The sequence below is a fragment of the Mirounga leonina genome, unplaced genomic scaffold, assembly GCF_011800145.1.
Source record: "Mirounga leonina isolate KUSES-001 unplaced genomic scaffold, KU_Mleo_1.0 Mir_104, whole genome shotgun sequence".
Taxonomy (NCBI): domain Eukaryota; kingdom Metazoa; phylum Chordata; class Mammalia; order Carnivora; family Phocidae; genus Mirounga; species Mirounga leonina.
The window spans coordinates 7,388,130-7,532,308 of NW_023270231.1; the positions used below are offsets into that span (position 1 = coordinate 7,388,130).

The 144,179-nt window shown below is 36.0% G+C and overlaps 1 protein-coding gene and 1 non-coding gene across 6 annotated transcripts; both read left to right on the forward strand.

Annotated features, from left to right (window-relative positions):
- Positions 1 to 5,135: 5,135 nt before the first annotated feature.
- GABRG2 (gamma-aminobutyric acid type A receptor subunit gamma2) lies at positions 5,136 to 107,710 on the forward strand. Of its 5 annotated transcripts, none has more exons than XM_035013764.1 (10): positions 5,160 to 5,271; positions 33,336 to 33,487; positions 35,007 to 35,074; positions 37,520 to 37,740; positions 40,803 to 40,885; positions 43,670 to 43,807; positions 91,321 to 91,473; positions 103,365 to 103,570; positions 105,464 to 105,487; positions 106,815 to 107,710. In XM_035013764.1, the coding sequence occupies exons 1-10, from the start codon at positions 5,165 to 5,167 to the stop codon at positions 107,088 to 107,090; spliced, it is 1,428 nt and encodes a 475-aa protein (XP_034869655.1). In that variant the 5' UTR covers positions 5,160 to 5,164; the 3' UTR covers positions 107,091 to 107,710. The 5 variants fall into 5 exon arrangements, with proteins under 5 accessions (XP_034869662.1, XP_034869655.1, XP_034869669.1 ...); XM_035013778.1 differs by having other exon boundaries at positions 5,165 to 5,271; positions 91,324 to 91,473; XM_035013780.1 differs by having other exon boundaries at positions 5,165 to 5,271; positions 33,345 to 33,487.
- An 8,460-nt stretch (positions 107,711 to 116,170) lies between these two features.
- LOC118017662 lies at positions 116,171 to 116,277 on the forward strand. Its single transcript, XR_004681204.1, has one exon. It is a non-coding gene; the product is annotated as a U6 spliceosomal RNA (small nuclear RNA).
- The last annotated feature ends 27,902 nt before the right edge of the window (positions 116,278 to 144,179 follow it).

Below are 144,179 nucleotides of genomic sequence, written 5' to 3' on the forward strand. Positions count from 1 at the left end.
TTACAATATTTGCATTTAAAAGTCAGATCTCTTTTAAAGGAAATACAATAAAATATGTGGGTTTTTTTTCTTCAAATATTAACCATCTTCGATGTTCTCCATCTGTATAGATCTGGATTTCCATATGGTATCACTTTCCCTCAGCCTAAACAATTTATTATTTCTATCTCAGCTCTGCTGGTGACAAATTCTCTCAGCCTTCATTTATTTGAAAATGTCTTTTTCTTTTTTTTCAATTTTGAAAGATCCATTTACTAGATATAGAATTCGATGTATGCATTTTCTTTCAGCCCTTTAAAGATGTCACCCACTGTTTCCTGGCCCTGATTGTTTTGATCAGTCAACCATCATTGCATTGCTAGTCTCTAGCAATTAATGTGTTTCATTGTTCTCTGAATATTTTTAAAGTTTTCATTTAATCTTTAGTTTTTAGATGTGTGACTAGAAAGTTCCCAGGAGTAGTTTTCATTATGTTTACCCTGATTGGGGTCCACTGAGCTTCTTGGATCTAATGTAATATTTTTCACCAATTGTGGGAAATTTTTTGGCCATTATTACTTTAAATATGTTTTTGCTTTATTCTCTCTTTCTTCTCCTTCTACACAACTTTATTAGGCTTGATATTGTCACACAGGTTTTTAGTAGCACTTTTAAATTTTTTCAACACTTTTCTATGATTTTTATGTTAGATAATTTTTATTGATTTATCTTCAAGTCTACTGATTATTTCTTCTGCTATCCTGCATTTGCCAATCTGTTATTAAAACTCATACATAAACTTTCCTTGCAGTCATTATAAATTTCAGTTCTAGAATTTTCCATTTTTAAAAAGTTTCCATTTCGGGCGCCTGGGTGGCTCAGTTGTTAAGCGTCTGCCTTCGGCTCAGGTCATGATCCCAGGGTCCTGGGATCGAGTCCCACATCAGGTTCCCTCCTCGGCGGGAAGCCTGCTCTCCCTCTCCCACTCCCGGGGCTTGTGTTCCTGCTCTCGCTATCTGTCTCTGTCAAATAAATAAATAAAATCTTAAAAAAAGTTTCCATTTCTTTGCTGAGAGTCTCTATACTCATTGACCACATAAACATCATAACCATGTTTTCCTTTAAGTCACTGAACTATTTAAAAGAGTTGACTGAATAGCCCTTATTTGCTAATTGCATCTCAGGTTTTGTTGGTTTATATTGAATGCTATTTTTTAAAAATATGTGTCCTATTATCCTGTGCTTTGTGTGTCTTACTTTTTTTTTTGCCATGTATCAAAGAATTTTACCATGTATCCACACAATTTATATATTTTGACATTCTGATTTTTAAAAATCCTCTAAAGAATGTTGATTTTTGTTTTATTAGAAGTTATTAGCAAATGACCTTCATCTGGTGCAGGATTAGTTTATACTGTTTTCAGGTTAGTTTCAGTTTTGTCCTTAGTTTAGAGCAAATACTTAGTCCTAGAATAGGAAGGGTTTTGTTACTTCTAGGGTTTTTAAGGAAAGTGTGAAGTATTTATTATGATCCTCTAACTTGGTGGATTCAGACTCCAAACTCGGTGTCCCCTGCAGTGATTGGAAGCTGAAATACTGGTTCAGCTTTTCCAGTCTTTAAGTTTTTGCTTTTCTCCAGGCTTCTTGGCATCTTTTCCCCCTTTTACCCAAAAACAAACATCTAAGGGAAATTTGCATACAGATTTGGAGTCTTACCTCCCTTTGTTGTTGCTGTTTTTCTGTGATTTCTGCCCTCAGTTTGAGAGGTTCTGGCAGCCCCACACCCTCCTTTTAAATCTCAAACCAGTAAATTGCTGCGTTTGGATTCTAGCCATCCAGTCCCTCTGGAATGGAGGGTTTTCCTGGAATGTGGGACTTCCCATGCTAACACCAGGCAAGTTCATGGCAAATAGGGAAAAATTGGTCATCCTTTAATTGCCCTCAGTGGAAAAGCCACATAACCTTAGATCTCCTCCAATTCAGTTTCATCTTTCTGTGGCCAAATGTTCAACACTTTCTGCTTGTTTGGGGTAGCTTTCTAGTACTTAACACAATTGTTTATTTTATATTTTGTCTACCACTTAAAATTATTATATGCAGGATGGCTAGCCAATTTCATCATTATCAGAACTAGAACTTAAGTAATATGTTTTATTTCTCCAAATGATAAGAGATTTGGTATCAACAACCAAACTGGTCCAACTTTTGACCTCATAATTCACTTTTGAGCATAGTAATAATATAATAATAGTAATAATAAAATATGTCAAATTAAAAATAAAAATAAAACTTTATTCAGAAAAAAACTGTAAAACTCCAGCATTCTTGGATGACAGGATGCAGGTGGTAGTTTTTCCTTTGTTTTACATTAATTTTTAAATTTTAATATAAATATATGTCTGTGAATACATATATAATTTACTGTGAAAATATAAGCATCCTACTTATCACATAATGGTTATTTAAATATGCATTATAAACATACTTTCTTAAGTATGTAACTAAAAGGTAATTAAAAGATTTAAATTTTTTTTAAAAAGAGAAAAAAAAATTAGTGGATAAGGTGTCTTGCAATTAACAATGAATTCAATATGTATTGCAAAATCTTAAAAAATACATTAAAATAATTTTCTTCAGAGCACACACTAGATAGGAAAGGTCCACAGAGGCAAACTGAAGTCTAACCAGGAATATTGCAGGTAAAATTGTACCCAAATACTATAAAAAGTAAAATTTCTCTATGGATTCTCTTAATATGCTGAGAGGTAGCCCATTATTAAAATGGATTAGAATTTATGGAGATCATTGTGAGACGGATAAGGGATCAGTATATGAATTACTGCTTTGTGAATGTGATAGCATTCGCTCTTTCAGGTTAATATGCTTGTTACTAAACTTGGGGAAAAAAACTTACGTTGCAAAATTGGAAATTTTCTGTATGGTAGAAGACAGAATTGTCACATGAACTTTTTACGTGGTATGAAACAATATTCGTAACCTAATGGCCTGCCTGTGTTTCGTGTGTCCTCCTTTGTGTTTTAAAAATTAGGATTTCTCATAATTTTATTCCCATATCCTCTGGCAGCTCTAACTGGAAGGGGGCAGTGCCAACTCCATTCCGATGGGGTGTAGTTACTCATCAAGTGTGTATGGTTTCCACCACTTTGCTGATTCAGAAACAGCCCTTTTCTTTCATTTATCTCCCTGGCTTGGTTTTGGTAGGCATTGGGCCTTGGCTTACAAAAATACGATATAATATCTTCACTAAAAACAAAAATACAGCTATTAACAACCCAGCATCTTTTTGTAAATAAATGTAAATATGAGGAGGGCCAAAGTTCCTCACAGCGCAGCAAGGAACAGGAGAATTACAAAGAGAGGGATTTACATTTGTTCTCCCTCTATTTTAATCACAATAGAAAGAAGTCAATTGCTGACTGTGAATAGTGTTGTTTTGATTGGCTTTTGTTCAAATGACATAAAGTAAGGCAGATTTCTAAAGGTGTGGAATCCTCTAAAGGATTCCAGGTGTGTCTGTTAGGCCTTTTGTGCTTCATTGTCAGTCTCCTCAACTTCTGTCATTGGCAGGAGCTGCTAGTAATTCTTCTGTCCTTGGACAGTTTTTAGGGTTGAGGATGGAGTGTGGACCTACTCGTTTCATGTTCTATTCATAGGCCTCCTGGACTCCATACTCAAGTTCCCTACCTGGAAGACTTTCCTCCTGTAGAAAAGGCGCAGGTTTTGAAATGAATCCCTGCTATATACCAGCAGGGGGTCTGATTTGTCCTCTTTACCTGTATTTCTCCATGTACATCTTTGCTGTGGTCTGGACTCTACAGAAAACTTGAAACACTCTTTCACTTTCTTCTTTATGATGATGAGTAAATGGGGTTTCCTCTGTGGCAGATGAACTAGGATGGCACAGAGGGATATCTCCCATGTATCAGTATCCATGGTAACATTCCAAGCAAGAAGGAAGCATGCTAACACGACTCATCCACCCCACAAATTTTCAGGATTGTCACCAAGCAGAACGAAAAAAGTCATCCCCACACAGCAAATAGAAATCTCCTTATATTGTTAAATGTCCTCTCAACCTTCCCCCTTTGTCCAAGTCTCTTCAAAAAGCAGCCCCTATTTTGTGGTCTGTATTCTCTATGCAAGCAGCTGTGTCAATGCAGTTATATTCTTCAACCTTCAAGTAGTTTGTGTCTTTATATTTTCACTGGGGATGGGGAACAGAAAAGGGAGGAGTGAATCCGGGGGAGCATGGAATTTTTTCATGTCTTTTAATTCTATCCATGTTTTCTCCCTTCATTCAAATTGAAAATTCACCAAATCTGTTTCCCTACAGGATGTTACAGAGAAACAGCCATTCCTCCCCCACTGTCTGCCCCTCCTCCCGCTACAGTGTAACCATGATTTCTAAGACTGCATGATTTTAATAAGGATTCTTGGCAGATCTGATGAGACAAACCTTCTGTCATTGGTGATACAGTTTACTGGCTTGTTAAGGCATCTCTTGTCCGCATGAAAGTCAGTCCTTCCATGCTTGTGTGTGCAGTAAGGAGTTTAAAGGCGCTGGGAAGACACCACGCATGTGTTAATTCGTGCTGCAGCAGCGAGCATCTCTTCCACTTTGATCTCATAGTTAATCTGCGTGATAGTTAATCGCACAGAGACTCTTTGATCTTTTTTAAATTTCTTTTAAACACACACACACACACACAACCCTATCCCAGCCTTCGCACGCTAAAAGGAAAAAAAAAAAAAAATCAAAACAGAGCAAACAAATAAACAGACCTAAAATGATGGACCTGGGGGAGTATGTGTGAGTGTGAGGGGCATGAGTATGTGTAGAGTGTGCGCGCATCTTTCTCCCTTATTTGTATCGGTGTGCGTCTCTCTCTGTACCCTCCCCCTGCCTCAAATACATTATTCCCCTAGACTTGGAAGCCGCTCCCAGAGCTGACGCTTTGATGGTATCTGCAAGCGTTTGTGCTGATCTTATTTCTGCCCCCTGAATATTAATTCCCAAAGCTGGTGGCAATACAGTTCCCCAGTGACGGGACCTACTAGAGGCAGGTGGGGGGAGCCACCATCAGATCATAAGCATAATAATAATACAAAGGGGAGGGATTCTTCTGCAACCAAGAGATTAGAGGCAGAGGAGGAAAAAAAAGCGATGAGTTCGACAAATATATGGAGCACAGGAAGCTCAGACTACTCGACTCCTGTATTTTCACAGAAAATGACGGTGTGGATTCTGCTCCTGCTATCGCTCTACCCCGGGTAAGATGTGTTGTTTTCAGCGTTGTTTTGTTCCAGAGGGGTGGGGGAGGGGGTGGGGATGTAGAACTAGGGAGACCACCCAGATTTTAAACACTGTTCTAGGATATGGGGTTATAATTTAAGGAAATGTGAAAATATAGGGTAGAAAATAGAGGGATGAAAGAGGAAGGTCACTTTCGTTTATTTATTAATTTATTGGATTTTATTTGTTTTGTTTTAGAGTAGAAAAGCTAACGTCATAAAGACTTTGTGTTTGGGGAGTAGCATTTTGATAATACTGCAATCTGATGTCGAGGTGGGCTGTGCTGATACAAGCCGGCATTTGAGGCCATGTTGGAGGCGTTTTGGGTGGGGGTCTGGAGGAGATAACTGCAAATGGGATCCTGGAGAACATCCAGGAGATGTGTGTGTGTGTGTGTGTGTGTGTGTATGGGATGGAGGGGTTCTGTTCCTGTACACCAAAGTATTGCTTGCTCCTGCACCTGGGCATTCTTAAAATCAGTCAGCCAGATTTTCTATTCAGCCCCATTGACCTGGCAGGAGATTCCCTGATGGGCAAACATGGTTCAGCACCAGGGACAGCAGTCCCAGTTAGGGCCAAAAGGAAAGAGGTTTATCTAACCCCATAGGGAAATCTAATTCTATACAGGACATCGTATAGTACAGACAGAAGGCCAAAGGAGCCAAGGAGCACTAATGACCTCTGGGAGCCCTGTTCTGATTTCTCTACCCCCTCCTTGAAGATGGGAGGGGGCATGGGATGGAGAATGTAGTTGATGAAAGCATAGAGGATATATGACTAGAAAAGACTTGGTCTTGCTGCAATGTTGAAAAAAATAAGCTGAACCAGGTGAATGTTAAGCCAAAATTGTCAAGTTATGCATTGATGCCTTAAAGCCTTGCTGAACTATATGGAAACGATGGGAAGGGGGGAGATGAATTCCCCAAAACCCTGAGCCAGTGTGTGCTCTGAAGTGTTTTGCTCCTAAATTTTCTTGAACTTCATTGCACCAAAAGTATCAGTGAATATTCCTCCACCTATAGGTCATTATTTATCTACACACCCAAACAGCCCCTGGCACCACACATATACATTCCCTCAGGATGTCCAGCCAGGACCAAAGGCAAGTTAGAGGTTCACTATTTACATTTCATGCTTTCTTCTAGGTCATTTTAAAATAAACTCTAAGAATTACTCTCATACCCCTTCCCCCCCAAAAAAAAAAGAAAAAAAGAAGAGAAAAAACTAGCTATAGAAAAAATCAAGCCATTGCCCTAAGGTTTTCATGGGAGTTGACATTCTTATGTAGTATTTGTAACAAAAGGAGATAAAAGGGATAGGGGTTAAACTATTATTAAAAAATTTCTAGTTAACTTCTCTGGTCCTCCATTCTCTAGGGTAGGTAATGGGAGATGCAGATTTCTGATTAAGAAGAGATCCAGGGAAAACAAGGTGTGAAAACTTTTTTTTTTTTTTGGAGTTTCTAAGCAGACAGGGTCTGCTTAATTATTTCAGCACTTTTCATACCTTTCTCCTTTACTTTAAAATAGAATGTGTTTTCATTAAGAGCATGAGATTAAATAGCTTTCTCAAAAGTGGAGACAGTCTTTTACTGGAAATGTTTCATGTGCATTACATTTGAGTGGAATCCTGGAAAAACATTTTTTCTATCTAAAATTTGCACATATATTTTTCTGTTTAGTGTTATATGTAGCTCTTAATTTGTTTCAGAAGTTAGAGAGTTGATAGTTGCTATGGATAGAAAATCATTCTCATATTCTTAGCATTTATGAAACCTGTGGATTGAAATTTAGACAAGACAGGAAAATAGGTCTTTCCTTCCTACTCATGTCTATCTTAGTAAATAGTTTTTTTAACAAAATAGATGAATATATTATTATTATCTCCAATGGTCTTGTTTTAATGAAAAAATGTAATTTTATTATTATTCATAATGGTATGTTTAAGATGTCTTTTTATTGCCACAGTTCTGACTTTTCCAATATTATGTAAAAAGTAAAACTTAGTGATACATTTTAATTTTTAATTCTTTGCATAATAGCCTAGATGAGCTTTGTAAATAGCCCTGAAAAAGGGAACTGTGTGTCATGTAAGCTCTCCAATAGGATTTTCACATTTTCTCAGTAATGAGAGGGAATGGAGTCATTGCAGTTTAGTGCAGAGAATGTGATCAGAGTTTTAGTTTGCTGCAATCCCATAAAAAAAAAAGCCATTTGAGTGGCTGAATGGGGCTGGATGGAAATAGAAGCTTTGATTTCTAAAGCTGGTTCTAAAGAAGGACAAAAATCATCCGGGAAAATGTGGGACCCTGGAAGCCAATTTAAAAGAGGCTTTTTGGGTAAATAGTGGCAGTAGAAGCATTAAAAAAACAAACATTTCATTGACTTTTTCATTTCCATAACTGCAAAGAGTAAGTTTTTCTCCTTTATTAAATTGATTAAATTTATTATATTGTGTTTATACAAAAGTAAAACGAGGAAGGATATAAAGCATTGAGGTGAGGATGTTAATAGCTAACATCTCTTATGTATGAAATATTAATTTCTGAACCTCAAAGTTATATAAACTGTCCTGTATCTTGTATATAGTGCTATTGAAAGAAACACCTAGAAAACTTGCTTAAATGGAGATTCCTGAACCATACACTGAAAGATTCTGAATCATTATGTTTGGGATGAAACTCAGGAATATTCATTTTCAACAAGTACCCTAGACCACACATTGAAGAAAAGTGGCATTTACTTTGCTGATTTCCAAAAGTTTATCACCGTATTTAATATTTACAAGTGCTTTGATTATTGCTACTTCACTATTCAACTGAGCATAATGAGTCAATTTCACATATAGAATTTCTTATTTGGAAGTCATTGGGCATATTATACAAACCACAAAGGATAAGGAATACCTATAAAGGATTTTAATAAATGCAACTCATGTGTGAGGAAACATGGGCTGAAAAATAAAATATGCATATATGTATGAATGTGTGTAATTATATTCACAAACTACATACATTCTATGTACAACTACTCATACATACAGGTTTTAAAACAAATTTCACAATCTATAAACTCTTTCAATGTAATTATTTTCCATCTCAGAGTAAAAATACACTAACAAGAAGAAATAGAGATACAACAAAAAAATTTTTAGAATAAATAGGAATTAAGTGTTAAAAGTAAATATATTTTGGGGTGCCTGGGTGGCTCAGATGGTTAAGCATCTGCCTTCGGCTCAGGTCATGATCCCAGGGTCCTGGGATGGAGCCCCAACTCGGGCTCCTGGCTCAGCGGGGAGCCTACTTCTTCTCCCTCTCCCTCTGCCTCTTCTTCTCATGCTCCCTCTCTCTATCTCTGTGTCTCAATTGAATAAAAAAAAAAAACTTAAAAAAAAAAGTAAATATATTTTTCTATTGGAATAAAATAAGATTTTTATAACAAAAAAATTTTTTTTCAAGGAGAGTAGAGATGAATTTGATTGACTTTTTGATCCTCAATGTGACCCTTACTTTGAAGTGCTAGCAACTGAATTTTAAAAAAGAAAATTGAGTTAAAGATTCATAAATATTTTCTGTTCTTAGCTGTTGCCTGAACAGAAATGCTTCAGGAGACTTTTCTTGTGAGCTGCTAAAGTTTTGTGTTTTTTTAATCCCATAATCAATGTTTTCATAGTTTTTAACTTTAAGCAGGCTATGATCCTTCATGTAGAGGGTACATTGTGATTCTTCCTTCTAACCCTGTTAGTTAACAATTATTCTCTACACACAACCTTACTCTGTCCTATCTTTCCAAATGCTCCAATTGGTTTTATCCAGAAAAAAATAATTTCCTCAGCATACTTAATTGCTAAGTTGTTGATAGAACATTTCAAATAATCTACCCTGAGGCAAACATCTACCTGGGGGGGAAAAAAAAGAAAAGAAATATTATCACCCAGTATTTCTCAGAATCCAGCTGCTCACCACTCCAGACAAAACATTTAGATTGTAGGCAGGAATTTAAGAATTGGCTTTTAATTTAAATAGTTACATCAATGTCTCTCTGATAGCTTAGACTTCATTTAGAATAATCTTCTCAAAATAATTGGATTACAGAATATTTAATGATCAAGGTCTCTGTTCTACACACTTGAAAATTTGCTTCCATGTCAATAATTTTTCAAATTGAAATTAAGACTAACTTTGAAGATTTTATCTTTGTTGTAAATATGGTAGTAGAGCTATGGCTTCTTGTCACTGTCACAATTTCCTAGCCATTCCAAGACAGAATTTTCACAGTTTAAATACAGGTAGGCTTTGCTGGAATGACATACCTTGTGGTTGAAGGGGAACAGGTATATATTTTTGTCTCACTACATAGACTTTGGTTCTACAACCAAACTTGAGTTCATTGCAGGGTTTCAATTATTATAAAGGATCTTTGCTTAAAAAGCATTCTTGTTTTCCCCACTATTATGTTATTTGGTATTCATATGGTTTTCCTTATTAATGGGTGGAGAGTATAATATCAGTGCTACTTATTTAGCGTTTACATGGCACTTTATCTATAGAGTTATACAATGATTTTTATAATGATATAGAATTATTACCATATTCTGCATTCTTATCATAATACTATAGGGATTAATATGATTGGGAGTTAAATTTTATTTTTACTCTAAGCCACTAATGTGTAACTTAAAGAAGGCTTTTTATTTTCTTTTAAAGGATATTTATTCTCTAGAATATGGGAGAAATGAATAGCAAATAACCCTCCCAGTAAAGTCAACTGGAGAGGGCTTTTATATCGCAAAACAATCCAAGTGTTTTCTTACCTTGGAAAGAAGAGGGCTGGTTATACCTGTGTAGTTTGGATTATTGCCCTAGGAATATGACTAGGGGAGTTTTAATCCTGCTTTACAACTAATATTCAAGAAGACTTGAACTAGTGCCTTAATTTCTCCATATTTCATTTCCTACAGCTATTATTCTATCTTCCTTATCAAACTCATGAGACTAAACAGAGAATAAGAATGTGTATGCAAATATTCTCAGAAGAAAATGAAGCCCCAATTTCTAGTTGTAACTTCATATTCCTTTAAAATTAAAGCTTATGCACTTTAATATTATTGCATGCCAAAGTTAAGCAGTTGCTTGTATGATTGAGGTGATTAAAATGTCAACTGTAAATATTTACATATTGCAGATTGCAGTGCCTGGGTGGCTCAGTCAGTTAAGCCTCAGACTCTCGATTTTGTTTCAGGTCATTATTTCAGGATCGTGAGATCGAGCTCCAGTTTGGGCACGCTCAGTGCAGAGTCTGCCTGTCCATTTCCTCCTCCTCTGTGCCACACCTCTCCACTCCCACCCCCCAGCACTTGTGTGTGTGTGTGTGTGCGCGCGCGCGTGCCCATGTGCACACGCGCTCAGTCTCTCTAAAATAAATAAATGAAATCTTTAAAAAAAAATACATATTGAAGTTACTTTATATCTTTCATTTTTTCTAAGGATTTTTGTAGATCTTTAATTTCATGTCTTCTATTAGATGATACTTAAAATCTGCCTGTATTTCCCAATAACAGATTTATTGAACATGCTGCACTTAGGTAGGTATAGTCTAAAAATTATATTTCTCTTCAAATCTTATCTGTTGAATCTCTTTTCCCCATACCTGGACAATATCTAAGGTAAATCCCATAAATTTTCTATTCATTTCAAAGTTTAGAATAATCTCATTTTTAGGTATTAAATTCTCATCTAAATTCATCTTTCAATCTCCCATTGAGTTTTGTTTTTTTCTTCTATTCTCTTATCAGGCTTAACCTAAGATTTCTTTTGTCTGACACTACTTCTTCACTTTTTTGTTAGGCCTTTCCTTCTCTCTTAGTATGTTGCTCTTGACTTTTTTGTGAGATTGGAGTGGAGGGAAAGAAGATAATTAAAGGAGCAGAAAGATCTTAAATTGTGTTATCTGGGTGACAGATACCTAGATGCTGAGTTATTCTTTCATGGGGGTGTTGGATGGGTTCCATGAAGATAACCCTCTTTCTCCTTTCCACTTTTGGGTACCTCCAGCATTGCACTATTCCCTGACATGAGTTACGCTATATGATGGCTGATGTCAGATGATACCCCTTCAGCTCCACTCCAAAATACATTCACCCTGATTCTCTGCTAGCATTACCTCACCAAATAGAGAGTTTTTAAAAGATGTTTCCAACATGACTATTTTTTGACATCCATTTAGCTTAGGAGAGGAGGGAAGGAAGGAAAGAAGAATGAATGGACTGAGGGATGGACTTAGCAAAACTGCCTGTCAGATTCTGGAAGTGAAGGTCTTTCTCACTCAGATTCACTATTCAGGTTATTCAAACCAGCCTATTACCTTTAGACTTTTTCAGGAAAGAATCAGGCTACAGTAGTCCTTTGGACTGCTCAGATTATAGAGAATACAGGGCATATTTACCTAAGAGTTCTCTATCCACTTTGTGTTCATAGAGCACTAACAAGCAGGTATGCAAGTTTTCTATTTGGGGTAAAGATAGCATTTGACTTTGTTAGTTTTCCATCACAGTAGACATCTGTGAGTGGATTTCTTGACTTCCTTTTTTTAATTGCCTTGAGCTAGAGGTGGTGCAAATATCTCCATGGGAGGAGGGAATATGAAATTGCACAGCTCTTTCTACTCATAGGCCAATAAACTTCTTATACAAGAATGCCTTTCTCATTGAATCCTTAAACTTCTATTATGTGGCTACAAGGTGGGTGAAGGAAAAGGAACCCATGACTGGTTTTTAGCCTTCTCTAGAAAGTTCTGCCTCTTTTTGGCAGCCTTCCACATTCGTACTAAATGAGAGTCTAACACTCCTTACTTATATTTTCCCTGTTCTGAGACCTTGGTTATGATAACAACAGGGAAAGTATATTTAATATTCTGTTCCCTATGCATTGTATTTCTCCCAGATATCCATTGGCTAATTCACCTACTCAAATATTACCTTCCCAATTATACTGATCATTCAGTGTAATATTGCAAACAACATTCAGCCTTCTACTCACAATTCCACTTATTCTCATCTATGTTTTATGCTTCCTTATACTTTGAGCCTTCAGTAATTAAGTAGATAATTTTATACAGTGTTGCTTACTGGTTTATTATTTTTACTTTTTATTTTCTGTTACCCTCAGTAGAAGCCAGGATTGATGAAAGCAAAGACACTGTTTTGTCTACTTATATAACCCAGGCTTTTAGAGAAGTGCTTTGCCTCTAAAAATGCTTAATAATTATTTTTTAATTAAATAATGAAAATTGCATTTTATTTTCCCTGTAATTTGTCTTATTTTAAAAAAGGAAGAAAGACAGGTGCCTGGGTGGCTCAGCATCTGCCTTCGGCTCAGGTCATGATCCCAGGGTCCTGGGATCGAGCTCCACATTGGGCTCCCTGCTCAGCGGGAAGCCTGCTTCTCCCTCTCCTTCTCCCCCTGCTTGTGTTCCCTCTCTCTCTCCTGCTGTGTCTCTCTCTCTGAAATAAATAAATAAAATCTTAAAAAATAAAAAAAGGAAGAAAGAAAACCCTTTTTATCTTCCCAACAGTATCTCACTCTAAGTTCGGTATATATAGCTGCTAACAAAAACAAAAAAGCAAACAGGTCCTAAAGTATAGTGTGGTCCTTAAAGAGTGTAAGCTATGGAGCCACACTTGACCAGAATTTAAATTTCTATCCCTACCATTACTTGCTGGCCCTCAGTTACTTTCATATAGCCTTAGTCTCTTCATATAAAGACAAGGAAGATAATAATTCTTCATAAGTTTGAGTAGTAATTGATATGATACATGGTAAGGGCTTGACACATGGTAATCATCCCTTATATGTTGTCATTGTTTTTGTTACTACTACAGGGTCATTATTTCCTGGGGATATTCCTAGAAGCAGAAGTATCTTCTCCACCTCTGTTAAATCGAAATTTTGGGAGAGTGCAGGAGAGGGTTTCTTTCTTTCTTTTCTTTTTCTTTCTTTCTTTCTTTTCTTTTCTTTCTTTTCTCTTTCTTTCTTTTCTTTTCTTTCCTTTTCTTTCCTTTTCTTTCTTTTCTTTCTTTCTTCTCTTTCTTCTCTTTTCTCTCTCTTCTCTCTCTTCTCTCTCTTCTCTCTCTTCTCTCTCTTCTCTCCTTTCTTTCCTTCTTTCCTTCTTTCTTTCCTTCCTTTCTTTCCTTCTTCCTTTCTTTCCTTTCTTTCCTTTCCTTTCAGATTATTTATTTATTTATTTATTTGACAGAGAGAGACACAGCGAGAGAGGGAACACAAGCAGGAGGAGTGAGAGAGGGAGAAGCAGGCTTCCTGCGGAGCAGGGAGCCCAATGCGGGGCTTGATTCCAGGACCCTGGGATCATGACCTGAGCCTAAGGCAGACGCTTAATGACTGAGCCACCCAGGCACCCCGAAGAGAGGGTTTCTTAATAAGAATTCTCTAATTCTTCAGTCCCCTACCTTAAGTTGTGTAAGATAAGAAAATAGGGGAAAGGTCCCTAAGTTTGTAGAATGCCTAGACCAGTCATTCATTTTAGATCATTTTTGTAAACTTAATATTTCTAACATATGTAGATTAGATCCCAGTATAATAAGAAAATAAATGCTGACACATGGAACTTCTTGAAGAAGTTTCTCTAATGATATGCAAATAAGGATCTTTTTCCAGAGATAGTGTGAAACCACTTTGAGTTTCTGAGCAAAATTACTCAACCTATTATTCAGAGCAAACCCATGTTGTTACTCTTGATGGCAACATCTATATTAGATTTGAAATGGAAGCAATGGGTCGAATCTGGAGAGTAATGAGGAAGGAGACAATCCAAGCTGATATTTTGCTATTCAGGGTCATGACTAACTTCATTTTTCTTTGTGCCTAATAGGTCTGATTATGGAATTAAACTCAACATCATCTGTCACCTAGGTTACTAAATCAGTCACCTAAAGTACTTTCTGATGCCAGTTTTGCTGTCTTATTAATTTACTACACAGCAGAGAGATATTTCTCCTATCAAATATTTTCTTAATTATATAACTGAGATGTAGTAAACTGTTCAGAATTTAGGTGTACAGTTAGATGAAATTTTCTCAAATGTATGCAGTAGTATAATCACCGCTCCTATATACATATGCATACACACACACACACACACACACACGTTTTCAATATATATTAGTTCAGCCACATCTGCAGGTTTTCTTACATTCCTTTTCAGTTAACTACCTCTCTACTCTCCCTTTCCTCCCTTCTCCTGATAGTCTCGCTTGTGATTTTTCTCACAACAGACTATTTTTTTTTCTATTCTAGAACTTTATATTGATGAAACCAACATTTTGTGTCTAGTTTCTTTTGCTAAACATAGTGTTTTTGACACATAATAATGTTGCATATATCATGAGTTCCTTTTTATTTTTAGGAATCCCATGGTATGAATTATAACATGTTTACCCATTCTCCTCTTGATGTATACAATTTGAGGCAGTTTGGACAAAGCTGGCACAAACATTACTGTACAGATGTTTCATTGGACCCTTTCTCATTTTTCTTGGTGGAATTACTAGGACATAGAATTTATTTTTTATTTTTTATTTATTTTTATTTTTTAAAGATTTTATTTATTTATTTGAGAGAGAGAATGAGATAGAGCATGAGAGGGGGGAGGGTCAGAGGGAGAAGCAGACTGCCTGCCGAGCAGGGAGCCCGATGCGGGACTTGATCCCAGGACTCCAGGATCATGACCCGTGCTGAAGGCAGTCGCTTAACCAGCTGAGCCACCCAGGCGCCCTAGAATTTATTTTTATATTATAAGCAATTATCAGAACAGTTTTCTAATGTGTGACAGTTCAAGTTGCTGCACATCCTTACAACTTAAGGTATTATCTGCCTTTGCATTAGTTGGTATTATCTGCCTTTGCATTAGTTATCTATTTTTATATAAGCAGTTATCCAAAACATTAAAAAGTAACAACCCCCCCAAAACCAACCCCCCCCCCAAAGGCAAGCCATGTCTTACCTCACAAGGCTCCTGAGAATCAGGAATCCAGAAGTGACTTAGCGGGATGATTTTGGTTTAGGACCTCTCATGAGGTTGTAATCAATTTGTTGAACAGGGTTCCAGTTCTCTGAAGGTGCTAGATAAGCCATTCTCAAGCTCACTACTATATTGGCAGGACTTTCCACTTCCTTCACTGGTGGTCTCTCCATGGTGTTGGAGAGGTGGAGTGAAAAGAAAGAGATCTAAAGAGAGGGAGAGAGAGAGAGAGAGCATTCGAGATAGAAGCCACAGACTTTTGTAATAAAATCTTATAATTATGTACCATCACTAATGCCATGTGGCATTAGTAACAAGGAACAATCCTGATACATAGTGGGAAAGGCATATGTGAATGTGTGAGTACCAGAAAGATAGGATCACTGGGGACACTGCAGAGATGGGTAACTAAAGTCTTTTGGATTTAAACCATTACAGTGGGAGTAAAATTGTACCTATTCAGGTTTTTTGGTGTTTTTGTTGCGTTGGTTTTTTTGTGAGAGAGAGAGAGAGAGAGAGTGCTCCTGTGTGCAAACAGGTTGTTGGGGGGGTGCAGAGTGAGAGGGAGAGAGAATCTTAAGCAGCCTCCATGTCTAGCGCATAGCCAATGTGGGGCTCGATCTCACAACCCTGACATCATGACCTGAGCTGAAATCAAGAGTGGGACATTTAACCAACTGAACCACCCAGGTGCCCCTCAGGTTTTTTGTTTTGATTGATTTTATTATTGATTTGTAGAAGTACTTTATGATTTTATATAAAAACCCTTTGTCAGATGTAGGAAAATTTTTTTCCTGTCTTTGGGTTTATTATTTACTATTTTTTTAAAGATTTATTTATTTACTTGGGGGGGAGGGGCAAAAGGAGAGGGGAAGGAGAGAATCTCAAGCAGACTCCCCACTGAGCACAGAGCCTGACATGGGGCTCGAGATCATGACCTGAGCTGAAATCAAGAGTCCGACACTCAACTGACTGAGCCACCCAGGTACACTTATTATTTACTAATTTATTTAGGTGAGCAAAATGTTTAAAGTACAATTTGTCATTGTTTCCATTATGGTTAGTGTTTTTTCTGTCCTAGGATATTTGCCTCCTCCAAATTTGCAAAAATATTTTCATATTTTATCTAGAGACTTTATATTTACAGTTTTCTCTTTTAGCTCTAATATCCTTCTAATGTTTTATTATTTTCATTTAATATGTTAGAGAATGAGATTTATTACCCCCTACATTTTTTTTCTTTATTCTTATGTTAATCCCCATACATTACATCATTAGTTTTAGATGAAGTGTTCCATGATTCATTGTTTGTGCATAACACCCAGTGCTCCATGCGGAATGTGCCCTCCTCAATACTCACCACCAGGCTAACCCATCCTCCCACCCCCCTCCCCTCTAGAACCCTGTTTGTTTTTCAGAGTCCATCATCTCTCATGGTTCGTCTACCCCTCCGATTTCCCCCACTTCATTCTTCCCCTCCCGCTACCTTCTTCTTCTTCTTTTTTTTTCCTTAACATATATTGCATTATTTGTTTCAGAGGTACAGATCTGAGATTCAACAGTCTTGCACAATTTACAGCGCTTACCAGAGCACATACCCTCCCCAGTGTCCATCACCCAGTCACCCCATCCCTCCCACCCCACCCCCCACTCCAACAACACTCAGTTTGTTTCCTGCGATTAAGAATTCCTCATATCAGTGAGATCATATGATACATGTTTTTCTCTGTTTGACTTATTTCACTCAACATAATACCCTCCAGTTCCATCCACGTCGTTGCAAATGGCAAGATCTCATTCCTTTTGATGGCTGCATAATATTCCATTGTATATATATACCACATCTTCTTTATCCATTCATCTGTCGATGGACATCTTGGCTCTTTCCACAGTTTGGCTATTGTGGACATTGCTGCTATAAACATCGGGGTGCACGTACCCCTTCGGATCCCTACTTTTGTATCTTTGGGGTAAATACCCAGTAGTGTGATTGCTGGATCATATTATTACCCCCTACATTTATCCAATTGCTTCAGCCCCATTTTTTGAGGAAATTTTTCTTTTATTATTGATATTCCTTTGAACTTTGTCAAAATGTTAGTAACATATATGTCTAGGTCTATTTCTGAAATCTATATTCCATTCCATTGATCTACTAGATTATTTGTATGTCAGTACTATGTGACTTTGATCATTGTAGCCTTATAGTAAATCTTGAAACCAGGCAATGAATATGAAACACAACCTAGGTGTTCTTCTTTTGTAGGACCTATTTGTCTATTTTGCATCTTTTAATATCCTTACGTATTTTTAGTAAATTTGTCAACTTCTACAAAAACAAGCAAAACAAAAATGTCCTGCTGTGTCTCTATTGAAATGGTATTGAACATATAGATCAAATTAGAAATTATTGACATTTTGGCAATGTTAAGTCTTCCAATCCATGGACAGGGTTTATCTTTCCATATGTTTAGCTTGTCTTAAATTTTTCTCACTATTTTATTGTCCTATTTCAGTGTAGGCATTTTGTACATGTTTCTTAAGTTTATTAAGTATTTTGTGTCTTATTTCAAATTATATACTTTTAAATTGTTTACCAAATGTTTATTACTATTATATAGAAAAGCAATTTATTTTGTATATTGATTTTATATCCTGTGGTATTTGTTCTAGAACTTATTCTGGTAATTCTAATAGATCCCTTATGATTTTTTATAATACAATATTGTTATCTGCAAATAAATGTAGTTTTACTTAAGAATGACTTCTTACAATACAAATATGGTTTTATTGCCATATTAAATATTTGCAATAACACACCTTCTACCATAAAATCCAATTCTCTTAACTAGACTTGTAGGTAATATACCATATATTTGTTATGCAAAATGGAGACATTTTTATAGTGAAAGAGGGCATAATTATTAATAATTGTGTCAGGATCACAGGTGCCAATTGGTACTTTCCCAGGCAAACTGGGCATTTGATTACCCAATATGGTCCTTCATGATCTGATCCCTGACAACCTCTCCAGTGTTAGCTCCTGATCCTTCATTGGACCCAACTTAACTGTCACACTGTATTTTATTAGATTCCTTCAAATGCTGGTTTCATTATCCTACCTCCTTTAGAGGTACTACTTTCAGAGCTTCTTACCTCTCTTCCATTTTCTTTTGAAAATTTTCAAATTCTTTTGAAATTCTTTAATACAGAATTTTCATCAGAGAGATGTTTTAGGATTGAGAGATATTTTTGTTATAAATCTTTTCTATTTCATGACTAAAAAGGAGCATAGTGAATGGTATTTAACTAAGCTAATTATTATATTTGAAAGCATAAAAAAATATTCAGTAATAAAACCCTACTGAAAGGGAAAAATAAAACAAAACTTCCCAGTCACACCACGTCACCTCACCAAAATCTTTTATATAATAACATAAACTGCAAAATATTCAACTCAGTGCCACAAAACCAGAGCTATGTTGGCATCAAATACTCCTTGAAACATGTGATTTTTCAAGTACCCTTGTGGTCAACAGGCCATTAGCAGTGTTTCCGAGGTCCATAATGGGAGCTCCTTTTTGTAGATCTGCTACCATTTCCATATGCAGCTCAATTTCTCTGATGAATGAGTATATCAAAGTGAACTTTTTAGAGAATCACATAAGGAGGGAGAGATTTTCTCATTAATCTTATTCTCTTGGACTTCAGACTCCATGTAATCTCCTAAGCAGATGCTTAGTAAATGTTTAAGTATCAATGAAGTTTATCAGAAAAATGCACATAAAGCAGAAGTTTGGACATAGTGGTTACATACTCTGATTTAGGTGATCTGAATAGTGCCCTTAATTCTTCCTTATTTTGGGAATCATGTTTTGTTTAGTTCCTAGCCACTCTGTTCCTGGAACTATGCTGGATGCTGTAAAGCATTGGATGAGGCAAACCTAGTTGTTGCTCTTGTGGAAGTATTTTCTAGAATAAAGATGTGCTTTTAAAAACAAAACACTATACTATGTTATATATTATAATCCTATTTTTATAAATTTACTTATAGACAGTGTTCTATTTTTTATTGATTTGTTTCACTTATTGGCTCTGATTTAAGGAAATTGTGTAACCCAATATACATTTCACAATCAATCGTTTTTTAAACTCATAGATCCATGTGATTCTGTCCATTTTCTCCTTGAAATAGGCTAATGTGGGATGTCATTCAACTCTTGTTGAACTTTAAAGTGCTATGTTAAATGTGGAATGAAAATAAATGCAAAGTGGACAAACTTCTTCCTCCTTGTCTCCTGCCATAATTAAATATTTGTTGCATTCCTAACACTTGTTTGGCACTGTAGGGGTTGGAGATAAAACGGTGAGAAAAACTTCTATCTTCTTAATCCTCTTAGAGCTTGCAGTCTAGGGACAAACAGTAAACAAACTTCAAATAGAGGTAAAAGTTGAAGAAATAATTAAAAGTGTTGTGTGATGGAGAGAAGAAAAGAGTTACTTTAGGTAGAATGGTCAGGAGAGGCCTTTCTGACTAATGGGTAAGAAGTTGAGTTTATATGAATATTAAAAAAATTCAGCCATGAAAACATTCAACGGAAGGCTGTTCTCATCATAGGTAACAGCAGGTGCAACGGCCCTGAATGGAGAAAAAACTTGGTGTGATTTAGGAACTAAAAAAAGGCCCAGATAGTTGGGCAGTGTCCAAGGATCAAAAGTCAGGATATAGGATTTGGGAGGCAGAAAGCTGCTTCCTGTTACATGGCCTTGCAGCCTTAGTGAAGAATTTGAATTGTATTCCAGATACGGGGTTTGTGTCAGGAGAAATGCCTCATATAATATCAATTTTTTTTCTTAAGACATGTGCCTCTATGATTTGGGGAATGGTGAGGGTTACAATTTACCTGCCAATTCTCAATTGCTTACAATTAACTAAATTTTTTACTTTAAGCTTCCTTAGAGTTATACATAGTATTCTACATTTTGCTATAAAACCTTAGTGGGATCAAGAATCATTCTATTATTTCAGTTATTTGAAGTGTAGTAATTATTTTATGGCATTGTTATGAAATTATTGCATTATATTTAACTAATGTGTTTAAACAGATATGTTTTTATAAAGATAAGTACTTTGTATCTAAGAAATGGCAAAGATAGGGCGCCTGGGTGGCTCAGTTGGTTAAGCGACTGCCTTCAGCTCAGGTCATGATCCTGGAGTCCCTGGATCCAGTCCCGCATCGGGCTCCCTGCTCAGCGGGGAGTCTGCTTCTCCCTCTGACCCTCCCCCCTTTCATGCTCTCTCTCTCTCAGTCTCTCTCTCTCAAATAAATAAATAAAATCTTTAAAAAAAAATGGCAAAGATAGTCTCTTACTTACAAATTAATATGATTTAGGAGCAGTTATTTGGATGACTGAGTTTTACATTTTAAGGGATTCTCAGAGAACATTAACAAAAGTATACTTATTTCCTATCCATAAAATATGTTGAACTTAATCTGTGAACAACGAAGCCATGAAAGGTAATATTCCATCTAAAATGCTGAAAGAGATCCAAACATCTATGTAGCAATTTAAAAGGAAACCACAATACCATTTCAGTAATAAAATTCCTTTCTCCCCAGGAGAGTTTAATTGATTGATTGATTTATATTTATTTTTTTAAAGATTTCATTCATTTGACAGAGCATGAGCACATAGGCAGGTGGAAGGGCCAGAGGGAGAGGGTGAAGTAGATTCTCTGTCCAGTAGGGAGCTCGATGCAGGGCTTGATCCCAGGACCACGAGATCATGACCTGAGCCAAAGGCAGATGCTCAACAACTGAGCCACCCAGGCGCACCCCCCCACCAGGAGATTTTTAAATGTTTGGGCTCAATTACCTCATACTTTAGTATCAGGAAATTTTACAAAAATCTTATATCAAAGAATATTTTCAAAGTTCAGTGATTTAAGTTTACAGCATAATAGCTTTTTGTTTTATTTTTAACGTAGAATAAAATTGACATTTATTGGTGGGCAGTTGTATGAATTTTAACACACATAAATTCTTGTAATTCAGTATTCCTTTTTTTTTCTTTAAAGATTTATTTATTTGACAGAGAGAGAGAGACAGCGAGAGAGGGAACACAAGCAAGGGGAGTGGGAGAGGGAGAAGCAGGCCTCCCGCTAGCAGGGAGCCCGATGTAGGACTTAATCCCAGGACCCTGGGATCATGACCTGAGCTGAAGGCAGACGCTTAGCGACTGAGTCACCCAGGCGCCCCTGGAATAATAACTTTTAAAAGATTATCTAGATTTTTTTTTTTCTTTCTGGAATGCTTACACAAAATGACCATATTAAGTTTTTCCAGACAAATGGAAGTTTCTTTTATTTTGACTGAGGTTGTACTCTTGATTGAATTAGTCAGGACCTTTTCATTGGTAGTGATATCATTGAAATGGTAATCAGTAATGTGATCTGTTTTGACACCAGTGGTAATTAGGTACCTGAGGATACTGGAAAGGATGGAAAGAAAACCGATAGGGAACTTGTAGGAAGAAACATGGATTCTGTGGAGCCTCTTTTTGCGATTTGTGCATTAGATTTGCAGTCTCTTGAAAAAGGTAATAATACATTACCTAGAAAAGGCAGTAAGGGACCTTGTTATTCCATTAAGGCACTCTCTACATGGTATGAATTCCTTGTCATTTAAAGCTTTTAAACTTATTGCATTGTACAGGATCTATGTTTGTAAATATATAAATGATACATACATAAATGTATGGATAGTTTTCTATCCATAGAAATGCACTTAAACTGGGGTGAAGTTAGGCTGATTTCAAAGTCCATCGGGACTTTTTTTAAGATTTTATTTATTTGACAGAGAGAGTGCATACAAGTAGGAGGAGTGACAGGCAGAGAGAGAGGGAGAAGCGGGCTCCCCTCAGAGCAAGGAGCCAGATGTGGAGCTGGATCCCAGGACCCTGGGATCATGACCTGAGCTGAAGGCAGATGCTTAACTGACTGAGCCCCCCATGAGCCCCCCCTTTTTTTAACATTCTTCCAGGATTCTAAGCACAAAAATAATTTTGGACTCTCTAAAATACATCCATAGAGTACTTATTCATGCTCATTTTCAATATAGAATTTTTTTTGTTAACACTACCATATTTTCGTAAACAAAACGTACTGAGGATAGTGTTTAGTTTATAGAAGATGCCTTTGAATAAAAACGAATAAACACAAATTTCTGTGAAGTATTTATAATTCCTAGTTATATAAATTTATATTGAGATAAAAATGGACTATTCATATAACAGGGGTAGGGACTGAGGAGGAAGAAAGCTGAAAGATGAGATAAGACTTGATTAACTTTTTAAAGTGATTAATAAAACCCTGATTTTGAGAACATGTTTTAGCAGGAAGAGCCAAATAATGAAAACGTTAAGAGTAGTCTAGTAGTAGACATGACCACAGAGACAGATTTGAAATTTGTGTTGACTTGAACTTAGACTATGGTGCAATTTTAGAAAATATAGAAGAGGAAAAAAATTTCCTAGAATCATGGTCATGTGGGTAAAATCCCACATAGAAGTGAAAGTTCAATCAGCCACCTGAGTAAATTAGCTCTATGTTTCCAAACATTTGAATATAAAGACAAAATTGAAATATTTCATTTTCTGCTCTCAAAGAACAGACTCCAATGAATTTTTAATATATTTTGAATATATTTGAATAAACATCTGAATATACGCAGATATTCCATGCAGTAGAATCAGCCTTCACTTTTGTAAACTGCTTTTCACTGACCCTTAAACTATCCTAAACCTGGGACAGTTTAACCTTTGGGAGAAAGTACACAAGTTTCTCTTATTCACATGTGTGGCCTCCTTGCAAATATGAGAACAATTTTGCATGTTTATATGTGTGACCTTTTATTTTGCTAGAAGAGGGATCAAAAGTTGGGTCAGTTCTTCAAAATGTTCTATTTTCTAGAGAAAACTATCCTTCTTACTACAGAAATTGAGATTTCATAATAAATGCAGAGGCACATTTATAGAAATAACCTTAACATCAAGTTGGAGGTACAGCAGACGGAGATTAGTCATGGTCTACCATGTGACAATGTTTTTATTATTGTCTTGCATTGTTAGTTCAGTGTTTCTTGCTTCTAGCTGTTTAGGTGTTTGTTTCCTCAAATAGATGAAAGGTGTTTTGATATCAGCATTGAACTTTCTACTTCTTTCCATCTACAACTGTGCTTTGCACAAAAGAATCTCAAATAATTAACTGAAGGACCAAGAAATATAAAGCTATAAGGCATTGTTTCCCAAATCTGGCCACCTTCATGGTTTTTGCCACATCTAAATGACACCTGATCATTTATTTACTTAATATTTTTCATAAAACCAGTATCTTTTTAAAGTAATTGTTTTACTTAATACATTTAATAATAAAAGTAATAAAATCTGGAAAATCAGTTTTCATAATACAAGCCACCTGCAAAGTAAATACAATGAAATCAGTGCAATGTTATCACATCTTAATTATATATTATTTTCTACTGGAAGTGCTGAGCTTGATGTTCTCCTTAGAAAGTAGATTAGCAAGTTGGAGAATGTGGTTAAAGAGAAATTATAAATAAACTGAGACACTGTCCTTAGTATAATTGAGTGTATTGACAGAAAATTAAAACAGGAAAAATTTTCAAATTATGTGCTTCAATGTCTAAATGCTATTCCTATGTGACACTTAAATCTGTCTTGGTTACCAGGGACAGGTGTCCTAAGTTCCGGGAACGGCCGATATGGGATAATTTTAATAGGACATAAATTTTGAGGATGATGCTATTTTGAACGTCCAGTGTACAATGAAACACTAGTAAGTGACATTTGACTTGGTTGAGAGTAATAACCAAAGTGGTACTTATTTTGGGAAAAAGCTCTATCACACTCTCTTGCACTAGCTCTTACTTCTGGCAGCACCTTAGAATTAGCTGAATATCAATGTCTTGGTCCTGTCCTAGATCAATTAATTGAGTATCTTAAGAGGCAGGTCTTCAGCACTGGTATTTTTTTTTAAAGCTCTCTAGGTAGTTATAACATGCAGTCAGGGTAAGAACGACTGGTCTATATAATGTATTGAACATTCAGTATATGCTGAACATTGTGCATTCCTAGTGAATGATAATCAAGTAGATAAAGGAAGAAATACAAATATTTCCTTCTGAGAATATTTCTTGACAGTAAATAAATTACAACCTTCTCTGACATTAGCTTATAGTTTACATATTTCTGTGGTTAAAGTTAGTCTTGGATTTTCATAGTCAGAACATAGCAACTCAATGCAAACTCCATGTGTATTTCTAGAATGAGGGAGAGCAGCCCCCCAAATTGTACTGGCCTAGTCTATCACTGTGTTATTGCAGTCCAATAATAATACAAGTGCAGTGGCTAAGTTCTGCTACGTCATAGAAAAAAAATTGTTGCTTGAGACCAACATAGTTATGGCCTCACTTCCTTTTAAAAATTCCACATCAGTATATAGTGTGCAAGATGAGTTGTCTCAGTTTCCCAAGATCGTTCAGGTTTTGAAGCCAAAGCTTCTACTCTGTGGCAAAATGTACACAAACAAGAAACCGAATATTATTTTTATCACTTACTAAAAAATCACATAAAAGTACCTTATATATAAAGGGATAGATTAGGAATTTGTCAGTTTAATAATCATTATTATCATTATAAATATCATTATTTATACCCTTGTATCTATTGACATTTGGATGTCAAGAATTCTTGTATCCATTGACATTTCTTATCACAATTTAGCATCAACACTTTTATTTCTATTCTATCAAACAGTTATAGACAGTTGGTTTCTGGGGCTAACCTTGGTTTTATTTTCTTTTTAACTCTCAAAAATATCTTCAGTGCATGTTACCTGAGTTTTTACACACAAGAAATTATAGTGTTCAATGAAGAAGGTGATGGCAATCATGTGATGGCATTATGTAGGCCACTCATTTTAATATTAGCTGTAATTGCTACCTATGTACATTTTTAAAGAGTAAATCTACATTTCCATGTAGATTTTCACAAACATTAAATTTTTAAAAATAACCCATACTCTCATTGATTCATCCAGTATTTTGGAAAGTATTCATTGCGTGTCTTGTTACGTGCCAGGCACTTTGGCAAATTTTCAGAAAATGACACTGTTGGAGACAGAAACGTTTCTTGCTCTTAGGAACCTAATGTTCTACTTTTAACTCTCACACCTAAACCTCATTTTTTAAATGCTTTGTCGTTGTTGTGAAGTAAAATGTAGAAAAGTACAAAAGACCTAAATATGGTTCAATGAATCATCACAAAATCCATATAACCCCCAACCACAACTGGAAATAAAATACTGCTAGCACCCTAGTAAACATCCTCCCTTACTTCCTCATTTTCTTCTTTCTCTTACCCAAAGAAATCATTGTTGTGATTTTCAGCTCTATAGTTGAATTTTGCCTTTTATTAAATTTTATATAAACAGAAACATAGCATGTGTGTGTGTGTGTGTGGCATCTTTTGCTCAATTTTTTTTTTTGATTCATGTTGCTGAATTTAGCAATAGTTCACCAACTTGTATTGTTGTATGATATTATGTGAATATACCATCTTTTATTAATCTATTGTAGTACTGGATTATGTTCACATCTGTTTGGGTTATGTTTTGTTTTATGTTCATATCTATTAATAATCTAAACATTCTTAATCAAGTCTTAGAGTAGACATGTGCATGTGTTTCTTTTTGAAATAAATCTAGAGATGGACTTTTTGGGATATGAAATAGGGATTATCATTAGCAGATAATGCCAAAATGTTTTCCTTCTAGCAGTGAATGAGTCCTATTTGCTCCACATTCTCCCAATTTTATTTAAGAATGGTTGAAACAAACAACACAAGTATGGTGAGGTGGCTAACCAAGGAAAATGGACTTCAGGGATAATCCTAGGCCTCACATTGATGGCTTTTTTCTGTGTACACCCCTTGACCCCAACGAGCGTTGTGGTTGTGTTTTCCACATTTCCCCTCCTTGCTTTATTAATTATCCCAATTTTCATTGGGTGTATGTGAAATCCTCATGCCTTTTGTGAAGCTGTTTCCATCTTGGATACTAATAGGATAGATAATTAGACCAAAATAATCAACATAATCTCCTCTAGCCATAGATTTCAGTTTCATATGTATGAATTCATATGTATTTGGCTAGCGATGCACAAATTTAGACTCTCTGGGGACTTTTCTTTGTGAAGGAACTTCTGGAAGAGTATATCTCTGTTTTCATAGATGTAAATAAGGAGGCATAGAGGTGTAAGGAGTTGTTAGCATCTCTTGACTGCATAGTCAGGCCATCTTTGGGTTGAAGCTGACACTGTGGAGGATAGATGGGTGAACTAGAAAGAATCTGAGTTTTCAAATACCATAGTTGTGAAGCTATCTAGAGCACTGTGAAGCTGATCCTACATTAGGCTTTATGACTATATATGTCAGTGCCTACCAATTTGGTTTGAATGTTCTGATACTTGCAATGAAATTTATCTTAGGTAATAAAACCCCACAGACAGTTATTTGATACAGGTCACTGGTGATTGCTAATAAAATAAACAATTTGCATTTACACATTGGATATATGTGTCTGATAATTGACTCAGTCAAATAAACATACTTACCAATAGCTGTTAACCTAATATTAAAAAATTGAACTTGGTAAGAGCTAAGGAAGTCATTATAAGTAGGACAATTCACGATCAGAATTGATGCTTGGGGATTTATTTCCTTGCTGTACCGCTCCTCTTTTTGAAAATTCACATTCATGTGTACACAGACAAGCAGAAGCACCTTTTCCAACAGGTTCTACATAGGTTCCTTACATGTCCTTACTGAGAGGTATAGAATCCCATAGGCCAGGAAAGACCCTTATGTGAAAGACTAATTGGTGCCCCAGTGTTCTTGTTCACAGAATACTGCAGTGTCCCTTGAGAGCTCCCAGTTTTCCTGGACAATACAGAGTGGAGCCCCCTCCTCCCATGATCAGATTATGAGTTCCCTGTGTCCTCTGAGACATATACTCACCTTTCATACCTGCTCTAACACTTTTTACCAAAATCTGCTTTTTGCAGTGGCTGGAGGACATCCTTTAAAATGAACTGATTGATATGTATGCCTTGCCCTGTAGTGTACATTGCTCTCCAAGCCAAGAAAGAGTGTGAGACAGTTTATAACATGTGTGAAGTTAAATTGTGAGCTCTGCTTTTATTCCTCAGTATGGGGAGATCAAATTATTGGTATCTGTAACAGCAAGCTCATGAAATTTGAATGTTACTAACTTTGTGTGAGGGTGCCATACTTTTATTGAGCTCAGGCATAAACTAATTTATTGTCCTAAAGGAAAATGAGCTTGAGCAACCATTTATTTTGGATCTTATTTTTTGATGAATGTACAGTAGCAGATTCTTTGGACCCAATTTTTCTTTTTCAAAGCCTTGCAGCATAATGGTTAAACATTTTGGTTTTGGCAAACTGAAGTGACTGTTGGTAAATATCATTGTTTTTCTTCATTGGCAAAATGGGGATAATTAATTATAGGAATATCAGTGTTTTAAGGATTAAGTGGGAGAATGTATGTGAAGTCCTTAAAGTTATTCCTAGGACATAGTGAATATTGAAAAGTAGCTATCATTGGTATTATTATTTACCTTAGGAAAACTAGTTAGCAAGAACATTTATTCTTTCCACAAATCTTAATTAAACATGTACTCATGGAAGTTGTAGTCTAGTAATGGAGACAGAATAAACAAATCAATACATAGACATTGTAACAAATGCTATGAAGGGACTGGCTAGAGCATATGAAGGGTGGGGTGGGTGACAAAGTTAGATAAAACAATAAGAGCTCAGTGCGTTGAGCGTCTGCCTTTGGCTTAGGTCATGATCCCAGGGTCCTGGGATCGAGCCCCACATCGGGCTCCCTGCTTAGCAGGAAGCCTGCTTCTCCCTCTCCCACTCCCCCTGCTTGTGTTCCCTCTCTCACTGTGTCTCTCTCTGTCAAATAAATAAATAAAATCTTTAAAACAACAACAACAACAAAAAAAACCAATAAGTGATGACCTCTATGTGAAGGTGATGTTTGTGTTGAAAAGAAGGAATAAGCCAAGCCAAATATTGGTTTGGGAGGTGAAGAGAAAAGATTGTAGGCAGGAAGGACAATACATGCAGTTAGACTGGAGTTTGGCCAAGTTTCAGGAACTTAACAAACTTCAGTAACATAATGAGGTAAGAAACAACACATTCTTCTCTCTGCTTTTGGAGTGTGAGGATTCTCACTGGATTCTATGGTCTGAAGAAAATGTGGGGTAGAAGGGTATCTCTGTGAAAACAGTAAAAAGAAGAAGTAGAGATTAGATTATATAAGCAGTGGAGATTCGCAGTAGAGGTAATATTAACAAAGCAGAAAATCCAATGCATAGGAATTTTTTTTTTTAAGATTTTATTTATTTATTTGAGAGAGAGAATGAGATAGAGAGAGCATGAGAGGGGGGAGGGTCAGAGGGCGAAGCAGGCTCCCCGCTGAGCAAGCAGGGAGCCCGATGTGGGACTCGATCCCAGGACTCCAGGATCATGACCTGAGCTGAAGGCAGTGGCTTAACCAACTGAGCCACCCAGGCGCCCTGCATAGGAATTTTTAATAGAAAAGATCCAAAAGGTTTCATTTTGCTGACCTATATATCTTGAGAGATTTATTTTGACATATAAAATACCCTGCATATAACTCACTGCACCTATAAAATAAAACTAAAACTTGTACCAACAAAATATTACTGAAACTATGAAAGACTGAAACACTAATTATTTAAAAATAGTTTAAACATAAAAATAAATGATTTTTTATTTTTTTATTCTACTTACCTATGTCAGAGAAAGAAAAAATATATATATTCTGTCTTTATGATGCCAAATACCAATGGATTTTAAGATGCCTGAACGAAAAGACAAATGTTTTTATATCTCACCCAAATGTTTGCTGTTATATTACCCTGGGATGGTAAAGTGACTAGATTATCTGCTCCCCCTCCGCCACAAAACTTAGATCTTTATTGAATTTGTGGGAATCTGAAATACATGGATTAAAATTTAAAATTCCATAAACTGCATGATTAATATTCAGTGTCAAATATACAAAATATGTACCAAAATTCAAGTATTTAGATTATTCTATGTAATTTTGAACAACCTCTCACTGAGCATCTATCAAATATTTCTTTTGTTTTTCCAAGCCATTTTTTAAAATCAGCTTTTGTTTCTGATTATAAACATGAGTTTATTACATGTTTGTAATAATTCATAAATTCAAATCATGCATAAAACTGGAAACATGAAAATAAAAATCTAATTTACAACATGGAGACTCAAGATTTAAAGTGGGAACCTGGGAATATGTATTTTTAAAGATGCCCCCCCCCCCCCCAACACTCTGTGACTGAAATTCTCAAATGTTAATATGCATATGAATCACTTGAAGATTTGTTAAAGATCTGGATTCAGGAATCTCAGGTGGGGCCCAAGGTCCTGCTTTTCTAGCAAAATCCTAGCAGTGCTCATGCTGCTGGTCCAAGGGTCCCAGGCAGATGGCTTTCTGTATCTCTTAAAAAGCTTTCAAAGATGAAAACTTTACAACCTTTTCTGGCACTGTTTTTGACAAATTTTCACTCAGACTATGAAAAAATGTTTTTCATTATGGTAAGCTAATTTAAGACTAATTTCAATTTTAGTTCTCTCTTTTTATAAGATTACTTTTTAAAACTAAAGGGCACAAGAAATAACTATTTGTAAAGGCTGTTACATTCGGATAGGTGGCTTTAGCTAGAAGTTCAACTTTATGTTTGTGCTCAGTACACTCAACTATCAAGTCTGTTTTCTTGAATCATTATCAATCTCTTTCTGCCCAGGCCTTCTTATGGGGTTGACAATGCCACAGAATGCCTTGTCTAATGATCAGACTTCATTATTCCTAGACAGCCTACCTGCAAATCAGGAGGTCTTGACTCCAAGGAATTCTTCTCTAGAGAAAGAGCCAACGTTGAATGAGAGAGGCTCTTTTTTTCTTTTTTTTTAAGACAAATCTGGAAACAATCCCAGATTATGCATCAGCCCCATTAATTTAGACCTCAGCTGGGAAAACTCTAGAGAATAAAAACTTCATTTATTTATAATGTAGGGGTTCATTATTTTTTTTTCCTGGAAAACATCTGTTTTTAGTTTTTCCCAGCACATATTAGATAAAAGCCTGAAAGCAGCGTCTATGGATTCAGGTTTTAGTTACATGGTTGGAGCTGTTGTTATAAATCTAGCAGTGGTCACTTTATAACAATAATTATAACAGACCTATTTTCAGGGCTATGTGTCAGGCACTATGCAAAGCACTTAATAACCATTATCTTAACCTTACACAAAAATAAGATGAATACTAGCATTAACTCTATTTTATTTTATTTTATTTATTTATTTTTAAAATTTTAAACAATTTTTTATTACACAAAAGTTGTCACATAATTGGATTATTTCTCTACTTTGTACATAATTATTCTTACTCTCCACAGAAAGGCTGCTTCTTAACTTTTCATCTGGTGATGGCAAACACTAAAATCCTGACTTTAACAGAATAGTAGTAAAAATGCCTCAGTGATTTAAGTTGAAAGCAGTACATTGGTACATGGCTCTTGTACTCAGTTATCGGGAATGTACAAATGTCTTTTTATTCAAAAATACAAAATAAATTATCTGTAGGCATGGACAATGACAACAGTAACCCATTATATGTTGTCAACTGAAACCAGTAACTGATGGTTATAGTGATTTTCTTAAACTAGCATTAACTCTATTTTAAAGATGAAAACTTTGTGAAGTTTAGCAAGGTTAAATAACTTGCCCCAGGTCATAAAATAGTAAATGATAGAGGTAAGAAATGATGAATCCAGAAAGTAAACCCAGTACTTTCTAACTCCAAACTTTATACTCTTAATTTCTCAACTCTTTTTTTTTTTTTCTCTCTGGCTAAGGAGGCAACTTCATATACGACAAAATCTATCACTGATACTTTTAAATGAAATAATCTATTTGTTTATTGTTTTGGCATCTAATAGATGATGATTCTAAAATATTTATTTATGCAATTCTGGAAAGTGGTATTCCTCCTAAGCAAGTATCCCTTGTATTTTCACTATATGTATTTTTCCTCCTAGTCTGCCAGATGATGGTAATAACAGTAATACAGTACCATCATGCTTGGATTATTTACTTGTTAGTATGAGGAGTTGCTATAAGCGAGTGAACCAAATGATTTAATATCTATTCCCTTCCCTTGAAGAAACTTTAATAAGGTGCATTTGTCTGAGGGAGAGAGAGAAAGAGAGACACAGAGAGAAAGACTCAGAGGGAAGGAGGGAAAGATTTTTTTTTTTTAAACACTTTTGCAAGAACAAATTAAATGGTGGTAAAATTCCATAATGATGGTATCCAATGGGCCAACCACATTCTTTTCTCAGAGTTATTGGAGGGACTTGAAAATCTCTTGGTCAGAGAGCTGTTTTTTCTTCTTAAACTAGTGAGATTTAGGTCATAGAATGAGAACTCTATTAGGGAGTGTTTAGCAATGCTCTAGAGAAATGATGAATTAAGGCCCAAGAAGAATTTCCCTAGCCGAGACCTGGCCTCTGCCGACACCAGGGCCTTTCTCTTTGAGAGTTCCTTGAAGTTTTATCCAGCCCATCATACCCTAAATGGGAGGTTTATGAAATTTAAATGTTTAAAGTCATTCTGCTAATTGAAGTTCCAGAAGTAAGACTGGCTCTGTGAGGTTTGATGCAGATGTGTGGCTCAATTTTTATAATGGTTCCTCTCTATAAAGCTTTAAAGGAATAAAAGAGGAGATTACGTGCTTACTAAATTGATCCATGCCAGTGATTACTCTTAAAACTTCATCTCCCATGCTCATTCTCAAACCAGATTAATCATGCAATCAGCTTTCTTCTACCATATGGAGTCATCTATTTATCTATACATGCACACATATACATACATATATTTTATATATGTAAAATGAATGAGTATGATTCCAATATCTTTCCAAAGTGAGCCTTAACTTCTGGCCCTAATTGTGGAAGTTTTCTGACAGGTTTGGGCATGGAAAACTGAATCACAGGATATTATGTAGCTTTTAGATCACTCAAAGTAGGCAGTTTCAATTACACAATTATAGTATATTAACTATTAGTATGAGTTTCTGGATTAGGAACTTTTGCTCTAATAAAGAGTGGCTTAAAGTCTACAACTACGTTTTTCTTCATAGTACCAGGTTCTTAACAATCGAAGATAAATGAACCGCCCTTGCTTTCAGTGCAAGTGAGGGGAAAAAAATACACATACACACACCCTGGGGGAAGAAAAAGCAGCAAGACTAAGTTCTCCTTAGTAGTTCAATTGAGAGGGGAGAGGCTTGTCTGGCGGTTTGTGGGAGTGAATCTAATTATCAGTCTCTTACTTTCATTAATAGGTTGAAGCAAGTTAACTTCTTCGGGGAGGAAGAAGTAGACATTATGTCTGTATTCTGAGACTATATTATCATCATTTAAGCATCATTTTCACAAAACGTTTTTTTCTTAATACGTCCTTTGTGAGGTTGGGCAGGTGGACAGGAAGAATATCAACTATGAGAAAGGCAAAAATCACTTGTAAAACATGGTATACTTATAGATGGGAAGACCGAGCATTCTGGAAAACTGGAGAGTACACTTTAATAAATTTGAATCTACATCTGTGTGGTTTAATTAGCTAGATGGAGCCTCAGTGAAAAATTTCACTGTCGTCCATTGTAATACATTCCTGTAATCCTAGTTCATTTCTCCTTTCTCCCCAGTGGACTGTGATTTGTAAAAAGTCCTCTTGGATATAGTCTATATGTTTCCTGACCAATATTTTTGTTTTCTTAGTCTCACTAGCCAAAAATCTGATGATGACTATGAAGATTATGCTTCTAACAAAACATGGGTCTTGACTCCAAAAGTTCCTGAAGGTGATGTCACTGTCATCTTAAATAATCTCCTGGAAGGATATGACAATAAACTTCGGCCTGATATAGGAGGTATGTTAAAGTAATTTGTGATATAGTAGAGATAGAAACGAACGTGCCTACCACACTAGAAGAAAACATTAGTATGTTTCAATAACCAGAAATACTTAAATGATCATTATATGCTGTAAAAATAAAGTATGTATAAGTAGCATTCAGGCATAGGGGTGGGAGGGGCCTTGATAAATGCAAAATGAGGAAAGAGCATTGATAATCTTCAAATGAGGCATGAGAGCTGGAAATTCAAATTCTCCTAGATATCTTAGACAAAGGCTGTAGAAGGAATATGACAACTTCTTTATGAAGTAACATCAAAAATAAACAAGTAAATAATGGTAAAGAAAGGATATATTAGTTACCTACTGCTGTGTCACAAACCGTCGCAAATCTCAGTGACATATAATAATAAGCATTTATTTAGCCCTTTGCCAGGTGCAGTCTAATCTAAATTAAGCCAGGTTGGAGCTGCTCATTTAAGAAAGCTGTATTCTCATTCTACTCCTGGGGCCAGGAGACTAGCTAGGATTATCCTTCTCATGAAAATAACAAAGAGCAAGACAGAAAGTAGAGGCTCAAACATAAGGTTTAATGTTTGGGATTAGAACAGCGTACTCACTTGTCCATGTAGTATTAGCCAGCACAAGTTAGATGGTCAAGCCCGAAGTTCAGAGGCAGTGAAGTAGCCTCACTGGAGTGAAAGCAGAGGCGTAGATGTAGGGACTAGTGAAGAATTCAGTCCAACATAGAAAATTACAGCATGGCACTTTCAGGGAGAGTGGATAAAGATGAGAAAAATGTACTTGTTGAATTGAAGCGCAGAATGATATTACGGATCCTTGTTCATTAAATCTTAAATGAAAATGGAGCACATCCATTTGGTCATGGATGTAATACTACATGATTTTTAATACCATTCCTCTTTGACTAATAGGTGTGTATTGGGTTTCCATATGGTTTCCTCATATTATTTGATGAGTCACACAATTGAGTAAGTCATTGAGGAAGATTGATTTTGGGTTGGCTGAGGTGTATGAGGACAAAGTGGTCATGAAAGGAATCAACAGAGGGCAATGTTTCAAAAACAATTCATAATATTTGTTGCTCTTCATGTCTGTTTCATGTTTCTAAAGCATATTTTTTCTAGATCACTAAGTAGTTATTTTTTCTACATGGGTCAAGTCAGGTTACCATGCCCAAATAGATTCCAGGGCTTAAAGATATATCTGAGATATCTGAGAGAAGGCTGAAGAAAATTTGAGCAGCGTTTTCTTATTTGCTTATTTTAATACACAATTTTAAAGGATAATCAGTTTCAAACTCTAATATGCTTAGTTACTGCATTTACATGCTTAAAAGGAGATTTTTTGGGAAAACAAATAGTTATTTAAATGTAGTGAATTAGTTACTGACACCAAATTAATTGTGAATAAATCACTTATAATGTAGCAAAATAAATTTATTTCTAGAATAACACTAGAACATTAAAATGTTGTGCTTCACCACATGCACATATCTATCATTTTCTTTACAGTGAAACCAACATTAATTCACACAGACATGTACGTGAATAGCATCGGTCCAGTGAATGCTATCAATATGGTAAGTTTCTAATTGTCTGTTTTGTTAACATATTAGAGAGGAGATGTGGCATCATAAAAATAGCAAAGAGTATGCTGACAAAAATATTCATAAGGGAGAGACAATGTTTCAGATTTTTTTTTCTCTATTGTAATATAAAGATATTTTTTATAATTTGTTATGAGAACTAAGTGTGATCATATGTATATAAACTATTTTTTGTAAAAATGATATACTTTTAAAATTCAACAATCATTGCTTACTTGGTAAGTATAGCTTACTAGAAAATAAAATACAGTACTCCACTAATTTTTAGAATTTGATGGTATGGAGAAGGCATAGTTTGCTTCAAACTGGAATTATTTATCAGAAGAAATAGTGAATTAGATGTAACAATAAATATAGCTTTGTTCTCTCTGAATCTGAAAATAAGAAACTAGGTTGGAGTCTAGAATAAAGTAGAACATACTATAACATAACATAACATTAACAAACATAACATAGTCATAGTATGATTTTGAAATAGTGTTTACCAAGCTAGCAGTAAGGACACTCTGTTGAGTCAGGGAGATGAGAAACTCTAAGTGTTCTCATTTGGGGTGATAAGAAAAAGTCTACCACCACCTGCATACACCATGCAAGTAAACCATTAAAGAAATACCAACACAGGTCTTCCTTATAACTAAAATTTTCAGTATATTTAGCATTCTAATGCAAATTATAAATATTTAAGAAAAAGCTATATGGATAGTTTATTTAATTAGAACTTTTAATTTCAGGAATATTAGTTCCCAGAACTGCTATCCCAGGACCACATTTTATGAAATGCTGGTTCAATGAACCTTAAAGCTTTTATTTTTGTGTGTATGTGTATTTTTTTTCTTCTTGCCAAAATGTAGATCAGAAGCTATTTAATTACTTTACCTACTGGCACATCACTAACTAGTTGACAAAGAATTTCATAAAATAGGTTCCCTTCTTACTGTTCGTAGACTACAAATATGGAACTAAGTGGTGAACAAAGTGATAAGGCTTAACGCTAGTGGAAATGTAGTTAGTTACAATACGATAACACAGCAGGAGGTGCAAAGAAATAGCACAGAACAATGCAAATGAGGCAAAGGAAGAAGATTCTGGTCTGATCCTGACAGGCTGTTTTTTGGATGTGTATTATGTGTAATATGGATGATTCTCATTGCCCAGCTCTCAGATTCTAAGTACACTGAATTTTTCTTCAATTTTCTCATTTATAGACATCATTAAAATCAAGTTATAAAATAATGTTAAATAATATCTAAATATGACAAACCAGAACTTGAGTGTTCTGACTCCAGATCTGTGGTCTGAATTCACATGACACTTTACTTCTCTTTGATTGAAGTCAATCACTTGCCACTTTAGTGATATATATTTGAGGGTAATCATTATAAAGTCATTGCTCATCACAGCACTTTGTGAATGTGCTTTGTGATGTGGTTAATACAGTAGTAAAGACTATTTTTTAATTGGTTCATTTCCTCTTATTTGGAGAAAAGGACAACTATAATAGTAACAAATTTTGAGAAGTTACCTTACATTTGGTGTTTGCTATCTGCCAGACACCGCACAAACCACTTGATGTGCGTTCCCCTTTTCCATCTTCACACTACCTAACAAAACAGGTGTTGTTGTTTTTTTTTATATTTATTTGTCAGAGGGAGAGAGAGAGAGAACTCAAGCAGGGGGAGCAGCAGACAGAGGGAGAAGCAGACTCTCTGCTGAGCAGGGAGCCTGATGCAGGACCCGATCCAAGGACCCTGGGATCATGACCTGAGCCAAAGGCAGTTGCTTAACTAACTGAGCCACCCATGCATCCCAACAAGACAGGTTCTTAAAGATCCCAATTTTATTATGAGGCAACTGAGCCTCCCGAGCTCCAGTTTAAGATTGTTTTGAATAGTATGGACTTCCTTCACTCTTTAGCAGTGAATTCTGAACCTGGGTGATTGTTTTCCTAGAGACATATGTGGCAATGTCTGGAGATATTTTTAGCTGTCACAATATGCAGGGGCTTGGGGGGGGGTGCTGTGGTGTTTGTGTTACTGGCATCTAGTGGGTAGAGGATAAGAATGCTACTAAGCATTCTGAAGTACACAACACAGCCCCCACAACAAAGAATGAGCTGGCCCAAATTAACATGAGAAACTGCTCGAGACCCAGAATGCAAATGATCATATCACAACTATGATCTTTTGCTGGAATTCATCTAAACAGATCTATTTTTTCATAAAAATATCAATTTGTCTAGAAAAGATGGGTGTGTTTCCTTAGCAAAGCTTTTGCTTTCTTTTGGATTATTCAAAACTAAAGTAGCTTTGCTTTGTATTGGCAGTGAGAATACAAATGATAAATATAAACAAATGATCTACAATTCTGTGTTAAAAATGTTCTATTTCACCTTTTTTTTTTAAAAAAAAAACAAAACAGGAATATACAATTGATATATTTTTTGCACAAACATGGTATGACAGACGTCTGAAATTTAACAGCACCATTAAAGTCCTCCGATTGAATAGCAACATGGTAGGGAAAATCTGGATTCCAGACACTTTCTTCAGAAACTCCAAAAAGGCTGATGCACACTGGATAACCACCCCTAATAGGATGCTGAGAATTTGGAATGATGGTCGAGTGCTCTACACCTTAAGGTATGCTTTTGAAAAAAGAAAGGAGTAATCTCTGGGAATAAAACAAAGATCAACTACACTCTCTTAAAACAAGAGGAATGAAAGAAATTTCAAACCTACATCAGGGTGGGCATGTGTGATCAAAATAGTATGTGATAGTACAAAATTTGCTTTTCTTTCTCTTATCAATGAGCTTTTTCAAATCATAGGTAGAGCTTTACTTTCTGTGACTGATGTGAGAACTCTGTTTTCTTGCAGGGACATGAAATTCCCCTTACCTTTATAAGGTTACCTGATTTTTGCACCGGTCTTGGCTTTTGCCTGTGTGTTCTGCTACTTTAAAATAACGAAACGAAAACACAGACAGTTATCCTTGGGACCACTAGTTGTTATGCTTGGAAATGTCTCTGTTTCCAAGGAAACCATTGCTAAAGGAGAAATTTTGGTGTGGAGGTCTCCTGGTACCTCCTTCTCTTTTAGCTGTGCAATAGCAAGTACGATGAGTTCTATCTCCCAGCACTCACTCTGCATTATATTGATAGGCTATTTGACTTAATTTACTGGCTATTTTGGAAATAGACTTCTTTAGGGATAATTTGAAGGAGCTTTCTTTTATTTTATGAACTTAAATGATAAGTAACAGTTGGGATATTTTCTACTTAAATTACTGTATGCCATTATCTTAGCACTTAATACCTACATGCATTTAAAATATTTTGATGTTGAGGTTTTTCATGGGTGATAGTATATTATTAAACAACATAATAGATTAGTACATAGACTTAAGAACCAGACAAATCTGGCTTTGGTTCTTAGACCTGTATCTTACTATCTATATGAATTAGGGCAACTCCTCAGAATTTGTATGTAGAGGACTTAGGGGCAGCTATCTTGTTGCAGGGGTCTTGGTGCTAGAAGATGTATCTCAAAGTTTTATTAGTAAGTTTGATGTTTTTACTTGGTTACATCTTTATTTAAAGAAATTAGGTAGGAATTGATGGAGATTATTGGAAAAGAGGTACCCACCACCCCCATGGTTCATGCCCCCATCCAAGACAGTCGGAGCAAACTCTTTTCATTTCTTTAATTTCTATAAAAATAAAATAAAATAGAGATAATGATTCTTATTATTATAAGGACTAAGTGGGCCAATATGTAAAATGCTTCACATGCAGCCTGATATATAGTAAGCACAACAGATATTAAAATTATTTATATATATTTTCAGTAAAAATTACGGATAATATGATTTTTCTAGGTCTTAGGATCCTGGAACTTCTAGCTTCAACATGATTCCTTTTAAAAACTCTTGGGGCATATACTTTATTTCTTATATAACACTTGGCGTGCAAAATAAAATACTTTAAAGTGGCTCAAAAACCTATATCAGAGTTATGTCAGTAACTAGGAAAAATGGCCATAATTACAAAAGAAATTCATGGCATACAGTTTGTATTCATCATGGGTTTCATTAAATGTGAGAGATAAGGTGATGACTGAAATTAGAATCTAGTGGAAATCAAAGTTTGATAAATTAGAGTCCGTCTTGCTTTTGAAATATTAAGTCATTCACACTATCCCAAGTCCCTTGATTGTTCTCATAACCACACGCATTTTTTCACTTCTGTTAATTTGTAGAATCTCTATACAATATTTAATTATGGAAACCACCTCAAAAATGCCACTCATGAGATTCCAAGTTTGAATGAGTTGTGAACTACAGAGAGAGATGATTTTATTCTTGTTGCTAATCTATAACAAGTTATGAATATTTGTGTGTGCAGAGATAACATATGTATCTGTCTTTACAATCTCTAAATTATTTTCAATTTAATAATTCCAGTTTAATTTGAGAATAATAATAAAATATCAAATTTAATTATAATTTCACTTATGAATGAAACTAACCTTTTCTTTGGAAGGGCATGTAATTATTGAGTGACAATGATTAAAACCTTAGGCTTTGGAGACAAATAATCTTGGGTTCAAATCTCAACTGTGCTGCTAGCTTTGTGACTTTGGACAAGTTCAAGTACAATAAAGCCATAATAACACTTACTAAATTAGAGAACAATTTACCATACCCAGTGCCACATAGACCAATAAAGGCTCAGTATTATTATTTATGTTTAAGATCAGTAATTGTCCTATTATACTGTAGAAAAATGAAATCTCTCCAATTAAAAATTATGCTGAATTGTAAAATCTTTTAAAATAAATGTTTATAATTTTTTTTACTTCAAGATTAATACCTGTAAGATATATAGTTAACAAATAAGAAATCTTAAAAATCATCAGCCCATCACCATTACAATTTTAGAATATAGTTATACTTCTCCAAAGATGGTCAAAACATCTGGAACTCCATTAAATTTCTCCCTCATAGAGTCCCAGCCCATACTGAAATCCAGAAAATCTCTATCTTTAATAAGCACCCGGATGCAAACTAATTGAGATTCACTGGCAAGTATTTTTCTAATATGTCTGTGTATGTGTATTTAACATTTCTTGTTTACCATTAAATATTCTTCTACTCTATAACATCCTATTTATGGCTTCATAGTGTTCCATTATCAGAATGCATAATACTCCATTGTGAAATACAAGTATTTTAAAAGTCACATATAGTAATTTAAATCTAACAGCTAACAAGTACTTACAAACAGAAGGTTCTGCTTTAATTAGCAGGTAACAGCTGAGAATTTATCAGCATTCATTTACATGCAAACAGTAAATGAGCTTAAGTTCTTAAAACTGTTCTGTTAAATATACTCAACAAACAATCTCATGTGTGCAATTAATTTGCCACAAAAATTATCTGATCATAAATTTTGGAAAAAATGGAGTTGCTGGCAATGAAATCCTATTGATTGGTCTGTGAAAATGGTCTACATTAAGTCTTGAGTAATTTTCTCCTGGACTTGGTGGGTTTCTTCAGGGAGAATCACCTTGTATTATCGATAATAATATGAGATGTATTCTCGAGGAACAAAGATGAAGAATAGTCATTAAAAATTGTACTAATGTATATTCTTAAAACTGTCTAAATGATTTCTATTTAGGTTTCATATCTTTCTATTTAGGTTGACAATTGATGCAGAGTGCCAATTGCAGTTACACAATTTTCCGATGGATGAGCATTCCTGCCCCTTGGAGTTCTCCAGCTGTAAGTAATCTCATTCTGTATTATGTATTCTGTATCCTCTCTCACCAACAGTTTTCTAATTGCAATGCCAACTAATTGGGAGACTCCTAGAGAATGCAGAATCAAGCAATTTTGTTGACTTTGAAGATCTTGACAGTTACTTTCATCATAATACCAGTTTATTCCTATTAGAGTGATTCCTGCAAAAAGGATCTATTTTATCAGAAATTACAAGTAGGCTTCACTGGTGTATAAAATTTTAATAAATATGCAGTGGCTGCCTGAAGACATTTTTCAAGAAGGATTATAAAGCCAGGCCTGGCCACAATGGAAAGGTATAATGGTGGATTTTACATCCTTATTCCCTGCCCCTATCCCTCCCTGTTCCTCCCACCCCCACCCCCCACTACTCCCATAGGCACAGGAGAAGAGAGTAGCAAAATATTTGCTACTTATTTTCTCCCTTATGCATCAGGAGGTACATAGATTCAACAGTGTCATTTGCTTATTTCAATTTCAGTAATACCTGTTAAAGATAGCAAAATTGAAATTTACCTTCTCCATCTGGAGTTCAAGCGATATCTAGAACTAGTTATTTACCAGTGAGTAAAAGACTAATTTTTGGTGTCTTATGGGTCTAGTTCAAATCCCCACTCCATCACTGTGGACTTGAACGAATTACTAAATCTTGCAGTGAGTCCACATTCTCAGGTGCCCAATGGAGATTATGAGACCTGCCTCACCACGATATTGCTTTGTTGATGTAATATATGTAAAATGCTTGGTATGCTACCTCACACACAATAAGATTCATCAGAAAGCTCTATTAATTTTATTATTATTATTATCAGATAATAGACTACATACCAAGATGATCCATGATGATTCTGAAACAAATTAAGCTTTAGTAACCTTTGTAGATATTTCCTGCTTGAACCAAAATCAAGCTTCAGTTTCCCCCAGATGTTTGCCTGAGTTATTTGTTCAACACTCATTTTGGTTTCTCACCTCTTCCTTATTTTTGGTCTGCCAACTAGGCATACTAGGCAGAATGAAAAACTGATTATAAGTTTTAAGTTTATATTTCTATAAATAGAATTTCTCAGGCAGGGAGTGACAGAGACTCATAAGAGCCAACTAAGTCATAATAACTATATTTAAAAAAAAATCAATGATGAGAGAAACAATCATCTGTTCATCATTACATCAATTCCAGAATGAACTTGAAGAAAAATATCACTGTATATCATATGTATTTACAAAAGTTCCCATTATACATCTTATTTCATATGTTTTACTTTATCCAAGAATGGAATATTTTTAAGTAAAATCTTCCCCACGTGTTAGGAGATTAGACTTCATTTCTTTTAATTTCCAACTGGGTCTACTCCTTTTCTGAGTCAGCTAAAATTTAAGAACTGGTGATTTCTGTGTCTTTAGGTCACTGATGGACAACTGTCTTCTGAACCCAAACACAACTTAATGTTACTTATTGCTCTCAAAAAAGTTAAATCACCTACGTGTTCTCCATAGGAAATTTCCTAACATCATCATTCTTTTTCTCAGTTTTCAGCACATTCTGCCCCCCTTCCTCTGCTCCATGCCAATATGGGGATCATGCTTTCTTTTTCTTTCACCTTAGTCAATAAAAACATAATACACAACTACTTGGACCAAAAGAAAAGAAAAGGAAGACACATAGGGATTTTATTCCAAGTAGTCAATCAGCCTCCATAATTAAGACTTAGGTTTATATAGCATTATTAATAGATAAATAGTTTAGATGATGTCTAGTTTTGTTTACCTATTTATCTATTTTTACTTGAGTTTATTTTATTTTTTTTAAGATTTTATTTTAAGTAATCTCTACTCCCAACATGGGGCTTGAATTTACAATTGCAAGATCAAGAGTCACTGAGCCAGCCTGGCACCCATACTTGAGTTTATTCTACAATTAACTTAATAATGTTTATCCATTCAACAAATATATATTGACCATCAGTTTCATGAAATAAGTACTACCCTGATCCCCATAAAGAAACAAATAATTAAGGAAAAAAAATGAAGAAACTTTTCTAGGGTATTATGGCCAGCAAATGGTACTGATAACCACTACATTGTCAGTACAATACTTCTTAAAAGACGACTTTCTGTTCTCTTGGCTGAACATGATTGACTTCTTCAGAATCTACATAGTACTCATTGGTATCTTCCCCTGGGCATTTCTACTTTACTAGTTTTAATTGTACTAAGTAGAATTTCTACATATATTAAAATGAAGTCCCAACAAATTGAGAGAGAGAGAATAATGTAAGTAGTTGAGGTTATTTTTCCCAGTCACCTTCCACTCCAAGGGCATGCCCTGGAGAGGCATTTGAGTCTGCTCCCCTCCTATTCTTTTCTGTTTCTGCATGACTTTCAATACCTTGCCCTGTTAACTCTCCTTCATCATGAAATAATCCCTGTGTGTATGTACTATTGCTTATATATTGGCTACTTTTTATATCTTACCCTAGACAATGTGAAGTATGAATATAGTATACATGAAACCATGTATAGTATACCTTCTATGCAAATTAAGTGACTTTCAAGTAATTTTGACCTCATAGTTTTTTAAATTCCTGTTGGGAGAAAATGTCATTGTATTTATTTCTTCTGTTGTGAGATTCTTTAGTTCAGGATCTTCTTCTAATTTATAAGTCAGTCTCTCTCACACCTACCTCAGTGTCTTGTTCATGGAAGGTGGTTGCTACATACGTTCACTTATAAATAATTTTAAATGTGTGCTTTCCCGTCTAATGGCAGATGGCTATCCACGTGAAGAAATTGTCTACCAATGGAAGCGTAGTTCTGTTGAAGTGGGTGACACAAGATCTTGGAGGCTTTATCAATTTTCATTTGTTGGACTAAGAAATACCACTGAAGTAGTGAAGACGACTTCTGGTAAGATGCACTTGGAATTTTAAGTGACCCCTTCCAGGGTTAAAATTCTGGGATATATATAATTCAGAAGGCTTTTCAATACTTGTCTACAAATGATATGAAGAAAATTAAATGAAGTGTTTTAATTTACCAGAGAAAATTATAATTGGTATTTTAGCATAATAAATATAAATGGATTCTATCATTTTGAAGCAAAATGGATTAAAATTGGACTAGTAAATTGTGTAATTTCTTTAAGCAAAAATGAGTAGCAATTATTTTAAAAGCAAAATATTTATGAGGTTTAGGTGTAATGTTTCTTTTAGGAAACAGGTTTCATGGTATATTGAAATAGCATTTAAAGTAATCACACAAGGAACATTAACTTTCTACAAATGCAGAAATGTGATCATATTGGATATGGACTGATTCAGCATTCAGTAATTTAATATTTTGAATTGCTACATCATGGATATGGGACAGGCCTGGTTTTAAATCCCAAATCTATCAGTTACCACCTATAGATTTTGAGAAAATTACTGTATTTCTCAGGGATCAACTCTCCCAGATATCTGATGTGGACAAAAAGACCTGTATCACAGGTATACTATGTGTGTGAAGGGGAAAATAAAAGGAAAATGCTTAGAATGATATCTGGCACTTAGCATTCAATAAATAGTAGCTTTTACTAATATTATTTATAATTCTCAGATGTGTATGGGACCTAATGTGCTCAGGACTTCAGATTTCTTAGAAGCTAATTTTTTTTTTAAGATTTTATTTATTTGAGAGAGAGAGAGAGCATAAGAGGGGGGAGGGTCAGAGGGAGAAGTAGACTTCCTGCTGAGCAGGGAGCCCAATGCGATGTGGGACTTGATCCTGGGACTCCAGGATCATGACCTAAGCCAAAGGCAGTGACTTAACCAGCTGAGCCATGCAGGTGCCCAAGAAGCTAAAAATTTTTATTTTTATATCAAATATCATGATTTTTAATGGTATTAATTGAATTGATTTAAAAACCCATGTGGTGTTATTTAAACATATTTCCAGACCTGATCTGTCTCATGGGTGGCTAGTATAAACCCTCTGCAAAACCCTCCAGCTATTCCTTTTAAAATTATGTGAATCTAATTATGTCCCTGTTTCAAATATAAACATTGTGTTCTCAGCTTAATATCAAGACACGTATTTTGATAATGTATTTCTCTGAGTTGAGCTGTTTTCTGTTGACTTATTTGCAGCATACCTGATTTTTTTTTTTCTTTCCTGAAATTCATAGGACCTATTTTTGTGTTGACTGATTTGGAATAGGGCCTTGGTCTACTATACATAGAGAAGCAAATTAAGGATCTACACAAAAATATAAATTTAAGATTATATCTTCATAACCATCATCCTCCAATTCAGAGCTATCTGGTCCTAACACTTGTTACCAACAGTGTTTGCAGATTTCTCAACTCTCTTAATTTGCAAAAAGAATATAAAAGAAGGTCAAAGAAATGCTTGAGTATATTTTTGAAAAGTGGCCTTCTGTTCCCTTATTCGCTGCAAATCCTGAACATCAAGTACTAGAACAGTCTTTTATTTGGTCCCCAAAAAAGATTCAGGATTGCCTTAGAACTGGTTTTCCATCTGTGAAAAGAGGAACATGTGTAAAAATAATCTCTAAGTCTGCATGCTTCCAGAAAGAGAAATTGGGCATTAAATTGTGTTGTATATTCCTATTTCTGTAATTATTCCAGCACCCTAAAACAGAACCCAAAAATCGATGACTACCAGGTCTTTTTAGTCATTTGAGCCCAGAGGGGCAATAAAATCAAATGGCGGTGAGGGATGGGTAGGCTTTATATCACAGGGCCTAATATCATTCCCTCTGCAATCTAGAGTATTTACTGTCTATTAAGAGATATTTCCAGAAGAAAATGATCTACTTATTTAAGGCATGGCAAGAAAAATTACCAAGGTGTCATGAAGTTATTAATCTTCCTGAGGAAATCAAAGCAAAACTTCATTGATATCAGATTTAATATTGAGGAGCATCATTTAATTGATTGCATCAACTCTTTGTGAATTTTAAATATGGTGGTTAGCCTCCCTGTTGGTCGTCTTATCCACTTCCAGCTTTTGCTGGTTTGTATTTTGTGTGCAGTACCATTTTAATTGCATCTGTGAAGAGAAAGGACTGAACGGAAACTTAACACCAGTGCTAAGAGGCAGCCTGATTCTTGTGATAGTTGATTTTGTAATGACTGGAAGTTTCTGCATGAACATTTGTTTGATTTCTGATGCCATCTTACCTTCAAAGCAGAGCTCCATAACTAGTTACTACCTACTAGGAAGTTATTAAGAAAACTTTCTTGGGAAATTATTAGAAGATCAAATTTATACTCCTTTTAAATCTTAACCTTATTACAGTGTGATTTTTCTCCTAGACTTACAGTAAATGTATATCCTTTTAAAAAGCCTTGGTCAATACTGAGTGAGAATATTGCCTAAAATCTGACCTAGCTTACTGCAGGGATTTCTAAACTTCATTCACTTAAGCCCTCCTCTCCTGACTTTGTTATATCCAGGTGGTGACTCTACTGCTGGTTCCTTATATTAGGACCATAATTGGAAAAGCAGAAGCATCTGACACAATAAAAGTTGATACAAAAATATAATGAAAAGCAAACAAATGTTCTTAAATTTTAAGTGCATATATGTGTGCTCTGCAGATTAAGTATATTGGAAAAGAGAGAAAGAAAGGTATTAGAGAAATGGGAAAGTGCAGCTGGTACCAGAGCAAAACAATTCACTGATGTAAACAGAAGAGTAGAATGACCATTACACAGGAAAGAATCTTCTCACCATGTAAATCAGTGCTATCTGACAATCTTTGCATCCACCACCTGAACCATCTTGTTTACCACCAGTCCTATCTGTGTCATATTTGAGAAAAATATTACCTTGGTGGTACATTGATAAGACTTGAAGAACACCTTTAGTTCATAGTCAATATATCAAAGCGGATTCTGGATCCATGATTTCTCCTCCAAACCATCATGTCTTTATAATTGCTCTGCATCTGGGAAGAGCACCATTGTTGTCCCAGTGAGCCAGGCATGAACACTCAGAGTCATGTCTCTACCTCCCACCTCTAATGAATCACAAAGGCATTTATGCCTCTGAAGCATCTTGTGTAACTGTCCTCTTTTCACTTGCCATCGCCACTGTCCTAGTTCAGGATTTTGTCTGTTCTCATCTGGACTGTGTTGGTAGCCTATTAAGGTTATGTCCCTGCTGTCAGTCTCTCCCTTCCACAGTCTGTCTTTTACACATTAATCATAAAGTCTAGCACTTACTGAGCACTAACTACACACAGTGTAGCTAACCTTTTATCTAAACAACCTACTTGAATTCTCATAACCGTGGTCCTATTTACTACACATCAATACCCAAGATGTCGTTGTGGATGAGGAAACAGACTTCTAGAGGCTCATTTACTGCAGGACTGTAAGTTCACATAGCTTGCTCCTAGACTCATGCTCTTAATTATTACACTATTTTATTCCCATTGTGGCCCAGTGGGTCTTCTGGACACACAACTTTCACCATGTTTCAAGAATTTAGTAGGTCAGTTAGCACAAGCTATTGTTCCTAATATGCAAGCACCTGACCTCAGGAACTTTCTAGCTTTGTTTTCCATAATTTCCTATCTGATGACAGAACTAATCCATCTATGTTTTCCTGAATATAATAAGCCAATCCTATAAACAAACCGAATCTTAGTCTTTTTCTTTTGAATGGCTTCTCAACTCATCCCTACCTTCTTTATGTCTTTAAGGCTTAAAAAGCACAGCACTTCTTCAATGAGGCCTTTACTTACCTTACCACCAAAACAATTTGGAGCAATTTTTAAATTACATGTCCTCTTGGAGTCAGACAGCTCAAGTTTGAATATTGGCTTGTATTATTATTTAATATATCTAAGCTCAATGTCACCAGTGTTGCAGGGTTGCTCTGAGGATTAAGTAAGATACTCCATTAAAAATGCTTAAAATTTTGTCTGGAACATAGAAAGGACTCTGTAATTGGAAGGCATTATTATTAATACTTATTATCATCATTATTTCATTAACTCTTCCTCAGAGCATTTTCACCCACCTTATAAAAACATAATTTCTGCCTTGTGTTGCTTAGGCATTTTTTATTTCTGCCCCCTCATTCCAATAAATCACAAATTTCACAACAGAAACCTTGTTTTAATCATATTTGTATCCATGATATTAGGACGGTGGCTTGCTTAGAGTTGTTGATTAGTAGCAATTGTAGAATTGATTGCTTGTGACAATTATATTGATAAAACTGTAAAATTTCTCTCAATTTAATAAGCAATGCAGAATTCTATTACGTATACTCCCATTACTCATTTTTTACTCCCAAGTAGAAGACTTTGTTCTTTCTGATCATGTTGCCATTGCCAGTTCACCAAATTATCTACATGATCTTTAGTATCAAGCAGAACTTTGTTCCTTCATGTTCTCATCCTGAAATGTGGGCTAGAAAAGTGGGCAAATAAGTTTCGTCGGAGAACCTATGATCCAAATGCCATCATCCTGAATCAAAAAGAATATATCACATTCTTCCTTGTCAGAATACCTTTAAAGCTTCCATATTTTCTTTAGGAGTGCAAACATCAGTGTTTCATGAAATAACCCCATAAGTTTTTGGTAAACCCATGAACATTAAATATTATTTACTTTCTTTTTGTCTTTAACTCACCTTTTAGGCTAGGATTCCATGTGCTAGTTATATTTTCCTGATTTCTATTATAAGAAATACACAAATATTAAAATAAAAAGCCCACATACCACTAAATTTACCTTACTTTCCAATAGTACGGGCAGACTGCAATTTTAGAAATACTAGCTCTGTGGATAAAGTTCATGTTCATTGCTTGATTTCTAAAATATTTATAATCTACCCTTTATCTTTAAACCTTGCCCACGGTTCTCCCACGGTACCCTTAACCCCCCTGGGGTTTTCTGGGTAGGTTGTACTTACTTCATGTCTTTGTATCCTATATTCCTTATTTGGTACCAAGCTCAACTCCAACCTTCTCTACGTATATCAGTGTACATGTACTGGTCAAATAACTCTCCAAACAGAAAAAAGAAATAGATCCTACCTTCCAGACTGTGTTTTAATTTAGATGTCTTTGGCAAACCAGGGAGACACTTTAAAACTTTACTCATCATGGAGGTAAACTATTTTAAGGGAAAGAAAAAGGAAAATAATTAAAAAAAAAGATACAAGTTAACAGTAATTTTTTTTCACCGAAGAAGTTGAAATAAAAAATATTAAGAAACCTAGGTGTGAGGAGACAAATAAACAACTGTGCATTCATCCCACAGTCTCCTGTGACTTGGAAGTCAAAGTAAGTTGTGAGCTCATTTTCGTCAATAATAAACTTTCAAACTACTTAAAGCAATGCAATGTCTTAAATCAGTGGAAGACTTCACAATAATTGATTTTTATCTTATTTTTAAGCTTCAATTTAGAAAAAAAAAATAAATTTGGTTTCAAGAGAAGAAAATGTATGAATAACAAAGGGAGCTGGGCCAGGAGTAGCCATGGGGAAGTCATTTGCCTTCTCTGGGATGAAAGTTCTTTGTTTATAAAATGAATGCACTTGACTAGATGCTTCTTTGAAGTCCTCGTTTTTAGACCTATCTAGAACCTCTGATGTAACCACAGTTATACTATGGATGTCCTAATGTAGGAGCAACTTTCTTTATAAATTAATGTTTTCCTTCATCAAGTTTTCAGTATGTTTTCAAAGCAAGTCAAATGCAAAAACAAACTCCTTTAGATTTTTAATTTAGAAGGAGTGACAGTCCCACCCATATATTTGTTTTTAGTGATATATGGTGTTATATATAATGTTAACCCAAGATTTTATGTGTTACTTTCTTTCAGTTGTGATATTAGATTATTTATATATTACATTTAAAAATCCCACATCAGTTTTTTAAATTCCAAGGTTGCTCTGACTTTACCTAGTGGGGAGATAGGGCTTGAGAGACACAGAGAGGTTGCATAGAGAAGTCATATGAAATCTAAGGAAAATTGTTTGGCTTCAAGGTGACACGCTTTGTTTCTGCTTATATTCCATTGGCAAGAATGTTGTATGTTCCCGTGGAGATAAAATGAGCCTGGGAAATGTAGCTCAGTTGTGTGCTAGGAAGGGACAGTGGGTTTTATGGCTTTTTAGGGTCTCAACATGCATGATCTCATTTTATTTTTCACAACAAGCCTCTGAGAAATACATTCTTTTGCTATTTGACAGATGAAGCAACTTAAGTTTAGAGGGGCTAAGTAATTTGTTCAAGGATAGTCAATAAAGTAGAGTTAATTATCCAGATACCAAAATTTTTTTTAAAGATTTTGTTTACTTATATATTTGACAGAGAGAGAGACACAGTGAGAGAGGGAACACAAGCAGGGAGGAGAGGGAGAAGCAGGCTTCCCGCCGAGCAGGGAGCCCGATGTGGGGCTCGATCATAGGACGCTGGGATCATGACCTGAACCGAAGGCAGTTGCTTAACAACTGAGCCACTCAGGCACCCCCAGATACCAAATTTATACCCTATTGCTTCCCATAAACATATTAGGTAAAGAAATAAATTGAATAAAAGAAAAAGTTAATTCTTAAGCTTGATAATAGGTAATATTACACAAGGCAATGAAGTAATACCACTTAATATAACCCTATACATACATCAATAAAATGTTAGTCTGTAGGAATAGCAATTATATTCATATATAACAATAACAAGTGAGAATTTATCAGTGATATCCCTTTCCTTTTTTTTTTTTTTAAGATTTTTATTTATTTATTTGACAGAGACATTATTTGACAGAGACAGAGAGAGGGAACATGAGCAGGGGGAGAGGGAGAGGGAGAAGCAGGTTTCCTGCAGAGCAGGGAGCCTGCCGCGGGGCTTGATCCCAGGACTCTGGGGACCCTGGGTTCATGACCTGAGCCAAAGGCAGATGCTTAACGACTGAGCCACTCAGGCGCCCCTCTCTTTCCTTTTCCAAAAACATACTTATTGCCTATGAGATAATACTATTCACTTGCTAAGTGGACCTATTGGTCACCATCCAAATATGGCCTTAATTAAGAAACTGTCAGATCCAGTTCATGTGTATAAATTTGTTCCTCACACAAAACTGATCAGAAAGAAAACCTAATAAAAGGTTTGCATGACTATTATTTATAGTAATTTTGGAGATTAATACCTTATTTTGACAGTCTATGAAAACCAACTAGGTCAAGATGTTAATTTTTATCCAAGTCTTTGGTGTTTCCTAATTCAATTGAAAATCCTATTTTGCTATATTTAAAAGACACATTCATCCGTGTGACTGATATGACTAATGGAGCTTCTATCGAGCTGCTGCCCCAAATAAATGTAAAACATTAAATAATTTTAAAAAAAATAAAAATGTGAGATAATAGAGACTGAGTTGACAGACATCATGCTCTACACACAAACTCATTGACAGTTCCTTTCACTCTGATGCAACTGAATAATTTCTTCACCTTATTTTTGCATTTTCAGAAAATAATGCTATTCGGTGTGGCAGATACGCAAATTTAAGCTTGTCAGAGACTGAAAAGGGAAGCAAACAGCAATGAGAAGGATTTTTTTTTTTATTAACTTTCTTTTTTTTTTTTCAAAAGGAAGTTATTATGAAGGTCACAGCACATTGCAGTGCATAACAGTCCAGAAAAGAAATTTGCTGGGCATACAAGCTGGGGAGAATTTGTTTACCATTCTCACCTGTATCTCATATAATCTAACTCATTTAGAAAAAAGCAAGAACAGCTAGTATTACTAATCCATTCCTGAAGGGCAGAAAAGCCCAAGGAAACGAGATTGACAAATATGTTAAACATGACTTAGTTAGTTTTTGTTCACTTTTATATATGGATATCTCCATAACTGCTGCTTAAGAAATTGACAGTGCTTCTCATTAGCATATGAGTCACATCATAAATGTTTAATTTTTCATATTTGTCTTCCAGTTTGTCTACCCCTGAATTAACTTCCCCTTGCTATGCATTATTTCTCAGAATAATGACAAAAAGAAATACTAAAAAATAGCATTTTCTTAAAATTACAGTTCTCCAATCCCCATCACAAACCTAATTGTGTTTGTCCGTAAATGCTTCTCTGTCAGCTCTGTAAGAACACTGAAGTACAATAAATAAGTGACATTGCTGAGAAGATGAAAGCTTCAGCTGAGACAACTAAGTTTACTGGAATAGTTTCCAAACATGATTTCTGGTATGCTTATTGAACATAAGCATTTTCCAGGTAAGATGATGTACAACCAGGCACCACTTCACTAAGTGGTGAAGAGCTATGTAATATAAAAGTGTGTAATTCATGAGCTGTGTAATAGCTCCTTGTTAAAGAGACAATGTAATCATGGATATGAATTATTACCACCTAATGATTACAGTTTCTGAGTTGGTGATTTCTTGTTACCAGTCTCCGTGACTGAGAGTGAAAATAGACTGAGAGAAAAATAAAATTTTAGGGCTAACTCTTGAAGATCAAGCCCAATTTTAATTTTACTTATAGGGAATTTCTCTGAAGAGGTAAAATCAGTGGTTGTAACTTAGTAGCCAGTTGTCCAACCTCAGCGTAGAGCATGGGTCATTAGACATGGATGAGTTTAATTTTATTTTAGTCAACATTGTACAATTGAAAATTTCCATATGAAAATCTTAAACATCTTTACATCTTAAACATCTGGGTCTTCATTCGTATTTGAAAATCATTGGATAGAACTGAATTATGACATTTCTGAATAGGTGAGGCACATAATCTCCAATTTACCAAAGTTCCTACCACTTCCTGTTGTATTTTTGTGGTTGTATGTCTTTCTTTGTGAATTACTGTTTCCTTATTTTTGAAAAACTAAGCGTATCCATATCTTTGAGGAAAACTGGGGCAAATGAAAGATAATCCCCAAATGAGAGCACATATGTATGTGTGGAAATGAATACTTTTTTTTACTTTTTTATAGGCAAAAAGAAATATGTGAAAACTATCACTCAGCTAAGGTTTGCTTGAAAATAGTGAGTTGCAGGGAAGTGCCAGAACCTGGCCAACCTACGTTTCACTTGCTTTTTTACATTCTACAACTGGGTTTATTTGTCATAAATATCTAGCCTATGCAGGGCCAATCGATTTTAAGTTTACTCAGTTTATCCCTATGATCTACTTTCATGGAAGATGGATTTTCAATAAACATAAAATGGTGAAGTTATATATGCAGACATTTGTGCATCTAGTCTTGTTTGTATTTGTCCTTTTTAGCTCACATCTAAGCAGTCAAAAGCTTGGTTGCAATTTTCCTGCACATTACTGATTAGTAGTCTTGCATAGCCAATTGACAGTTTTTCCTGTCCTGTTGTACTTTTCTGAAGATTGATACAATTATTGCTCTGCAATAAAGCTCTGTCTTTATTTTCTTTGATGAGGTGAGACAACTGGATATAGAGCAAAAACTGATTGCTACTTAAGAGTTGCCTTTGTGGTTATGCTACCATATAGTTGAATGAACTTGAGCAAGTCATATTTTGATTTGACCCTTGATTTCTTTGTCTCAAAAAAAAAAAATCAGACTGGATTGAATTTGAAGCTCCTTTCACCTCTAAAATGCTGTGCTATATTTCCTGATACCTGGCAGCTTTGTTATAAAGCAATCTTCTGGTGGGCAGTTAGGTTTCCTATGTCCCCACAAGTTCCTAATAGAAACTTCCTCAGGTTTTCTTATTCTGTAAAATTTAGAAATTAACAGATCTATTTTATCTGTCATGTATAGAGAACTTCGGTGGTGACTGTGGGGGCAAGAGGCCCAGAGTGTTGCCATAGAGATGGTTGGTTAATTAGTTAAGGTCTGAAAAAATGAATTTGGCATGGGAAAAATAGGCCCATGGTGGGTGTGAGGAATGAGGGTGGATGCTAACTGCATTTATACTGAATGAGAAATTAGGAGAGGGCAAAGATAGGACAGTGGCTTTGACATGGCTTTCAGAGAGGAGGAAGAACAGACACTTTGTATCCTCAAATAGAAAGAACACTTGTAATCAAGAGTGCATAGTATGACCTCAATTTATTATTTTATTTTTAATAGCTTAATTATATAAATTTGGCTGATGGATAGTCTTGAGAATTGGAAGTCCATTAAAATAGTACTGATCTACCACCTCTACAATAATAATATGATATACTAGCATTTGTAAGCTCTTTATATAAGAATCATCTCATTCACTTTTCACAGTATTTCTATAGTGCGATATTCATTTTCCAGGTAAGATGATGTACAACCAGTCTTGTAGGAAAGTATCTAGAGAAGGTAAAGGCCTTGTCCAAGATCATAGAGTAAGTCACTAAACAGACACTCATAGGTCCTGACAACGCTCATTTTCTAATACAGTGGTGACTCAAATATCAGGGCTGTTTCTGAATTTGTGTTTGCAGAAAGACTTGCTCCTGGCCATATTTCTTTATCTACTATGTAATTTGTTTTCTCTTTATTGTGATGGCATCTGTCTACCTTGCTGTCTAGCTATCTATCCAGCTATCCTCTGTCTATCTAAAGCTAGTTGCATACTAGCATGGCAGAATCCGACTGTATTAGTTTAAGCTAGATGCTATGCTATGGTAGCAAAGAGCCCTTAAGTATCAGTGACTTAAAACTCAATAAAAATTATATTGCATTCCATGGCATGCTATTCTCATGGCTGAGGGAGAAATAGTAGAAGAATAAAATGATCCTTAAAGTTTCTGCTCTGATAGGCATTAAGTCATTTGGCTCACATTCCTTTTGCCAAAGCAAAGTCACATAGAGAAGCCTGTTGCCCATGGGGTGGGATGCATGCTTCTCTTACACAAAGGGCCACTGGGCTAAAGGCCTTTGTAGGGATGGACTTGGTAGGAAAAGATACAATATTTGGAACTGCAAAATCATAATCAAAATTTACCATTAGTATAATCCTTTACGGTGTACATGGCCCATCTGCCTGGCCAAGTAAAGAGGTGTAGCTTGAGATACCAGGTCAGGAAAAAACACCACTAGCAAGGGAAAGGAATGACTTACTCTCAAAGAAAACAGAAACCAGTCATTAAAATGTCTCTGAGTCTGAGATTTATTCTCTTCAAAAGAGACTGTTTTGGGTCAAGCTTGCTTCTTTGTCAATGACCTATAGCCATGATTTCCTATTTATGTAAAATTGGCTTCAGAAGGAGCAGATGAAAAGACAGAATATTAACATGAAAATGATTGTAGGGTGATAGGAACTGTCACATTTTATAAACATGGGCAAGATTTTCCCTGATACACTTCTGGGACAGCTTTATTAATTACATTGAAAAACAAGTCTGTAAATATTGGTCCCGTACTAAATTAAATTTTACAGATATTAGATAGTGTAACTTCTAAGAAACAATAAACCAACATCATCCTCTTGTCACTAGGAGGAAGTAATTGAACATGATTTAGTAAAGGCCACAAAATAACGAAAGGTTAGGCTGTCTTGATTGCTGTTACTTTTTCATGAGAAAAAAATGGTCTCTAATAGTCTTGTGTAAGAAAAGAGTATAAATAGTTTCAAGTAAAATTTAAGTCCTTTCTTTTATTTAATCTTAACAATTAGCTATAATTTTAACCCTTTCCTCTATGAAACATTCTTAAAATTAATTCTGACCCTCTATGTTATAGGTGAAGTACGTGAAGTATACTGCTACTAATAATTTCAAACATTTTTGCACGGCTAGTTATTAAAAGAATTAGAACTAATCAACAAGCATCTGTGTCTCCAATCTACTGCTCCCTCCTGGCCACTTGCCTAAGACTAAGCTAATATAAAAAGGAATTTTCATTTCATTGGCCGATGCTGAATAAGTTAGTAGTAGGAGATATTTTGGTCCTAAAGATCTGCTACTATTAATCTATACACAGATAAATGGTGTTGATAATGATGAGCTGATGGTGGTGGAGGTGGTGCTGATGGTGGTGAGGATGAAGATGAAGATGAGATGCTAAAGTCAGCTTTTCTTGGACATTTTATGTATGCCAGCCACAATGCTAAGTATTTTACAAAGTTTATTTATATAAACCTGCAACAACTTTAAAAGGTAGATAGTATTTTTAATTCCATGATCATATAGCTGGTAAGAGGCAGAGCCAGGATTTGAACCTGTGCTCTGAGACTGAGGCATAGCATTTTTGTTGGGTCTCATTTGTAGGAAATAGTGATTTTCTTTTCATTAAGGAAAAAAGCTATTCACATGAACAGATTGTGTGTGTGTGTGGGTGTGTGTGTGGGTGGATGGTACACAATAAAGAACACATGTTTTCAAGAGACTTCATGCCACTGGGAAACCATAACAATCTAATACGTTGTGTTGTTCAAGTCGATGGCAAAATTTAGAGTGTTGATAACTAGACATATCAAGTTAGAGTCCGTTTTCTTTTACAAAGATAAGAATGAGGAAGTAACAGAAGCATCTTGAACAAGGCTAGTTAAAATGCTTTCTATTACTAGAAGAATTATCTATGACTCAAAATAAAATTATGGATAAAAATTACATGTGTAGTATATTAGTAAGACAAGACTTTTAGTAAAATTTGAAAGGAAAGAATACTTGGCTAGGGGTGAGGTGAGCTGGCCTTAAGTCCTAGCTGACCTGAATTAATAGATGTATACATCTGGCCAAGTCATTTAACCTCTCAGACCTCACTTTATCTGTAAAACGGAAGAATTACAATTTCCCTACCACAGTTGCTATGAGTATCTGAAAATGCTTAGGAAATTGTGAAAAGCTTTGGAAATAGATGACAATGTGATCATAATATAATTGTATTTTCCCTTCTTTCTCATTCTTTTCCCTAACCCTTGAAATTAAAACACACACACACACACGCACGCACACACGCGTGTGAAGATTTCAGGCATATTCAATGACTCTGAGGAAAAGTGATTTATAATTGAAAGTTCATAGAAGATAGTAACTGATGCAGTGATTCACTTCTGCTTGCTTTGTAACCTTACATTTAGACTAAAAAAGGAGAAGAAAGCTGAAATTTTTCCAAAAAGGGCAGATGTGTGCGTGGGAATACTCTTTAAATAGCTGTCCCATAAAGTGACTTTGGAAGGATTTGGGAAAGGGATATTAAGTTGACTTGTTGATTGACCGTGACCAACTTGGGGTCTCTAACACACACACACACACACACACACACACGCATATTTGCTAGATGTGTTGGAGCAATTCATTATTTTTCCATTCCACACTACTAACAATACTGTGGTTATGTAATAAAGTCAAAAACCTGCAAGTCAAAGAGACTTCATATTTGCCTAGTCAAAGGCCCTTATTTCCCAGATTAAAAATATAATAATAAAGCCCAGGGAAGTGAAATGGCTAGTGCAAGCTCTCCTAACTAGTTTCACAGGAAATGAAGCACCTAATGATGAGTTTCCAGATTTCATTGCAGCAGACCTCTCTCGAGCCTCTCTGTAAAGTTCTGTAACTCAAAAGTTTACAGACAGGTCCTTTCCCTTGCATCAGATATTGAGGTAAAATAAAATGAAAAATAAAAAATGAAGAGGGAGAGAAAGACTGAGTTGACCAGATGAGCGATTTCTACTTCTATATTGGCTAGAAGATGTTGCAGTCAGTGCTGAGGAATAAGTCACATGTGGCTTAGCATTGCTGATAGTGGTTATAACTGTACATTCTTAGTTGGAATATCATGGAGTGGGGACAGAAAAATTGGGAATAAGAATCTTAAAACCCAGGTTCCACTCGCAGGCTTGCCTCTAACTTGCTGCATTCCCGTGATCAAATCCTTTTATCCCTTTTTGCTTTAGTTTCTGTAAGATGTGCATGGCTTTATCAGGAGTCCTTTCTCAGAGAGGTATGGGGAGAATCAAAGGAGATAATGGATGTGGAAATGCTTTGTAACATGTTGGGAGTACAGCACATATTCAAAGCATCATCGTCATTACTTTAACAATTACCTCTAAGGCTCCCTCTAGATCTGAAGTTCCAAAGTCATGGCTTGAAGGTAAGGCTTAAAGGTATATAAATCTCTGTGCCAGTAAGGAAACCAAAACATTAAAAAAAGAGAAAGAATCATTGATCTCGGCTCCAGAGGGAGCAAGGCTGGGAGTGTGACTCAAGTTCCTGCCTCTCACTTCTGGGTCCCTGTGATCAGATTTTGTCATCAAGACTTAATGAGGATGACAAGCTGATCAAAATTAAGGGTATTATTAATGGCAAAATTCTTTTTTTTTTTTTTTTTTTTGCTACTCTAGGGGGAACCTGCTATTAAAAGATCAAGGCTAAATGTAGAAATGAAAGGGTAATGAAAGTTATACTCAGTGGAAGACACAGGGAAAATGAAATTTGGCTGTTTCCTAGAATTAATGTATTTTAACCTAAGGTCAATAAGAGACCTGCCGCATTTGACAATCTTGGAGTTGCTGGGGGTTTGCGAGATGGCCAAGCGGGCTAAGTTCAGTGTTTTCACTTTTCTGGGGATCAAAAGTTAAACTTTTAGATGGGGAATGTAGGATGGGAAACATTTTGAAATTAAACTTCATGTAGAAATTTAGAAACATATTTCAAAACATTCAATGCAGTCTCTTTTTTTTTTAAAGGTTTTATTTATTTTTTTGACAGACACAGTGAGAGAGGGAACACAAGCAGGGGGAGTGGGAGAGGGAGAACAGACTTCCCACAGAGCAGGGAGCCCCATGCGGGCTCGATGTAATGTGGGGCTAGATCCCGGGACTCTGGGATCATGACCTTAGCCGAAGGCAGACACTTAACAACTGAGCCCAGGAGCCCTGTCAACGTGGTCTCTTGACTCTAAGTGTGGATGCAAGAAAATTGGCAAAATTCAGCATTAGTGCTAGTCTCCATTCTGTTTGGGACTAAGAAAAACAGAAGCTTATTTCTTCTTAAAAACTAGTATCCTTATTGAACATGTCTCTTGGGATAATTGCTGTTTATTTTAAGACATCACAGTTATCCAGTGTGATAATTAATAACATGACTTATTTATTGAAAACATACTACATACAACAAACTGCCCATGGCAATTTCTATGAAATTTCTCTTTTAATTCCCGTAAAAGCCTCTGAGTAGATATCTCTGCTTTCAGAGATAAGAAAACTGTAACTCAGGGAAGTTAGGTAACTAGTCCAAGCCCTCAGCCAGTAAGAGAAATAGGGGATTTGAAATCAGATTGAAAAGGCCACATATCCCAGGTTCTTAAACAATCTGCTCTGTAGAATTACTTAGGAGAATACTTTTAGGGAGGGGTAGGGGATAGAGAGAAAAAGGAAAACTAATTCTGTAGTTAAAATTTACTTTAGAAATCAATGTAAACTGAGACCAGCATGCCCCGGGGGCACTTGCCAAAAAAAATGCTAGTAGATTTTGCCAAAGGCAAGTTCAACAGTGCTGCTTTAGCTTCTAAGTAGCATACCTCACCCTGTGCTAACTGATGAAAAGAAAAAATGTTAAAGGTCACTTGCCAGGCCCCTGAATGTATCAGCTTCCTTTTTTCTTCAAGGCTCTTTCCTAGTGAGTTTCACCAACGCTAGGAATAGTCAGAAACTCAATGTAGATGAAGGATTCATGCAAATTAGTGGGTAAACCCACTCAAAACATATTGCCTAGAAAGATGTTTCACGTCTACTGTTTCGTGTTGTTTTGAATTGGCCCAGGATGTTCAATCCTTAATAGAAACTGTACTTCATTTTTTGGGGAAAAGTTGAAAAAAAATCTAAAAAGACTTTTTTTTTTTTTGCTATTGAAATAATTGATTCCTAGTACCAGTGTTATTTAACTCTCTCAATTACTGAATGCAGTGGATATATTAATACCGCCATTTTATGAATGGAAAAATCGAGGCTCAGAAAGGATAAGTAACTTACAAAGGTCACACAGTGAGTGGAAGAGCTGGGATTCAGACTCAGTTGAGACTGCACAGCCTACCCGTGTGCATCATCTGTGTGATGCTGTTAACCTTCACCAAGAGGTAGCTCCTTTTCAGCTCTGGTTAGTTCCTCTCTTTGAGCTCAGCTAAGTTCTGTGTATTGGTTATTTATTCAGGACCTCCTGTGTTCTAAGCACCATTAATAGGGTTCAAGATGATAAATTAGGCATGGTCCTTGCCCTTGAGCAGCCCACAGTCCAATGGATTGACAATGAGCTGGATCTAACTGAATTTTAAGTAATTTTTACATGAACCTCTATGTGACAAGACTGATGAAATATCACACACAACAATCCATACTTTTTACTACATCAGAGCACATTAATGCTTACATGCTTCAATAGCATGTCATCCTTAGTTTCCGCCCCCCACCCCATGAAGAAACTGTTTTCCTAAAAATATCCCAAATTCTTAAAATACTTTAGTATGTGTTTGGAATATAATTTGAAAGTACCAGTACAGTCATTATCTCGTTTAAGAGCTATTGTAATTCTTTTTTTTTTTAAGAGCTATTGTAATTCTTTTTTTTTTTTTTTAAAGATTTTATTTATTTATTCATGAGAGACAGAGAGAGAGAGAGAGAGAGAGTAGCAGGCTCCCAAGGAGCAGGGAGCCTGATGTGGGACTCGATCCCAGGACCCTGGGATCATGACCTGAGCCGAAGGCAGACGCTTAACCATCTGAGCCACCCAGGCGCCCCAAGAGCTATTGTAATTCTTAATTGTGACTGCTCCAGGGGCTTAATTTAGTGAGGTGCCTATCTCCACCCACCCCTCTTTCTGGTGGTCGGGGATGCTTGTCCCCACGCCTACGATGCTCAGTGCCTCCCAAACAGAGGCTGCTGGGAGAGAGGTGTCTGCAGAGGGTAACTGCCAGGGTAGCACGCTGAGAACTGGGGTTTTCTTGGGGAGCCATTGCTAACACATCAGTCAGTGTGGTATTTCAATAGCTATGCTGGCTTAATGCTGAGTGAAATGCTGTATGGTTTCTATCTGCCTTTTCTTGTCTTTTACATTAAATTTTTGGCCCATGTGAGTACCAGTCATGAACTTGGCAACCATAAAAATCTGATCTGTCTGCAGCTCCAGATATGATAGTCATTTGTGTCGTATCTAACCTTTCAGTTCGCATTTAGTCCCTCAGGATTCCTTTTTGTGGCCAAGGAGAATATAATAGATCATAGCAAGAAGAGTATCAAGATCTCTTTGAGACCCATAGCCCTAGAATTGCAATTTCATGTCTAAACGTGACATCATATCTGCTAGAATTCTCTGTACAGTGGTGATACATATTAGGAAGTTGCAGTCAGCGCTCCAGACTGTAGCTTTCACTTGAATAATGCATCTTTCTAGTGCATTACTAGTGCATTCACTTGGGTGAATTCTGGAAGAGGAGTCAGATAACCTGAGCTCTGGCACCATCTCTGCAGGCTGCATGGACTTGGGCAAGTTTCCTAGCCTATCTGAGCCACAGTTTCCATGCCTATAAATAAGGACTAAAATATTCTATTTAGTCAACCATACAGAATCTCTCTAATAAGTAAATGAGATTAAAGTATACAAAAATGGCTTTGTAATTCAAAGCACTATATACTTCTATAGGATCATTTGTACAGTATGATACAAGTTCAGTTATTTCGTCCATTATTCATTTGGTATTTCCTGAGCACATATGGTAAACAAAACATTTTATTGAGGGATATTAGGTTCAAAATTATGTGAGACCATAATCTCACTGTCAAGAAGCTTAAAATCTAATTATGTTAGTTATTCTAATAATTATAAAACTATAGAGGAACTGTTTACTCTCCTTGTTTAAATCACTTCAAACTAGTCTGCAGAGCTACTTTTTTCCATTCTCTCTGTTGTCCCTGGCAATCTGAACACTTGAAGCTCATGGGTTGCTCTATTACATGTCCATATAATTCTGCCGAATTTAATACTTACCCAGAGTTGTGTTTCTGCCAAAATATGTTAATGAATGTCAAAATATTTTCATGATATATTAGACATTACATGAAGTCATATATTTAGGTGTGAGCTAATTGTAAATGATTATAAAAATAAGAGATACTAAAACAAATTTTACAATTCAAATTTTTAAGGTAGATGAATTTAGATTTATGGTCTATAGATTTAAGGTTTATTTATGTGTGAAGTGACACATTGATAAACATTTGGCAGAATCTTGTTCAAAGAAAAAGAGTTTTAGGTCTATTTTTTTTAAGTGGTGGATAAAGTGTACTTTTGTAGATTTTTAGGTTAAAATGCATTTTAAGACAGCCTACCACAAGGTTTTTATATTTGGTGAGAGGGCTTCTCCTTTATAATTATTATTAAGAGTGAATACAGGGGTGTCTGGATGGCTCAGTTGGTTAAGCATCTGCCTTCGGCTTAGGCCATGATCCTGGCATCCTGGGATCAACCCCTCTCCTTCTGCGCCTCCCCCTGCTCATGCTCTCTCTCTCTTACTCTGCACTCTCTCTCTCTGAAATAAAAAAAAAAAAAAAAAGAGTGAATCCAGATAAAATGTCATGAAAGTCCAACTTCATTGTCATCTCCTTAACAACTAGTACAGGGCCTGACGGAGAGTAGACACTCCATAAGTATCTGTTGTACAGTTGAAGGAAGACAGCTAGAAGAAAGAATCATGGAGACAGAGCACTTGAACTCAGAAACTTGGAAACAGGGAGAAATTGGGTTTGACAAAGATGTGGACAGAACAGAAAGAATGTGAATGTATCTTCTTGAGAGCAAAGGATTGTGGTTTAATGTAATTTAAGATTTGTAGGCACATTTTAGAAAATGATTCAGAATTCTGGGCTTGTACTCAGAATTATTGGCCTTCAACAGAGACTGAGAGTATGACATCAGGAAAATTAATTCCTATTTTTGCTGAAAGATCTTAGTTTGGCATTTGAATGTCTATGCTTGTAAAATGTGGAAGAGCTAGATATCAAAGAGTCATAGAGAAACATGCATGCTTGCATGGATAAATTAATGTTCTTGCTAACTTTGCAATATCATAGTGTTACTGAAGGCAAAAGTCAGATTTTAAAGAGTTTTAAAATTATGTAAAGAAGCATAATAGAATTTGTGGAGCTGAATGCGTTGAGTTTAATATACATCTTTCCTTATTCCACTAGATTAGAGCTTGAAGTATTCTGCTAACTTTATAAGGAACATACAGACACAATCACACTGATGCGTATGCTTATTTTAAAATCTGACAAAGTATGTACTTACATATTTTGAAGTAATTTGAATAATTCAGGAAGAGAAAGTTGTCTTGGTTAAAATTAAGGGAGAATTTGAATATTTAAGTGTAATTCATAGACCCTATATCCTAATAACTATGAGTTAGACCTCTGCTACAATGTTGTGCCCCTAAGAATCAAGTCAAACCAAATCCAAACTAAACTAACTGGACAACTCTTCTATAAAATGGAGTTAATATTGTCTACATCACATGATTAATATAAGATGCAAAGAGCTACGCTATAGGAAATGGGCCTTGCCCCCATAACAGACCAAGTGAATGATGAGGAGGTATCCATTTTTTCCATCTCCTTCCGTGACAGTTCTATTCCCCTTCTTGAAATACTGAACCCCTTTCTCTATGGCCAAACCACAACAACCTTCAAACTCAAGATCTAGTGATACTCTGTGCATGATGTTTTCCCTGATTATTGCTGCACATATTGCCATCTTCAATAATTTCATTGTACTTACAATTCACCACCATGCAGCTAAGCACTTTGTGTTTAATTATTACAATACGTTTCCTGGCTCTCCAAAAGGATTGTAAATCCATAGAAAACACAGATGTGTTAAACGACCTCCTCTCATGGCACAATTTTCAGTGGATATTTGGGGAATGTCTAAAGCCTAGTTGGATACTGGTTCCATTCAAGAATGAGCAATCCATATTTCCAACTTATGTAATGATACTTATGTCCCCTTTGTCTCAGTGTAGTCTAAGTAAAATTTACTTTTATAATCAAAATATGTGTCATACAGGATTATTTAAGTCATGAGTATCAAATACAGTAACTTAAAAAAATGTTTGCCAGGGTGCCTGGGTGGCTCAGTCGTTAAGTGTCCGCCTTCGACTCAGGTCATGATCCCAGAGTCCTGGGATCGAGCCCTGCATCGGGCTCCCAGCTCAGCGGGAAGCCTGCTTCTCCCTCTCCCACTCCCCCTGCTTGTGTTCTCTCTCTCACTGTGTCTCTCTCTGTCAAATAAATAAAATCTTAAAAAAAAAAAAATGTTTGCCAGAGATCTGGGTTATTTTCATGTCTTCCATCTTCTATCCATGGTGTTGGCTTCATCCTCAGACTTAACGTAGTGTCACCATGGAGATCTGACTCCTCACTTTGTAGTAGTACATGGCTGCAGTGAGACCAGACTTCCTATTTTTCCCACTGTCAATGACAGAATCTCTCCTTGGAATTTCTGATTTTTCTCTTCTATTAACTTTAAATTTGGTCACGTTCACATCCCTGAACCAATTGCTCTAGCCATGAGGATAGGATCATCACATTAATCCCCACCTTAGGATCTGGAATGGGATGAGTACCACCCAAATTCAGAGGCTGAGAAAGAAGAGTAAATTCCCAAAGGGAAAGTAAGGTACTTTGGTCAAAGAAGAAGGGAGGGAGGAGACAGTAAGTAAAAGACCAGTAAACATCCATTAAAATGATACTTTTTTTCTTAAACCTAGAGAATATTAAATTAAAATCCCAGTAATAAGAAAAATAGGTGGGGGTGCCTGGGTGGCTCAGTCGTTAAGCGTCTGCCTTCGGCTCAGGTCATGATCCCAGGGTCCTGGGATCGAGGCCCGCATCAGGCTCCCTGCTTGGTGGGGAGCCTGCTTCTCCCTCTCCCACGCCCCCTGCTTGTGTTCCCTCTCTCGCTGTGTCTCTTTCTGTCAAAATAAATAAATAAAATCTTTAAAAAAAAAAGGTGAAAAGAAAAATCAGTTTAAAAATGTGTTAACATCAAATTTACTACTTCTCATTTAATGTTAAACCTAGAGGTTAAGAGCAATCTCTGGTATCAGATCTTGAACAGAATGTATTTTTCTTGTATTCCTTCAAAAATGCATTGTTGGTGAAGTGGTCCAAGGTAGGAAAGACTGGTATTGTCAGTAGCAAAATTATCACACAGCATTATTAATGTTTACTTTGATCATTGTCTAAACTAGGAATGAAAACTGAAGCCAATAATATCTTAGATACAAAGCAATAAAGCTGGGTAAGAGCAGATTCTGAGTGCTGTATCAATCCAGAGAGGTTAGATTATATTACAGTAGCAATCACATGGCCATGTCTAACTTCAAAGGGAGTGAATAAATGGTTTTCTACCCTGGTCCAGAAAGAAAGAAAAATGGGAATATTTGTAAATTGCATAAAAACTATGCAGACACATAACAGACAGTAAATCATTTTAGGAATTAATGAGAAAGGATTTCAAAATTGTATTTATATAGCCACTGAAGCACATTTGTCTTTTTTAATTTAGTTGTGAATGAGAGAATTTTTGAGAGAAGCAAGATAGCATGGCATAAAGAATACTATCATTAGAGTGTCAGCCATGTTCCTCTCCTGGCTCTGTCGCTCACTAGCCTGTCTTTGAGCCAATCACTTTAACCCTCTGGGCCTCAGTTTCCTCACCTTTACAATAAGAGCACGAAGATGTTTTTCATAGGAAAATAGTGAAAACAACAACAAAATCATATATAATACACTAGGTACAATGGCAGGCAAATATTAAGTATTTAATGAAGTATAGCTTTTAAAATTCACAGTATTTGATCTCAAGTTACAGTATTAATTTGACAGTTGAAGTTTTTATTTCATTACCACAAAAGTAATACAACTTGATCTCAACTCATTTGGCTGAAAAAACTGACCTGAAAAGACATGGAGCTTGGTACAGACTATGTCCCATTTAGTGTGAATATTCATACCTTTTCCTGCAGAAACATAACCATGTTTGATCATAGCGACTGTTCCAGCCCCTTCTGAATTGTTCCACAACCCATGTCATATGCATAGTGTTCATTTGTAAAATCTTTTCAGAAAATGGCTTCAGAGACACATTCATCCCCAAGAGGTGTAGGGGAAAGGATTTGATGTCTTTACTTAAATCTCTGCAGTTGATCCAGATGACTGTGTTTCTCATATGTCAGTCATTAAGATGACTTATAAAGACCACTGGTTCTTTCTCATCTTACAGCAATGTAAGGACTCTGAAATAAAACAAAGTAGAATTGTCTCGTTAACTTGTCCTTTACCCCTCTGATCTTTTTAGAGCATGATTTCTCACCATACATTATAGGTATCCCAGCATTGCTCCTGCTACTCACTCAAAATACACACTTCCAGACCCCCTCCCCATATTTGTAGAATTAGAGTCTCCAGAGGTGTGTCCCTAGATATTGTCAACAGGATCCCAGGGTGATTCTTAGGCATAATGAAGTTTGAGAAGTGCTGCTTCTGATGTTAAGGATAAGCTGGCCTTTTTCTTTCCTATTGCATAAATGATTCAGTTCAACCGTGACACATTTCTTCCCATATTACATTGATTGTGTAATGCAGTCTGTATTCCCACCTCCCATTTGCTATCATTTGAAGTCCCTTCTATTATATTTGATAGGCTTTTTAGTACCCTGGCATCTTAGCTATACCTTTATTATTGCCTATGGTTGCCACTGCGGCTTTCTAAGTAGAGGTCTTGGAACAGCTCCTAGAAAAGGAGAGTACATTGACCTTCTTCAGAAAATTAATCCAAACAGAGCTAGGATACTGGGAAAACTCTTGTTCCTTTTTTAGAAATGGCAGGAATGTAACAAAAGTTATGCCTTCTTTCTTACTACAACATCTGACCAAAGTTAGTAAGAGCTGTGTGATGATGTGGGAGTCTCAACGGTCGAATAATACTATAAAGCTTCAAATATTTCAAAGACCAACATCTAGGAAGACACTAATTTAACTCAGAATTATAACTTCAAACTGGCCTTGGTTCTTCAGACAAGCATGGGGAAAATATGGGCTCAAAGGTTGGAAAAATAGAGGTTTAAGCCACAAACCCACAATTGGCAGTTTAGTGAGTCATTCATGTTGGCTATTTTAAATGACCATTTCTTCATGTATAAAATGGAAAAAAAAATATTTACCTCAAAGTTTAGTTGGACTAAATGAATAATAGGGCAAAATACAGTGTTCGGCATTTTGTATTTTATTTAACCGAAGACTCTCTTCAAGCCATTCTAGAATTGGATTATTTTCTTAGGAAAATAGCTGCCGATAAGAAATCAGGATACACTTGTGAGCATTGTCATACACAGCTCAAGGGGAAGTTTCTACCCCAAGAAAATGAAACTATTGAACAATTTATGAGTATCCTCTGTGGGTGTCAGTGACAGCATGAAATGTGAAGTGGAGATGAATGTGGGCTAACGAAGAATAAAACTGTTTATCCAACCATTTATTTGTAAACTGTTGAAATCAGCAACGTGAATGATAAAATATAAATGTATAAGCTGAGAAGTGTAAGACAGAAATCCTTCAAAAGAAATTCTGAAGAGTCCAATTTCAGAAGTTGCTCATTTGTGTCTTTGTCTTAACATTCTTTCATAACCATGTTATGTACATATCTTGAATTCTTAGACTTGAAGCCTAATCTGTTCAGTAGAAATGGGGAAATTGAGGCCTAATGAACACTGGGCTAAGAGTGGCAGAGCTAGGATTAAAACAACATGCCTTTATTGTTGTATACAGTGTTCTATTCATTACAGGGACCCTATCACTTGATGAAACTTACATCATAAACATACAGACTTATAAAATATTTTGTGAGTTTAGTCTTCACTTTCCCATCTGCGACTCATGATCATATATTTTAAGCCTCATTTCCATTAGTGGCATTATAGGCCCCACCAATGCAACTGAGAAAAAATACTGAAAGTTTATTTTGGGGTCTGTGAAATTCCATGAAATGGAAATGACCTGTTAATGACATGCCATTTTATGATCTCTTAGAATATAAACCAGATAAGCCAAATAATCAGATCTTTCTAGATGATATCTACAGGCTAAAACTTTGCTTACTGTGGCTTTTCCAGCTGCAACAATATTTTGCCTTTTTTATGAACATTTTTTATTGAGGTATAGTTGACATAAAATATTAGTTTTAGGTGTCCAACACAGTGATTTGACAATTATATATGCTACAAAATGCTCACCATGAGAAGTGTAGTTACCATCTGTCATCATGCAAAATTATTACAATATTACCTTATACCCTATGCTGTCCTTTTCATCCCTATGGCTTATTTATTCTATAACAAGAAGTTTGTACCTCTTAATTCCCTTTACCTATTTTGCCTTTGTATTTATGAGTCTATATCTGGTTTTTTTTGTTCATTTTTTTGTTTTTTAGATTGCATATATAAGTAATGTTGAGCATCCTTTCATGTGTCTCTTGTCTATCTGTATGTCTTCTTTGGAAAGATGCCTATGCTGCCCGCCCATTTTAATTGGATTATTTGTGGGGGTTTTTTTGTTGTTGAGTTCTATGATTTTTTTTTTAAGAAAAACCTCTAATTTATTTATATTTTTATGCCTTTAAATGTTTTATTTTTTAATTTTTTTATTATGTTGTACTGTATGGTGAGTTCTATGATTTTTTCAAAATACATATATATTTTTGGATATTAACTCCTTATTGGATATATCATTGGAAATCGCTTCTCCCATTCAGTAGGTTGCCTTTTTGTTTTGTTGATGTCTTCCTTTGCTGTGTAAAAGCTTTTTAGTTTGATCTAGTCCCAATAGTTTATTTTAGCTTTTGTTTCCCTTATCTAGGGAGATAGATCCAGAAAAATATTGCTAAGGTAAATGTCCAAGAGATTACTGTCTATCTTTTCTTTTAGGAGTTTTATGGTGTCAGTTCTTATATTTAGGTTTTCTAATCCATTTTGAGTTTATTTTTGTGTATGTTATAAGAAAGTGGTCCAGTTTCAATCTTGGAGGTAAAATTCTAATCAAGGTGTTGACATATCTACTTCAGTGTTAGTTCATGTAAGTTCAGTAAGAAGAATGTTAGTTCATGACCAAGTCATGTTTTATTCTAAGAATGAAAGGTTGGCTTAATAGTATAAAATCAATCAATATATGCTAAATTTATCACAGTCCTAAAATAAAAAGGGAAAAACATATCATATCTCTGTGGATGCAAAATATTCATTTGGAAAACTTAACATTAATAATAAAAACTATTAGTAAACTAAGAATAAAAAGGAATTTCCCCTATACAATAAAGAGTATTTGCAATAAAAAACCTACAACAAACATGGAGAGGTCAAATAGTGAAAGATTCCCTCCCCCCTGGAATCAAAAGTTAGTAAAATCACTAAATCAAATGCCAGTAGAAAAATCATTTTTATTTCTCGATATTAGAAATAATAATTAGAAATGCAACTGAAAGCTTAGGTTGTTTTCCAGATCCCCTCTTTCTGGTCTGTCCAGAAGTCCATTTTTTACTGTCCTAGCAACATAAAAGTGCTGAATCAACAAATGCAAGTGACTGCAGTTTTCTTTTCTCTTGAATTTTGAGAGGGGTCCTGGATGCCTACTTTGTTACCTAACATCTTCAAACAACATGCTTTCATTTCCTTTCAAAAAATTTTATCCATTTCATTTTTAAAAATGGTCTTATGCTTTTGTCTTATCTGGAGGTTTGGTGTGATAAAAGTTTCTTCCTTATAGTTTGAAATGGACGTCTGATTGATTATTTTTTCTTACTCTTACCATTACTAACATACCTTAAACATTTATTTTTGAAATTTTTTTCAATTGCAGGTAACTCAAAATTAGCTTTGAATAATAATTTGTCCTCAATCTTTGATGCTTTTAACCCCTACCTTTATTATTTTTATACATTTCCCTTACAATTTTTGTTGACATTTATTAAGGTAGGAACCTTGTTGTCTCTCTTGGTCTGAATCTGAATATGTTCTCAATAAATCTTAAAAATTAACTTATTTAATTGATTCATTTTACACCTTAATTTCTCTAAAATCAAGACATCTTTTAAAATCAGTGTTATTTTGCAATACCTGTAAGACAGGTAGATTTGGGTATATCAAGAAAGTACCAATATTAAAACATTTTAGAACATATTTTGATAATCATATTTTAAAACAAAGTGCTTAGTCCTTTTAGTCCAAAGATGACAGGTTTCATGTTTGGATATTCTGCAAGGACTTAGCAATCATTGTTACGGCATTACCATTTGATCATTACAGCAGCTAAGGGTAACTGAATTATTATTATTCTGCCAATGACAAACTGAGACTTGGAGAAGTTAAGAAACTTGCCTGGGCACACTTACTAAGTATGTGGCAAAGCCAAGACTTGAAAACAGGACAGTCAGACTCCAAAGAATGTACTCATAATCATTGTGTTAAATACTTTCATTTGTGTGTGAAACATTTAAAATAATTCCCACTATAGAGTTAACATATTTAAACTATAAGTCATCACGAAATCTGGGAGAAAAGTCAATCTCTTATGTTCACATGAGCAAAACATGGTGGTAAGCAACAAATTAAGATTAGGACAGTTAACTAGAGTTAAAACAGTGCCAGGCACAGAGATGCATGATAAATTGAAGTAGGCTCCCTGGAAGATACAGTGCTTGAGCTGGGTCTTGATGTGAGATTTTGATAGGCTGAAGAGAGAGGAGAGGCGTTTAAGCAAGGATGATAGCATAAATAAAGGCTCAGATGTAGGAAGCACCGAGCTTATTCAAATGATTGTGAATGTTGAGTATTTAAGGATTCCAATTAGTAACAAATTTTTGTCTCACCTGTTCTAAAACAATTGAAAAATTAAAGGAGTAAATTGAAAGTGACCAAAGCATCCTCTTCATTACTGGTAAAGCTGATCTTGAAAAATCTCTCATATACCTGTGTGAGATTGAGCTTTACAATACTAAGTCCCAGAACTAGAATTACCCATCTAGAAGAATTAAGATTACCATGCTGGGAATAACAGAGTGAAACATGTATGTCCTTTAGGTATTTGTTCCCAAGAAGAACAGAAAGGAACTGGGCAATGAATGTCTAGTTTCTCCTAAAGCTCATCACTCATCTAATCAATTCTATCTCCACCCTGGGGGTGATCGAAAGGAAATGGAGTGGCCAATAGTGTTACTCTAATGAAGTTCCTTCACAGGGCAGGAAACACTGGGAGGAGAGATGAAGCATACCACCAACTTGGCCAAACTTGAAATTCTATACCTAAAAATCATAAAAATGGACTCCTTTTCTTAATTTTCTACCTGGCATACAATGCTAGAGATCCAGGCCTTCATTCCTAGCTCCCCTTAAATATTCCCGATAGCAGTGAAATAGAACTGAAATACTTCTGTACAAAGTAGCTCAAGGGATATCATAAATCACCCAGAAAAGGCATTTTTTTAAATGTAAGAACAATTTTGAAATAAATATGGTACACTGTTCTGAGTTCCTTTTGGAATGGAGGGACACGTTCTTTTTTTTTTTTAAAGATTTTATTTATTTATTTGATAGAGAGACAGCGAGAGAGGGAACACAAGCAGGGGGAGTAGGAGAGGGAGAAGCAGGCCTCCCGCTGAGCAGGGAGCCCGATGCGGGGCTCGATCCCAGGACTCTGGGATCATGACCCTAGCCGAAGGCAGACGCTTAACGACTGAGCCACCCAGGCGCCCCGGACACGTTCTTTTTGGAATAGAGGGACATGTTTACACCTAAGCTTATGAAAAACTGAATGGAGGACAAGGTTTCTCAGATTGGATCATGGTATCTTTTCAACTGTACTTCATATGTGTTCAATAGTTGAAATAAATCTGAAAAAAAGACCTTGGGATAAATATGTTATATCCTAAGACTTTCACTTTCTGGTAGAGAAACAACTAGAGAAATCTATTGCCTATATATATATATATTTTTTAATTCCTAGAATTTATATTTATTTCCATTTGAATCAACTCTGGTGCTAAAATCCTTTTTTTTGTTTTTTAATTTTATTCATTTGAGACACAGATAAAGAGAGAGAGCATGAGCAGGGGGAGAGGCAGAGGGAAAGAGAGGGAGAAGCAGGTTCCCCACTGAGCCAGGAGCCCCATGTGGGGCTCAATCCCAGGACCCCAGGATTATGACCTGAGCCAAAAGCAGATACTTAACCATCTGAGACACCCAGGTGCCCCTAGAATCCTTTTTAATTATCTGGACATTCAGTATTATTGTCTCCTCATGTATCCTTTCTATCATTAACTTCTGTTTTTATGAACAATTTTAAATTTTGTTATTAAGGTAAAATAAATAGGGTTCTAGTAATCACATCATTTCCCACCAAGATTGCAGGTGATATGGGCACTGAAGAGGCCTCAGTGGAAATGTATGTAGCAGCTACACTTTAAGATCTGATATATAAGGTTTGTTTGGGTCCTATACACCATTTTGGAGTTAGGATTCTCAGATTTCTAGATAGTACTACCTACTTCTCCAAGCGTTCCTTCTCTGCCTTTTCCTTCACTCATTCCTGATACTCTATATTATACCCATAGAACTGTTTGTAATTTCCCAGATATTTCAGGCTCTTAGCCTCACATGCCTTGCTATTTCTTCTACATATCATTTACTTGCCTTCTTCACCTGATAACTCTTTCTGGCCTTCATGATTCAGTTGAGATAAGTAACCCCTGAGAATGTTTACACCTCTCTTGCTTTGTTCTCTTTCATGGCACTTGTAACAGTGCTATGAATTGCCTATTTACCTCTCATTTTGCATGACTGGCCTTTTGTGAGCTGAGAATTTCTCATTTACCCTTGTATCTTCAGGTCCTCCCACTGGGAGTGGCTTATAGCGGATGATCAATAAACATTGGTTACTCTAAATCTATTTGTTTCTGATAGCAATCAATCTTCCTTAACTTTTTAAAACTTACAATTCTAAAATTCAGAGGAAATTCCCAGACATCATTACCTCTGCAAACCTACCATCATTAGAATTCAACAGTGGCACTATTAAGGGATGATGAGAGAGAAAAAAAGGTTAAGTACAGACATCTAAGTAATAGAGATTAAGAGACCATGATTGCCCGAAGCACCTTGATGTGTGTTGATTGTTTTTAGCAAAATTATCAAATCTCCAACACTGACAAAGTGTGTGTTTTGAATATAAATCATTTCTTTCGGCATGAAAATCTTGACTATTGCCTGTACTTTAGATATTTGGGGATAAATGGATTTTCCTCCAAAATGAAAACTATGCTCAAAAAACTTAAGATTATTCTAGGTTGATATTAGGATGTTTTAGTCTGTCTTCTCTATCTAATCATCTATATGATCTGCTTTAGGGTTTATGACTTAATCTAAGATTTTTGTAAGATTATAGGATTGGGAGTATCCTTATTTATCATGTAATCCAACCATCATTGGAAGCTCACATCGCCAAACATGAGCAATACTGAAGTTTGGCCTTAATGGTGGATTAGACCGTCTGTCTTCTCAGTGTAGTTTTAATGGCTCTGGATATGATGCTAGACTCATAAATGCCATAACACCAGAAATCACAATATTGAGAGTCTTACCCACTGAGTTAAAGTATTGTGTCTACAGGATTCCCCTATAAAAAGCAATGCTGTTAGGAAAGATAATCATTAGATATCTGGTCTATCATATTGTCTTCCTTTCTACCAGTTCCGTCAGAAGGGAGGAAATGTTACACAGAAGAGAGTTGAGTGAGATGTAGAAACATGTTCCAAGGAGTTAAGTAGCTTACCTTAAGTTGAATACCTAGTAAGAACTAGAGTCAAGGTGCAGATCCAGATTGAAACTCAAAGCCCACACCGTTTTCACTGCATAAACTTGTTTAGAATAGAGAGTGTTGCTCAGGGCAAGCAGGTAAGGCAGAGGCTCTGTGTGAAGTTGGGCAAGGGCTGGGAAGGAGATCTTTGGTCACACAGGACAGAGAGCATCAGGAGGAAAAGACCAGAGAAATGGAAAACATGAGCTATAATTTCAGCCTTTACCATGCTTTTGCTTAGATCCTCATAATTTACGAGAAAAATTGTGTTTTCCTATAACTGCTGGTCCAACTTTCTGAAAGCTCTTCCTTTCCTGGGGATTAGAGAACATGGCTGCATGCCAAGCCAAGTATCTCTCCTGCTTAGTTATCCCAAGTTCTCTTCCCTGGCAGAGATACAGTGAGGAGGTGTATTGATTTCACCTCAGATTTTCATCTCGGTCATTCAACCTACATTAAGCAAGTGGCATTATTTTACTCCTGGAGGCAGACACTGTCATTCTGTCCCTGGAGGACAGTTGACTAAGTGTGGAGAGACGGTTTGTTGGCATCCCTTCCCTTGTCTGTGTGTGTTTTACTAACAGCATGCCACAGCTCTTCAAGGAACAATGCTAGAAACTGCCCTGGTTTCCCTTCTTGAGACATGTAGGGAGGAAACATCAGTACTTGCAAAATGCTGTTGCTCCAAGCTCAGCTCCCAGCTGGCAGATAATCAATTTTCTCCAATGCAAAGTTACTTTCTCTCCTCTCCTCTCTTCTCCTCTCCCTCTTACACCATATTACACAAGGTAACCTAGGACAGAGCACTGATAGCTTCCAGTTCTCTGGGAGGAAGATTGAGGAGTAAGGGCTTTCCTTTCTTCATTTCTAAGATGCAAGTATTGAACAAGTTGATATCTAGAATTGCATATTTCTGTGGTTTTGGTTATTGAGTTATTACGTCAGTGCATGCAGCAAAAAATTAGGTGTAACACTTTTAGTGAAAATTCACCAGGAGAGAATTTCAAATTGAGAATCAAGCTACTGGAATTCTATATTTAGATCTGATGCTAACTAATTGTGTGGCCCTGGATGTATCATTTTAACTCTGAGCTTCAGTTATAGCTGGATTAGATGATCCTTGAGATTTCTTCTAATTCTAAAGTCTAAGCTATATGTATTTTCTTTTTCTATTAATACCTCTTTCACTTACTCTAAAGTGATAGTTGTTTAAAGGAATTATTTTGGAACTAGGAGCAAAGGAATCTGTTTATAGTCTATCCTTTATCACTATCTTTTCTTAATAAGAATAATGGTCAAACTATATAGAGGAGTGATGAAGGAATGTGGGGAAGACTTATGTCACCACAGTTAATGTCTTTCTACAAAAGATGAGCTATAGAAGACACCTTTTGAACTGTAGTAATCTGTTATTTTCTTTCAGAGATATTAATTTGGTAACTTTGTGTAAACAGCTAAAAATAAATAAAGGAATAGCCCTAAATGCCTAAAAGATCTTAAAAGTGGAGTCATAAACAAATTTTCACTTTGTCTCCATATTGCCCAATAATTAAAAGCCTTTGATATGTCTTTCCTACTAGAAATGTTGTAGGTTCATTGGATAGTAAGGTCAAAGGGCACTCGGGGTCTTCAGGCTGTCATTGAGCCCCTCCCATCTTCCTTGCCAGCTCCAGGCAACTGGGGTCTCTCTGAGTGCAGGTCTTTTGTAGCTCATTTTGGCAAAAGTCATTTTAAGATTGCTATACTGTATCATAATTTTAGGGTATTCATAAAATCTTGAACAGTTTTTAAGTTCAAGCACTGTCTCAGTTATCCATTGGGAGATCAAAGCTCTTACGCACTTCAGACATATCCTGTACCAGACTCTACTTCATGTTTAATTTCAGTTTTGAAAGCGAAATGTCAACATTCCTTTAAAAGTATCCATGTTCTTTTAAAAACAGATCTTCCCCTATCTTTCATTTCAAGCAATGTTTTCTTCAGCTTTTGTAGAGATGGGTCATACTGCTAATCTTTGAGCACTGTGTGTGTTTATAGGACACTGAACTCTTCACACTCATTGTGGATTTCTCACATGGGTTATTTTGGTCATCAAAACAATCAAATCAGCCTTGATTGAATGACTGTTCGGGCACGATGTTTCCTATTTTCAGTCTGTTCTAGTTCCTTGTACTTGATTATTCTACTTACATAATGAGCCCCAGTGACACCAAATTTAGCTTTTCTTGTTCCCTCATTGGAGCTGTCTGTGTTAATAGGGGCTGCCTCGCATGATTCCTAAATTGGGCTCATCGCATTGTATTGCATTTTTATGATCTTACATGAAGAGAATCTATACTGGAGGTAAAATATACCCACTAAAAATTTTTGGCCTTGAGTCTCCATTAAATGGTAGAATCCATGTTCATGCAAAAAATGGCTGGGGATGTTTGCTTTCTTTACCTTACATTCAGTCAGCATGGCTTTCAGATAATTCTTTATTCAAGTAGATTAAAGTTGATCAATCTGTAATGAAGTAGCTATGAAAAAGAATGTATATGTCTACTAAGTACAGTTTAATGCTTTATTTTGCTAAAATGCCTTTAATATAATTTAGTATGAGAAGTTTAATCAGTTTTTTTCATTTATCATTTTTTACCTGGTTTTTGAGGACCTAAACTTATCCTATACATACAGGGTTTTTTTAAGCAAACCTTTTTTTGCTTCTAACTTGTCTGGCATTTTTCTCTTAAGAAGAATTGGAGAAATAATTGCCATTGAAGTTGATACATATTACAGATGTGTTAGTCCAGCAGGCTGGTTCCTGTTCCCTATTAATTGTATGACTATGAAAGGAGTATGTCTTAAATAATTCAGTTTATTTGAGATACACATATTAGTATACCCTTAATTGTTAAAAAAATTAAAATCTTTTAGCTTTAAAAAAAAAGTTGAGCTACATATAAGCTTGGTGAATTTGACATTGGGGTAGATTGCAGATTGTTCACCAAAGACATAAGTCTTAAAACATGACCAAGAGTTTCTTCCCTAGCATTGTAAAGATTAAATATACTAAGTATTTAACTTAAAGCAGCTATTTCCAATTCTTTAATATCATTGAAAATTTATGACCTTGAAAACCAGGTTTATAAAATTTTCCAATTACTCTTTCATGCCACCAAATCCAATATGTTGTCAAAGAACTGTTTGGGCCAAAGGGGCTATAAATTCACGTTAATAAGTTCTGCAAAATGCACATCCTTTAGAAACTGCTTGAAAAAAGGTGAGGTGTTTCATTTTTTTTTCTCCCTGCCAAGAAGGCTGCAGAGGGGAAGCAAGGCCCTTCAATTTGCCATTATTTAAACACCAGATTCCAAGTAGGCTATAATTTTAGTGATGTTAACATCAAATCCTCCTTGAGAGATCTCTTGTGATCAGCTGCTAAGAGGTTGTTGCCTCAATGTTGATAGAACAATAGTGCTTAGCAAATAACAGCTCTCTACAGTTAATATTATTTTTATCTTATTTGCAAATCATAAATGCAGTTATTCTGCAGAAAGAATTGGTTAACTCTGAAGTTTATTTAGGAACTCAAGTATGGGAAAGGAGAGAGAACATCTAATTAAATCTTTAATGCATAAAACCATACTTCAATTTTACAACTCACAGTTTAGTTATTCAAATGACAGTATTAATGAAAACAAAAAAGCTCTCAGGGGTAAATTGAGAGACCTAACTTCTGGTGAAGGTTCTGTGGTGTGACCTTTGGCAAGCTCCAGTATTCCTCAGAGCTTCACTTTCTCATCAGGAAAATGAAGAAACTGGCCTGATCTCTAAATTCTCTTTCAGCTATGACACCCTAGGATCAAATCCAAATTCAGCAATGAAAGTACTGAAAATTCCCTATATAATGAGGCCAAAGATACTTTGAGTTTTGGTGAGTGGAGCATTAAACCATTGTTCTTGATGCTGATTAGACATGGAATACCATCTGTGAAAATAAAGCAAGTGCCAATTCAGAAAAAAAAAAAAAAAGATTTAGAGGCCTTTAATAATCTCCTATATCAATCCTGCAATAGCAGAAACCTGATATGAGGCAGATACCTACATGCCTTGGTTCCCATGATCCTTCTCCCAGAACACTTGCTCCTGGAGGTCCATTTTGCCCAAAAACACAATTCCCTATCTCCCTGTGGACAGAGAATGCTGAGCATCAGCCCTCTGATCTAGACTGTCCGTTATAAAATGAAAGAGATACAAGACTCCATGTGGCAAACAGATTGATGTAAGAATTCATTCTCTGAAATATAAATCAAAAAGCCTTGAGATGTGATTCCCAAATATAATCAGCAAATGGATGTGGTTGCATGCTTTCCTCAAATCTTTGTATTATTTTCCTTTATTACTCAAGTCACAACAAGGGCTTTTGGTGGGTAAAAGGAGGTGATTGTGTCTAATAGTTGAGTAGAGGCAGGACACAGGTCATCTCACCAGCCCTGGGCTTCTCTTAGTGGGCACTATCGTGAGTACAAGGACTGCTGACCGCCAGTAGGGGGCATTATTACATCCCTGCTATGCTGTGGCCTTCTCATGGTTTTACGTCTGTAATGGAGTCTTGTCAGGGGAAGGAAAAGGATAGATTGTTCTGCTCTCTTATCTTTAACTCCAGGGCCATTACAGTGTAAGAGGTTCTGTCAGGTGTCCAGCTTTTAAATGTCTTACATTTAAAACCAGAGGAGGAATGAATGAGACTAAGCTTTGCCTTCCTGACAAATGGAGAAAACTGGATGTTTATTGTAGAAACAAATCAAAATGAACAGCTATGGTATAAACTAGATTCTCAAGGTCATAAGATCCTCTGAGTTATGTGAAAACATTAGGAAAAGGAAAAAAAATAATGGTAACAATGTTCAGTAACATTTATTAAGCACCTACTATGTCTCAAGTTCCTGTTCTCAACACTCAACAGGAATCATTCCCCTTCACCAGAATTCTAGTAGGGAAGAATGACTATTATCCCAATTTTTCCATGTGCTAAAACTGAGACTAGACAAGTAACTTGCTTAAGGTCGTAGAGCGAATTAATGTCAAACTCAGAAATTGCCAGGGTTTTTTTTTTTTTTGTCATATATCTCATTTCTTCATTTTTCATAAAGTTTAGAGCCGTTGGTGAATTTTGGATATGTTTCAAATACACAGATTTAAATAATATCACTAATAATAAATTTAATATTAAAATCATATTTTACATTTTATATAGGGTCCCCACAAGATCCATTATCTAAGTGAATAGTTTTATTTTATAAAAAACACAAAAAGAACCAGAAAGAAAAATGGATTTACCCAAGATTACACAAGAAGATCATAATAAACAAGCAGGAATTAGAGCACAGGTCTGCTGACTTTGAGTCCAGTGCTTTCCCAACCAAAAGATACAGCTTCCTTTTTCAGAGAAGTTGAGCTTTTTGGAATCAACTCTATGTAGTTTGATATAATTTACAGAGTTTTAAAAAAATGTTAGTAATGATTTTTAACAAACATCTTAAAAATTATCTTGAATATCACAAAATGCAAAACTTCCTGGGTGAGAGAATTCTAGCAGGGGGAAGAAAGCTTTAAAATTGAGTGGTTGGGCATAGAGCAAAGAGCAAGTGAGGTCAAGTCGTTAAGCTTATAATTTTGCAGAGTATCCCCAGGAGTGATTTGACGTCGTGGGGAACATTTTGTGATTTGACCTTTTCCAACCATTGCCTGCAGTTGCCTGAATTTGGATGTTCTTTTTCCAGCTGCTTTCAAAGCTGTTTTAGAAAGCTTGGTATTCTGATAACATTAGGTTTCTCAACTTCTGCGGAGCCTTTTAAGAAAATGTCAGTGCCTGGGTTAGATTAATCAGGTCTGGCTTCAAACACAAAATTATGCCAGGCCCATCAGATGAATAGAAATAAGAAATTACAGTGTTTATGGTTATTTCTCCAGAAAAGTTTTCTGGGTTTGAATGAAAATCATTAATAACATTTTTCTCTTTGCCTCTGGAATTTGAAACCATCTGTGAGATACATTCATAAATCCAACAGATAGAATTCAAATACCATCTTTATTGCTGGTAGCACTGACTTGGAAGATTCGTATTATGTCTCATCCAAATCTAATTTTTGGGATTACCCAACTCAGAGGAGAAGTTGGTGTACAAGATCGACTACTTGCTTGGAATAGCAGGCTGGCAACAACTGGGTACCTAAAGTAGGGACTGGGTGAGAACAACTTCTGGATTAACCTCTAAAAATTCGTCCATGGCTTGACTCAGGAGATGTTACCAAATGGAGAACAGATGCAAGAAATTATTAGATCTATCCGGTAAGGAAACTCCTAAGTGGGCAAGCATCTCAATTTTACCCATCAGATAACAGAATGCATGAAGTGGGAGAAAGTCAGAGTGGAATCTCTTCTTTCTGGTACTTTCTAAAAGGATGGAAAATAGAGGGAACTGTAGCTGCCCATGGCCAAAGACTCCATTTTTCATGGACAGAACTGTGGACCATGCCTTTTCATGTTGGGAAATCTTGTTTCTTTCAGCAGCAGCAAGTAGGATTTCTGTTCTTTTCCTCTGTGAAGTGCACTCTCATCATGTATATGTCAGAATGGCAAATGTAACATATTGACCCCTTTTCTGTGGGTCTGAGATTACAACTGTGACAAATCAGTTATAATCGGTAATTACAAGGAGCAAAAAAAAAAAAAAAAAAAAAATCCTTCGTTATCTAGCACTTACCTATGGTGGACTGGAAGTAAAAAAACTACTATTTTTCTTAGGATTTCTCAAATATCCAGCCATGCCTCTATTAAGCCACTTTAATTTTCTTATCAAAGTTGACAAATTTAACTGTACTATGGTATGTGCTTCTTATTAGTCTCTCTCTCTCCTGAGTTGTTGAAAATACTTCTAGTCAGCAACTTAGAGCCAAGGGAGCAAAGTTGCTGGAATATGAATTCACATTTTAAAATTTCCCCCAAAATGGGACTTCTCAGATAAATTAGGAGATCTGGTGGTGTTGCAGTAATACTCTACATGAGGATGAACCATACATAAAAGGATATTTCGTCACCTTTGACTGCCAAGCCATGTTGATATGTAATCAGTTCATACTTCAGTGTCATGTTGAACAGAAGAGATGATTTTTGTGACACAAATCTGTGACCTATGTTAAAATGATAGTATTAATGATGTTCATGGATACAATGACGTTCATATAAATAAGAATAAGACTGAATGCTTTACTATTATTCCTGATGGTTGCAGGTAGCCTTTTAACATAGGATAAAAACATTTCACTCAAGAAGCTTACTTACCAATACTATAGAATGCCAATACCAATCTTCTTTGATGCGTCTTTAAGAGGATAAATTGGTTGATATGGATAAATTCTAGGACCCTTTCTAGCCAATTCTCTTTTGGATAGGGAGTACTATTTCTTCTATGTTTATATGTGCCAGAATGGTGTTAATAATATTACAAAGATTGTGCTGCTATGTAATAATATATAACATGTATACATCATCTCTGAAAACTTACAAAGCACTTTTCCTACCATTAGCAAATGTGGTTTTCACAACAGCCTTAGGTATGCTTATCCTTACTTTCCTGGGAGAATTTAAACAACTTATCCTACTCTCTGGACTTTGTTTGTGTCATTACTAGCACTTGAATTCTGGGACTGGATTCTGTGTATTTTCTGCTACCACAACCTATTCTGCACTTATATAAAGTTACATGCACTTATAACATGTTTAGTATCTAGTCAGATGTTTGTAGGAGTTAGATTTAATTATGCTGAGAAAAATTGCATTCCTTTTGGATGGATCAAAGTGGCAAATGCATTCATTTCTATCTTCAGTTTTAGATTTCTGAGCCAGAGTTGTTTTATTTATATGAATCTCAAGGTGAATTTGCTATTTGCTACTATTTGCTATTTGTTGGAATTTGGTGATGGACCCCAAATAATGAATTGTATTACAGAAGGTCACAATGAGCTAAGAAACTGTGGCTTCTAAAGCATGTGAAGAAGAGGAGTGATTTACACTATTAAATCTAGTAAAGAGAATTTTCTAGTACAGAACTGCAGAGAACTAAGATATTAGCAAAACTTAGGTTCACTGTGTAAACCTAGAGGAAACCACTAATCTCTGGAGGCTTTACAAATATTAAGCTTCCTTTTATCTAAAGCTATTCTCCAGGAGGACAACTCTAGTATGGTTGAGTTTCCATCCTCCTAAAAGTAATATGCCTATATACATAAGGTTAAAGAGCAAACAAAAGGAACTTTTCTCTTTGTCGTTGGGACCCCCAGTTATCCAAACCAGCTATATTAACTACATTCAGTAATTGTTCAACTTTCTGCTTTCCCTCCCCCGCCCCCCCTCTTTATTTCCATGATCCTAACCATTGGCTTAAAATGAACAGGCTATGTACTACAAAAGGAGTATTGCTTTGGGAAGCAGGAGTCAAGGGTCTGCCACTAGGTAGCTCTGTGTCCTTGGATAAAACACCAATCTTCTTTGATGGGTGTTTAAGAGGACAAAATTGGTTGATATGGATAAATTCTAGGAGCCTTTATAACCAATTCTCTTTTAGATGTAGAGTACTATTTCTTCTATGCTTATATGTGCCAGAATGGTATTAATAATATTACAAAGATTATGCTACTTTGTAATAATATATGACATTAATGGGCCTTTTATTATGGGCCAGGAATTATACCAAGCACTTCACATATATTAACTCTTTTTAGTTTAGTTTCACAATAACCCTGTGAGGTGAGGTTTTTTACTATCCCTATTTACACGTAAGGAAGTTGAGACTCCGAGAATTAAGGCACTTTCCCCAAATCACACAATCAGTTAGTGGCAGAAGTAAGACTTTTGAACCTAGCCAGTCTGACATCACAGCTCTTGTAGTGGACACTTTCTTTTGAAAGATTTTATTTATTTATTTGTCAGAGAGAGAGTGTGAGCAAGCACACAAGCAGGGGGAGTGGCCAGCAGAGTAGGCAGAGGGAGAAGCAGGCTCCCTGCAGAGCAAGGAGCCCAATGTGGGTACTCGATCCCAGGACCCTAGGATCATGACCTGAGCCGAAGGCAGATGCTTAAACAACTGAGCCACCCAGGCGTTCCTGTAGTACACATTTTGATGACCCCTCCTTCCCTTCTTCTCTGAGCTGGTGTACCCATCCTCCAGGTTCTGTAAGAGGTGGCTGCTTACAGCCCACCACTGTCCCCTTCTCTACAGAATTGCATTTGGCCAAAATAGAACCATCTCAACTGGGAGATTAAGGCCACTCCACCACAGCCTACAGAGCGCAAATGACGGCTGCTCTTGCCTCAAGGAGGCATTTTGTGGTACAGTTTGTTCCAGAACCTCCTAGAAGTTCTCCTACTTATGCTTAGCTTTTTTCCCCACTGCGAGGTCTTGCTTCCTTCCCTCACTCCCCTTCTTTTAACAATGAAACCCCAATAAGTCACCCTTGCAGGAATTCTTGACTCTACCTCTGCTTCTAGGAAATCTAACTTGACGCAGCTCCTGGTCTGCACCACAGTTCTATGCTCTCTTTGCTCAGTGGAGAAGTCAGAGGGAGTCTTTAAAAGATAGACTTAGCCTAGAAAAAAATTATAAATTACACCTTTAACTTTCCACTGTAATTTTTCCAGTTGCTATTTTGTTTTTTGCAACACATGAGCTTAAAGAAATAACAGGTGAAATAAAAACGGTGAAGTTTTGTAACGAAAACACATCTACCTATTAGACTTAAGGTGAAAGGCTGATTGATCTCTTTCAGCAGCCAAGCCCCTTTGTTGTCTCTCTCATGAATTGGATCTGGTTGAGAAACTCAAATCACCAATCGATTCTTTAATAAGCATAATGCGGTCACTCTGATATAGCTGATTTCCCTTCCCTTTTTTCTTCTTGGCAAGCAGTTAAGATTGCTAACAGCTCATTGTGACCTTATATTCACATCTCTGGGGATTAAGTTTAGCAAGGTATCCAGTAAAAATGTTTCCAGAAACAATAATTTCTAAAGTGAAGTTTTAATATTTCAAAAGCTCATGTTGATCTCTGTCTCGGTCTTAAATGTTTTTTGGTATAGCGTTCACCCAGGGTTTTCTTCATTGCTTTCTAAGCTAAAACATTTATTCATTTAACAAATAATTGTTGAGCTCCTTCTGTGTACCAGGCACTGTACTAGATGCTGAGACTAAAATAGGTAATTAAGTATAGCTACTTCCCTCATGGAACTTGTGAACCAATTGAATATTATCATCTAATAGTCACACCAATCATATTCTTTAAATTGTGATCAGCTCTCTAGCTGTCATATGATACTATGAGGTTTTACTGAAGACATTAGATCTATTAAGGACTTCTTTGATGATGGAATAAATTGACATCTGAAGAAAGAATGGAGTTAAAGAAAAGATGGGGGTATTAAATTTTGAACCAAGAGAATCAGCATGTGAAAAGATCCTAAGGCAAGAAGTAGCGGGGACATTTAAGGAACCACAAGAACACCAGTTGGAGTGTGAGGAAATACTATTTAAGATGAGGCTAGAGATGCAGTCAGGGGAAAGATTATACAAAGTCTTAAAGGACAAATTAAAGGATTTTAGTGTGTCCTGATATCAATGGACACTTATTGAAGGGTTTGGAGGAGTGTATACATGTGTGACATGAACACAGGAACAGGGGATATTTCTGAAATTGGAGGTAACATGACAAATGAAGACAAAAGAATGAGCAGTACCTATTCTCTTAGGAGAATAGAAAGTAAATCAAGTTGGGTGGGCATTAAAGGGGGAAATCATAAATGGTGTGAGATACAGCGGGGATGGACCAAGGGTAAAATGGACCAGAAACACATGATAAGCAGTATGGATTTTAAACTGAGAAACTTGAAGGGAATGGAATGAACAGAGGTAAATTTTAGAAAGATTTGTCTAAACTAGCACTGTCCAATTGAGCTTTCTATGATGAAGTAGCTTTTCTGTGATCTATACTATCATAATACATATGTAGTTACCGAGCACTTGAAAATGCCTTGATGAATGGGGGGATAGATTTTTAAATTCTATTTAATTTTGTATTTTACTTAAGGTAACTACCATCTTAGCACATGTCTAGTCATCGTACAGAGTATGTGTGTGTGCTGGGGACATTTGGAAGTTGGAATGAGGAAAAGGAGATGTGCTAGGAATCTGGGAGAGAGAGGAGGTCAGGAAGAATAAAGCCAGAAAAATCATACAAATGTGAAGTGAAAATATTTAATTTACTTTGTCTACATGAAGGGAATAATAAGAAATGTCTAGGTTAAATTCAGATTTTAGACCGCTTCCCATGCCAGACTAAGGGGCTTGGACTGTCTGTGAAGAGGAACATGGATCTCTTTAAGGTTTCAAAGATTGGAATTATTTAAGTAGAATTTCCAGAAATGTGCTTGCCAGAGACTTCATTTTATTATGGTGTATAAGATAAATTAGCGTGTATATTTTTTGTTAGAGCCCTTGTGCCACTGAGTAGTGATGCTATATCCCTATGTCTTCCTGAGGACTCCCTGATGGCAAGAATTACAGTTTGGTTATGTTTTCCCTTCTGACCTCACAGGACCTAGTTGCTGGAAGAATACTGAATGTAATCCCAGAAAAGTTAATAGGGGCCTCAGACACCACTGGAAATGGTGGGCAGGTGATGGATGCAGAAACACATGGGAGTGGCATGTATAGAAGTTAACAACTGATTAAACTTGAAAGTCATTACTTACCCATAATGCTCTAGACTCCATAAGCTCAGGGACTGTGATTCTGCCCAAGGATTAGGTATTCTACTCATTCTTTTGGGAACACAGCAAACCTGGAGAAAAGTGTGGTGCCAATTAAAAGGCAATATTTACAAAGCATTTTTGGGGCAGTGTTTATTCCAGATATCTTGAAGTTAAATATTTTTTAAAATATATTTTCTGGAGCACCTGGGTAGCTTAATTGGTTAAGCATCTGCCTTTGGCTCAGGATCATGATCCCACAGTCCTCGGGTCGAGTCCCATGTTGGGCTCCCTGCTCAGTGGGGAGCCTGCTTCTTCCTCTCCCTCTGCTGCTCCCCCTATGTTCATTCATGCTCTCTCTCAAATAAATAAAATCCTTATAAAAAAATATTTCCACATTATCTTTCAGAAAGTCAATGTTTACCCCTATCAAAAGTGTGTAGCTCTTAGTTCACATCTTGTCTGTACTTCCTGCTAATATAATAGGTTAAAAGTGAAATACTATTCTTTTACTTGGCATTTCACTGATCACTACTGAAGTTGATAATCTCCATATATCCATCAATTATCCATTCATTTTTTTAACCTAATTAAAATTTGGGTTTCTTTTCTCAATGATTAATGGGAATTGTTTATGTATCAGTGACACTGGCCTTCGATTTCTTATTTTGTAGATATATTATTTAAGTGTTGTATTTTCTTTTTAAAATTATCTAAAGCATTCTCTTTTAACTTTTTTAAAAGCTGTAGATTGATTGATTGATTGATTGATTGATTGATTTAGCAAACTCTGTCCCCAGTATGGGGCTCAAATTCACAACCCCAAGATCAAGAGTTGCATGCTCTACTGACTAAGCCAGACAGGCACTCCTAAAGTTTTACATGTTAAATGTGTAAATATTTTTCCTTTATGCTTTTTATGTTTCCCCAAATGCAAATGTAGCCAACAACTCTCTTGCTTTCCTGTGGTCAAAAGCAACCTCATAGAAGTATACCACAGATTCAAATATTTAATAAGGGGTGATATAGTTAGATCTAATGCATTGTCTCAACACATGTCTCTGTCTATCTGAATCATAGTCAAGAGAAAATTATCTTGTTCCATCTTAATCTATTTAATTTAGAATCAGTTGTGAGATTCCATAGGTCTTAATCTCCATACTCCCTAAAATAGAGGGCTGTATGCATAGCAATGATTCAGAATATTTGTTAATTTAAATAGAGACTAGAGAGAGGAATGTAAAGAAGAGCATAACACTAACACTATTATGAGCATAAGGAGAGCCTAACACTATTTTGTCTTTAAAGTCAATCTAGTAGAATAATATAAGTTCTATTCAACTATATTTAAGTGGAGTAAGAATCATGAGTGAGGAACAAAGTGAAATCTTTTTTTTTTTTCGCCAACCTGACAAGATATTAATGATATTGAGATAATGTATGCAAACCATTCAGCCCCAGTCTCTGTATATAGTAGTTCTCATTCCAGGTAACCAGAAAATACTTCTTGTCATTATTTCAGGTGTTCATGGGGTAGATTTTTCTACCACTGGAATTGTTAAGTTTTTAAGAAATAGTTTTGCACCACAGTTAAAAAAAATTGGAATTCATCGTTCATTAACATTGATAGTCTCTTCCTAAAACCAGATGTGAGAAGCTTATAAAAGATAAAGAAAGAATGGACATTAGTGGGTGTTATTCAAATTATGTCTTCTCTTTTCAATCATAGCCTGTGTCTATAACATTCTAAATTAAGACACAAACAAGGACCAAACTAATTTATTAAATGCTATGACTTTAAATATCATATGTTAGACTAAATCAATGAAAGGAATATATTTGAAGTGGCTGAAATAACCACTTTTGACTTGGTTGGCATTTAAACCTTTTGGGCTTAGCAATCACTGATGTAGCACTTTCAGGGGTTTTGATTTTTATAGGCTCTTTGGCCCAGAGTTTTTAAAAATACAAAAAGGGTTGTGGCCTTAGAGAAGACAGGCATCAGGCTGTCACTGTGAAGCTGCTTTGCTTTTAAATGGCCTGTTCCCAAGTTTGAATTCATAATCTAGTGGTAGAAAAGCTTTGGATTTGCTGGCAAAGATGAAAGATGCTCAGAAGCTATTACCTTCATATAGAAATTGATGGATAAATAGGCTATGGACATTTAGATTATGACCTAAAGGGAAGTGGAGTATTGAATTGAGATAATTATCATGTTAACTTGAGACAAAATTAAAGTTCACCTTTAAAAGAGTCAGATCATTAATGCCAAAGTGTAGATTCTCATTCACTTATGTGATAAGTAAAAAAAAAAAGTTACTAAAGTTATCTAGATTTATTTAAAATATTATAATTTGTAAAGTCTCAAACACATGTTTAAAATATGCAGAAAACTCCCAAGGGCTCTGAAAATAAGGAGAAAAAGCACCACTGAATATTACTATTTAAAAAGAAAACCTCTCCTTGTTTTTCCTATCTAGAATATGAGAACTTGCATTTGCCTACAGTATTCTGATCAAAGAAACAGGAAAGAAACAGACATTAATGGGGATCATCTCAAATTAAGTGTCTTTATTCCACAATTATAGCCTGGGTCTATCATATTGTAAACTAGAAGAAAAGCAGAGACCAAACTAATTTATGAAATGCCATGATTTTAAGTAGCTTAAGTCCAGATAAATCAATATAGAGAAGCATAATCTCAGAAAACTAATCAAAATCTACTTATTACCAACAAGAAATTCCCACTTTAAGTTTTCAGGGATAGTTGCTCATTAATGGCTACTTAATGATCTCTGAGAGGGAACTGATGTTCAAATGGAAGGTAAATTCCCTAATTAGTTTTTGGGTCACTATCACTGTCTTAACCAAGCTTGACTCAGACAAGTGACAGTACATCAATTTGCCAAAGGCAGTGTTAAGAGGTTTTTATAACTACACAGGAAATACTGCAAGGTTAGGGGGAGAGTCTTTACTCCTTGGAAGAGTAGCCAATGGAGGATTTTCTGTCTCAGCAGCTTGGAAGGCTGTGGAATGACACTTGTGAGTAGGAAGGAAGAACTGGACTGAGGAGTGAGAACTCACTCTGCTAAGTCAATCTTCTGTGCATGAGGCTTCTAAAGTACTTCATTTTCAAATCAAATCTAAATCAGCGAAATAAGTAGAGAAACAGGCACAAAGCCAAATAATTAAACTAAAAGCACAGGGTTTGGGTTTGTTCTTCATGTATTTTAGGACAAATTATAATTTAGTAAAGAAAAAAAGCAACATTTGAAAAGTGGTCTCATGTTTATCTCACACTGCAAGAGCAGATACAGTCTTTGACACTATTATTCCCTAAGAGTATGTAAGAAAGCATAAATATATAGTAACTGGGACATGTCTCCATAGTATATTATCTAAAAATTTTAATAGTATATTATTTAAAATTTTTAATGCTCTGAAATTTCACTTTGAATCATATTAGATGAAAAAGATGGAATTTTTTTAAAAATTAGAGACATCAAATTGTGTCACATTAAATTGTTCTCATGCATAGCCATATGGTTATTCTTTGATTCCTTTATTACTCTACTATCAGGATCATTTACATAAACTCTGTTTTCAACTCAATGTTCCAGAACACATCTTTTTGATTTTTGTGTTTTTTCCCCCCTCTATGTTTAAATTTATAAATGCATTCTTTCTTTTGATCCTTTCTTCAACAAATGTTACTGAATACCTACTGGGAGCCAAACAGGATGCTAAGTACTGGTCCTGCGGTGGTATGGTAAAATAGGGACTGTTTGTGAACTCGTGCAAATAAATTAATTCTAATAGGAGAGAGATTAAGAAAATAGCCACACAAATGAGAAATTAAGAATTGCAGTAAGTGCCATGAAGGAAAACCATATGATTCAATGAAAACATTAGAAAAATGTCTCAGCATAGGAATTTGGTTATAAATGGAGTAAAACTGGCATTTACTAGTGTCAGTCACCAGTATATTCCTCTGTGGCTTGTGTAGAGAAAGGTCCTGAGAACAGGAGGAAATTGTTACAAACCTTAGGATTCATGGCAGGTAAGAGAGGCACAGTGTAGAAACACTGTTCCCCTCCCTCCCCACCAAACAAGAAGTTTAAGCAGGCAGAGAAGGCACCCTCCAGAAACACCTGAAAGAAGAAAATATTATCAATATACTCAAAATGTTTCCTTCCATCTGGTAGTCACATTACTTATGAAAGGATCAGAATTCAGTTTAGTTTGGGTTTTTGTTTTGTTTGTTTTTTAACCCAAAGGGGAAGAAGATCGTTTTCAACATACCCCTTGTATGGAACTCTGAATTTAAATGTGTGAACATGAGAGTTGAATACATGCTTATTTTCAAAAGCTTTGCAGTTTTTTGTTGATGTATAAATGACATAGAGTATCCTATTGGTTTTAGGTATATATCAGGTGATTTGATATTTTTATACATTATAAAACGATCCCCACAGTAAGTCTAGTTACCATCTGTCACCATACAAAATTATGACGATATTATTGACTACATCCCTATGGCTTATTTATAACTAGAAGTTTGTACCTCTTAATCACCTTTACCTATTTCATCTACCCCCAACCCTTCCCCACTCTGGTAATCAATAGTTTCTTCCCTGTATTTATGAGTCTGTTTCCGTTTTGTTTTTTAGTTTGTGCATATAAGAGAAGACAGTATTTGTCTTTCTCTATTTTACTTAGCATTATCCCCTCTAGGTTCATCCATGTTGTCGCAAGTGGCAAGATTTCATTCTTTGTTTTATGGCTGAGTAATATTCCATTGTATATATATTACATCTTTATCTATGAATGGAACACCTAGGTGGCTTCCATATTTGTAAATAATGCTGCAATGAACACAGGAATGCATATATCTCTTCAAATTGGTGTTTTTGTTTTCGGGTAAACATCTAGAAGTAGAATTGCTGGATTGTATGGTATTTCTATTAATAATTTTTTGAGGAACCTCCATAGTGGTTTCCCATAGTGGCTGTGCCAATTTACTTTCTCAACAACAGTGCATGAGGATGGTTATCTTTTCTCCACATCCTTGCCAACACTTGTGTTATCTTTTCTCCACATCCTTGCCAACACTTGTTATTTTTAGTCTTTTTGATAATAGCAAATCTGGCATGTATGAGTTGATATATCACTGTGGTTTTAATTTGCATTTCCCTGATGATAGTGATGTTGAACATCTTTTCTTTTGCCTGTTGGCAATATGTATGTCTTCTTTGGAAAAATGTTTTTTCAGTTCCTCTGTTGATTTTTTAATTGGATTTTTTATATTAAGTTATGTAAGTTCTTTATATATTTTGGATATTAACCCCTTATCAAAGATATCAATTGCAAATATCTTCTATTTCAGTAGGTTGCCTTTTCATTTTGTTGATGGTTTCCTTCACTATGCAAAAGCTTTTCAATTTGATGTAATTCCATTTCTTTATTTTAGCTTTTGTTGCCCTTGCCTTACACTGGTCCAAAAATATATTACTAAGACTGATGTTGAAGAGCTTATTGCCTATATTTTCTTCTAGAAGTTTTATGGTTTCAAGTCTTTAATCCATTTTGAATTTATTTTTTTATATAGTTTAAAGTAGTCACCCAGTTTCATTCCTTTGCATACAGCTGTCCAACTTTTCCAACACCATTTATTGGAGACTCTCTCTTCCTCATTGTATATTCTTGCCTCCTCTGTCATTGATTGACAATATAAGCATGGGTTTATATCTGGGCTCCCTATTCTAAATGCTTTCCAAGTTTGATAAGTGTTGGCATGATGCTCTGTTCTGTTCCAGGAGATTATGTGGTCATGTCTGTCTACTTTGACCTGAGCAGAAGGATGGGATACTTCACCATCCAGACCTACATCCCCTGCACACTCATTGTTGTCCTATCCTGGGTATCTTTCTGGATCAATAAGGATGCTGTTCCAGCCAGAACTTCTTTAGGTGAGACACGTTTCTTTTTCTTTTAGTGTTCCAAGATAAGTATCCGGTATCAGTAATCTTTATTCCCCTTTCTAAGTTGATTTGCTGTTAATTCAGTCAGCAATTACATAGAAATGACATTATTTTATTTTAAAGAAAACTAGCATATTTAAAAAAAGGTGTTTAAAAGATTTCCAGTTCTCATTTTCCTTAATTACCTCAATTCACTTTCTTTAGTGAATTCTCTTAATAAATTTAAGTTTGACTAGGAAAAAAAAACAAACTTCTAATTTCAGTAGATTTTGTGTTTTGGTCTCTGGGCAGTTATTTGCGGAGCTGCTCACACAAGCTCATGAGAGCTGGTTGTGTTTATTCTTTCCAAATGTATTGAGAGATGTCACATTGGTAGATTGAAGTCAGCCAAGGTGAAAGTATTAACATCATAGAAATCGGCAAACACTAAAAATCAGGACTGCCTTTTTTCCCCTAGAGTCAACTGTTACACATTTACCAGCACATGACTGGCTATTAATTCCAACATCCATAATTATCATAATGACATTTGAAGATGTACATACACAGCAATTGGCTCTAACCATTGAAAATATTTTTAGAAAAATACCTGTGACATTTTGGGAATACAGCCCCTTCCCACCTCAAATGCATACACTTTTAAGATTATTTGCATCTTTCTTGATGTATTATATATAGAGATGTTTATATTTTCACATTTTTTTCTCATGTGAGGAATAAGGTTCAAATAGATTATTACAAAGCCACAGACTCACAAGGACGTTGGAGTCTAGGTCCATGAATGTTAAGTAGTTAACTAAGAATTAAGCTGTTGAAAGATGAATTATACAATCACAGTCCTCTTTTATCAGCTATGTGAAAACTAGGACCACATCTCTTGCCCGCTCTTGACTATTGAGTAAATATAATTGTAGTAGTTAAGAGCTCCGGTTTTAAAACCCAATAAATCTGGATTTCATCCCACATGTATAGTATGGCTTGGAAATGCTCTTTAGTTTCTGTAAATCATATTTTCCTCAAATGTGAAACATATATCATTTTCTGTAGGGTTTTATTAGATTAATCTAGGTTAGGTACAGAAAATACTTAAGAAAATAAGGTATTCCACACATGGACGAAACATACTAAAGCATTAGAAATGTTAGCAACTACAGTTGACCCTTGAAATATGTGGGGGTTAGGGGTTCTAACTTCACCTGAGCAGTCAAAAATCCACATATAACTTTTAACTCCCCCCAAACGAATAGCCTGTTGTTGCCTGGAAGCCTTCCCAGTAACACATATATTGTATGTCACATGTATTATGTACTGTATTCTTAAAATAAAGTAGAGAAAAGCAAATGTTATTAAAAAACTGATAAGGAAGAGAAAATACATTTATTATACTGTGCTTTATTTGTTGAAAAAATCTGCATATAAGTGGACCCATGTAATTCAAACCCATGTAGTTCAAGGGTCAACTATATATCATTTTCTGACAAAATGCTCTGTACCAGGTTATTAAAACTGAGGGCAAAAGAGATTACTGGGAAGAAGACATCATTTGCATGTTTGTCCTCTTCCAAACCTAATTTAGTCTCCCATCTGTTTCAAAATAATTTTGTTTGGACTTCTCTGTTATATGTGGTACATTGTTACAAGTCCTATTCAACACTTAGAATATCTTGTTTACTTCTACCAGCTGAAATAAACCCAAAGTATGTCGAGCCTATTACTTTAGGACTGTTGTCACTGTGAGTAGAATGTATTGCCTTATATGCTTACATGTCTGTCTCTCACATCAGAATGTAGATGTTTTTTCATTCCCAGTATAGTGCCTGGCCCATAGCTGGTTCTTCATTGATTATTCAAGTAATGTATGCTCTTATGAATGGATGGAACAAATGCATTAATACATTCCAATCTACCCATACCAAAAATATTTTAAGAAAAAGATTTCAAATCATTCTCTTCTCTTGAAGTCCAGACTTCTGCTGGTCAAACTCCTCTTAAGGCCACTTTGATAATTCATTTCAACCAGTCATTAAATGAGCCCTCACTGGCCAAAACTGCTGTAGGAGAAGGGATCAAGGTGAGTGAGCTAAAGAATGAGGAATGAGAGAGAGGCCCCTGAACAATTAACAGGTATGTGCTCCTATATGTTGATCTTTGACTATAAGTCACACCTGTTTAATATAGTCCCCGTGACTCTTCTACCCTTTACAACTACTTACAGAAGTTACAGTGATAATAAAAAGTATTAACACATTTTGTAGGGTTAAGGAAGCAGAGGTGCTGCAAGGTTAAATGACATTCACAAGATCACACCCCCAGCAGATAGTCTATCTGCACCTTGGCTAATGGGGCTTAGAGTTGCTCTGTGTGTGAGGCTTTGTTGAAGGCCAGTTGTGGGGAAAGGTGGACAGGAGAGACAGTTTCTCTGTGTTAACTTTGCTTTCTCAATTCTCTAGATCAGTGCTTCTTAAATTCAACTGCACATTTATATCACTAGGATGCCTTTACATGTATAGCTGCCTCAGTCCAATCACAGAAGATGCTTATTTAAATTTTGAGAGCTTGGCCTGCATGTCAGGATTAAAAAAAAAAAAAAAAAATTCCTCAGGTGATTCTAACCTGTGATCACATTACCTTTTTCAGTGTTTACAATCAAGCATTAAACCAGATGACCCTAAACACCTGTGGACCTAAAGTTTATTGTCACAGAATAGTTAAAGTCAAGTTGTTGGATGAGTGAGATAAATATGCCTATACGGCTCAGACTCTTTCTGAGCTCAGACCACAAGAGCATGGGAAGCAGTCATTTTGGGGCTTACAACACTTGAATGTAGTTTGGCACACAGGTGGTAGCTGGTAAGCCTTAATCATGGTTCAATGTCGACGGATGAAACAATAAAAACACCAGTTGGTATTTTTCACACGAGTAATCTGAGGTGAGGTAGCATGCCTGAAGAGCTTACCTGATGCCAAGACTGGAGGAATTGATAAAAGCTATGGATATCTTTTCATCTATCCCACGTAAGCCTAATCCTTTGCTTAGCAAAACTGGACTTTAAAAACCACCCCCAGCTATCTTGTTGGTGGTGGGTGGATCAGTTAAAACTACCACTCATCTCCCACCCACTGTTCTCTTCCCCACGGATCCAACCAGAAACCTGAAAATATCATGAAGTGGTTCTTCAGGAGTCTTCCTTTACATTACATGGCTGTGATGAACTTCCATGTAGCCTAAATAACATCTTCCTAACTTGCTAGATAAGTTTTTAACTTACATGTTAGATCAGATTTTCTTAAGTGAAATTGTCTATGGTATCTGCTGTAAATTATGACATTTTCACTCCTCCATAGGTCAAGTGTGGCTTGAGGCCTGAATGTGAAGGCCAAGGTTCCCCCCATACGCAAATAATGAATCATTGGACACCACATCAAAAACTAATGATGTACTGTATGGTGACTAACATTAAAAACAAATTACCCTCCTTAAAAGTGATATATTATCAGCTGAATAATACATGATGAGAATTCCTAGGGGCTATTTGTTTGTTTGTTTATATATAATAAAATTACAAATTTAAGTAATCAAAAATTCTCCCCCCCAAAATATATCAACTGTAATTATGTATAGTCAAGAACTTCTACATGAATTATTGCATGGACAACTTGAGTGAAGTTTTTTTAATTTGAGAAGCAGACTGTTCTTCTCTAAAATAAATAGCTTACATTTATTGATATTTTACTAGGAATTGCAGTTGATGAACATTACTTAATCTTCACAAGAACACTATGAGGTATGCCCCTCCCACGCCACCCCTAGTTTGTAGATGAGAAACTTGACCATTGCTAAGGTTCTATCATGACAATATGGAAGACCCACAGTCCACATCATCCTGAATTAGGAAAATACACTAGCTCCCAAGTGTCTGGTGCTTCATGCTGCATATTAGGTACATATTCATAGAGAGGGAATATAACAATGTGGGTCAGAGCACAGCATTTTAAGTCAGACTTTGTAGGCTTGTATCTCATCTTTCTCACTTTCTACCTTGGACAAATTCTTTATTCTTTCTGTGCTCAAGTTTTTTTCACTTGCAGAAAAAGGATAACAGTGATAATCCTCTTTGTGAGGATTTTGTGGGATAATATATAAAGTACTTGAGGCAGTACCTGGTCAAAGAAAGAGATCCACTAAATGTTAGCTGTTGTTATGTACAGTTAAAATTCTATCCCACAGGCCATCAATGTGGATTCTTATTTTCAGATGTAGCATGAGTCTCTCTGACCTATCATATATACATTATTCATTGATTGCTCCATTTATGCATTCAAAAGGGTATTTATTGAGTCCCAGCACTATACTTGTCTTATGAAGTCACAAAGGACATTAAGATAGAGGTCCTTTCTGTTGTCACATAATATACAGATTACAAAGGGAGATGGGCTATTCCCTAATAATAATATAGGAAAGAGGTTATGATTGTAGTTTATAACTGCAGTTTCCTTGATCATACTTCTCCTCTATGAAAGGCTACTCTTTTTTTGTGAAGTTATTTCAACCAACACCAATTTTTCACCTCTTGGGAATTTCATAACAGAAAATACACTGAGGAAACTTGATACTAAGCTAAGATCTAATGACCCAAGAGAGCCACATGGTTCTTGGACTTATTTATTCTACAACTGGAAGTTTGTACCTCTCAATCCCCCTCACCTATTTTGCCTATACCCCTATCCATCTCCCCTCAAGCAAACACCAGTTAGTTCTCATGAGTCTGTATCTATTTTTGTTATTGTTTGCCCATTTGCACATTTTATTTTTTTAGATCCATGGCATTTGTCTTTGATCTATTTTACTTAGGATAATGCCCTCTAGGGCCATCCATGTTGTCACAAAAGGCAAGATTTTTATTTTTTTCTTATGGCTGAGAAATAGTCCAGTGTGTGTGTGTATACCATATTATATTTATCCATTCATCTATCAGTGGATACGTGGGTTCCTTCTATATCTTGGCTATTCTAAATGCTACTGCAATAACCATAGGGGTGTATATAACTTTTGAATTGTTTTTGGGTTTTCGTTTTCTTCAGGTAAATACCCAGAAGTGGAATTACTGGATCATACAGTATTTTCTATTTTTTGTTTTTCGAAGAACCTCCATACTGTTTTCCAGAGTGGCTACACCCATTTACACTTCTAACAACAGTGTTAGAACCAGGGCTCCCTTATCTCCACATCCTTGCCACACTGTCATTTCTCATCTTTTTGATACTAGCCATTCTGACAGGTGTGAGGTGATACTGTTGTTTTGATTTACATTCCCCTAATTATGAGAGATGCTGAGCATCTTTTCATGAGTCTCTTGGCTATTTCTCTGAGTCTTCTTTGGAAAAATGTCTATTCAGGTGTTCTGCCCAATTTTTATTTGGTTATTTATTATTATTTTTTGGTGTTGAGTTGTAGGAGTTCTTTATCTATTTTGGATATTAACCCCTTATCATATAAGTCATTTGCAAATATCTTCCTCCATTCAGTAGATTGTCTTTTTGTTTTGTTGATGGTTTCCTTTGCTATGCAAAAAGCTCTTTAGTTTTATATAGTCCCAATTATTTATTTTTGCTTATGTTTTCCTTAGCTGGCGAGACATATTCAGAAAAAATATTGCAAAGGCCGAGGTCCATGAGTTTACTAGCTCTGCTTTCTTTTAGGAGTTTTATGGTTTCAGATCTTACATTTAGGTCTTTAATCCATTTGGACTTAATTTTTGTATATGATGTAAGAAACTGATCCAGTTTCATTCTTTCTCATGTAGCTGCCCAGTTTTTCCAACAGCATTTACTGAAGAGACTTTTTTTCCCATTGCATATTCTTGCCTCCTTTCTTGTAGATTAATTTACCACACAAGTGTGGACTTATTTTTGGGCTTTTTATTCTGATCCATTGACTTACATGTCTGTTTTTCTGCCAGTACCATACCATTTTATTACCATAGCTTTCTGGAATAGTTTCAGGTGGGATTGTGATAACTCCAGTTTTGTCCTTAAGATTACTTTGGCAATTAAAGGGTCTTTTATGGTTCCATACAAATTTTAGGATTGCAATAAATGCTATTGGTATTTTGATAGAGATTGTACTGAATCTGTAGATTACTTTGGATAATATGGACATTTTAACAATATTAATTCTTCCAAATCATGAGCATGGTATATATTTCCATTTATTTATGTTGTCTTCCATTTCTTATCATTTTCAGAGTACAGGTCTTTTACTTCCTTGGTTAAATGTATTGCTTAGTATTTTATTCTTTTTGATGAAATTGCAGATAGGATTGTTTTTGTAATCTATTTCATTTTTAATGTATAGAAACACAACAGATTTCTGTATATTGATTTTGCATCCTACAATTTCACTGAATTCATTTATTCATTCCAACAGTTTTTTGGTGGATTCTTTAGGGTTTTTTTTATATATTTGTATCATGTCATCTGCAAATAGTAGCAGCTTTACCTATTCCTTACCAGTTCAGATGTCATTTATTTATTTATTTTTTGTCTGATTGCTGCAGCTATGTTGAATAAAAGGGGTGAAGGTGGACTTCCTTATCTTGTCCTGATCTTAGAGGAAAAGTTTTCAGCTTTTCACCATTGGAGTATGATGTTGGTTGTGGGTTTTTCATATATGCCCTTTATTTTGTTGAGGTCCGTTCCTTCTATACCCCCTTTGTTGAGAGCTTATACCATAAATGGATTTTGAATTCTGTGCAATGCCTTTCTGCCTCTATAGAGATGTTCATATCATTTTTATCTTTCATTTTGTTAATGTAGTGTAAAATAGATTGATTTACATATATTGAACCATCCTTGCATCCCTGGAATAAATCTCACTTAATAGTGTTGAATGATCATTTTAATGTATTGTTGAATTCAGTTTGCTAATATTTTATTGAGAATTTTTGCATCTATATTCATCAGGGATATTAGTCTGCAATTCATTGTCTCTTTGTAGTGTCTTTTTTCTGGTTTTGGTATGAGGGCAATGCTGGCCTCATAAAATGAATTTGGAAGCATTCCTTTCTGTTCCATTTTTTGAGTGGTTTGAGAGAGAGAGGTATTAACTCTTCTTTCAATGTTTGGTAGAATTCATCTGTGAAGCCATCTGGTCTTGGGCTTTTGTTCGTTGGGAGTTTTTCGAATACCACTTCAATTTCATTACTAGTAATTGGTCTGTTCAGTTTTTAATTTCTTCCTGATTCAGTCTTAGATGATTATATAGTTCTATGAATTTATCCATTTCTTCTAGGTTGTCCAATTTTTGGAATAAAATTTTTTATATTATTTTTTTTTTTAAAGATTTTGACAGAGACACAGGGAGAAAGGGAACACAAGCAGGGGGAGTGGGAGAAGCAGGCTTCCCGCAGAGCAGGGAGCCCGATGCGGGGCTCCATCCTAGGACCCTGGGATCATGACCTCAGCCGAAGGCAGATGCTTAATGACTGAGCTACCCAGGTGCCCCTATATTGTTATTTTTTATAGTTCTGTTTTGTCACTTATAACTTCTTTCATTTCTGATTTTGAGTCCTTTATTTTTTTCTTGATTAATATTACTAAAGAATTATCAATTTTATCTTTTAAAAGAACAAGCTTTTAGTTTCATCTTCTCTTTTTTAGTCTCTATTTCATTTATTTCCAAACTGATCTTTATTATTCCTTCCTCCTACTAACCTTAGGCTTTGTTCTTTTTCTAGTTCCTAGAGGTGTAAGGTTAGATCTGAGATTGTTAGGTTTGAGATATTCTTTTGTTTCTTGAGGTGGACCTGTATTGCTATAAACTTCCTGTATCCCAAAGAATCTAGAACTATACTATAGCCATTTTCATTTGTCTCCACATATTTTTTAAAGATTTTATTTATTTGAGAGAGAGAGAATGTGGTGGGGCAGGGCAGAGGGAGAGGGAGCAGTAGACTCCCCACTGAGCAGGGACCCCCCCCCCCAACACAGGGCTCAATCCCAGGACCATGAGCTAAGCTGAAGGCAGACACTTAAACAACAGAGCCACCCAAGCATCCCACCACATATTTTTTTTATTTCCTCTTTGATTTCTTCTTTGACCCATTTGTTCTTTAGTAGTATGCATTTTAGACTCCATATCTTTGTGTTTCTTCCAATTTTTTTCCTGTAATTGATTCCTAGTTTCACACTGTTGTGGTTGGAAATGATTTCATTCTTGTTAAATTTATTGAGACTTGTTTGGTGGCCTAACATGGGCTCTATCCTAGAGAATGTTCCATGTTCCCTTGAAAAAGGAGGTGTATTCTGCTAGTTTTATTTTTTTATTTTTATTTTTTTTATTTTTAAGATTTTATTTATTTATTTGAGAGAGAGCACATGAGAGGGGGGAGGGTCAGAGGGAGGAGCAGACTCCCCGCCGAGCAGGGAGCCTGATGCGGGACTCGATCCAGGGACTCCAGGATCATGACCTGAGCCGAAGGCAGTCGCTCAACCAACTGAGCCACCCAGGCGCCCATTCTGCTAGTTTTAAATGGAATTTTCTGTATAGATCTGTGAAGTCCATCTGGTCTAATATGTCACTTGACGCCACTGTTTCTCCACTGATTTTCTGTCTGGATATTCTATCCATTGGTGTAAATGGGCTGTTTAAGTTGCCTACTATTATTGGATTACTGACAAATCTCTCCCTTTTTGTCCGTTAATATTTGCTTTATATGTTTAGGTGCTCCTATGTTGGGTGTGGAGATATTTACAAATGTTACGTCTTCTTATTGGTCTTTTTATCATTATCTTTGTCTCTTGTTACAGCCTTTGCTTTAAAGTCTATTTTGTCTAAGTATTGCTAACCAGCTTTTTTTCTCACTTTCATTTACATGGAATATACTTTTCCATCCCTTTACTTTCAGTCTGTATGTGTCTTTAGGTCTGAAGTATTCTCTTGTAGGGCAGCATATAGATGGGTCTAGTTTTTTTTTAATCTATTCACTCTATGTCTTTTGATTGAAGCATTTAGTCCATTTATAAGGTAATTATCAATAGATATTTATTGCCATTTTTAAAATTGTTTTCTGGTTGTTTTATAGTTCTTTTTTCTTCCTATATTCTTTTGCTCTCTTCCCTTACAGTTTGAGAACTCTCTTTAGTGTTATGCTTCAATTACTCTCACTTTATTTTGGGGGGGGGGTATGTATGATAATTTTTTGGTTTGTGGTTATCATGTGGTTCATATATAATATCCTAAGTATATAGCCATCTATATTAAGTTGGTGATTGCTTAAGTTCAAACATGTTCTAAAAGCACTAAATTTTTACTCTCCATGTTTATGTATAATGCCATATTTTATTTTTATTTTATGTATTCCTTGACTAATTTTTGTAGCTATAATCAATTATACTAATTTTGCATTTTAGCCTTCATACTAGCCAAATAGGTGATTAATTTGCTACCATTAATGTATGTTTGCTTTTACCACTGAGATTTTTTCCTGACATAATTTTCTTATTTCTAGTTATGACCTTTTATTTTCCACTTGAAGTCTCTTTCACATTTCTTGTAAGACTCCTGTAACGTTTGTCTGGGAAACTTTTTCTCTCTCTTTCAATTCTGAATGATAGCCTTGACAGGTGGAGCATTTTTGCTTGTAGGTTCTTTCCTTTTAGCACTTTGAATATCATGCAACTCCCTTCTGGCCTGCAAAGTCTCTGCTGTAAAAAAAAAAAAAAAAAATATCAGCTGATAGCCCTAGAGGGTTTTCCCTTTTATGTAATTGTTGGTCCCTCTCCTGATGCTTTTAAGATTGTTTATCTTTAAATCTTAGTGTGGGCCTCCTTAGGTTTAACTTGTTAGGGGCTTTCTGAGCTGGATGTCTCTTTTCTTTTCCAGGTTAGGGATGTTTTTATATTTTTGGTTCTGACTGGTTATTAATTTTTTCTGTTTCTTCTGAGTTCATTCACTCACCTCTCAAGTTCTGTGAGTATCTTTATGACCATTACTTTCAACTCTTTGTCAGGTAGTTTGCTTATTTCCATTTTGTTTAGCTCTTTTTCTGTGGTTTTGGGTTTTTTTTGTTTGTTGGAATATCCTCCTATGTCTCCTCATTTTGTCTCTATGTTTTTATTTATCAGGTAGGTCAGCTATATCTCCTGATCTTGAAAGTAGTGGCCTTACGTTGAAGGCATCCTGTGGTGCCCTGTAGTACAATCCCCTCCTGGTCACCAGAACCAGGTGCTCCAGGGATGTCCCTTGTGTAGGCTGTGTGCACTGTCCTGCTGTGGGCACAGTGGTGGGTAGGGACTGCCCTAAGAGGCCTGGTTACAGTTACTATGGACATGCTGGTGTGTGGGGTTAGCTCCCCAGTCCCTAGGGCAGGGTTTTCTTTGGAGGGACACTGATTCCGGCAAGGGCCACCTGCCAGGTGTTGTGGGGCAGTAGTCTCTTTGAGGGGTTGCTGTTCCCAACTGAGGTTACCTGGCCAGTTATGGCAGGACAGGAGTCCCTTTGGAGGGGGCTGGAGAGGGTAGATTATGTAAGATGGATCTGTTGAGGAATGATGGGGTGGGGCAAGTGCTGCTAGCAAGTAGAGAGTTTCAGAACTGGCTTTTGCAAGCATATAGCCATCCAGGCTGAAGTAGGGTAAGAAAAATGGGGCCCATCAGCACTTCTGTTCCTGGAGAAAGCTTCTGCAGATTCTGACACCAGTTCAAAAAATCTCCTTCTTGTATAACCCAGGCACTTATCAAACTGGTTCTTCTGTGCTGGAATACATGGTGAGTAGTATAGCATGCTGGCTCTTTAATTAGAAGTGGAGACTTGGTTTCCTCTGACCTTTCTGGCTCTCCTAGAGTTAAGCCCTGCTGATTTTTAAAGCCAGACATTATGGGGGCTCATCTCAGTGCAGGCACCCAGGGATGGGGGTGCTCATCCCCTTGTTCCTCCATGCTTGTCCTATCCCTCCCACTTCTGGGTAGTCACAACAGTAGTTTGGTTCCTAACCATACCTCTTCCCTCCTACCCTTCTCCCTTCTTGATGTGGCTTTCTTTTTATGACTTTAGCTGTTATAGAATATGTTCTGCCAATCTTCAGGTCATTTTCAGAATGAGTTGCAATATATGTAGTTGTTAGACCTTGGATCCTGAGGTCACCATCCCCAGGGATATACCTTCTACCACACCATCTTCTTTCTATATAATAGATTTTTAAAAATTCATTAATCAGAACATGTCACATAGCTCATTTCCTCTATTTGATACCCTTAATGGATTCTCCTTGTACTTTAAATAAAGTGTGAACTCCTTTACATGCTCTGCATGATATAACTTCTGTTATCTCAGCATCACTTTGATACCTTTGTCTCTCCCCAGGTGCTAGGTATTCTAAATTTTTTTAAAAAGATAATGTGTCCCTTCCTCAGTATCTTCCTTTATTTACTCTGCAATTAGTCAGAAGTTGGTGTCTTCTAACTTTTTAAACTTCTCCTTAAATATCACCACCTCAAAGATGTCTTTCCTCAGTATCCCATCTAATTAGGTTTTCACCATCCCTGCTGTTCTCCATCACATAAACCATAATTTGTAATTATACTGTCCTTTGCCCCCTTGATTTATAGTGTTCTCTGTCACTAAAATATAAGGTACATAAGGTCAGGGAACATGTCTTAGTTTTCAGCATATACTCAGTGTTTGTCATAGTAACTGATACTTGGTAAGCAGGCAATAAATATTTGTGGGCAAAGTGAATGGGTTACAGTTAGTTATGCCTCCTTTCCCATTACTGAGGTTGCTTATCAGAAGTCACAAAACAAATTTGGTCTCAGTAATGACTCAGTTACCCAACTTGCTGATGAGGTCACATGATCTGTTTTACTGTACCTTTCTTCAGGTATCACCACTGTCCTGACAATGACCACCCTCAGCACCATTGCCCGGAAGTCACTCCCCAAGGTCTCCTATGTTACAGCAATGGATCTCTTTGTATCTGTTTGCTTCATCTTTGTCTTCTCTGCTTTGGTGGAATATGGCACCTTGCATTATTTTGTCAGCAACCGGAAACCAAGCAAGGATAAAGACAAAAAGAAGAAAAACCCTGTATGTATCATTTCCCATTGGGATCACTGAAATTTTTATGTAAAGGCCACCTGATTTTGTTTTGGCTTGGTCTTAGCCTGTCTGCAGGCTAAGCCTCAACACTTTGGGCTCCAAAATGAAAAGAGAATGTATGATTTTGACCAGGCCAGAAGAATTGATTCACTAAGGCATACTCTTATTCTCATTTCACAGGGATTATAAACGTTTCTGAGACATGCATTTATTCTAGGTTTCATTGATTGTCATCTTTCTGCTCCCTACTATAGCATTCTTAAATTATTGGTGTTTTAAATTAACATTTTCATTCAAGGCTTTCCATTAGGAAGCCTGAATGTTCTTGAAGTTTCAAAGATTACCACACTTTTGCAAGTAATTGTGTGTGTTTTACCACAAGAAGATACAATTGGTTTCATACTTAAAAAGTATCGTTTTTAAATGAAATGGATCATCTATTGTTTGGGCAAGTTACTTAGCCTCCCTGTGTCTTTGTTTTCTCATATATAAAATGAGTATTATAAAAAATATATAACTTAAAGGGCTGCTGTGGTAATGAAGGTAAAAAGCATTACATGGTGCCTTACACATTAAAGTCCTTACCATTAATAGTTGATGATGATGGTTGATGTTGATGATTTATACAGTTACCAACCTGGATTGATTTCAATGATTTGGAAAAAGGTAGGATGACTTCTTCACCTTGTCACCAAACTTTAAATAGAGATGATAAGGCACAAATATACAAGCCTAATATAATTATCCTTTAGTATGGATGTTGAAGAGAGCAAGTAGCTACTCATTTATGCACCTGAGTATAGTGGCTGTCTGGCTTCTAGGAAGCCCCATTGAAGTTAAGGTCTATTCCCTTCTAAGACAGGGGCAAAGGAAGTCACCCTAGCTTCCTGAATTCATGCTTTCCTGGTCGGTCATAAAGGCCATGAAGGCCTTGATATTGGCTAGCGCTCTGACCCACCAACTTTAGGGCAACTACATTTTAATGAGGAAATACAGCCGATTCTAGGTTGAAGCCTGATCTCCAGGAACGCTGGTGAAATTCTACAAATGGCATATATTTATCTGAATGTAAGAATCTGTAACAGGTAAAGAAAAAAAATCATTTCCCAAATATTCACGATGCTTTATGCAGTCCTTTCCTTTCCTGTTTGCCTCTCTATCTTTGCATTTTTTCTATCCTTATTTTATTTTCCTTACTGTGTTTTTTTTTAATTATTATTTCTCCCCATCCTTCACTTTCCATTACATTTTTCCCCAAGAAGAGGGTTCTATGACACTCAGCATTATTACATGCCAGCATTAACAAGGATGTGAGGGTAAACTTTTAAACAAGAGTCCTTTGGAAAACGCTCTTCTGCCCTTTCTAACAGCTCTATCATTGCAGAGGGGATTAAAGAAACTGAAAAAATCAAATTATCTGAAAATTTTATGGATTTCCCTCTTGTAAGCCAATTAGGCTCTTTCTAGTTGTGATAAATCATCTAAGCTGTGAATGAGAAGCTGAAATTTCCATTAAATATGCCCTTTGGTTCATTGTGCTAAGACTTACCTAGTAAGGCCTCCTTGATGTTAATTAGAAAATAAAATCACACTTTTATACAGGGAAACCAGGCAGTGGAAAGCTTCCTCACAAGTGAACAACACTGGCTTCTGTAGTTAGATAATTATGGATTAAATTATTGAAATCCCCAAATTCCATTTTCCAAATTTGGGCATATACTTTATTCCAAGCCCAGAATTGTCCTTCTGTGTTTATAATTTCAGTTCATTTTACTGTTTTTAAAATGTATTTTTAATTTATCATTTTGTCTTTTTCTTCTTTTTTTTTTCTTTTAATTAAAAAAAAAAATGCAATTCTCTTTTCTGTCTACAAACCCAAAGCTTCTTCGGATGTTTTCCTTCAAGGTATAATGTTTTTGGAATGAAAATTTACTGCATGCAACTGCTGAATTTAATTATTAACGCTTACATGGTGTTTCGATTTTTTTTTTTGTTTTTTTAGTGAGTAGATATTTAAGCATTCTACAAGAGGTAAGACCTTTGAGATGAAGAAAGTTCTATAGATTTCTAGACTACACTAATTTGCAGAGGTTTGACGCTATAAAGCTATAAGCTCTAGGACATATCATTAGAAAAGAGGGTTTCTTTAAACATCAAAGTCAAACCTTATCCTCCCTTCTCAGATAAAATTCATTGACTGCACCTACCATATATACTATAAATGCTCTTAAAATGTAACTCTGTAAATCCTAATTCAAAACAGGATTGTTTTTTGATAAGTAACTTTTTATAATCTCCATTGTTCTGAATTTTGAACCTATCAATTCTATAAAACTTTGAAATGCTTTAAGTTAAAACACCCATCCCTTCCATTTAGGATAATCCAGGGGCCTTTTGGCTCTATCATGCGATAATGCAACGATTTCTGATAACTTAGAGACACTAGGGTTCATATTTATAATAAATATCCTAAACTTAACTCCTCCGAATTAATCATTGTGATTTATTGTACTTTCATAATTAATAGGGCAGCAAAGATTAAATTATCATTCGATTCATTGGTATTAGTTTCTTCTCAAACAGTAAAAAGGCAGTAGCCTTTTTTTTCCCAATTTTCACTCACATTAGGTAAACATTGCTGACATTCTGAAGCTTCTAGATGCTGAATGGTAGACAAAACACTGTATTTCTTTAAAACATAAGCCATACCATTTGTGGTATAAACTCAGAAAACTCCTATATTTATATATATTTTAACATTTAATAGTGTTTAGTACATTTGCTCAGTGTAATGGGATTTACTATTTGCCTATAGGTAAGCATGACAAAAAATTTGAGTTCAAAATTGATGCATTTTATTTCTCTGTTCTACTCACATGTAGCACCATTAAACGCCTTCATGTAACCAACCTCACATCTAATATTTACTAGAATAAGATTCCATGTAGTTGTTTGATTTAAATCTTTAAACTTTGAGTTCTTTTGGTGTTCAATCTTCTTGCTATAGCTATTAGCTTGACGGTATTATTTTCAGCTGCACTGCTTAAGCTCAAAATTTGAAATCTGCAAATGTGCTCTCCTTCTAAGTTCAATTTTACCATTGTAGATCACGACTTCATAGCAATTCCTGAGTACTCATTTTCAGATTCATCATTCACCTTGGTGACATTGTGGAGACCTAGTCTAGGATTTATGAAGTATAACTAACTCTTCTTCCCTACCCTTGTCTCAGGCCCCTACCATTGATATTCGCCCAAGATCAGCAACCATTCAAATGAACAATGCCACTCACCTTCAAGAGAGAGATGAAGAATATGGGTATGAGTGTCTGGATGGCAAGGACTGTGCCAGTTTCTTCTGCTGTTTTGAAGACTGTCGAACAGGAGCTTGGAGACATGGGAGGATACATATTCGTATTGCCAAAATGGACTCATATGCACGGATCTTCTTCCCCACTGCATTCTGCTTGTTCAATCTGGTTTATTGGGTTTCCTACCTTTACCTGTGAAAGAGGTATGGGTTTTATTGATGTGGTCTTATTCACTAAATCTCATGGAGAGAAGATGTCCTTTCTAAGTCCACTTAAATAATCCCCTGTATGGTTTATGGTAATTTTGAATTTGTTTCTATGTTCTAACCTGCTAAATTGTATTAATGTCCTATTGTTTGCCCAACTCTCCTGTGGTAAGTGTAATTTGAACTTTAATGTTTGCTGTGTTTCAAACCTGCAAGGCAAAGTGAAATTAGAGCAAGAACACTAGATCTTTTTCAGCTACAATGATTGAAATAGTGGAAGCCGTGACTACTTACTGTGGTGGTGTCCTTAATCAATTCAAAATACAATTAGATGCAAAAGGTCCAAAACTGTACCCTATGTTCATTTGGGGGCAGGTTGTAATAAATTTGGTCCCAGTAGGATATCTCCCTCATTTGAGAAAAATCACAAGTCACTTTAAATATAAGAGCCTAGACTAGAAATCTATTACACCTCTATCCCAAGATAGGAAGAAAATTTCCTCCACATCACATGTACAATGATGTAAATATTTAAATACCGTAGAATGCTTCAAGTTTAATGCATGCATCTCTTTAGAGCCAAAATAAATGGAATGAAGTTAACATCATAAAGCATTGTCTTTTATTCTGTGTCTTTGGGCTATAAAAGAATCATGAATGTAATTATAAGGGTTTGGGTTTGGAATTGGAGGGAGGAATTTTCTCTACCATCTCCCTCACGCATGAAGATTCAAACAGCTTATTTTTTTTTCCATGTAGGACATATTAAAACACTTTAAATATAGACTGAATAATTGACATTTGCCACCTCTAAATATGCCCAATTTCATAGAGTATAAAGTAATTGTATGTGCTTGCAGCTACTTTATCTTCCTTTAGGATGATAGATTATAACAGAATTTATTCTCCATCTCAAGATCTGCTTCTAGTGATTGTGAGTGCCTTGTGGGCAAAATCCTTGTAATTTCCTCTTTGGATCCTCAGCACCTTATATAGTGCCTGGCACATAGTTGGTGCTCAACAGGTATGTTTGGAAGTGAACTGGCTTCATATGCTTCTGTGAATCTCTTTGAGCCAGCTGCAACCAGTGATTCATCTTTTCACATAGGTATTGTCAAATGTTATTTGGTCTTGTGAAAATTAACAGAAGGATCCAAAGACCTTTGCCTAAAATAAATTTTTGATAATGAGCAAAAATAGCCAAAGTCCATACTTCTTTTAAAATAATACTTAAGTCCTATGTTTATGCACAGAAATGGGCCTACTAGGGCATAATTAGAGTTTGTATATTTTTTCCCAGGTTTGGGGATGAGTTAGCTTTGACCCCATCCACAATTCCACTTGAAGACATGACAGGCAAGGGCAGGATTCATACCTGACTGGTGTTTAGAATGTTGTATTCTATGCTCTGTTAAAAAAAGAAAAAAAAGAAAAAGTACTGAAGATTAATTTTTAAAAATTGAAAGAACAAATGAATGACTTACATGGAGGTTGAACCTATGACTGTGGCCTCATTCAAGTATGTGATAATCACATGAAGTGGTTGTCCCAGACTTCAAACATGATGAGTTGAGCTCCAGCTTCATGTACTCATCCTGAATCCTTATTTTTCTAAAATAGCACCCGTTGTCAGTTCTTCTTTATGGCAATCATTTTTCTAAGTTAGAATGCAATCATAGCCAGTATTAACTTGATAATCTAAAAAGAGCAGAAAAGAAAGAGTGGCTTTGTTATGAAACTGTGTAAGGTCCTCATTGAGTTATCTGGATGAATCTTGAAACACATTCAGCTGCCACTTTTACAAACCTTTAATACATCAGTGCTCTAGTATATGACCTCAAACGTAAATAGAATTATTTTCATGTTTTGAATTGTTAACATATTTAATGTTGACTCTTTGGGAGAGTTGTTGGCAAATTTTCAATGGTAAGAAACACATTATTGTCAACTTGAAATGTATTCTGTAATGGGGACACTCAAAAAGCTAGCTTTCCAATGTGTGCATAGTACTGGCAATATGAATATATATGTAATCTAATTCTTAATTATTAGCTGCTCCCCATCTATGTATTTAAAAAACCTTTTCACAAAGGGAATTGCCTAATATGTGGACTTTTACAATAAAAATGCTGCATTCTAATTGATGGTTGCATGTCAGTGGTCTGGCTGGACTTGTAAAAATTGTGACCCATCTTTCCTGTAGCATTCCCCAATGCTGCCTTCCCTTTATGTGAGCTTTATTTGTGAGCAGTGTGATCTTATTATGCATGGTGATGCTCCTCACTTCAAAGAAATTAAGAGATATATTTGGGGGTATGGAATGGAAAAAGAAGGAAGAAATGTCACCAAGTAAGTAAAGCTCAAACCTCAAAACTTGTGGTGTGGTTAAGAACATGGACACTGGTGTCAGACATAATTGTGATCCCAACTCTACTATCTACCCGTTGTTTGACAATTGTCAATTCTTCCTTTATAAGCCTCCATTTTACCAGCTAAAAGGTATAATAATGCCACCCCATGTAGTGGCACTCAGCCCTCAGCAAGTGGTCAAAAGTGTCTTCCTTCACTTCCAGGGCCCATAGTATTCTGTTGCCACGATCCTCTCACCTCCATCAGATCAGCTTTCCTTAAAAAATCCAGCAATACTCATGTATGTCTTAATGTGATTCTACAGTATGAGGTTTCATTTTTAAGGAGTATTTGTATTGCAAACATTCCTTTAAACTATAGGTTGAAGATCTGAGACTCTCTTGAGAAAATCTTACACATTAGTTACTTTTAAGGACAAAGAACCTTTCTCTGTATCCCCAAAACTTAAAAACATAGGGAGACATGCTCCAGAGAGAGTGTTATATTTCACTGAAGTCTTTTGAAATTCTCCAAAGAAAGTAGCATAATCCTTTACAAGCACAGCTGCCTGTCATTCTCTTGGCTCTTCATGGCTGCCTGCATCCAATTTAAACATCTCTTTCTCACTTTCCAGACATGTTAAAAAAATAGCTTTCACTTAGATTGTGTCTTCTGTCTAACCCAATGCCCTTATCTTTAGCTGAGTACATATTCATTATATGGCCTTCATCCCCTCTTTTAAGTCTCAATATTATTCTGACTAGTAGCAACATTTTTTTGTCTCTGGTGAAGGTCAAATTAAATTAACCAAATGATGTGGTCTTTGAGGATTATGTCAAAAATTGCTATCTCTATGCTTTGTCACTACGAATTTTTGTCAAATGTGTAGGAGTAGGGAGAATGACCTAGACCAAAAGCTCTGCTATATTTTTTACTGCTGGTTGAATTGCCCAAAGGTCACACAGCCAGAGGGAGAGGCATCTGACCATTGCTCTTTCTACTGGGCCTTACAGTGTTTCAGGAGTATTCTGGAATACTTTCTTTCTGTTAATACTTTAGGATCTGCCAAACTTGAAGATGCATTCTTTCTTTGATCTTGACCTCACTTTATTTTATTGCAATGAGACAGAAATTTTAGAATACCCAGAAAAAAAGATAAGATGATAAATTTTGCATTTCTTTCATTCTCTACCTAATGTAATGATCAATCAATAGTCAGTGTTACCTACTGCTTTCAGAATTCTGTTTGAAAAAAGAGATCTCCAGTTATCTGAAAAATTCCAGACTCAGAGTTGGCCTTTGTCCCTCAGGGCTTGAGACAATGGACAACCAAAGAGTTTCCCATGACTAGTCTCTATAGGCTCATTATTTCTACCAAATCAAGAAAGTGGTAGAACTTATTATTACTTGTTCTGAGGTTAAAAATCATAGACCAATTGTAAATCCAGTTATAACTTTCTTCTGCCATATCTGGGATATAAATAAAAGGTTTCCCTTATTATTTGTATAACAAAATGGCAAAGCAGAGATTCTTGTTCCAGCTTACCTAGGTTCAAATCCAGGCCCTTTCAAGACCTATTATACCTGAAAATGGGAATAATAATGGTTTATAACTCATAGTTTTATTATAAGGAGTAACTGAGTTAATACCAAAGAGGGACTGGATATTAATAATTTTCCTCAGCACATATATGAAAGATCAGAAAAGAAAGGGCACAGGATCATAGTTTACCTTGCCTAAGAATAATGATTATAATTTATGAAGTGAATTACTATATATTCCCACTTTGTGGGAATAATAAACATCTTTACTGATATAACATGCTTGGGAAATTCATGTACATGAAGAAAATTACAGAGCCAAGTATTGGTGAGTAACTATTCCCAACTGGAACAGTATCATTTAAATTGCCATAGATGATAAATATAAATATACATGTAGATAGCTTTTAAAAAGTAAAACATGATTTTCCTTAAAAATATGGAAATACCTAATTGGACTGCTAAATAAACATAAGTGACATTATCAATAGCTGTGTAGTTGCATTTTAATATAGTATGTTTTTCCAGTATAACTAAGCTAATAAGTTATTTTTTAGCTAAATTTATAAGATCCTTAATGAAATGAACATGAGGACTTTTATTGCTATAAAAAAGAAAAAAGTGTCACTGGACCAGGGATAGAAAATTCAACTCACATCTGGGGATTTTCTGACTATTCCTATTTTGGTCCCTTCTAACCCATCTTAATTCTATCACTCTAATGTTCTTAATATCATCTAACATTCAGACTCTCCTAAACTGTGTCATATCTCCACACAGTTGTCTTGACTCATTTGTCCTATTTCCTCCTTGAGTCTTTTCCAAAATAGTGCCATATTACTAGAATGCCTTTCTCTGTTCACACAGTGAACAGTTGCTAATTAAAAATTCTACCTAGTCCATGAAGCCTTTCCAATATGACTAAAGTATGATAGGCTATTTTATTTCTTCCAGTACTTACTGGGATTGTTGAGTAGCCTAATCCTAATGTTTACCTCAGCTAAATACTTAACATTTATTCAATCCTCTTAGTAAGCAAATTTTAAATGAACAATTCTGTGACAAGAATCTGATATAAATAATTCAACACCATTTGCACCTTAAATCAGGTTATCTTCTATCTCCCTGCTATATAAATTTGCCTTTTAGTTTTTTTCTGTTATTTGTTTTTTTTTATGGGTCCCTCATCAAAGAAGTTTTGATTAAGCATCTATAAAATCAATTTAATATAAAGCTTTCAGTAAACACCTATCAGGAGCCTCGCAAAGGGTACTATGAGTATAGGAAGAAATAAATTTTAAGGCATTCTCTGCTTCAAAATGCCCATAACATGGGGGGCACCTGGGTGGCTCAGATGGTTGGGCGTCTGCCTTCGGCTCAGGTCATGATCCCAGGGTCCTGGGATCGAGTCCCACATCGGGCTCCCTGCTCCTTGGGAGCCTGCTTCTCCCTCTGCCTCTCTCTGTCTGTCTCTCATGAATAAATAAATAAAATCTTTAAAAAAAAAAAAGAAAAAAAAAATGCCCATAACATGATAAAAGAGTCAGATAAGAATGCAAGTAACTATAATGAACTGCACTAAATAGTTGCAGATAGAAGAAATTATTATTCTAATTGGTGAAACTAGAAAAGATTTTCTCTGTAATACAAAGCATTCCACCATATGTGAGAACTCATTACTGCTTTAAAACTTTCTGAACACAAATGAAAACTTTTTAGAAAAATATGAAAAGCTGCAAAGAAAAAAAATATCCTTTATCTACTAGCAAGAGTTAACCACTAAAAGCATCATTTATTTTTTTTCTTTATATAGTGAGATAGATGGATAATAGAGGTATAAACATGATATGGATATAGGTATAGATATAGATCTGTTTTATAGCCTGATTTTTTTTCACACAGACTTGCATGTATGTATGTACATATGTAACAGACATTTTCTGGCATTCTATTGTTATATCATTCAGCTGTATCATAATTTAGTCAGTCCCTATTCTGAAAATTTACATTATCACTTATTTTTATTGTTATAAATAATGATACAATGAATATCTGTGTACCTCTCCCACAGGCACTGTGTATATCTCCCACTATTTAAGTAGAATAAATCTCTAAAAGTGGTTTACTAAATAAAGTATATGCATTTAACAGAGTCCTTGAAGAAATCAAATGGTACACTAGGGATAAATGAAGAAAAATTAATGAAGGGGTTATTCACAAAGATGTAGGCAATGTTAAGGTTCACCAATGAAAGGATGGTGTAGTACCATGAGAAAGCCATTATGATCTGCTTCAGTTTCCTATTACCACTGTATCAAATTACCACAAATTTTGTTATTTAGAACAGCACAAATTCATGATCATACCTCAAAGTCGGTAGTCTCACTGGCTAAACTAAAGATGTTCTCTGGGCTGAGTTTCCTCTGGAGGCTTTAAGGGAGAACCTGTTCTTTGCTTTTTCCAGGTTCTAGAGGCTTCCTTCATTTCTTGGCCAGTGGCCTTTTTCCACCTTCAAAGCCAGCAATTACACCACTCCAAACTCTGCTCCCTCCACCATACCTCTAGTTCTGACCTCCTGCCCTCCCACTTATAACGACCATTGTAACTACACTGGGCCCACCTCCATGATCCAGGATAATGCACTCATCTCCAGACTCCAAACTTCATCACATCGGCAAAGTCCTTTCTAATAAGTAAGGCATATTCACAAGTTCTGGGAATTAGGACATAAACATCTTTGGGGTGTTATTCTGTCTACGACACCACTCTAGTCCTGAAAGTGCAAGAGGAAGGAGTATTGGAACATAGAAAATGCCATAGAATAGAAGCCACATAACAGGAGCTGTGATTTTAGATAGATGACATAGCCACTGCCAAACAGTGGCCAGGCAGGGAGGGAGGGTGGGAACAAACACCCAGAACTCTCTCCTCTCCTACCTAAAGCATCCCAGTGGTCAAACCAAATGGAGAGTAGAAGGCAAGGAAACCCAGATAGTGTGGGCTACAGAGATTAGCCTCATGGGGTATACCTCATGGTGAGGAAGGCTGGAGAACGGGTCTAGAGAAAAAGAAACTATCCAGCAAATCTCCAAAAATTAGTACATGTAGTGCATCGCAAAGCCTCTTCATTTGCATCATAGTCATCAAAACTCTGATTATAAAGGTTAAATTTAGGTCTTTTCAGTTGATGCCTAATCCATGAAGAAAAAGTAGTCTTTGAAGGGAATCACATTGGAGTACTAAAAACTGATATATTTTACACTCTGTATTCTGTTCAACATGAACAACTTTCCAATTGGCTTTATAATAGTCAAGGAAATGCCTTCAGGAAACTGTTTTGGGGGAATTAATGTGGGCTAATAGCTATGGCCCTCTTGTGAGCCCCATGGCAAATGTCCAAGTCAGTAAGTGATTTATAGGGTAAAGCAGCCTGGAGCTATCTTAACAAAATGTGGACCTTCTGAGCCAATATTTCTCATCCGCTATTGCTCAGTTTAAAAAAGAGACATGGTTTCTGAGTTAGGAGTACCCCAAGTGTACAATTCTATACTGGGCTGATGCTAAAATTAGCAAAGCCAGAGTCCTCTTTCTGTAAATAAAATGACTATAGGGACAATTGAGACTTTATTGGATACAATTTAACCTAAAGTGACTACAAATAAAACCAGACGGAAAATGGATCAATTTATAGACCCTCTGAACCCAGCACTCAACAGGGTACAAGACTACAACTTCCTTAGTGAACAGTGTTCTGACTCCCTTGAAAGTGAGAAGGAACTGAGTGCTCATGAAGACCAGATCTGAACCCTGCTGAATAGTAGTGCAATTATACTCGGTACTTAAATTTAGTTCCTTTTCTCTTTTAAGCCTCTACTGACTCTGTCTCTCCCTTTTTAATCTTTTAGTTTTTTACCCCCAAAATACTTGATGCCTTTGTAAAGTAATGAAGATGTGATTCAATTCAATAAGTATGTTGAGTCCTTGCCATCTGCCAAGCACTGCACTGTGCTTTGGAGATATGATAAAAATTGTTGGCATAGGCTTTGTCCTTACAGAGTTTATACTGTATTGCCAAAAAAAAAAAAAGTATTGTATTTGAAATTCAGTAGGTGGTGAGAATTATTAATGTAAAAGGAAAGCTCTAATCACAAAATCCTTACCTCTCCCCAGATCCTATATAATTTTATATATATATATATATGTATATGGTTTCTTTCATTAATTTTAATATACAATTGATCCTTAAAAATTCAGGGGTTTAGGTACTGACTCTCTGTGCAGAGAAAATAAGCATATAACTTTGGATTCCCTCAAAATTTAACTACTAACAGCCTGCTAATGTTGACTAAAGCCTTACTGATGATATAAACAGTTGATTAACATATTTTGCATGTTATATGTATTATATATTATATTCTTACTGTAAATTAAGCTAGAAAAATGTTATGTTAAAAATCATAAGAGAACATTTACAGAACTGTATCAAAAAAATCTGTGTATAAGTGGATGCAAACAGTACAAACTTGTATTATTCAAATTTCAACTGTATTTATATCTTTTCTGTCTATATTTATATTTATAAGATACAGATAGAAAACAAGACTAGAAGGTGGTGGATCATTGGGTTTCCTCAGGATAATACATTTTTCATTAAAAAGCCCCCAGTAGAATATAATTATTCAGGACACTTGTTAGCAACATTATGAAAGACTGTTCAAGAGAGGCTACAGCAATGGGGGTTTTGCAGTGAGGAAAAACCACAAATATAAGGACAAGTGGGAATTTATGGCCACAGAGTACAGTAGGACTCAGCGGATAGAAAATTATAAAAAGGACACATCAAGGGATTTTTGCTAGATTGACTCAACAGGATTCTTGCTGAAACTGGGCAATGCAAAGGTGAATACACAAGTCCAAAAGTTGAGCCTATTTGAGATAAAGGACTCAGAAGTTGTACTAAAGTTTGGTCAAGGAGAGAAACTTTATTAGTACCTAATAGATTAGTGAATCAGTTTTTCTTTCAAAATTGTCATTTTTGTCATTTATATGAAGTTATGTAGCCAACATGCATTTCTTTTGAACATGTATTTGTTTTTAGGCACAGTAACATTACCTGGAACTAAACAGTAGAGAATCTAAAAGTGCTCTGAAAGATGTTTTATATTAAATTGTTGACCTCTTGTACTCACTTTGGCAGCACATATACTAAAATTGAAATGATACAGAGAAGATTAGCATGGCCCCTATGCAAGGATGACACACACATTTGTGAAACGTTCCATATTTTTAGGATTTCACTCATATGTGGAATTTAAGAAACCAAAGAGTCATAGGTGGAAGAAAGAGAGAAGCCAGCCAAGAAACAGAATGTTAACTACAGAGAACAAATTGATGGTTACTGGAGGGGAAGTGAGAAGGGCATGTGTTAAATGGGTGATGGGTATTAAGGAGTGCACTTGGGATGAGCACCAGGCATTGTATGTAAGTGTTGACTCACTAAATTGTACACCGAAACTAATATTACACTGTATGTGAACTATAATTTAAATAAAAACTAAAAAAATAATGAATAAACACAAAAATAAATTGTTCACCTCCCTAGTTTGGCAGTAGAGAATTGATAATACTTATTAAAGTAAAAAAATTCCTGCTACTGCCATGAAAGCTATGGCTTTCAGGCTTATGTTGAGCTATGGTAGAAAATTATTTTACATTACAAACTAATGCACATGAGCCACTATAAAATAATGGCAAAAAAGCATTAAATTGGAAATTTACCAGGTAAGTAAAAACCATTAATTCAGAAGTAAAGATCTGGCCACAAAATCCTTACCCTTCCCCAAATTTGCAAAATGTATATATGATATAGCCTTCCTTGTAAAGCTAAAAACATCTTAAAAGTGGGGGCTACAGTTTTTACCTCCGAATTTTTATTAAAACATAGAAAAGTCCTCACCTATAATAGGCAGTTGAGAGATAAAGGAGAATTTTCAAAATAAAATCTGTAAAATGAATGCAACCCACTATGATTTGTGAAATTTTCATTTAAAATACCCATAAAATTTTTTAATTTTTATTTTTGAAAGATTAGAGCAATATTTTTTAAAAGATTTATTTATTTATTAGAGAGAGAGAGAGCGCACCCACAAGCAGGGGGAGTGGGAGAGGGAGAAGCAGACTCCCCCACGAGCAGGGAGCCCTACACGGGGCTCGATCCCAGGACCCTGAGATCATGACCCTAGCCAAAGGCAGATGCTTAACCAACTGAACCACCCAAGCACCCACTCAGGGCACTGTTTTTTAATAGCTTATGTCTTGAAACCACTCAAATGCCTATCAACTACAGAATGAATAAAAAAAGCTGTAGAATATTCACACAACAGCATATTCTACACTACATAATTTACAACAATCAGATAAACTACAAATAACAACATGAATGAATCCACATGTATAATGTAGAGCAAAACGCCAAACTCAAAAGAGAATATTTTAAGTTCTATGTATATAAAATTCAAAAAGAATCAAAACTAATCTATGGTGGTAAAGGGGAATTCTTATGGGAATGGGAAAGGAGAGGATTCCTGAGCACAAGAGAGGCTTCTGGGAACTGATAATACCGCTTCCTGATCTGTATTTCGGGTACATGGGTAGGTCATTTTGTGAAAATTACCTGATCAGTGTCTTTTTCAGTATATATATTTATTTTAAAAAAGACAAAAATACTTAAAGGGATATAATTACATATGTACATTTTCTATATTCATTTATATATATAAACAATATTAATCTACCATAAAAATAAAATATAACTGTTGGCTTTTAAGCCAGGGGCACAATATAAAGAATCTTGAAAGAAAATTAAATCAATTTTATTCTAACTCTGTTTTTGCAACTAACCAGCATTGTGACCTTGAGGAAAAGAGAGCAGGTTCAGAATAGTCTCATGAGAAATTTGGACCACATTAATTCCAGGTTTACTTTTTATAACTTATGTAAGATATGAGTAGAATTTCACATAAACATCCCAAGTACAAACACTGCCTTAAAAAAAAAAAATGAAGGGAATGGATATAGTTTCTGGAATATCAATAGGCCCATTGTTATGTTTATTTATTTTTATACTAGTTTACAAAATGCATTTTGTAAGTGCATGAGAAGTTTTAACTATGTAATTGCAAGTAGAAAAATAATATGTTAATAGTTGGAAAATATTCTGTAAGATGTGTGAACAGAATAATCCAATTGTTGTGGAAAATATACCTATACGTATATCTGCGCCCATACAGTAACCTTCATTTCTTATTTTAAGAGAATAGTGGGGGTGTCTGTGTGGCTTGGGTAAGTGCCTGACTCTTGATTTTGGCTCGGGTCATGATCTCAGGGTCCTGAGATTGAGCCTTGCCTCGGGTTTCCTATGGGCTCACACTGGGCATGGAGCCTGCTTAACATTCTCTCCTCCCTCTGTCCCTCCCCACCACTCATGTGTATGTGCATGCGTGCACATGCACTCTCTCAATCTTAAAAAAAAAAGAGAGAGAGAGGATCATGAACCCTCACCAAATGCAATTTTTAAAAAAATTTTTATTTATTTTTAAGATTTTATTTATTTATTTGAGAGAGAGAGAATGAGAGAGAGCACATGAGAGGGGGGAGGGCCAGAGGGAGAAGCAGACTCCCTGCCGAGCAGGGAGCCCGATGTGGGACTCGATCCAGGGACTCCAGGATCATGACCCGAACCGAAGGCAGTCACTCAACCAACTGAGCCACCCAGGCGCCCTAAAAAAAATTTTTTTTTAAATTGGGGTAAAGTACACATAACCTCTGCCGCTTTAACTACTTTATTATTTTAAGTAATCTTTACCCCCAAAGTGGGGCTCAAACTCATGACCTTGAGATCAGGAGTCACATACTGACTGAGCCAGCCAGGCACCTCCAAATGAGGAAATTCTAAATGTTATTTTCCCTGATGTATGCTATTTACATTTGCTGAGAGAGAATTAGGCACATAAAAATTAATTGCCTTTGTGACCTGAAATCACTGTTTTCTCATTCACTGTTCTAGTACCTGTGGGTCCATATCCCCTGACCAGAGTTACTTGACCCTCAAGCTGTGCCTAGATCTCAGATGCTTTGAAAGCTGGCTCCCAAAAAGAATTATCCAATAAGAATCAAGTCCTTTGCCACCCATCTGAGATGGAACTACAAAAGTCACTCACATTTAAAGCAAATCATGACCTGCAACTTATCTAGGATCCTAACTCTTGGCCTCCAAAATAGATTTTTAGTATGTACCCTAGTGTATTTTAAGTCAGAAAATCATGAAGATAACTCCCAAATTTGGTAGACAGAATATGTAATTATGAATGGATGGATGGATAGGTAGATGATAGATACAAGAAAAAAAATGCTAATAAAATCACTCTCTGAGATTTCTAAAATCCTTAGCTGCGCACATGATTTAATAATCAGAAAAGGGATATGTTATTAAACTAGAAAATTGCTGTGATAAAAATCTGCATTTTTAGAATACATTATATGTGGTCAGGATAAAAAAGAGCTTTCTTAGAGAACAAGAAATTCTACCCAAAAAATCACTACCAGCAATGCAGAGGACAGTGGTACATAGACAATTAGCCAGAACAAACAAACAAAAAAATTTTTAAATGCTAAATGTTCTAAAAACCAGAAGTAAAGTGCATCCACTTTCCATTGTTGTTTAAACACATTCCCACAATCCTTTCCTCAAAACCCTTCCTGTTTCAGAAGGCATTTCAGAAAGCTATTTGAAGACTCAGCTTCTTCCACACCCACACTTCCCTTTCAATTCCATTTTTTTTTTAAATACAGAAAATGCTCACGGGAAGCACCAGAATAATAGCTCTGGAGACTGGAGTTCTCTTTATACTTCTGTCATTAGTGGAGCTCAGGTGGCAACAGTCGATCTGTGTTCCACCATCTCAGTGTGTTTTTAATATTTCTGAAGTGACAGGGCCCAAAAACTGGGTCATGGTGGCCCTTGTCCAATTAGTCACAGTCACTCTGCTATGAGGCTGATGAAAGAACATTGCAACACTCCACTTGCCTAATGTGGACTGGTTAAGGATGATTAAATAGTGTGCTTCGCTCTCCACAGTACCCACACAGATAATAATGTGATGTGTTTGAAGAGGATACTGTGGAAGGTACATATTGATTTTTTAAATATTATAGAATCTTACAGCTTAAAGGACCTTAAGGATCATCTACTTCATTCAGTAAGACCTTTATTTAATTACGCATTCATTCAAAATATTAATCATTTACTAAGAGCTAGAATTAATGCTCCATGCTGAGGACAGAATAAACAAATCACAAATTTGCTTCCTTCTTAAATTAATATATGTATGTAACTTATTCATACGTAAACCTATTTAATAAATATTTTTGATACCTATTATGTGCCAGACACTCAGAGGCATTAAGTCTAGAAGAGTAAACAAGGCTGTAGCTAATGCCATGGAGACTCATATTCATCACCCACATCCAGTGTGTAATGGCCCTACCTTCAGTTGCCAGCTCCTAAATTTCTTTGATTGAGGGCTTTTGGATCACTGGAATTAATTTTGTTGTCTACACAACAGGCTACAAGTGTCAGGGAGTTAATATCCACTTCTCCACTCACCTGCCATTCCCTTAGATGCCTTTAACTAGTAACTGGTAGGAGCTGGTGGTTAGGGTGGTTAACCACTCTGGCTTGTCTGGGATTAATCAGTGCTACAACTTAATGTTCAGGGCAACCAGGACAGTATGTGAATACACAAACTCTCTCCTAGGTTGGGGTAACTCTGAGATGCAGATTTTACACTGGCTCTCAGAGAACCTCAGCATATTAAGCTCCATTAACCTATAGTAGTAATGCACTTGAGCTTTTCATTGGCTACCTTCCCTTCCCTCTCTTCTTTAGTCTGCTCCAGTGTTTCCAGAGATCACCTCCAAAATTATTTGTACTTGAATCCTTCCCTCAGGCTCTGCTTCTGGGGAAAACTAAACTAAACTAATGTCATGATGCCACCATTGAAGGGATATAAAGTGCAGCGACAGATTCGGTAAGAAAATGAGTAATAATAATGCAGTGTGATGAATTCTATAAGGAAACAGCTATGCACTCTGGGAGAACATAGGAGGATCTTGGTGGGGGAGAGAAGGCTTACAAGAGGAAGCTCCATCTAAGTTGAATTATGAAGGACCCATTGAATGGGGTAAGGAGGATACAATTTTTAGGTGGGAGAAAATATTCTTTTAAAATTTTAGAACTGAAATGAAGCACAGCCTGCTTAGGTTGGAGTTTAGAATAAAATGAGTAGTTCGGATGGAAGAAGACAGAGATGTAAGGAGATACTAGGTCACAAATAACCTTGCATGCCCTGGTAAGGAGTTTATCCTGAGGGCAGTGGAATGGCATTGACAGGCTTTAAGTTGGCAAGGAAGTGACATGATTGGATTTGACTTTAGAAAATCATTCAGACTGCCTTATGAAAATAGATTGGAGGGGTCATGACCTGAAGCAGGGACACCAGTTAGGAAGCTGCTGCACTGATTCAGGTAATTGTGTTTTGAACAGTGGGGATAGATAGAAAGTCCTGCATTTTTAAACTATTAAGAAAGTAAAAGTTATAAAATTTGTGATTTATCAGATATGGTCTATAAGCCAAAAAGTCCAGTTTCTTGCTTGTGTGAACCAATGGAAAAGTGGAAAATCATTGTGATAGTAAACCAGATGGAAGATTTCAGTTTAGGATCTGCTGGATTTGAGTTTTTGTGGAGAACTCCTTGCATATTTAACCTTAGATGTAGTATAAAAAAATGGCTAGCAGTGTGGGATTAGGAATTAAACACATCTGGATTCTAGGATTCTAGTTGTACATACTGAGTAACTTATTAAATAACTCTAAGTCTCAGTTTACTTATCTTTAAATGGGGACCTTATTTGAACCTACTTTATAAGGCTGCGATAATTCATGAAATAGGCTTAATGGAGAGCCTGATTTGTAGTTATTTCTCAATTATTATGATTCTTATATTTAGTAGTAGTATTACCATCCAGGTTGTGATATGCAATAGAAACTTGGATATTTAGATTGGAACCAAAAAGAGAGATACAGACTGGAAATATTGTCTAAATTATTAGAAAATAGTACATGAAGATCAGGGACTGGATAGGATTACTGAGGGATGATGTTCAGAATAAAAAAAGAAAAAAGTGGATATAAACACGAGAAAAACAAAAGGAAAATCCAATAAAAAGGCTCAGAAGGACTTAGCAAGAAGTGTGCGGGGTCACAGAACCCCACCTCCTCTGAAATAGAGTGCAATTCAAGGAGAAGGTAATGAACAGATCAAGTTCTGCACAAAGTTTAACTATAACAGGGATTGGGAAGTTTCCATTCAATTTAGTAGCAAAGAAGTCAATGGTGATTTTATCTACAACAGTTTCAGCTGAATGGAGGTGGCAGAAGTCAGATAGTAGTTGTCTAAAGCACAAATAGAAGGTGAAAGAATGGAGACAGCAATTGCAGACAACTCCTTTAAGACACTTGGTTGTGAATGGAGGGAGAGAGATAAGAAAATAGCTCTAGGGGGTCTAAAAGAGGTGAAGGGAAGTTTTTATCTTTTTAAAGATGGGAGAGAATTTTACATGTTTAATACTGTCATCAAGAAAAAGTTGAAGACAAAGAAAATAACTTGTATCACTAATGATACAGACTCTTAATGAGACTAAATGCAATGGGATCCATAGGCAAAGGAAAAACATCTTTAATATCATGACTAAAGAAGGAGCAAAAATTCGGTGATGTGATGAGATGTGAAGGTGGTCTGTCATGAAGACTATAATGTACCTGGTGGACCATAAGTTTTAGGAAGGTGAAGGGATAAATACTGATGGAGATTGTTATAGTGAAAAGTCACAGAATACATCTAAATTATACAGATTACCAGATACCAGTCCAGATCTGTAGAATCAGAATCTCTGGATATTGGGCCCAAGATTATACATTTAACAACTTCCCAAGTAATTTGTATGAAAAAGAAGTAGATTCAATTTATGAAGCACTTGAGAAGCAGTGACCTAATTGGCATTAGAGAATAGGTATTACACACACACACACACACACCCCTAATGAATTTATAAATGCATTAATCCCATTCATAAGGGCTCCATCCTCATGATCTAGTCACCTCCCAAATGTCCCACTTATAATTACCATCACATTTGGGATTAGGCTTCAACATATGAACTTTGGAGGGGCACAAACATCAGGAATAGCAGTTGGTCATCTGCCTCTCAGCTAGAATTCCACCCAGGGTGAAATTATAACAGAGAAAGCCCCATTTCTTGCTCTTCAAGTAGCTTTGAGATGTCTAAATTGTTCTCAGTCTCTTATGAGGGCTCTGCTAGTCACTGGATATTTATTACATGATGTTAGTTTGCAAACAAGGAAGTTCTACACCAGAGGTCATTGGTGCAGAAGTTAATGGACACCCTGGAATATTAATAGATTTAAGGGATTCTATAAATCCTCTGAATTTATGTGTATTTTTTTTTTCCAACTCAAATAAATCAAAGAAGAACCTACATGCAGAGTATATAATCTGAAAGAAATGCTGGGTAGTTTTGTTCACCCTATTCTTATTCTTAGTTTTCATACCTACTAACATTTGTCTCCAAAGTGGCTACATCAATTTAGGCTCCCGCCAGAAAGAATATGGGAGAAAAATGTTTTTCTTATTTCTGCTGATAGATATTACTTTAAGACTTTTAATACTTCTAATCTTCAAGGTGTGAAATTGTGCTGCTTTGTTTTAAATTGCACTTTCTTTATGTTAATGAGGTTCAATATCTCTCCTTACCTACGTGATCATTCAAATTTCTTTTGTGAATTGATTAGTCATATCCTCTGTATATTTTTCACACTTTATCTCTTCTTTCATCCTTTTTTTTTTCTTTTTCAGTCTTATTCATTTGTAGGTGTTTATTTTGTGGTGAGCATATTTAGCCTCTGTTGTTGATACACAGATGTTGTATTTACCTTCCCCCAGTTTACCCACACTGTTTTTTAAACTTTATGATTCCTAAAGCATACAGAAGTTTTTAATTCACAGTTGTCATTTATGTACTTTTCCTTCAAAAAGTCTTCCTTAAACAGTAAAAACCACATTTGTATATCTTTTTATAATAGTTTTGTACTTTTCTTTTTATATTAATCATTCTAGTTGGAATTTATATGATTTAAAGTAGGACCTAAGTTATTTCATATGCTTAAACCTAACCCAACAAAAATTACTCACTAATCAGGTATTTGCCACATTAAAGTGCCTGCTACTTCTGTCATAAAATAAATTTATCATCTACCCATCTATCATCTATCTATCATCTGTCATCTATCTATCTATCATCTATCTAACCTCTCCAGAAATCTCTATTCTGATCCATTTATTGTAGTACTGCAACATAATATAATGTCCATGCAAGTTTATAAAAAATATGTAAAATTATATATAATACATGCACTGCTGCATTTATGTTAATATAAGATTGAAAGCAACCATTAAAGAGACCGATTATGGGGCACCTGGGTGGCTCAGTCATTAAGCATCTGCCTTCAGCTCAGGTCGTGATCCCAGGGTCCTGGGATCAAGCCCTGTATCGGGCTCCCTGCTCCATGGGAAGCCTGCTTCTCCCTCTCCCACTCCCCCTGCTTGTGTTCCCTCTCTCGCTGTGTCTCTCTCTGTCAAATAAATAAAATCTTTAAAAAAATTAAAAAATAAAGAGACTGATTATTACAAGCATGGTACATCCATGTATAGATTACCATGCAGCAGCTGAAATAATGATGTGGATCTAAGCTCATTAACATTAAAAAAAATCCATGATATATTGCTAAGAGAGAAAAGCACATTGCAAAATTATATAGACATAGAGATTTAGTCACCAAGTTGCACTGGTGTGTATATCCCATATGTAAAAAAAGCGTACCTATAAGGCCATATACACACAGATACATAATAAAGGTAAATTTTAAAATATGGAAGGGTTTACACTAATTCTTGAGAATGCTGATCTCAGCACTACATGTCATCCTCGAGGCATGAAGAAGAAAGAGAGGAAGGGCAAACGAGAGAGAGGAAAAAAGGAAAGAGGGAGGGAGGACTGGAGGGCTGATAGATGGGTGTGAGGGAGGGGGTACAGTGAGAAGAGGAATGCTCACTTTGTTCTTTCTACTGGTACATATGCCTTTAATATTATACAACAAGCACGATTTATTTGTACCATAAGAAAGACAGGAACCCTCTATATAATTAGAATGGGTATATCTCAATTTCCATTCACACTCATGGCCACAACTATCTATTATCAAGTAAAAACCAAAAAAGATGAGTTCTCCTATCATGTTAATAGAACACTTGCTGATGCATTGACTGCTGTAATTTCAGAGAACTCTACTGAAAGTCAAGGGAGATGTTATTTGAGCTGGTGTGATCAGAATGTCCTCTTTAATGAGGTGACATCTGAGTAAAAACCTGTATTGAGTGGGAGGGAGGATCTTGCAATAAATCCATGGGAAAAGTATTAAAGGCGGAGAGAACAGAAAGAGCATGGTCTATGACTGAGGCTACGCTAGGAGCAGTATGGCTGGAGACAGTAATGCCAGGCAGGGAGGCAACCATTAGTTATATGAGGACAGAACTTGAACCTATTAGGACTTTGGACCTTAATCTTCTGTTGGCATGTTTGGACAAGTGTGATGGGATGGGAAAAACAGATAATAAAAAAATAAATGAACAAAAATATTTAAGACACTGGTAGGAAATTCAAGAGGCATAAAATAAGAGACTAAAATATGAGAACAAGTAACTCACAGAGGCAGGTGCTATGGAGCCACCAATTTTGGTTGGAAACCTATAAAAGACCAGCCACTCAAAAGAACCAGTCTTTTGTTTGCACTCTCATTTACCTCACTCTTGTGGTTTTAAGGATTTCAATATTCTGTCCAGCCTTCTTTTGTTTCTTGACCTAAGCTTTCTTAACTGCTTATTATTCTAATTACCTATTAAATCTAGTGCATTTCTATCCTCCAACGTAATAGATTCCTCTTTTGATAAAAACTGCCCAACCCTTGGTAACTACAATATCCATTTTGTAAATAAGGAAATGGGAAACTCAGAGGGGGAAAATTAGCATATCTAAGATCATTCAGGCACTTACACGTTTTCCACACAGTGTCCTAAGTTGCAAGGAAAAATAATCCATCCTGTGACATGATTTTAAGCAGGGGTCTTATTTCCTATTCAGACCAAGGACTTCTCTCATTCCTTGGTCATTTGTTAATTCTAAACTCCTAGATTAAAATGATGGATAACCCTGGTCCCCATTCCCCTCTTGCTGCATAGGTATTATTCACTCTTTATTTATATCACCTATAGATTTTCTTTTTTTAATTCCAACTTTGCCTCCAAAATAATTTGATTTATGTTATTCAGAATTTCAAGATGTTTGTAGCTATAATCATGTCAGAATTAGAAGTCAATGGGTTTGTACAATTGAGGAATACTATGTTCTCATATACAAGGGACATAAAAATCTAGGTTCATTTGCAGTGTTACAACGTTAAAATCAAATTGTAAGTAAGGATGCAAGGACAACACAGGCTTTTTGTTGTTGTTTGTTTTTTGTTTTTAAACCAGTGCTACAAAGACCAATTATTTTATTGTGTTACTGTAACACTGTTATAGTATCCTTTCTTCTCAATTTATCTTTATAAGAGAATCTCATCAAAATTCTTGAGAAATCTGAATTTTCTCCTAGCATATTTAACTATTCATTTTTTGCTTGTTTTAAGCCAATAGTCCCCATTTTTTTGTATCAATCAATTGGCCCATGTTTAAGTTATTGTACTTTAATCTTAATTTGATATTAAGATCACAAAAGACAGAACTTTTAGTAACGTTTCTATGTAATTTCATGTTGAAAACTATTTATTTTACAGGCTTTTCCCTTCTAATATGTACACTAACATGATTTATATATTTTTTATGTTTGCTTTTCAACCTACAATTCATCGATCTATTACTATCTTAATCCATACTCATTTTCAGGGGCAAAATTTCTAAACAGGGAAATGCACAAATCATGAGTGTGCCATTATATGACAAATGCATACACTTGGGTAATGAAAACCAATTTCAAGAAATATAACATTATCACCCCTAGAGAGTTCACTTATGTCCCTCCCCTGGGAAGTCTATCCATCATCTCCCCAGAGACAACTACTTTTGTGAATTTTTTTACCATAGTTGAGTTTCAACTCTACTAGTATTATGTAAAAGGAAATATACCATGTGCATTATTTTGTGTAAGGCTTCTTTCACTTGGATAATGTTTCTTTTTTTTTTTTTTTAAGATTTTATTTATTTATTTGACAGAGAGAGACACAGCGAGAGAGGGAACACAAGCAGGGGGAGTGGGAGAGGGAGAAGCAGGCTTCCCGCCGAGCAGGGAGCCCGACGCGGGGCTCAATCCCAGGACCCTGGGATCATGACCTGAGCCGAAGGCAGACACTTAATGACTGAGCCACCCAGGCGCCCCTGGATAATGTTTCTAAGATTCATCCATGTAATTGCATATCAGTCGTTCCTTTATATTTCTTAGTCTTTCTGTAAAAACATACCTAAGTTTTTTAATCTATTCTTTGATGAAAAATTAATTTTTTTCTAGTTTAAGGCTACTATAAATAAAACTTACATGAACACTGTTTTTCAAATCATTGTGGGCATAAGCTTTCATACATTTTGGGTATATATCTAGTTATAGACTTGCTAGGTCATAGGGTAGATATATGTTTAATTTTATAAAAAAAATCAGAATTTTTTCCAAATATGTTGTAATACTTAATGGTACCATAAAAAAATGTATGAGGATTCCAGTTGTTCAATATCCATGAAACATTTGTTGTTGTCATTTCTTTTAATTTTAGTCATTCTAGTGAATGTATCTCCTTGTGATTCTTTTGTTTACTTTTCCAAAACTGTTTGAATGAAGTTGGAACTTCCAGGAAGATATGGCATGATTACTTTGGGATTTTGCATACCACCTGCAAGAAATCACCTATTTCAGAAGACTATGCCAGTTTGGAAGTAGAGCACCAAGAGTTAATAAAACTGTGTTCCTTTCAGCCCAAGTAATGCAACACCAGATGGCTTAATCAAATTGATTGATTAGATGTAATTTCATTGAGAAAAGCAATTTCAGAGAAGAAGAGTTCGAGAAAGCAAGGCACATTTTGATTTGCCAGATTGCAATGTTCTCGGTTTTTAATTTAACCATATATCCAATAATTTTGTATATCTCTGTTACAAATAAACCAGAGTATATTAACTAAATTAGAGAAAAAATATTAAAATATTGTTATTCTTATAGTATTTTTTCTGCTTACCTGGTTGTTTTCCTAGCTTTTTAAACCTATAAAGTGTAAAATAAATAGTTGACCCTTAAACATGGTTTGAACTGTGTGTCCACTTGTATGTGGATTTTTTTTATAAATACAGTAGAGTACTGTAAACATATTTTTTCTTATGATTTTCTTAGTAATATTTTTTCTCTAGCTTTCTTTACTGTAAGAATATAATATATAACACATGTAATATACAAAATTTGTGTTAACTGACTGTTTATGTAATTGGTAAGACTTTTGGTCAACAGCAGGCTATTAGTAGTTAAGTTTTGGGGTATTAGAAAGTTATACATGGATTTTTTTTTTGAGAGAGAGAGAAAGCACAACTGGGGTGGTGGGGGGAGGGGCAGAGGGAGAGAGAGAATCCCAAGCAGGTTCCACACTCAGTGTGGAGCCTGACACGGGGCTCAACCCACAACCCTGAGATCAAGACCTGAGCTGAAATCAAGAGTCAGATGCTCAACCAGTGACTGAGCCACCCAGGTGTCCCTTTATACACGGCACTGGGGGGGTGGTGGGGCAGTTGAGTCAGTGTTCCAAACCTTTGTATTGTTCAAGGGTGAACCATATTGCCTGGCATTATAAACTATACGATAACAGGTGATCCACTGGGTAAAATTTGTAAGGATTACCAAATTTCTTCTTGTAAAATCAGAAGATCTCATTTTAAATGGATTGTAAGTTCCTTCACTTACTTCAACTATGTTACACCATTAGTACATGTCTTGCACCATTAGTACATGACTTCTAAAGAGATAATTGTTTTTTTAAAATGTTTTTATTAACATATAATGTATTATTTGTTTCAGGGGTACATGTCTGTGACTCATCAGTCTTACACAATTCACAGCCCTCACCATAGTACATACCCGCCCCAATGTCCATCCCCCAACCACCACATCCCTCCCAACCCCTCCACTCCAGCAACCCTCAGTTTGTTTCCTGAGATTAAGAGACTTACAGTTTGTCTCACTCTCTGGTTTCATCTTGTTTCATTTCTTGTTCTTCATTTCATTTCATTTCTTCTTTCATTTTTCCTTCCCTTCCTCTCTGTCTTGTTTCTCAAAATCCTCATATCAGTGAGATCATATGATACTTATCTTTCTCTGATTGACTTATTTCGTTTAGCATAATTCCCTCTAGTTCCATCCATGTTGTTACAAATGGCAAGATTTCATTTTTTGATGGCTGCATACTATTCCACTGAGTGTGTGTGTGTGTGTGTATCTTCTTTATCCATTCATCTGTTGATGGACATCTAGGCTCTTTCCATAGTTTGGCTATTGTGGATATTGCTGCTATAAACATTGGGGTGCACGTGCCCTTTTGGATCACTACATTTGTATCATTGTGGTAAATACCCAGTAGGGCAATTGCTGGGTTGTAGGGTAGCTCTATTTTCAACTTTTTGAGGAGCCTCCATACTGTTTTCCAGAGTGGCTGCATCAGCTTGCATTCCCACCAACAATGTAGAAGGATTCTCCTTTCTCTGCATCCTCACCAACATCGTCGTTTCCTGACTTGTTAATGATAGCCATTCTGACTGGTATCATATGATCTCACTGATATGAGGAATTCTTAATCTCAGGAAACAAACTGAGGGTTGGCTGGAGTGGTGGGGGTGGGAGGGATGGGGTGGCTTGGTGATAGACATTGGGGAGGGTATGTGCTATGGTGAGTGCTGTGAATTATATAAGACTGATGAATCACAGACCTGTACCTCTGAAACAAATAATGCATTATATGTTAAAAAAAAAAAAAAAGATAGTAGGAAGGGAAAAATGAAGAGGGGGATTCGGAGGAGGAGACGAACCATGAGAGACTATGGACTCTGAGAAACAAACTGAGGGCTTTAGAGGGGAGGGGGATGGGTTAGCCTGGTGATGGGTATTAAGCAGGGCACATACTGAATGGAGCACTGGGTGTTATAAGCAAACAATGAATCATGGAACACTACATCAAAACTAATGACATAATGTATGGTAACTAACATAAGACAATAAAATAAAATTAGAAAAAATAAATATTAAATAATAATAATAAAGCATCAGAAAGAGAAATTAAGAAAAAAAAATCCCATATATAATTGCACCAAAAATAATAAGATACCTAGGAATAAACTTAACCAAAGTGGAGAAAAACCTGTACTCTTAAAACTATAAAACATTGATGAAAGAAATTGAAGACAATATAAAGAAATGGAAAGATATTCCATGCTCATGGATTAGAGAGCAAATGTTGTTAAAATGTCTATACTACCCAAAGCAATCTACACATTTAATGCAATCTCTATCAAAATACCAGCAGCATTTTTTCACCGAACTAGAACAAAAAATCCTAAAATTTATAAAGAACCTCAAAAAATCCTAAGTTGTCAAAGCAATTTTGAAAAAGAAAAGCAAAGCTGGAGGTATAATTCCAGACTTCAAGTTATATTACAAAGCTATAGTAATCAGACAATGTGGTACTGACACAAAAATAGACATACAGATCAATGGAACAGAATAGAAAATCCAGAAATGAGCCCACAACTATATGGTCAATTAATTTTCAAAGCAGGAAAGAATATCCAATGGGAAAAAGACAGTCTCTTCAACAAATGGTGTTGGGAAAACTGGTCAGCTAATGCAAAAGAATGAAACTGGGCACTTTCTTACACCATACACAAAAATAAATTCCAAATGGATGAAAGACCTAAGTGCGAGACAGGAAACCATCAAAATCCTGGAAGAGAAAACAGGCAATCATGTCTCTGACATCAGTTGTAGCAACATTTTTCTACATGTCTCCTGGGGCAAGGGAAATAAAAGCAAAAATAAACTACTGGGATTACAACAAAATATAATCTTTTGTACAAGCAAAGGAAACAAAAAACTAAAAGACAACCTCCTAAATGGGAGAAGATATTTGCAAATGACATATCCAATAAAGGATTAGTATCCAAAGTATATAAAGAACTTATATAAATCTATAGCCAAACACCAAATAATCCAGTTAAAAAATAGACAGAAGATATGAGCAGACATTTCTCCAAAGAAAACCTCCAGATGGCCAAGAGACACATGAAAAAATGCTCAACATCACTCATCATCAGGAAAATGCAAATCAAAACTACAATGAGATATCACTTCACATCTGTCAAAATGGCCAAAAACAAAAAACATAGGAAACAAGTGTTGATGAGGATGTGGAGAAATAGGAACCCTCTTGCACTGCTGGTGGGAATGTAAACTGATGCAACCACTGTGGAAAACAATATGGAGGTTCCTCAAAAAGTTAAAACTAGGGCGCCTGGGTGGCTCAGTTGGTTAAGCGACTGCCTTCAGCTCAGGTCATGATCCCAGGGTCCTGGGATCGAGTCCCGCATCGGGCTCCCTGCTCTGCGGGGAGCCTGCTTCTCCCTCTCCCACCCCCCTGCTTGTGTTCCCTCTCTGGCTGTCTCTCTCTCTGTCAAATAAATAAATAAAATCTTAAAAAAAAAAAAAAGTTAAAACTAGAACTACCCTAGGATCTGGTAATTGCACTACTGAATATTTACCCCCAAAATATAAAAACACTAATTCGAAGGGATACAAGCACTCCTATGTTTATAGCAATTATTTATAATACCTAAGATATGGAAGCAGCCCAAGGGTCCATCAGTTGATAAATAGATAAAGAAGATGTGGTATATTTATATATACAATGGAATATTATTCAGCCATAAAAAGAATGATATCTTGCCATTTGCAACAACATGAATGGAACTAGAGAGTATTATACTAAGTGAAATAAGTCAGTCAGAAAAAGACAAATATGATTTCACTCATATGTGGAATTTAAGAAACAAAACAAACAAGCAAAGGAAAAAAAAGAAAAAGAGAAAAGCCAAGAAACAGACTCTTTACTGAGAACAAACTGATGGTACCAGAATGGAGGCGGGTGGGAGGGTGGGTGAAATAGGTGATAGTGATGAAGGAGTGCAATTTTTGTAATGAGCATTAAATGTTATATGGAGGTGCTGAATCACTATATTGTACACCTGAAACTAATATAACTCTGTAGGTTAACTATACTAAAAGTAATAAAATAAAATAAAATAATTAAAATAAGATAATACAATGCAGTAAAAAGGAGGTATGATGATTTAATTTTTCAGCCATGTAGAATCTGGTTGTTATATTTCCTTCATTTCATTCTAGTGCTTTTCTTAACAAGAGAGTTTTTCATGAAGATTCTTAATTAAATCAATGGAAAAACAGTAGAATACATACATAATTTCCATTTAATGAAAGGCCAAAATCAACCAGTAGAGTTTAAGGCTTCACAAATGATGGATACAGAGACATAATTTGGAAATTTGCCTATTATTCTTACTTTGCTTCTATTCTGTGGCATTAAAGTAGAACTAGCAATAGTCTATAATTGTTGTACTGTTAATCTTTGCAGTTAACCTTTTTATAAATATTTGATTTCCTTCATTTCTTTGTAATTTACTTTTAGGAGAATATTATCTGAAAGCCCGAAGATCTTGCATGTGTCCATGCCACTTCGCAGTAAGAAATGGGACTTTTTAGCCAATGTGCTATTTATTCTCTTCTGAATTCTGATTCCCATTCTTTTTTTTTTTTTTTTAAGATTTTATTTATTTATTTGACAGAGAGAGTCACAGCGAGAGAGGGAACACAAGCAGGGGGAGTGGGAGAGGGAGAAGCAGGCCTCCTGCCGAGCAGGGAGCTGGATACGGGGCTTGATCCCAGGACCCTGGGATCATGACCTGAGCCGAAGGCAGACGCTTAACGACTGAGCCACCCAGGCGCCCCTCTATTCCCATTCTTAATAACTTTTCAAAAAAATATTACTGTCCCATATTATAAATAAAACCTACAAGATGTTCTGATTATCTCACAGAGAGAGGATGGACCCGCCCCCCGCAATACACACACACACAATTTGGTTTGGATGTTGAGACTAATAATGTTACACATGCACCATAATGGCATGGAAAGGTTTATTACACATTCCCAACTGGTCCAAAAATGAGAGTAGGGAAAGATTGGTTTAATGGTGGCTAATGGGTGAGGCTGGGGGATGTGGGTTAAGATGCAGAGGCCAAGTATTGTATGATTCTGACCCCAAAGGAGGGAGTACCCAAGCTTTATCATCACATTTCCCAGATGTGGTGCAGAAAGAGAGCTGGTTTAAAAGCCCTCAGCAGTCATGCATCAAAAACGGAGTTAGACTCTTTCTTAGAAAAAAAAAAAAAAAATTCCCTCTGTTTGGCAGAGCACCAGGTACATAAGGAATGCCATGATATTATGCTGAGTGGATGAGTGGGTATTAATTCTAAGCTTGAAAGGTCTAAAAATAATAATTTAAAATGCCAGAGAAAAATAGTCTTTGCACATATGCTGTCTCAGGCTATGGATATTCAGGATCCCCTTCCTATCTCTTCCTGAGACCTTATTTTCAGAGCACCCATATGCCAAATGAATGTGAAGTCTATGCAGTAGGACATAATTCTAAGTCAAGAAGCTAATTTTTTAATAGCTTTTTGTTTTCACTTTGCCATGACTCGACAACTGGCAAGGTCTTTTTTTTTTTTTTTAAAGATTTTATTTATTTATTTGAGACAGAGAGAATGAGAGAGAGAGAGCACATGAGAGGGGGGAGGGTCAGAGGCAGAAGCAGGCTCCCTGCCGAGCAGGGAGCCCGATGCGGGACTCGATCCCGGGACTCCAGGATCATGACCTGAGCCGAAGGCAGTCGCTTAACCAACTGAGCCACCCAGGCGCCCCCAACTGGCAAGGTCTTAATGGAACTTCAGCTTCCATGGGTACATTTTTATATGGCAGAGTATGCGTTATGCTATTATCCTTATTGTTGCCAACTCACATATAGAACCCTGACTACTGTCCATGTCTTCGTTTATAGTCACACTTCTTACATAGAAGGGACTGTGGCCATCAGCTCAACTCTCAAACACACTCAGGCACACAAAGAGGAAAAAATATATATATTTATGGATCATTACAACAATAATCTTACAGAACTCAATTGTGAAGAGAAACTCACATATTTATGTCATCTAACTCCCTCATTTGACAAATTGGAAAAATGGGATAGAATCTTATTGAAACCAGCAAGTTACAGAAAGCCAGAAAGCAAGAGAAATATTGCAATTCCATTATTTACATAAACTTGGAGAATGTTGGTGCCAGACAAATCCAATGATGTTTTTTCCCTAGACATTTGGGTAGATCCACTGAGAGTGTTTCGGTAACATGAAAAGTTAATTATCAATTTCTCCCATATTAAAAGTTATCTTACCTCATAGGATTGAGGTATGTTAGAATTTAAAAATATAATTCCCATGTTGTGCTTGGCACAGTGTCTGGAACTTAGGAAATATTCTTCTGCTGTTGCTGATACTTCCAATACTAATAACTACCATTACTAATTCTAACATTACTAGGCATACTTTGTTTTACATTTAAAATAAAAATTACATTGGTACAACATTACTAACTAAACTACAGGTCTTACTAGAATTCCATCAATTTGTTCAATGATGTCCTTTTCTGTAACTGCTTTGGCCTGGAACTGACACAAGTCACTTCTCAGAGCCAGAACTCATTATACAACTCTAACCAAATGCAGGGAGGACTAGGACATGAGGAGAGGACATGAATATTTTGTGAGAACAAGTAACTTCTGCTTATCATTTTCTTTAGACAGTTATGTGCCCAAATAAAATTCACTTCTCCAAAGATTCCAGGCACGCCTTTAGCCAGAGGATTCTGAGTCTAACAACCTGTGTAAAGTGAGTGCTGCCACTTATTTTCACTCTCCCTATCTATTGAGAGTCTCAACAGAGGTGGTGACTTTTTGAAAAGCCTGATGGTCGAAGTCCATTTATATCATTTTCCCCTCATCAGTTCTCTAGCTCACTATGAGGCACAAGTTTGTGCTCCCACATATCCTAAAAATAGTATGGAGTTACCTAATTGTCTATACAGAAAATTCAGAGATGGTCATTTCCCTGAAATGATCTCTTTACAATGACTTTGAATGAGATGCTTGCCTACTATGAGGCTCATTCTCATCTTCTGCAAATAAAGATAATAATGCCTCAGAGGGCTGATGTAAAAGTTGTATGAAATAATGTATATACAGCAAAAAGAATGCTTAAGCCATCATACACATTCAAGAAATGAGGAATGCTAATAGTATTAATGTGACAGTTTTTCATGCAGCACCAATTAAGCTGATTATTCAATAATGTCCTTCTCTGACCTTTAATCTTTCTAAGGTTAGTATGTTAGATGTGGCTAGAAGGTTCAGTTTTCATGTCATTATTAATATAACATTAAAAATTCATTTTAAGGTGTTTTGCAAACTCCCACAAAACTGCATGAATGTCATCTTTTCCTTTGGAAAAATAGAATTCAAGGAGAAAACCAAAAAGTTCAGGATTCAGTTCCCTATGAGTATTCTATTTTAATACTACTTTCCACTGGCTTTGTCCCCCGCTCCTAACAAATAAATTGTGTTAGTTTCTATAATATGACTTCTCACACTATCTATAGAGAACTGGAAAACTGTTATATTTTTAATATAGGTTTTTTTGCTCCCCAGAAATTGGGCTAAAAGAAGGTGAGAATCTATCAGAGTTGCCAAAAGAGAAATGTTTGGTGATAAATCATCTATCTGAGCATGTACAATGGACATACAAGATATCTGAAACTGTCAAACTGAATGTGAGTATGATTAGAATAAAGTTGCTCTATGTCAGGGCCTTGCTTAAATTAAAGTGACAAGTTCTGAAGAATTTCTGCCTAGTATGGATGACTGACTGAGCAAGCAGCATTGAGATGATTTCTGAAATAGTCTTTTTGTCAAGAAAACATTAAAAAGTCAAAGTTTCTCTGCTCTATACTGTCTGAAGACAACACTTTGGAAATGAAAAGCATATTTTTCCAGAAGCCACACCATTGGTGTGGTCCATCTGTCATCTTTCACTTCTAGCATGATGTGGTCTTTGGTCACCTCTAGGTAAAATGACACTATGGTTTTCCCAACTACAAGGGAAGGCCAGGCTCAAAGGACAACTGCACTCTGGTGTTCTGTGTCTACTCATTCTCTCCACCAATCCACTTCCCAAGAGAGCAGTTTGCCTTCCCAGGACAGTCATGTACCTTCTCACAGAAGAGGAAATTGTACTGTCATTATAGTGGCTCTTGATCCCAAGTCTATTGAGAACCAACCTATAACTTGAATAAGCCTTTTGATTTCTCTTTGAATCATTTTACTCCACATAAAATAGAATAATACCAATAATTATTAGATCCATGCACCATGATATACATGGAAAATATTCAAGATGCCCTCTCAGCCCCTAACAGCTTTTAAGTCCATCTATTTACTGAGCAATTGGAGGCTATTTAAGCAAAAATTTAAAATGTAAAGCAATATGTCAATACAAGGACTCACCAGAATATTTTATCTACATATGTGCATACATATATGTAACAGAGACACACACATTAAGACTGAGAAGAAGACACAGAGATCCTGGATAGAAATCACCTTTTAACTATTATCATTTTTGGTGTGATTATATATGAAAATTGATTTTGTATTTATTGTGTTTTTTTAGGAGCAATATGCATTGCTTTTGTAATAAAATAAGCAAGTAAACATTATTTTATCTGCATTCAGAAAAAAGTCATTCTTTTACAATTTATCATCTGATGCTCATATTCCCTAGTTAATAGAAATATTACCCCTTTCCTAAGATTATTTTCCTACAATGCAAGGGTAAAAGAAATGGAGGAAGGATGTGACAGAGATTTTATTTCAAAGTAGTTTTGAAATTTCTAGGAATTCAGTGAGCAGATGAGGGCAATTCAGACCTGATGGCCGATGCTTAATGGATGATAGATCTATCTTGTTCAGTCTGATCCTTAAGTTTACAAACATGCACACCACATAATAGGTATTCAGAAAAATCTTTGCTGCGGCAATGTAACTATGAACTCCCAGGCCCACATATTGACTTTGACTTGTCAGCGGAATGTATTTTGAAGTCTTAGTTATCAAGGAAATAGGAAGATAAGCCACAGGTTGGGAGAAAATACTTGCAAAAGATAAATCTGATAAATGACTGTATCCAAAATATACAAAGAATTCTTAAACCTTAGCAATAAGAAAACAACCCAATTAAAAAATGGGCCAAAGGCCTTAACAGATACCTCACCAACGATTTGCAGATGGCAAATAAGCATATGAAAAATGCTTCACATCACAGGCCATCATGGAAATGTGAATTAACAATGAGATACTACTATATGTCTATTAGAATGTCCAAAATCCAGAACACTGACAACACCAAATGCTGACCAAGAAGTAGAGCAACAGGAGCTTTCATTCATCATTGATAGGAATGCAAAATAGTACAGTTACTTTGGAAGACAGTATGGTGGTTTCTTATAAAATTAAACATACTCTTGCCATACAATTTAGTGATCATGCTCCTTGGGTATTTACCCCCAAACAGATGAAATCTTATGTCCATACAAAACCTGCACATAGATGTTTATAGCAGCTTTATCTATAATTGCCAAAACTTGGCAGTAACAAAGATGTTCTTTAGTAGGTGAATGGGTAAATAAACTGTAGTATGTCCAGACAATGGAAAATTATTCAGTGCTAAAAAAAAAAAAAAAGCGCCATCAAGTCACAAAAAGACATCGAAGGGATTTAAATGCATAATATCAAGTGAAAGAAGCCAATCTGAAAAGGCTACGCACTGAATGATTCCAATTATATGACATTCTGGAAAAGACAAAACTATGGAGACCATAAAAAGATCAGTAGTTATAAGGGGTGAGGGGGCAGAGAAGGAGGGATGAATAGGCAGATCACAGAGGACTTTTAGGGCAGTGAAACTATGTGGTACAATTACATAATGACAAATACATGCCATTATATATTAGTATATATTCATAGAATGTACAGCAGTGAACTCTAATAGAAACTATGGACTTTGTGCAATTATGCCATGTCAATGTAAGCTCATCATTTGTAATAAATGTAGCACTCCTATGGGTGGTGTTGATAATGTGGGTGGCTATGTATGTGTGAAGGCAGAGGGTATATATGAGATCTCTCAGTTTTGCTCTCAGTTTTGCTGTAAACCTAAAACTGATCTAAAAAAAAAATCCTAAGCTAGTTTTGAAGGTTCAAATCTTTTAGTACAAACACTTTGTAAAAAAGCCCTTGAATTGGTTGAGAATGAGTGTCCATCTCTATTCTCTTTATGAAATAACTCTCCGGTCATCTGGGGATCCACTGAAAGCAGAAGACTTAAACAGTCCTTTAGTTGTGACAGATAAATTATATTAGCTATCTGTGGCTGTGTAACAAATTTCCCTAGACCTTAGTAGCTTAAAACAACAAACTTTTAAAATCTCACAGTTCAACAGGCTGTTGGCAGGCCTCAGTTCCTCATTGGCTGTTTGCCAGAGGCTTTGGTTCCTTGTCATGTGAGCTTTTCTACAAGGCTGCTCACAACATGACAGCTTGCTTCCCCCAGAGAAAGTGACCCAAAAAAGAAGTCCCAGTGCTTTTGTAGGTTATCTCAGAGTCACACACCAGTAACTATACTTTATTTGTGAGAAGCAAAATACTAAGTCAAGACCAATTCAAGGAAGAAGTCTCAAACAATTAACGGACATAGTTTTAAAACCATTGCAGAGGACTTAATCTTGGGGGAGGAGTCAGGGTCATAAATTTGGCTCTGGCAGTAACTAACTTACCCGTTCCCTTGCCAGGGCCAGGATCAGTTATATTCTAACTCAATTAATATTGTTGAAATATATGTCCCAGCACCCAACAGCTATGTCTGCCTTTTGTGAAGGGCCTGGTGAGTACTGACATGGATTTGAGAGTCCAAAGAGACCAGTTTTCATTTTCTTGGATGGTTTCACTAACATTCATACAATCCAAAAATATGATGAGATTGTTTTTCAATCCTTTATTTGTTCATCCTTGCCCTTCCGAACTGGTGTTTTTTGAATGCCCCAGAGGAAACTGATGTGCCCAGGAAGAAACAGAAACCAGAGATATCACTTTAGCTCCTGGTCTCAAAGCCAGAAGGAAAACTAGACTTATTACATAAGAAAAGAATGTCTTTATATATATCTATATATCTGTCTCAATATGTGAAAACATTCACAGTAAAAACTCCTATTTTAATGAGATCTTACAAAAATTGCACATGGATTGATCAGGTAAATATTGTGCTTTCTGGGAGCAAAAAGTCTAGCTAAGAATCATACTATTACTATTCCTATTTTATAACTGCATAGTACTTCACAGTTTATAAATAACTTTGCATGTATGATTTTATTTCAGCTTCATCAAAGATCTGTGGGAGAGGTAAAATAGGTATTAATCCTCTCTCTCTCTGTATATATAATATGCATATGTATGTATGTATATATTAATCGTTCTATTATACATATCCATTATATAATGAGAGAGACAGACAGACTACACCAGAAACCAGGCTTCCGAGGCTACACATCTGACTCTCAAAGTTAATACAAAGCTCCTATTTGAAATAAGAGGAAAAACCTGTGAAGAACTGTTAGGCTTGTTGAGTCACAACACTGTGGAAAATTTTGAGCTTCAAAACCAGCATTTCTTCCTGGAATTTCTCCTCTATTTGCTGGGAAACTAGTCCTTCTTGACTACAGTCAAAAGCAATGCAAAATAAAAAGAAAGATCAGTCTATGAATTTATCCCAGTGAGTCTTAAACTTGTAAAAGCATCATAATTACATGAAGCGTTCCTTGAAACTCCTGAAACAGGAGAGGTACCCCTGTAGCATTTGTTGGATTCAATAGCTATGGGGTGGGGCCCAGTAATTTGCATTTCAAACAAGTTCCCAGGCTATGCTGATATTTCTGACTGAAGGGATTTGACTTTAAGAATCTCTAGTCTATTCTATTCATTTCTACTCTCACTCTCCTTGAGTCCTCTTCTGGCCTAGGCCTCTGACACTACCTTGCCATCGAGCTTCAGTGCATTGCCCTCTGGTACCTTCAGTGCTGGCCCTACCTAGGGTGACCTTCTATTTTATCATCTCAACTGGACACTCCTGAAAGCGAAGGAGACACGAGTAATAAATACACTGAGATTATCTGGATAAATAGGAACACATACCCACACCCTAAAATTTATTTATAAAAATGAATCATGCTGTTTATCGTGGGAAAGTTATGAAGTCTCTCTAGGCCCTAATTACTTTATGTGTATAATTGGGATAATAACACCAACCTCTTGGTGGGTTGTGAAAATTTACGAAAATACACATTAGGTTTCTTGTACACTGTGGTAGATTCCCTGAGCGCTTTCAAGATGAAAGAATGGATTTCTTCGCTGAGCTGCTGGCTGAAGACACCTGGCAGTGTTTCCAGATCTTAGGAGATCACCTCAGTTAATACAGGTCATGGCTCCCTTAGGGCAGGCTGCCTCAGTGATGAATCAACATGGGATATATGGGCCCAATCCCTCGTCCCAATTTAGGGGCAACTCCCGAAGGCCATCTCGGTGCTAGGGAGGTCTCCTACTTTGGTGGAGGCATATGCTGAGCTGCCTCATGTCTCAACTTTTTTCTTTACCCTAATCTCCTTCTTCCCTTCCATAAGTACTGATCCCAATTGATGTTTGGCCTGCTAAACTCCCATCGCAGAGTTGCTCTCTAGAACTCAAACTAGAGCATACATAGGAAGAATTCAATGAGTATGAGTTATTAGCATTCCTGCTAGTAGTGGTACAACCACCACAACTACTACTTTCTCCATCAGTTGTCCATGCTAGTGGCCCCCTTAGGCATTGTTAGATGTTATACTACCATTTCCTATGACATCTACTGAAATTACTACTATAAATTCTAGAACTAAAAAACTATTATTCATAGAGTTTATATGCTAACCTTATACTTTATAAGTAGTGATAAATGCTTCATATTGAAGTATAATTAGAGCATGCCCTCACTAGGAGGCTGTGCCCACATAGTGGCACCACAAGACTGATACAGTGGTAAACAGCTGTATTTAATTAATACTCCCTGTAACTCCTAGAAGTGACTACTATTACTTTCCACATTCTGCATTTTATTTTTTATTTTTTTTAAATTTTATTTTATTATGTTAATCACCACACATGACTTCATTAGTTTTTGATGTAGTGTTCCATGATTCATTGTTTGCGTATAACACCCAGTGCTCCATGCAGTATGTGCCCTCTTTAATACCCATCACCAGGCTAACCCATCCCCCCACCCCCCTCCCCTCTAGAACCCTCAGTTTGTTTCTCAGAGTCCATAGTCTCTCATGGTTCGTCTCCCCCGCCGATTTCCCCCCCTTCATTACACATTCTGCATTTTAGAATGACATGTATATTCAGTGTGGACTGCAGTGTATGTGTGCAGGTGTGTGTACGTGTGCACACACGTATGAACACAATGTCATATGTTGAGCTACTTTCAGTGCCTCCAGTTGTGACAGCAAAAATGTCTCCAGATATTGCAAAATGTTCCATGGAGGTAGGGGTAAATTTGCTCCAAATCAGGAGCCACTGACTGAGATGATAAAGAGACAAATGAGCACTGCTAATGATGTGAACAAACTACCAATAATCCAAATGATTTCTTTCCCAAGCAGGGGACTAAGGCCAGAAATCTGGTGATCCAGCCCCCATGTAATCATTAACAACGTAACAAATTAATGCTCAGTGTATTTCCTGGCACCATGCTAGGTCTGCAGAACATGGTTCCTATCTTCAAGGAACATCCAGTCAAATGGGAAGAATGGACACTGAAGTTATAATCAGAAAAATCAATATATAATTATAAACTAGGGGGAAACTTATGAAAGAAAATGAAGGCTTCCATGAGAGGGGAGGAGATGGGGGTCTGTCCTAGAGTTGTAGTCAAAGAAGGACTCCCTGTGATGGCAGTGTTGTAACCAGTATCTGAAGACCTAATATTTAGCCAGAGACTTCACTCTCCATCTGAGTACGTCTATACATTGCTCTAAATTGTTCTATCCACAAGACATTCTAACCCTTCCTTCGTCAATTCTTTCTTTAGTCATTTCTGAGTGAGCCTTTCTCAGTTTGTTTTCTTTCATTTTTAGAAACACATGCCCTGGCTTCTTTAGAATCATTAAAATGTCATGCTTTCTTTTAGTGTTACTGAATATGTACTAATACTATTTCTAAAAAGCAAGTCAAAGCAATAATATAGTATTAACTCTGCCTATGAAAACCATATTCCTCCCTTTCCCTCTGAATAAAATTCTATCCAGGGCTTTTCTCTGTAAAATTTCCTCTTTTTTCCTCTTTCTTACTACATATATAGCTGTATAATGGAAAACAGGCATGGAATAGAGGAAGGCACCCCTCTATTCCTCTGTGGATGGTAAAAAAATTTCTTACTATTTTGTAACTAGGCTGAAAATGTACCACATTAGTACTTTAGTCCTAAGGGACCTAATGAGGCACAAATTTGACAGATGGGGTGACACATTAGAACAGTTAACATTTATTACCAAGAAAATTGCCATGAATTAAGTCAACTCACCAGGGAACAAAGAATAGTACCCTGAGATAATAAGACAGAGGAGAGATTCACTTCAGTGGGGGTGGTAGGAGTGTCAGAGACATGCCCTGGCCACCAGGAAAGGCAGACGGGATCAAGAAATATACCTGCAAATTTCTCATCTGGGAGGGATATGGGAGATGAGAGTCATACAAATGGAGGAGGAAGGCACAGAGAATAAAGGTATTGGTACAGGGGCATCTGGGTGGCTCAGTTATTAAGCGTCTGCCTTCGGCTCAGGTCATGACCCCAGGGTCCTGGGATTGAGCCCCGCATTGGGCTCCCTGCTCTGCGGGGAGCCTGCTTCTCCCTCTCCCACTCCCCCTGCTTGTGTTCCCTCTCTCGCTGTGTCTCTCTCTGTCAAATAAATAAATAAAATCTTAAAAAAAAAAAAGGTATTGGTACACATCCCACAGTTGAGATGGTCACATCTAAGAGTAATTGGCCACATTTTTGTGTAGCTGTGAAGCTCCATTTAATCTTTGCTTTACTTCTTTCCTAGACCTACTGTATTCATTTAATAATAGACACTTATTGGGCAGTACCCTTTTTGTTAGTGCTTTCATTGTGACCCATCCCAGGACACAGGGATGTCAGGGCATAAATCTGCTGTTGCTTACTAACTCGGTGCCTGCCAACACCCAGTAACAAACCAGTAATTGTGACTCAAATGAGGTACACCAGGCAGCAGAGTCAGGCAAATGTCCTGTCTAAAAACTGAGGGCACCATGGCCTTAGGGCCAACAACTTTTCGCCATAGGCTCCAATCTACATAATTGTTAGTCACAGATGCTTGTATCTCAGAGGCTCCTTAGAGTGTGTACAGCTTGGTAGATAGATCCTAAGTCCGGTTGTTGCCCGTACCTCCTCTCAAAGGTGGCTTTCTATTCAATGTTCTTATGCAACTGAGTAATATCCCCATGTGAAGTATGAACTAACTCCAGGACCAAATAGGCCTATTAGATGTGCTGATGCTTCTTTTGGTTTGCTGCTATATTTAAGTCTAATCACAATCTTTAACTGGTTCAGGAATTTTCCTCTAAGCATT

Excerpts from the sequence above, each read along its gene's own strand:
- GABRG2 (XM_035013764.1), top strand. The coding sequence starts at position 5,165 with ATGAGTTCGACAAATATATGGAGCACAGGAAGCTCAGACTACTCGACT. Across the intron at positions 5,272-33,335 it reads CTGCTATCGCTCTACCCCGG|TCTCACTAGCCAAAAATCTG; the intron begins GTAAGATGTGTT and ends TTGTTTTCTTAG. Across the intron at positions 105,488-106,814 it reads TTCGGATGTTTTCCTTCAAG|GCCCCTACCATTGATATTCG; the intron begins GTATAATGTTTT and ends CCCTTGTCTCAG.